General features: G+C 45.5%; 2 protein-coding genes and 2 long non-coding RNA genes across 24 annotated transcripts; 2 read left to right on the top strand and 2 right to left on the bottom strand.

The window, feature by feature from the left end:
• Window positions 1-3,871: 3,871 nt before the first annotated feature.
• On the bottom strand, window positions 3,872-41,417 carry TNK2 (tyrosine kinase non receptor 2). 16 transcript variants are annotated; one of them, XM_029213983.1, is made up of 16 exons: window positions 40,812-41,417; window positions 23,204-23,337; window positions 22,968-23,092; window positions 22,050-22,120; window positions 19,926-20,147; window positions 18,629-18,781; window positions 17,848-18,125; window positions 16,269-16,395; window positions 15,716-15,862; window positions 15,539-15,633; window positions 10,362-10,556; window positions 8,874-8,965; window positions 6,174-7,519; window positions 5,977-6,072; window positions 5,680-5,855; window positions 3,872-4,642 (listed from the first exon to the last, which is right to left on the bottom strand). In XM_029213983.1, exons 4-16 carry the CDS (start codon window positions 22,077-22,079, stop codon window positions 4,636-4,638), a joined length of 2,964 nt encoding a protein of 987 aa, XP_029069816.1. In that variant the 5' UTR covers window positions 22,080-22,120; window positions 22,968-23,092; window positions 23,204-23,337; window positions 40,812-41,417; the 3' UTR covers window positions 3,872-4,635. The 16 variants fall into 16 exon arrangements, 13 of the variants coding, with proteins under 13 accessions (XP_029069816.1, XP_029069818.1, XP_029069813.1 ...); XM_029213985.1 differs by lacking the exons at window positions 22,968-23,092; window positions 40,812-41,417 and adding an exon at window positions 26,518-26,922 and having other exon boundaries at window positions 6,174-6,572; window positions 7,104-7,519; window positions 23,157-23,337; XM_029213980.1 differs by lacking the exons at window positions 22,968-23,092; window positions 40,812-41,417 and adding an exon at window positions 26,518-26,922 and having other exon boundaries at window positions 6,174-6,989; window positions 7,104-7,519; window positions 23,157-23,337.
• Window positions 41,418-42,250: 833 nt separating this feature from the next.
• Window positions 42,251-65,863, top strand: LOC114890700. Its single transcript, XR_003792345.1, has 5 exons — window positions 42,251-42,348; window positions 45,736-45,844; window positions 46,786-47,741; window positions 62,416-62,481; window positions 65,780-65,863. It is a non-coding gene; the product is annotated as an uncharacterized LOC114890700 (long non-coding RNA).
• A 153-nt stretch (window positions 65,864-66,016) lies between these two features.
• TFRC (transferrin receptor) lies at window positions 66,017-92,836 on the bottom strand. Of its 6 annotated transcripts, none has more exons than XM_029214522.1 (19): window positions 92,200-92,836; window positions 86,364-86,422; window positions 85,597-85,807; window positions 84,878-85,088; window positions 83,585-83,734; window positions 83,301-83,409; window positions 81,615-81,728; window positions 79,888-79,986; window positions 79,367-79,506; window positions 77,684-77,841; window positions 76,843-76,962; window positions 75,631-75,716; window positions 75,341-75,404; window positions 74,092-74,159; window positions 73,322-73,380; window positions 73,044-73,125; window positions 70,817-71,038; window positions 69,692-69,832; window positions 66,017-69,064 (listed from the first exon to the last, which is right to left on the bottom strand). In XM_029214522.1, exons 2-19 carry the CDS (start codon window positions 86,397-86,399, stop codon window positions 68,822-68,824), a joined length of 2,313 nt encoding a protein of 770 aa, XP_029070355.1. In that variant the 5' UTR covers window positions 86,400-86,422; window positions 92,200-92,836; the 3' UTR covers window positions 66,017-68,821. The 6 variants fall into 6 exon arrangements, with proteins under 6 accessions (XP_029070355.1, XP_029070351.1, XP_029070354.1 ...); XM_029214518.1 differs by having other exon boundaries at window positions 83,301-83,412; XM_029214521.1 differs by lacking the exon at window positions 92,200-92,836 and adding an exon at window positions 91,621-91,666 and having other exon boundaries at window positions 83,301-83,412.
• Window positions 83,866-85,893, top strand: LOC114890701. Its single transcript, XR_003792346.1, has 4 exons — window positions 83,866-84,147; window positions 84,841-84,986; window positions 85,434-85,508; window positions 85,723-85,893. It is a non-coding gene; the product is annotated as an uncharacterized LOC114890701 (long non-coding RNA).
• Window positions 92,837-143,675: the final 50,839 nt, after the last annotated feature.

The following is a 143,675-nucleotide window of genomic DNA, read 5'->3' on the forward strand; positions in this document are numbered from 1 at the left end:
ATCCTACTTTCCTTAAGCAACCATGAACTGTCCTTTATATCATCACTCTGTAGATTGGTAAACATACATCCAAAGAATAATTTTTGAAGAATGTGCTTTCTTAAATATCTCAGTGTAGCACCAACACATTTTTTAATAGTTCCAAACCTTTTGTTTCTCTGTAAAAGGAAGCCAGTGTTCAGTAATTAATGTTTCAGTATCTTATTTTATTTGGAAATGGACTAGGTATTTAATAAACTTCCATCCTTTAACTTAATTTAGCACAACTCAATGTTTTAAGTTGTCAACTATCTGGAGAGATTATTCTTAAGTAGACATTCCTAAAACATAATTATTCCTAAAAAGTTCACCCAAAGCTCTTATCTCATTTTATTTTCTTTTCGTAAAAGTTTCTTCATCTTGAATTATTTTCATTGCTGAAAAATTTGCAGCAATGAAATAATAAGATCTTATTTAGTTTATATTGAACCTAGGCACAATAAAAGTATTATACTTAATGTTGATGGCCCAAAAGACATGTCTATATTAATTAGATCAACAAACATAAACATTAACACCAGGTATTAATTTAATATTGAATATTTCCCAGTTCACATGAACCTGAAATTTATTTAGCTTAATTTTTCTTGTTTTAGAATTGTTTGATTTGTAAGCACTTACCTTTCTTTTAAGCCAATTAAATAGAGCTCACTTACAAATTAACCTCAGCAGTATTATCCAAAGACAAAGACACATGCTGAGACATACACATATATCCAGACAGTCAGAGATCTCATTGTTTCCACTTGAGATTTAAAATGTCTCTTTGCCTCTTTTTTTTTTTCTTGGCTTGAAGTTCTACTCATTAACCCAAGGCTGAAGTCTCAGGCAAAGTGGGCTGTGTTTGTAGCTCAAGGACATGATAAGAGTTAGCTTCAAACTTTTTCCTAGGGATATTTTTGTTCTCTCAGGGTCAGGATTCTGAAAAAAATATTTCAACAGGCTAGCTTTTCTAACTGCACATGCAAAAAGAACCCCTTTTGCAATTTCAAGAAAAGTTTTATTTTAACCAGTTTTCTCCGGAGTCTAAAGAATATTGTAGCCATCCTGACTGAAGGAACCTAACTTGTTTTGAATTTGGGAAATGTCAGACATGGGAAAGGGAACATGGACTCTAATAGTGCTCATGTCTCCATTTGCTACTTCCCTTAAGGGAAGCATATTAGAATCTGTTTCCTGGCGTTGGGCAGTCCTCCACCTTTTGTGGGGAGGGGAGAGGGGGCTTTCGCCCTGATAAGGAGGTGCCTGTTGGGGAGCTGTGGGTTGAGGCAGGGGCGGGGGCTGAAGCAAAGGGGGTTGATGGGGTGGGGGACAGGAAAGGTCGAGTAGAGGGTCGTCTAGGAGATCTGATGGAGAGGGAGACGGGGTCGGGAGGATAAGGCGGCAACAGAAAGGCACATGCGGCATGAGTCCCTTAGCTCCAGATTCTGACTAAGGGCCATAAAGGTCTGGACATAAGCAACCTCTGAGTCCTTTCCTTGTTTCCGGCAAAAGAGATCAAGTTGGAGGATCGTGTTATAATTTAGTGTGCCATTAAGAGGCCATTGTTCTCGGTCCCCCAGTTTACACTGAGGCCAAGCCGTGTTACAAAAGAAAATGAGGCTCTTCTTTTTGAGATTTTTCAGGGTCAAATTTTTCCAGTTCCTGAGGATACAGCTGAGGGGTGAGTCGTACCAGAACCCATTCTTAGCCTGTATGCCGTAGAATGGGGATACTGAGAGTCACCAGCTGACAGAAAGCGTCCCCTTTGTGCCAGTGATCTCTTCGTGCGACTAAGGCACAAAATGGGCCGACCATCCCAACAATCGCGTCCGACTATGAGAGGTGACCCCTGAGCGTGCGACTAAGGCACCATGCGACTCGGGCAGGGAAAGAAAGAAAAGAGAGATTCCCAGGACCCACTGTTTGGCAATTCCCTGAAACGTGAAAAGGCACTCCTGGGATGGCTCAGAGGCAACACCTAGGCCCCTGTAAGTCAACCTGGACTGAGAAAAAGGAAGTTAACAGAGAAGACAGGCTGAGGAATCTGCCTTGTAGTCCTGCCAGGAAGGTGGCGGCCAAGGGGAGGGGGCTCAGTGTTTTGCTTGAACCGATATGTACCCCATGGTGCACAGAAGTTGTCTTGCTGGGGGGGGGGGGCAGAAGCTGTAACAGCCTTGGCTGTTCCGTGACCCCCCCATCCTTTCATGGGAGTCTTCAAGCGGCAGGCACCCTAATGGCTTTTAAATGCCTGACCCGAGCCAGCACAATACCAATCGGCCTAGTCCTTAGTCAGAAAGCAGAGGGAACCTCACGCATTCTGGGCGGCAGTCACTGGGGCAAAGTGAGCCGTGGAGCCTTCAGAACGCACCAGGGCGTGGCCCTGGCCAGAGTTCCTCTGCTGCTTCCCCCACAGCTTGCTTGTTCACAGAGGGTCCCAAGAAATGAGGAGAGGGGGTTGGGGAGGAGATCCCCCAAGAGATGTCCCCGTACGGGCCACCAAAATGTCGTGGTCCGAGCGCGGGTTGGAGGAAGAATTTCCAGACACGAAGTATTTTAGAAAACAGTGAGTTTATTGAGAACAAAGAGCAGAGCCGAGTTAGTGAGGGGCGCTGCCAATACAGCGGGCCAACTTCCTGATAGCCCAGGGAGAGCCGACCCCCTTTGTGGGCTAGTAGCCAACTTTTATAGCCTCAAGACAAAGAAATTCCTGCTGGCAGGATGGCATTAGGTGATTGGTCAGGATGCTACAAGGTTATGACATGGTGATCATTTTGCCTAATACGGAGCTGGGGGGCTGCCCAGTTTAGACTAGGAGAGCCCATCGCAACAGTTGCCATGGGGGTTTGGTTAATTCCAGAATTTTTGTCCTGTGCCCTTGATGTAGGGCTCCACAGAAGCTATTAATAGGTAGCTTATAGAAAAGGAAATATAAATGGCCCAACTTATTTTTTAAATGTTTATTCATTCATTAGAGGAATGCAATTAAAACTATCAAGACACCATTTTCCACGTGTCATACTGTCAAAAATCAGAAAGCTTTGGTACCACATGGAAAGCTCTCACACACTGGTGGCTGTAACATCGGGAAGAGCCTCCTCTGTGGGGAGAAAACTTTCCCAACTGGCAGGATCCCTCAGCCACACACACCCTAACTGAGGAGTGCTGCTTCTGGGAACTCATCCTTCAGATTGCCTTGCAAGTAAGGAATGACCCACATTCGCCATTTATTGATGCAATGGCTATAACTGCAAAGGACTGGAAACAACCAAATATCCTCCATCAAAAGGGGCCTGGTTAAATAGATTATTGTAAAACCATATCCATGCAACCCTAAACAAGAGTTCTTTCAGTAAGGCTATGGAGCTCTTCAAAATAGTGAAAAAAATTAGAAACACAAGGGAAACTGATGCTAAAGGCAGCCTCTGGAGAGGAGAGGTGGCAGCTGGGCTGGGGAATTTCACTGTATACTCTTTAGTACCTTCTGAATTTTGAACCATGTGAATTATTAGCTATTCAGAAAATGAAACTTAAAATACATATTGAGTCCTTCCATGTTATGAAAGTTTCTGGCTTAGCTCCCACTGAGTTACTGTACTCTGTCCTGCGGTACATCCTGCCTCATGGAACATCAGAGATAAAACTTAGGGGCTCTGAGTCAGGTGGGGCTCTGCCCACTGCCAGCCCCGGAAAGGGAGAGACCTGTTAGGGTCAACCAGGCCTGCACTTCACCCCCTCCTTCAACAGGTGGCGCTACAGGGCCTGTGGCCTGGGACAGATGGCAGTGGCTTGGGGAGCCCAGGAGCCTCGGGCTGCTGACCAAGAGGCAAAGAAGCAGGCAGACACAAATTAGTAACATAAAATAGAAACTAACTTTATTTCTCTGGAAGAAGCAGATATTCATAGCCGGGGCAGAAACTTTGGCAAGAGGCTGGTGGGAAAACAAAGAACAGCACAGGGGAAGAGCTGGGTCAGAGGAAGCACTGGTGTCCCTCCAGGGCAGCTGCCCCCTTGGTCTCCTTCCAACCCTGGGGCCTTGGGCCCTGGTCCCTGCCAGAGAACGATCTGGCACCCTAGCTCTGCTACCTGAGCCACCTCAGGCTATTTCCAGGCACAAGATCCTAACACCAGCCAAGTTCCATAACATGTCCATGGTGAGGCCACAAGTCACATTCCGTCCGACACCCCGGCCCACGCCCAGGGTGCTGGTCCACCTTTCTGCATGGCCAACACATCCTCCCTGCCCGGGGTCAAGCCTGGCTTCCCCGCCGGCAGGGCCTGGCAACACATTTCAGCTACAGGCCCCACCAGGGACTGAAGCCAGAGGCAGGCCAGCCACAGGGCCTTCTGAGGCCACCCCCAGGCCTGCATACAAGAGGCTCCCTCTTGCACCTCGGCTGGGTGCACTGAGAGCTCCGAAGTTGCAGGGACAGCGCTGGGTGAGGGAGGGACAGGCAAGGCGGGGCTCCCAGCCTCCTGCTGCCTTGGCCTCGCTCTGCCACTGGGGGCAGCAGGTGCAGCAGGTCCTCCTGGCCTGGCAGGGCATCTCCCCACCCTCGTCAGATGGACAGGCTCAAATGATTCCTTCGGGGCAGATCCTCTGGGTCTCCAGACATCTCAGCGCCTAAAGGATGGGAAACAACCAGAAAGCCCTTCCATCAACAGGGGTCGGTGCAACAGAGTATGGAATGTCCAGTGTGGGTGGGTGTGAGAGGGGCCTCTCAGGGTCAGCCAAGTCGGTTGAAAACTGGTGGTTCTAGGCACTAATTTTGGAATTTGGCATCCTGGGATAACTTCTTTAATCAACTAAGAATAAGACACCAGCAGTATCGTGTATTAGAGTAACTGATGCAAATCAGTAAGAATAACCACGAGGTAATGGCCAACGTTCAGCGATGGCGTCCCATGGGCCAGACACTTGCTGTGCGGTGCATCCCTCATTAATCCTAACCAGTTCTACGAGGTAGGCACTACCATTTACACACGTTTTACAGATGAGGACCCTGAGAGGTCAGGGAAGGAGCATAAGCTGACGCCACGTGTGATCAGAAGGCTGGGCTCCAGCTCCAGCTGTCTGCCGCCAGAGGAATCTGACACACCCACCTCGCCAGCGCCCCCCAGGGAAGGATTTCACTTTTTGACTTGATAAAACTTTCACCTGTATGTATTTATACTCTACATCAAGTATGTTATTTATATATCTATATATTGTGTTATATATACACGTACATACATTTTTTATAGGAAAGTAATGGATTTTTTTTTTGATTAGACATTCCTTTAAAAAGGCATTAAATCTTTGTTACTTTAAACTGAAATAGGAAATGAAGAGGTGAGAGAGATTTGTTTAAACCACTGGATCCTAAACTGCTGCTCACTGGAGCCCGGTCAGGAAGCAAGCCCCCTGCAACCAGAGAGGCTCCAATCCCTTTTACTCATTAGCTCATTTGAACAAAGCGCCTGTGAAGTCTAGATAAACGTGCTTAGGAGAAGCTGTTTTCTCCGAGAACTGTCTGTGTCCTGGGATTGGGACCCCTTTCCCTCCTCCCGCCTGGAGCCCTGTGTCTGGCCGTGTGTGGCTGTGAGCTGTTGGCTTTTCCCAGAGTGACTGCTCCAGGACACCCCGGGGACAGGAAGGTGGCAGGGGCAAGGTCTGCTCACTTGTGGTGGGCTGGGCCGCAGGAGCCCAGCAGGTGGCAGCCAGCCTGCTCCAAGTTCCAGTCAAACATCTCCAGCACTTTGTGGCACTCGCCTCGCGGCCGCAGACCCAAACCAAAGAGCTGCTCCACCTGAGGAGCAGAGGGTGGTGCCCTGGGACACACTGGGGCCAAGGGGTGCTGGACCAGGGCGGGACAGAGGAGAGTGAGGGTGGGGGCAGGGAGCGGGAGGGTTGGAGGAGAGCCGCAGAACCAGTCTTCAGGGTCCCTGAAAGCCAGAGTGGGCAGGAGGTGGTGGTACCTTCAGATAGTGGGCAGCCCTCTGCACGCTCCAGCTGTGGCTCTGCAGGGCCGCCTGGCACTCCTCTGTAGTCACCCCATGCACCATGGCCTGCAGCTGGGCACACCCACCCACCCGTCAGCACCACTCGGGCCCCTTGCTCTGGGTCCCTCGGGCCCCTGCCCCTCCTCACCCTGTTAGCCAGGCCCACTACTCACCATCTGGATCTTCTCTGCTGGCCGTCCAGCCTCTGGCCCGTCCCCGGGGCAGCCCCTCTGTGGCAGCCGAGCAGTGGCCCTCAGGGCTGGCAGCTGGGCCCCTGAGTTGCTGGTGTTGGTGGAGAAGTTAGCCTTGGGGTCTGGGGCAGCCTGAGGCATTGGTCGAACGGTGGCAGTGGGGGCAGCAGGACCTGGGATGCCGGGAGGGGGCAGCAGCAGGGGCACAGGCATGGGGGTCGGCTCTTCGGGGCTCCGCGTCTCACGCAGGAAGCGCTGGTAGCGCCCCAGGTAGGGTGGGCACTCAGGCAGCAGGTAGTAGTGGGTGCTGCTGACCTTCTTGCCATCACGGACGATGGGTAAGATGCAGGGGCCAGCCCGGGGGCCAGGTGCCTGGATCACCTGGGGTGTGGCATACTTGGGGTCTGAGGCGAAGCTCTGGGTGGTGGGCATGGTCTTCCCAGGTGAGCTGGAGAGCCGAGGTGGCAGCGGGGAGCTGCCGCGTGGCACCAAGGGGCTGGGGGTCCTGGAGCCTTGTGGGGACAGGGGCTCCCGGGGTGGTACCCGGGGAGGGGAGGCAGGTCCAGGCCACCGCCCCATCTCCTCCTCGCCCGAGGGGGCTGGAGACAGCTCCCCACGTGGGCGTGTGGGCCTCGGGGGAATGGGCACACGGGGGGGCACCTGGGGCTTGTCGTCGCCCACCGGGCTTGGCGAGGGGACCAGAGAGCCGGCCGGGACCTGTAGCTGCCGCATGCACTCCTGCTGCAGCGCCTGGAAGATCTCTGCGGTCTGGGCTGAGTTGGGCGGCTTGCCCCCACCCTGAGGCGGGAGGAACAGGTTGTCCTCCAGGGCAGGGAAGAGCCGCGCCGGCTCAGGCACAAAGGCGTAATTGGTCTCGCCCTGGCTGGGCCCAGCAGAGACCCCTACACTCACGAGGGTGCTGTTGATGGAGCAGACCTCAAAGTCATCCTCATCCTGGGCCACGTCATCATAGGCAGGAGGCGGGGGCAGCGGGCGCGCATCCCAGTCCACCACCGGCGTGGGATGCAGGGGCCGGGGCAGGGCCCGCGAGGGGCTCTGCGGCGGGGTCTTGTCCAGCAAGGAGCAGGCATCCATGGCCAGCTGTGCCAGTGAGGGCGCACAGGGCCGTGGGGCCGGGACCACGGGCTCCTCACCGAAGTCGATGAGCGTGACCTCACTGCTCCCGCGGCCCGCTTTGGTGCCCGGCACCCGGGCAGAGGGCTTCGCGAGCCACAGCCCACGGGGCAGTCCTGGCTTCCGCAGGCCCAGCCTCTTGAAGTCGCTGGACAGGGGGTCTTGGTCCTCACTCACAGGGTCGTAGGTTGGTTCTGCGATGGAAGGTAGATCCCAACAGGGAGGCGGCGTCAGGCAGGCCGATGGGAAAGGTGGGGTGTGGGGAAGACAGCCCACCAACTCCCCACTCCCAATTCCCCCAGAGGTCAGCCCTCAGCCGCCAGAATTCTCTGCGCACCCAGACCCCATTCAACAGGAGGGCAGAACCTGCGCCAGTGGTTGGCAGCCCTCTATGGGGCCTGGCGAGCCCCTCCCTCCATTTCAGCTAGAGCAAGAACACCCCACACCTGCCTACCTGACACCCCTCCATCAACACAAGATCCCATATACCCCGGCTCCTAAGCCCTGGTTAGTAATCCCTACCCCATTACGGCACACCATTAGTGCAGGCAGGGGGCTATGGGCCATCTCCCACCATCAAGGGCAATAGGAGCTATCCTTAGAGAGGACAGAGCTCCTGATCAACTGGCATAAAGCCCAGACACGGCCTCTGCAGGTCCCAAAGGAAGTGAGGCAGGGCCAGGCAATGGCGGACAGTGGCAGAGTGGGTGCCAGGACCACACTCTTGTTCCCAAAGCCCAGGCTTTTGGGGGTTGGGGGAGAGGCAGGCATGCCGGGCCAGGTCAGCGGCAAAAGCTCACAGCACACACCCACTTCCCCTCCCACCCCGGCCAGCTGGGGCTCTGTACCTTCCAGGAGGAGAGAAATGAGAGGAGAGAGGGGGCGGGGGCGGGGGCCAAGGCACCAAGAGCAGCCCCACTTACTCTGAGTGAAGATGGCAGGCTGAGGAGGGCGAGGTGGAGGCTCCCCTGCGAGAAAGGTCATGCGGAGAGTAGAGGGGGCAGAGCAAGGACAAGGGAGGGGAGACAGAGTCAGACAACAGGGCAGAGTGTGGAGGGGGGAAGGGGGGGGAGAGAGAGAGAGAGAGAGATGTGAAAAGGGGCAAATGAATGTACAAGCCCAGCAGCAATGGGAAGCAATGGGGCGGCAGGATGGGAAAACTATGTTCCGGAGCGACAGGCCCTGGATCCGGGAGATGGATGAGGCTCCTGGCCAAGATGGAGCCCGTGGGGTGGTTTTGGCAGGAGAGGAGAGCAGGATTAGGGGGAGTGAGGAGAGCCAGGATCTGAGCACGGCGGGAAGGAGGAGGGAGGAGGGAAGCTGAGCAGGCAGGCCAGTGCGGGCCAGACCGAGGATGCCCACCTCGGCGGATACAGCTGCTTCTTGCCGTCCGCCCCACGCCCAGCCGGAGCCAGGGACACAGCTGTCCCCATGCTGCCCTGACCCGACCATCCCAGAGCAGGAACAGCCAGCTCGGGGTGGCCTGAGGAGACAGCATCCCTTCCTGGGCAGCTGAGGAACTAGGGGACCAGGCTTGGGGGCCCTTACTTTTCACCCTGCCCAGATGCTGGGTGGGTCTGGAGGTGCTCAGTTCCACACTCAGCAGGTCGGGAGGGTCCATGGGGTTTCCCAGATACAGTCTGTGGGGAGAGACGCAGGTCAGAGGTGGGTAAGGGTGTGGGGCAGCAGCAGTGAGGGCACCCTGGAGGAGGTGCTGGGCCTGTCCCCTGGGGTCAGGCAGAGGACAGAACCATGTCATCCAAGCCCCTTGCAGACGCAGGCCTGGAGCCCAGGACTTCTGACCCTGGTAGCTCCCTTCTGTAGATCTAGCAGGAACCAGGGGAGGGTACAGTGGAGAGGGGGCAGAGAAAGAACTCCTGACTGTAGGCTGAAAAACCTAGGACTGTAGGAGCTCCAAGGACACCCCAAAAGGGCAGAGCTGGCCCTCTGTAACCCCAAGGCACCCCAATCCATGCCCAGCAGCCACCTGCTGGCACACTCTCTTCTCTCCTGCCAGGCCCTGAGGCTTCTGGGCCACACTGCCCCAGCCAGGGTGGACAGGAGGCATCCTTCTGCCCCACTGCCAGGAGATAGGGTATGGGCCGGGCTACCGCCACGCTCCCAATTCACCTGCAACCCCTGTGCCAACTCTCATCATCTGGGACGTAGTTACTGGGGCTGATTAAAGCCCGGAGGAATGGGGCTGGGCTGGCCATGGCACGCCAGGAGCAGGGCAGAGGGTGCCGGTCCGCCTTCTGGAAGGTGTCTGCCTTCTCCGGCCCCAGCTCTCTCAGGCCCTCGCCTGGCTCCTGTGAGGCAAGAGACGGGCACCCTCCCAGGGCTCAGCGTTCTGGTGTGCGGGGCAGGGGGTGAAGGGCCTGCTGCGCCACGCCCCCGGGGCAGAAGCCTGTCAGAAGTCAGAGGAGAGAGCGCTGCCCGGAAGCCCCGTGCTGCCAGCACAGAGGCTCGGAGGCCCAGCAGGAGGAGCTCCAAGTGGCACCCTCGGGCGGGGCCCCCAGGAAGTGACTAATTCTCCTGTGTATCCTCCCCAGATGCCCCCCACCCCATGACCTCATCTTTTCACTTAAAGGAGGCTGAACCCCCCTCCCAGGTACAGAGTGAGCAGGCAGGTGGGCACTCTGAAGTTTCCCCGTAGGGAGCTTTTTCTGCACCTTGCACCCCTGGGCCTGAGCCAGCAGCTCCCATCTCCAGGACTCAGGTCCTACCAGCAGGAGAAGGGAAACTGCCACCCAAGTGCTGGGGATCATGAGAAGCTTTCCTACTGAACTGCTTCCAAAGGCTCTTCCCAAGTCCATTCTCCTAAAGCCAGTTTGCCAGGGGGGCTTAAGGTGTGGACCCTGGAGGCCATTTATCCTTTGAAGCTCCAACCCCAGTTCTGCCGACAAGGAAAAGCTGCTGAACAAGAGACCCTTGGCCCACGGCTGTAACTGGGACCTTGGAGGCCTGGAGAGCCTGCATGCCCAGAGAGGGGCTGCTGGCCCTGGAGCCCCCGGGCGGGACCCTGCCAGTACTCACTCATCGATCCTGTCAGGGAAGCCCCAGCAGTGCCGGGGGTCGCTGTCACCATGCCCTGTGTGAATGAAGCTGTTCTGCAGGGGCTGGCTGATGTCCTGGGCTGACAGGCCGGCCACAGAGGTCACCACGTTGCGAGGGAAGGGCCCCACGCACAGCGTCCGTGTGTTCTGCCCACGCCACCAGTAATTCTCAGCCCTGTGCAACAGAGGTGACATGGTGAACACCAGGGAGTGGTGGGACAGTCCCAAGGACTGGGACCCTTTTTACACCAAGCTCTCTTTAGCCGTGGTATCTGACCACCTTGGCAGAAGGGAGCACAAGGGCTAAGGGCCCAGGATCAGAGTAGCCTGCCACCAGCCCACCTCCTCCCAGCAGCCCCCCAGGACCTGCCACTCACCCAGTACAGGGCCTGGTATTTGCACGCAGCCTTACCCTAAGTGCCCTAGGTGGGTCAGATAGCTTTTCCTACAGTTTACAAATACGGAAACAGGTTCAAACAAGTGACATGACTTGCCTACAGTTACCAGAAAGAGTACAGCAGATCCAAGATTCAAACCCAGTTGTTAATCCGTGAAGCCAGCGCCCTTCTCACAATACCACCTCGCCTCCCTCCTCCCCTGGCAAGGCCTAAGCCCTAGTCCTCTCCTAGCCACCCGATCTCACTCTTCAACCCAGTTCCAGGAGTTCTGAGCTACAACGGCCCAAGGGAGAACCATGGCCTCAGGACTGGGCTTGGGGCCAAGCCCTCCTACCACAGTCCCATATCCTGCAGTCAGCCCTCCAAGTTTTGGAAGCACCTGGGGCAACCCACGCTATCACATCACCAGTTTACGCATCTCCAGTGCCTTCCACCACCTCCTGCCAGGACCGTGGGACCCCCACTCTGGCCCCCATCCACCTCCTTGGGAGGAGAGCTCCACTCTTGTCTTCAACAAGGGGTCCAGAAGGGAACCCAGCCTCCCAGCGTGGCTGGACTATGGGACCACCAGCCCCTCGCTCTGACCTCAGACACAGAATCTGTTGGCACAGCCTAAGTCCAGGCCTGGGGTGGGGGTGGGAGCCGGGCCAGGTGCGCAAGAAAGAACAGAGCGCCCTCCTGGACGCTTCCAATGCCCAAAATCCAGCAGGCCACGAGGCTCCTGCATCTGCTGGGATCACGCACACCTGAGGACAGGCACAGAATCTGGGCTAAGGCAGAGGTGGTGACAGCCTCATGCTGCTGCTGCAGCGGACGTGTGTGGCACCAAGCTGCATCCGCTCACTGTCAGCCCCCCACCTGTACATCACCTGTCCACAGCAGGAGCATAAAGAAAGGTTTCCTCCAAGCTGCAGCCAGACCAGAGGGGTTGGGGGAGGTGGAGGCTGGAAGGAGGCAGTGAGGCCCGAACACCTGGACCCCCTTCCGCGAGGTGATGTGGCCACTGGGCCAGTGTGACCCCCAAAGAGCCTGTCCCAGAGACCTAATGTCAAACCCCACAAACACAGCAATCCTTGGGGAGCCAAGAGGCGTGGAGGGGGGGGGACGAGAGCCCAGCCTCCTTGTCAGCAAGGCTGCTGACCAGCCACCACAGACACAGCAACCCTGTGATTACCACCCAGCGCCCCTGGGTGGGAAGGGCAGGAAAGGAAGGAAGAAGAGAGGACAACACCCGGAAGGGACAAAGCCCATCCAAAAATAGCAGGGCCATTCCAAAGAGAGAAACGCCTCCCCTCCCCCCACCCCACACCCCCAGGCTGGCTGAGGCCAAGGAGGCAGGGTGGGGAGCCCCTGGCCCCCAGACCCCGATGCTGCTCTCACCCAACACCCATGGGCCCCCTGGGTCCCACGTGCCCCTCCACGGAACAGGCTCAGACACCAAGCCCATGGCTGGACGCTGGACTCTGCTCTCCACACCTCTTCAGAGATGCTCGTTAACTGAGGTGGAGAAGCAGTGCAGAGTGGAACAGACTTGCGTCCAAGGCCAGGTTTATGCCGTGACCACGCCCTCCCAGTGGACCCTGAGCAAGACCAGATGGGCAGGAGGTCACTCCCTCTGCTCCCTTCCTTTTGCTAACAGACCCTCACTCGGAAGCCTCCTCTGGACCCACTTCTGAGAGCAAGAGCAGAGCCAAGCCTACCTCTCTGTTACAGGTATGGCCAAGGCTAGAGCCAGGCCCAGAAGAAAGGGCTCCCTTTATCACTGCTGGGAGTCCTCACATCAAGTCTCAAAAAAGGAGGTGGGAGGTGAGGGGCAGGAGGCACGACAGCCCTTGCTACTGGGGAAGGGGAGTGGGGAGTGCAGAGTATGTATAAGAAAGACCCCCTTGGGAATGACATCCCAAGCACGGAAGCAGCTTCCTCCCAACGAGGGTCAATTATAACTCCCGAGATGGCCAACGTTACGTCACGCTGCCCACTGGTCCCCCTCCAAGGCTCGGCCCAGAGAGGACCAGACCAGCCCTTCCCACCCAGCCTGCTCTGGCCACACCTCCCTTCCCCTTCCAAGAACAGCCCAGAGTCTCCATGGCAAGTGGAGGGCACAGTCCCCGCAGCAAAGACAGGCACCTCCAGCAGGCTGCCTGACAGCATCCTGGGACAGACAAGATGTGAAGCAGCACCTGGGAAACACCAGGGCCTGGGTTAAGAACCACCAACGGCTGCCCCAGCTCTCTTGGGGACCAGCCTCTGGAAACCTCAGCCCATTATCCCAGTTCTGGCTTAGGCAGCCCAGAAATGGCTGACAAATGTGGCTTAAACATTCTGCTCAAAACACCACCCCACGCACTTCTCTCCAGGTGTCCCCGGCAGCCCCCGGCCTTGAGGGACAACACACCCCCTTTGCTTCCCCCTCTCCCACCCACCACAGGAAGCAAAGGCTCCAGGGACCAGGCCAGGCCAAGGACCTACACATGGATTTCAGAATCTCTGTCCCCCTTCTCTGGTTTGTGAAAACAGAACATCAAAGTTCTGTCAGCCACCCCAGCCTCCAAAGAAGACCCCCTGGAAAAAGAGTGGTCATCAACTGTCCCTCACAGTCTAGACAGAGCCTCGCAAGCTTGGCTCACAGGACATCTGGTGTCCTCTCTCTGCCCGCCGCCTGGTACCCCGAGAAGCCCTGAGTCTAAAGAATCAGTCAGAGCCAGGGGCAAGGGTGCTCCAGACTCTGGCTAGGAGACAGCTTCTGCAAGAAGAAACCCCAGTCTAACAGAAGAGCACAGATATGAGACAGCTGAGAGCCAGGCTGCTAAAGGAAGATGGAGAAACAGACGGAGACCCATACGTACAAACCCAGACCCAAAGGGACACCCATGAACAGAGCCCACCCACCCGGAGACACGGAGACAGAGCCAGACAAACAAACACACTTGGGGCACCAAGGAAACAAGGGGGCATTTAAAGCTCTGGTACCACCGACACACAGGCCCACTCCCAAAGCCTCAGCGGCTGTCATGCCTCCTGCCCCTCACCTCCCACCTCCTGAGTAGCTCCAGGGACCTGCGGCAGGCACTGTGGTCCAAGTCGGCTGGTGGCCCTGGAGGAAGAACCCAGCAAGCCCACACTGGCAGGCAGTGGCGGTGGAGCCAGCAGCTGGGCCAACCCAAGCCTGTGACGAAAGGGCGGGGCAGGGCCCGCCCACGGTGGCCTCCCAGGAGGAGCGGCTCCCCTCTCCCCTCCTGTTCCCCGCCTCACTCCAGTGGTGACCCAGGTTGCCAGCTCCAGAGACAAACGCCCCAGAAACACACAAAGCCCCTGAGTCACCCCTACTGAGAGCAAGGGATGAGGGAAGTAAAGACCTGGGGACTACAGGGCACAAGAGGGCTCAGGTCCAGGGCCCTCTGGCCCCTGGAGGCGGGAATGGCTGTAGGCTCAGATTCTAGCTGAAGGTCCTGCCATGCACCTCCAGAAGGGCCCCCACCCTAATCTTCCTATTTCCAGAATGCTCCCCAGACTGCCACGCCTGCATTCCCTTCCCTGGCCCCTTAGCTCCAAACCGCAGACTACGTATTCCTTCCTGTCCTCCAGGCTTCTCTCCTAGCAGCTTTCTAGCTTTCTGTCCACCACCACTAACTCCCCAACCATACCTCCCCCCGCCCAACTTGCTAGGATGTCATTCTTAATTCACAGATACTGGGCCCGAACGTGAGGGGAGCCCCAGCCTGAGGAGGAGATGGTGGGGCCACAGCGTGTGCAGGCCATGCTCCTCCACAGCCAGCCCGGGCTCCAGGGCCTACTCTGTCAGTCTGACTCAGACCCAGAAACACTCCCCCTCAACAACCCCCCATGAGGCACAAGGTTTATCCAAAGGTCCCAGACCCCCAAACCTGAAGTCCAGGTAGGAAGGGCTCCGTGGGAAGTCCCTGCCTGGCTCTGAGTCAGAGGGGCTGGGAGCGCAGGGGATTTCCTCTGCCTCGCTCCTCTTCCGGGTCCTCCGTGCTCACCCCCTACCCCAAAGGCACCTCTAGCCCACCCCACCGCAACCAGCTTCTCAGACACCCTGGGGATGAGATAACAGAGGGTGGCCTGAGCGGTAGGGGGGCCTCCACAGCAGGCAGGCTTGAACTTTGGGGGCTCCAGGTGGGAGACCTGACTCAGGAGAGGCTGCCTGCAGGCAGACACTTGTTGCCAGGTGTGAGGGGGATTGAGGGGGCAGGAATAGAGACCCTGTGAGGGCAGCCCGGGGACAAAATGGCCAGGTGGGAGGCCCAGCAGAGGACGGAGGAGAGCCCTGGGAAGGCAGAGGCTGCCAGAAAGAGGCAGGGCTGCTTGGGGCTACTGAAGGGCACCCAGGTGGGAGTCCAGAGTCCTTATCCTGGGAGGAGAGGGAAGAGGTGGGGCAGGGGAGGATAAGAGGAGGAATGTCCAGGAGTCCCAGCTGGGCCCCGAGGCCAGGCTGCTCCACTTCCTACATCCCACCATTACGGCAGTGAGGCCCCAACCCACAGAGCCAGCACTGGAGCCTGGTGGGAAAAGGGTGACAGAGGAGACGCTAGGCAGGGAAACCCCCCTGCGAGCCACCGCACCTGCATACTTAACCCCATGCACTCAGGAGGACCCAGGCCTGCCCTCCCCTCTTGCTGCAGGAGCCCTGAGAGGGGCTGTTGCCATGGGGACCTGAGAGGCAGAACGGCTCTGGGCCCCAAGCCCAACCAGTCTGCGCCCTTCACGGCGGTGCAGGCACAGCCCCCGCGCTCCCTACCTCCCCTCAATGACGGTGATGACATCGTTCATCTGGATGTGCAGCTTGTCTGGTTCCTCAAAGTCCTGAAGGGCCCGCATGTCAGTGGGCTGGGCCTGGGGGCAGAGACAGGTCACCAACCACCTCAGGGTGACACCTGCTCGATACCCCTGCCCCCGGAGGCAGATCTGCCCTCACCTCCAGCAGGAAGTCCCTCAGGGCCACAAAGGTGGGTCTGTCCTCTGGCTTGTGAGCCCAGCACTGAACCATGACATTGTAGATGTCCTGGGGGCAGTCCTCGGGCCGGGGCAGACGCTCCCCCTCCTTGTCAATCTTATGCAGGATCTGGTGGGGGGGAGATGCAGTTTGAGGACAAACAGAGCACCCGGCTCTTCACCGCTCATCCCCCCCCCCCAGCCCACGGAATGGCTGGAACTGCTGGCCGCCATGCCTGTACCCCAAAGAAGAGCTCTGCCTGCGCCCTGGGCCTCTGACCCTTACCCCTAGGTCTGGGGCCTCCGAACAGGGGGCCGTGGCAAAGGAGGACTGCGAAAAAGCCCAGGCCGGCCTGTTCCTGACCACTGGGGGCCGTGCTCTTTGCTCAGCTTACCTGAGGGGGTCAGGCAGACACAGCGCAAGGGAGACAGGGATTCCAACAGGTAGGAGCCAGTTCCAACAGGGCCAGGTTGGGAGACAAGGATCAAATCAACCCCCAGCCACGCTGTGGGGAGCATAGCCCCAGCCCCCTCACCTGACTGCCATTGAGGCCAATCCAGGGCTCCTGGCCATAGGTGAACATCTCCCACAGCGTGACCCCAAACATCCAGGTGTCGCTGGCATGGGAGAAGGTGCGAGTCTTCAGGCTCTCAGGGGCACACCTGGCAGAGGCAGGGGTCAAGCAGAAGGCCTCTCAGAGCACCCCCACCCCCTGCATCAGCGCCAGTGGACCCCAAATGCTCATGCACAAGTGTGCCGTTGCCCCGCGTGCCCAGGTTCACAGTAGGTACTGGGAGCGCAGTGTGAAGTTAAGGACTTCTTAACTACGGGGTGCACAGACTTGGACAAAATTGTCTCTGCTCAGGTCTTTTTTCCACGCGCGGCCTGGGGTGGGGAGAGGAGGATGTTCCCATGTCAGGGAAAGGAAGAAGGTCAGCAGCTCCAGAAGGGGCAAAAAGTGGGGTGGGATAAGATCTCAGGCTGTTTTCTAATTGTGGTGGGAGGATGACAATTTCCAGATTTGGGGCAGGATCCTAGGATTTAGGTCATTTCAGCAGGAAGGTGTGGGTGGGAAATCTGGATAGGGCCTGGGGAAGAACCAAAATGGGTGGGAACAGTCACAGTCGCTTTCCTCATCCCACACACTCTCTGGAGCTCCCTCTTGGGTAAGGAAGAAAAATGGCACTGCAGGGAAGCTAACAAAGGGTATTCATTCCACGGTGGACTGAGGCACGGGGAGTGAGGAGGAAGCCGCCCTCGATGGAGAATCAGAGATACCTCATGGGACTGTAGAGCTGGCCCTGCCACTCAAAGGGCGTGGGACCCAGGGAAAGTCACCCAAGAGCTCTAAGCCCCACGTTCTTCATCTGTGAAATGGGAATAACAATAATCTGCTCACTTCACAGGATTGTTTTAAGAGGGCTGCATAAAAAAAGGTGACCTTATAATTTACCATTCAAACCAGGACGCTTGAGTATGAAAGGAGGTGCTATTAATTACTCCAGGACATCAGGCATAATCCAGGATGTGTGATCATCCTAGATATAAAGTCAGTAATTAATTAGGGGTGACTGTACATCCTGGATTAGAGGGTTTTCTGGCAACCAGAACTGGACCGACTCCTCCCACCCCAAAGCAAGGAGATGACACTCCTTCAGGAGCCTCTGACAGCAGAGGATCATGACGATCTCAGCACACGATAAGATCACACAGGGGCGAGGGCAGGGCCAGGTACCACCCCAGTGTGCAGGTGAACATCCCTCGTCAGTCTACAAGGCCTTGCCTGCCCCCAGCTCTACCTGGGACATGCTTAGCAGCCAGGTTCTGCCTGGCTAACTTCTGGTATTTCAGGAGCTTAAAACTGCGTCTTCCAGGAAGCCTTAATGTGTCCCACAGCACTTATCCCTGTGCACCCTAGCACCTGGCACGTGGGCCCCCGAGAATTACTGGATGGATAAGTGAATGGATGGGTACACAACAAGGGCACCCCGGGCCCAGAAGAGACAAGGGCTGGTGGGTGTATGGAAGGCCCTGGAAGCTCTGAAGCCTGGGTGTGTAGGGATCGGGTGGGGGGGTGGTCCAGGCCCCGTGAGCCGGCAGCGCCTGCCCCTCACCAGGCAAAGGGCACCTTGCGGTGCTCCTGCATGACGTAGTGGTCGTCATTCTGGGGTAGTGCTCGCATCAGCCCGAAGTCCCCGATCTTGACCAGGTCACGGGTGGCCAACAGCAGATTGCGGGCGGCCAGGTCACGGTGAATAAAGCGCTTGGACTCCAGGTAGCCCATGCCCTCAGCCACCTGCACAGCGTAGCGGCTCAGGGTACCCAGGAGGAAGTGGCCCTGGTGCTTGCGCAGCCGGTCCAACAACGATCCCAGAGGTGCCAGCTCTGTCACCTGAGGCCACGGAGGAGGAAGGAGGAATAAGCATGGCTGAGCCCTGCCCCTCCCTCAGCTCCTCCCCTCAAGGCCTGCCAGAGCCGTGCTCCATGCTCCTCCCTGGCCTGTCCTCCAGGGACCTCTAAGAATCCTACAGCTTCCCAAGCCCCTCCCCTCTAGGGAACATGGGAAACCGAGGCCCAGAAGAGCAACCCAAAGAGGCTCAGGTTAGCAAATGCCAAACACTTAACTCTGGGACCGGCCCCTCCCGTGGGTGCAACCCTCTGCCGGTGAACACAAGCCAAACCCAGAGAGATGGAAGTGAGCTCCAGCGGACACCAGGGTCGGTCAGTACCGGGGTAGGCCTGTGAGCCCCCTTGCCACATCAGGTGGGGGACCAAAGCAGGATCTGGAGGACCTCTGACCTTCGTCAGGATGCAGGGAGTAACCACAGCACAGGCAGGAGGTGAGGGGCACAGGGTCCTCCCTGCTGCCATCCCCCTTCTGCCCACAGCACTCACCATCTTCATGGGCGGTGTGAGCACCACACCGTAGAGGCGAATGAGGTTTCGGTGGTCAAGCGAGTGCATGGCATTGACCTCCCGGATGAAGTCATCCATGGCCTCTGGCTGGCTCAGCACATCAGGCTTCAGGCACTTCACAGCCACACTCACCTGACCAGAGTGGGGACTGCAGAGAGTCAGGACAGGCCCCAGCCTCCACACTCCGGGCTAGCCTGCTCCCCACTCCAGCCTCAGACCTGCTCATCGGGTGAGTGAGCGTGTCCCAGGGGCCTGTGGCCTGGCAGGGGGAGGGCAGCTTACCCCAACAGCCATGAGCCGGGCCTCCCCTTCCTGCGGGGGTGCCCAGGTTAAGTGGCAACCGCAAGGTAAGAGATGACCGGTGCAATGACGGAATATTAAAATGTTATGATAAGAAATGTTTTTGGTGTAGAAGGATTTAAAGCATTTAAAATGCTTTAAATATAATGCTTTAAATATAATGCCATAAAACTAATCTGTGGTGACAGAAATCAGAAGAGTGGCTTCCCTTGAAGGGAGGTGATACTCAGTGGAAGAGGCATGAGGGAGCCTTCTCGGGTGACAGAGATGTTCTACACCAGTGGTCCCCAACCTTTTTGGCCCCAGGGACGGGTTCGTGGAAGACAGTTTTTCCACAGACTGGGATGGGGGGGTGCTGGATATGAGGGTTCAGGCACTAATGCGAGCGATGGGGAACGGCAGATGAAGCTCGCTCACTTGCCCGCCACTCACCTCTTGCTGTGCGGCCTGGTTCCTAACAGGCCGTGGACCGGGGGTTGGGGACCCCTGTTCTACATCACAATCTGGGCAGTGGTCACACGGGCCCATGCGTATGTGAAAAGTCACTGAGCCGTACACTCAAGAACTGTATGCTTTACTGCACACACGCTATCTTTCCCTCCGGGGAAAATTTTTTAAATACAATACTAAGATGAAAGGGCAAGGGTTAAAAAGTTGTGTCTAAAATGTGTATCTTAAAAGAAATTCAACAAAATGTCTGAAGGGAAAAAAGGTGTAAATGCTAACTCTGCTTCCTCTGAGTGGTGGGATTACAGGCTTTTTTTTGTTTTTCTTATTTTTAAGTCTCCAAACTTTTATGATCATTAGTTTTATAACTGAAAAAAGGAACATGTGTCTAGTTAACCCTGAGCACGGACTCCAGGGTGAGCCACTTTGGACCTGTCCCCAGCCCCCTTCACATCCCAGCAGAGGGGACAGATCCACCTCAGAGGGCAGAGCAGGGCCTGCCACGCCCCACAGGACCCAGAGAGCTCACCGTCTTCCCCGAGGGGGCGTCCCACTCGCCCCTGCGCACCACGCCAAAGGAGCCATCTCCCAGCTTCTCAAAGAGATGCAGGTCCTTCTCCCCAATGAGGCAGGTGAGGCTCTGCAGGGACCCCTCCGCTGCTGGGCCTCCGGGGGTGGGTGAGGTCTTCCGGAAGGTGCTCTGAGAGTGATGAGGGGGGAACTCAGCCTCCAGCCGCTTTCCACTGAACACCTGTTTGAAGGCAGCCAGGGGCCAGATGGAACCCTGAGGCCCCAGAGCCAGTCATTCAGTCCTGCCCCACTGGGTCCTTGGCGAGGCCGCCAGACAGGTCGTGGCTTTGCCAAACTTCTGGGGGGCGGCCTGGCTGGAGGCCCACGCCCCCTCCTGACCACACCTCCAAACGGGAACCCACGGCCTCGGTGTGGCCTCGGGCTACGTGCCAGAAACGGGCTGCCAGGCATGTAGCCTGCGGCGGCTGCAGTCCCACACCCAGCTGTGGGGTCAGGGATAGCCCAAAGCCCGGCACCACCTCTGCCCCCCTCCCTGCTCTGTACCCCTACCCAGCACAGACTCCAGCCCCTCACCCGAGCAGATGGGCAGGAGCCCTAGGGGCCCTCGCAAACACCTCCTGTCCATTTTTAGCCCTGGCCCCGTCTCTGGGTTGCCCATTTGGCGCTGTCTGTCTCCACCCTCCCCAGGGAGTCGGCTGCTCTTCATCCTGCCTGGGGAGAGGATAATTTGAGCCTGAGGTTGGACCGTGAGTGTGTATGGGGGTGCAGATGAAGGAAGGCCTTGCCGGGGAAGGGCCTGGGAAGACAGCTGGGCTTCTGGAGGGAGGCCTAGAGCTGAGGGCTCAGAAAGAAGGAAGGTTGGAGAGGACTCTGCAGCCTGGGCTGGAGAGGGAAGGGGCCAAAGGTCAGGGGACAGGAGGGAAGCCCTGAGGGTCAGAGCGGCCCTGTCAGCTTGACTTGGCCACCCTACCAGGGCATGCAAAGCCTCGGCTTCAGGCGGCACCCTCTGCCCAGTTGGTCCCTGCCCCCAAGGTCGGCAGAGCCTTGTCTGTATGGGGTGAAGGGGTCTCCAGTCTGAGGGCCTCTTCTGGCCGCTGCTCCGTCCTTCCTCCCAGCAACTGGCATCCCTTCCATTTGCAAGCAGTGTTCAGATGACAAGGTCCTTCACAGCCTTTTTCTCAAGGGACCCTCCCCAAGGCCCCGTGAGGTGAGCTGGGCAAGTGCGGCTGGCACTGTCTTACTGGCCACATGCCTCAAGTCTGGAGTGGTCAACCGACTGGCCCGGGGACCTCCTGTGAGTCGGTGGTAGATCCAAGACCCCCTGAATCCTGCACACCGCGTGGCTCTTCCCTCCTGCCTTCGCCCGCCCCAACACACCCATCCTCCCCTAAAACCTGGGCAAGGGACCAGGACAGTGTCCCCAGAAAAGGCCACAGGATCCCAAGAGACAGCCCCTTGCCAGATCACAGCCAGGAAATCTCTACGGCCCAATCCCAGATCCAGCTGTTCTGCACTGCCCGCCCCTCTCCCCAGCCCTGAGGCCAGAAGTGGGGGGAAGGCCCGGCTGGTTCACTTCCTCTCACATTGTCTTCCAGACAATGGGCAAAGTTCCCCTGAGTCAGACCTGGGACTCACCACTCCAGAGACCCAAATTAGGGCAACGGGGTGGGGGGCGGGCCTTGGGGAAGGAAGCTGTCAGTGGGGCCCGGTGACCAGAGAAACCCTCCACAGACTAGGGAGGTGTGGGATGAGGGAAGCAAAGACGTCCTGGGTCCAGACTGTCCCACCGCCCCACACTGGACACCGGCCCCAACACTTAGGCAAAGCGAGGGCTCAAGTTACAGCGCACTTGTCAACAAGTGCCTGTTCCATGCCCGGCACCACTGCCTGGCGGGAGGGGACGTGAAGCCAAGGCTACACACAGGACACTCAGTGCCGTCTCCAGCGGAGACAGACGCTTAGCCAGGCAGCTCTACAAGCACCCTGCCCGATAAGACCCCGGAGGTGGGAGGTCTGTACAAAGTGCGAGATTATACTGCGGGGAGTGGGGGAAGGCTCTCAGGACGACATCAGGGGAGGCCCCAGTGAGCTACCACTCCCACGTCCCTCCCTGTCCACCCACCTTGCTCATCCAGGACTTGCGTTTGCACATGGCCTTCCTCCTCTTCACAGCCTCCCACAGCCGCCGCTGGCCTGCGGGGAGGAAGGGGAACCCGTGCTGTTAAGGCGCTCACACCCCCAAGAGGCTGCTGCCCATCGCAGGCTTCCTCGGTCACCCTGGGGGGAGTCCACCACTAGACACTGCCCAGCACGATGACACCAAGGAAACAAGCCATCCCCACCAACCAGGGGCTGCCATTAACCAGATGGTCACTGCATTCCACTTCTAGGCAATTCTTCTCGAACCGGATGGAGGTATTTAACCACCAAAATTGAACAGTAGTGCTCTTATGCCAACTCTCAAGAAAAAATAAATAAATCAAGGTAACGGACAGAATTTCCCCAATTTTGAGTTTTTCTCCCATAAAATTTTATTATGTTACTGGCATCAGGTATCAACTCTCTAGGCTAAAAGCAGCCTAAGTCAGTGCCTAAATTAGCACATCATTACTTATTTAGCTATTTCAGGCTGAATGCACTCAAAAGTTTCTAATGTTCTACAAGGAACACTGTGACTTCTAGAAGCTATAGTCACTACTTTCAGGATAAACACATAGAAAAAAAAAAAGAGTTCAACTTATAGAACAGATCTTTGTAGGAGAGACAGAGAAAGGGAGAGATGGGCAGAAAAGCAGCAAACCATCATCTGAAGGATTTTATCTTCCCTTCTCCACAGACCTCTGGACACTAACCCCCCTGGTGTTCAGAACAGACTCAATTCTACATTTATAAAAGAGGAGAAGATGGAAGAAATACACCCTAGAAATGTCTGCACAAACAAAACAGAGTGTGTAGTTAATCCTGAGTAGCCAGAAATTTAAGTAAGATTCCTCAAACTCCAATTCACCTTCACAACTGCAAACTGTTCTCATGCACTCACTGTGTACAGCATCTACTGATGCCCCTCTGCCCCACCGCGGGGGCTCTTGGACAGGCAGTGAGAGTTCTCAGCTCTGCCACCCCACGGAATAAAGGGGGGAGGGCTCTTCCATGCGGTTGCCGATCCTGAGGACAGAGGAGGTAAATGGTCAGTGGGGCGACGACAGGCAAGGCCAATGCCCCCACCTACCAGGCCGGCCCATGCCAATCTTCTCCAGGTCCTCATTCTTGACATACTCAAAGTGGGACAGGCGGGTAACGTTGAGGTCGTCGCGGAGCCGCAGGAAATACTGCTGCAGCTGCACCTCGGACAGCAGCTCCAGCAGCCAGCCTGTGCCCTCCTCCGGCTGCATGCTGCTGCTCCCCAGCCTCTGCGGGGAGAGAAGAATGGCTCAGGGACCATGGGATGCAGGCAGGTAACAGGCGACCCCGCCTCTGCCTTGGGCTCACCCACATCCTACTATGTGCTGTGGGGAAGAACTCACACCACCTTCTTGCTCCCCAAAACAGCTGTACAGAAGAGCCTGTAGCCACCTGTCCTCCTCCTATGGCAACAAGGGTAGAATCAGGGCAGTTGGGACACAGCCCAGGCCCTGGAGTTAGGGTCTTACTCCCCAAATCTGCCATCCATGGCCGAGTGACCTGAGATCAAACTCTGTTCTCCGGTTCCCCACTGGCTCTTAAACGCTCCTGTTGTCACAAGGCCTTTGAGAATCTGATGAAAACTATCGAGTGTATCTCCAGGAAAATATATGCATCCTTATTCATAACGTTTTAATTACAAAACTTTTGGGGGTGCAGTGCCCCTTGAGACCCATCCATGAGCTCCCCAGACCTGATGGACCCCACAGGGACTAGATGAGCTCTAGCTACTGTCCTCTCAAAGCCTGACATCGTATGAGCCTCCCCCCAGGTCCAAAGACCCCTCCACAGGCCACCACACAAACACCTCCAGGACCACAGGAGGGTCAGAGGGAAGGAGGGGCAGAGGCTGGGGCGGGCTTTCAGACTGCTGTCAACGGCTGTCACAACAGACTCTGGCCCACTGTGGTCAAAGCTTTCAACGTTTTCAAGAAATACCAGAAATCTGAATCAACGTGTAAAATCTCGCTATTAAAATTTTTTTTTGAAAAGGTACTATACGCACATGTAAGATATTCAAAAGGCACACGAGAGCCATAAAGTCTCATCCCTCTCTTGCCGCACAGCCACCTCAGCCCCATCCCCAAAGTCGGCTGCCATTCATGACTTTTACGCGTTCTTCCAGACTTGTTTTTTCCCCACACAAATACTCACCCATTACCCACACCATTCTGTTCCTTGTTTACACTTGACATTAGATCTTTCTCCTGACTTTTGAACTATGTCAACTAATTCAAGTTTGAAATACACACACGCAAGCACATGTGCATGCTGTGCTGGTCAAACAAAATTACATGCAGGCCTCAATCAGCCAAGGGGCCACCAGACCTGTTACACCCTCTGGGGCCCAGAGAAAGAAGCCAGTGGCACCCTCAAAACTAAGCAGCCCGACACTAAACCCATCCTTGTCCGAGTAAGACCCGTCAGAGCTGAGGGCTTGGCCAGCCCCTGACCCGTGTTCAATCACCACTGGAGAAGACAGGGATGAGGGAAAAGGCCAGCTGCCCCAAGACCCCCTCCTCCCGACTTGGAGGTGGCCTTGTCCCCCAGCGCTCATCACAGGTCACACTAAGAGAGCAGGTGCTCACAGCCTGGGACCAGCATGAGCCTTCTGCTCTCACAGTTCCCAGCGGTGCTGCCAACCCAGTGCCAGGAGCTCAGACTCTCCCAGGCAGCTCAGGGCAGTACAAAGAGCCACCACTGGGAAAGAGAAGCCCTCAGTTCAAACCCTGGCTCCTCTACCAAAGTGGCTGGGCCAGAAGGGGGTTTCCAAACTTTAAGCCCTAACCCTTCACCCAGATGGTTCTCATGAGGGCCATACAGCCCCCTAGGGGGCATTTTTTGCTGTCACAGTGTTGGGGGACCATTAGTGGCACTGAGTGGGTGGCTGGGGGACTCACACACTGTCCCAAATCCCATACAACTTAATTCATGCAGGTGAGAAATTTGTTTATAATCATCCGATTATAAATGAAACCCCACTTTACATATGAACAAGAAAGCATTTTTACAGTGTTAATACAGACTGAATCTTCCTGGAATGGAGCTACTGTGTAAACTGAGGGAAAACTGGCCTTTTGCTTTGTTTGGAACTTAGCAGAAGTTGTCCACCATTCAGAAAAATATCACTGAAGGCAGCCTACCCTATTATTTCAAAACTCTCCTCTCAGTCAGCACTTGTGTAGATGTTGCCATGCTGGTTCTACCTGAGGTCTTAGCATCTGACTGCTTGGTGATGTCAGATTGTACTGACATATTAGAATACACGAAATGCTACAATCGATTTCCTTTTGGTTCTCCTTTATATTACAGGAGGCATTAAGTTGACTGACCACACACACACAGAGTAAACAGGTTGTATTTCTCTTAATTTTAGTTAAGAAAAATAAAAACTCTAACACTTCAACTACAGTTAACTACATGCTGGGCACAGTTCTGAGCACTTAGCTGTATTAACTCACTTATCCACAGCAAAGCCATCTGTTACAAACAAGGAGGTGTGGACTTAAGAGGGCAGGGCACCACTGCTTTCCAGAAGAAAGCCCCAAAGGTGCCCTGTGAAAATCACTAACCTAGGCCCCGTCTCTCTGTGGCGTGACCAGGAGAGGCCAGCCAGCACTTCCGCCATCACTATTCCATCCCTGGAGCAAAATGATCCCACCCCCTACACGGCTCAGCCCAAGAAGAGGCTGGCCACCAGGGCAAGTGGTCTGAAGATCCCCACTGCTTCCTCCCCAGTCCCCGAATCCCAGGGCTCCAGGCCACTCATTCCTACCCTCCTGGGGGTAGGAGGCAGCCACTCCTGAGAACAGGTCCAAGCCCTGCCCTGTGTGGTCCGGGCTGGGAGAGACCCAGAGGCCACTCCCCTGAAGAAGCTGCTTAGAAAGCACAGTCTGCCCTGTTCCTTTACCCATGAAACACCAGCTAACAAATCTCCCTGCTCGGCTGGGTCCTCCTCTCCCTGCTCCCCAACCCCAGGAACAGGGCTGCTCTGCATGGGGCGGGTGTGTGTGGGGGGAAGACTAGAGAGAACACTGGGATCTGGGTGAGAAGAAAGCAGCCAGGGTCCCTGTCCGGTCTCCACCACCCCACCCAGGGTGACCCTGGACATGTCCCCTCCCTCCCCTCCCTCCCTCTCTAGCCCATGTCTTTGTTGGTGAAGCACAGGGCACTGCTGCGGCTGCCCCCAGCACAGCCCCGTCCACACACCTGTGTCTGACACGTGTGGCTCTCATGGCCGGCACGCACACTTCCCACACACGCTCTCCTGACACACTCGCCACCAAGAATGCAGCCGCTGGAGCAGGGAGGCCCTGAACCCCTGTCAAGCAGCCCGGTCCTGCTCTCTGGCCCTCAGCTCAGGGCTGCCTCTCAGTCTGTCCAGCTCCTGCCCGCAACCCCCCACTCACTGTGTAGAGTCTCCGCCGGAGTCTGGCAAGAAGAGGGAAGGAGAGCTCTAAGCCAGGGAACCGACGAGCTGCTGGCATCTCCACGGAGCTGGACCCCCTGACCAGGTCACCGGGGCTCTGGCCCGAGGGAGGTGGGGTGGGCAGTGGTCTCAGCTCCTGAATTTCAGGTTCTGCCCAGAAGTGAAGTTGGCCAGAGGTCTGCCCCAGAGACCCCCCAAATCCCACACCAGGGGTGGGAAATGGAGCAGAAGAATAGGGTGGTCCCCTTTTCTCTGCTCTACAGCTGTTTCCACAGCTGGCTACCCTGGCAGGAGAGAGTTAGTTCTTCTCTCAGTTGACTGCAGCCTGGGTCCTCAGTCGTGTTTCTCTGTCTTCTCTCCAGCGCAGTGGTCACGGCTCCAGCCCTACTCCCTGGCTCCCCCGCCAGCCCGCCTCCCTCCCCCCTCCCTCCGCAGCTGAGCAGCTCTGACACTGGCTGAAAAAGGACCTTTCTGAATCACTGCCAAGAGGGCGGCGGGAATGGGGGTACTCTTCCTCCCAGCCACCCGCGCTGCCCCCACCTCCTCCCCGCACACAAGGCCCCTGTCTCTGGCTTCCACCCCAGCCCCCAGAGCTGCAGACAACCCCTGGGATTTTAGGGTGGGGGCTAGGTCAATCAGGCAGCAATATACAAAGAGGCCCCCGTAGCGCTTGTCTGGGGCTGTGAGGGCTTAGTGCACAGCCTGAGCTGGGGGCTTGGACACCAGAGAGTCGTTCCTGGACCTTGCAGGCAGACCCTTCGGAGACCCTCCCCCATCTCCCAGTCCCAGCCTTGGCTGGGCGTCTCCTGGCTCAGGCCCTAATGTGGCCCTGTTACCCTGGTGCCCGACGGAAATAGGAGTCCGGCAGCCTGCCAGAGCGGGGCAGTCCAGCCAAGAGCCGGGGTGGGGGGAAGAATCTCCCAGTCCAGCTGGCCAAGATCCAAAGCCCCCTCAAAACACACAAATATGCCCCTAAACCCTGCGATGCCCCCAGCCAAAGCTAGAGGATTCCGGGCCATAGGATGTCTCCTGAATAGCACCTACACACACAGACAACAGCCCCAGCCAGAGGGAACTGCAGTCACCCCATGAAGCCCCCGTGGAACCTACACATTCCTAGAGCTGACAAGTGATCCCTCTGGCCCTCCTCAAGGGCGCCAGCTGCTCTTATACCCCCCTCGCTACAGCCCCCAGACACACCTGACAGCTGCAGGAAGTCCTCTCAGGCTCCCTCAGCACCCCCCTCCCAGCCATGCCCAGGGAGCCCCTGTTTCTTGCACACTGCTCTCTTGTCCCTATCCAGCTGGCCACCAGCTCTGGAAGTCCCAGCTGGCTGGTGGAGTAGGCAGCTGGGGTTGAGTTTTGGGGAGTCAGCATCCCAGGCTCTTTCCAGGGCCTCTCTCTCAGTGCTTGACCTCCCTGGCAGGGAGGTGCCTGCAGGGACAGTCGTTTCCAGATCTGACTCAGGGAGGGGGGAAATGGGACACCCCCAGCAATCAGTCCTCTTTCCCATCCCCCTGTCATGTCATCCACCACCACCCAAAGCTTGTGAGGCCAGCCAGGTGCAGCCTCCCTTCGGTGCCAGTGAATCACCAGTCTGAGAATGGAATCAGAGCTAATGGACAAGATGAGGTCGGGTCAAGGTCACAATGGAGCTGACCTTCCCGCAAACGCTGGCTCACAATGCCCACAGCACAGAGAAGCCTATTGCTTATTTCCCACAAAGCACCATTCTGAAGGAGATCCAGGGACCTGACTTCAAGGGACAATTTAAGCAGGATTATTCCCTCTACCGCAAGTTGGGGGACTGCTGGATTGGAATGGCCAGACTGAAAATTATAGCCACCCCCTGAAAGATGTGCCCCAAATCCACCAGAACCCCATGCCTGCCTGTTCCCTTGCACATCAGGTAAGAACAAGCCTCAGTAGCTTGCTCAGCAATCCAGCTGCGGGAGGCTGTGGAGAAAAGCAAAGCATGGTCAGGGGTCAGAGGTCAGGCCAGCTCCTGGACCTCTTCTCCCAGCCCCAGAAAACAGCCACCTTTCTGCACCGCCACCCCCACGCCGCTTCGTCCTGTCAGTGACTGCCCTCTACTGGTCAAGAGAGAAAGTGCTTGATCTCCAAGGGGAAGGGAAGCCGACCCATAAATACCATGGTCATGTTTTCCAAAGCAAACAGGGACATTTGGCTTAATACGCAGATTCATAAAGCCAATAAGAGGGAATGTCCAGGGCACAGGGACTCAGTGTCCATAAAGGACTAAACCCACATCCTGGCAGTGCTTTCGGGGCTCCCCTGCAGCGATGAAGCAAGCCCAAAGGGCAGCTTAATTGGGTCCCAAGGACTCAGAGATACTGAAGCAGATGTCAGCAACAGGAATTCACCACCACTGACTCGCCCCGCCCCACCCCACACACAAACACATCACCCTTCTTTACCCAGCATCCCAGCCCCCAGGATCTGTCCTGGGGCCAGTATCACAGATACCCCTCACTCCTGAAAGGCTCCCCTCAGCTCACCAGCAGACGATGCGGTCCAGGGCCCGGCTACCTGGCTATCCCCCAGGTTTCCCCTATTACCTGCTGTCCCTCCTCGGCCCCAGTGAGGCGCAGATAATGCAAATCTCTCACCCTTGGAACCCAAACTCCGGGCTTTAGGGCCCGGGAGGGGAGCAGAGCCCTCCCGCAGTCCCCGCCCCTCCAGCGCACCGGCAGCGTCACTGCCCTGCGTCCTGAGGGGCCGGGCCTCGAGCATCCTCAACAAGGAGGGCAGGGGCCGCTAAAGCACCTCAGCCAAGGGAAGGCCCAGTCCTCGGGCCCGCACGCACCCCACAGCCCCGTATCTGCCACCTACAGCCAGAGCGAGGGAGCAGAGCCTGGTGGTAGCGGTCTCTCCCGCTGGGCCTGCGGCTGCCCCTCCCCCAATCCCGTGCACAGGCTCCATTCCAAGGAGCCGCCTCTCCGCACCGCAGGCTGCCCCCCAGAGAGCCAGGTGCGGGGCTGCACCTTCACTGACCACGGAGCCACAGCTCCCCTCGGCCCCTGGCCGCCTCCAGGACCCCAGAGATCCACAGCCACCGATCAGGTCCTGGGGACTCAAGGGCCCCCATACTCCATGACAAGGGGGGGGTCCGTCCAAGAAGCTCACAGAAGAGAAGCCCCCATCCTAACTCGACCTGAGACCCCTCCCTCTAGACCCCTCTCCTTCCACCAGCCCAGCTTCCACCTAGCTCCAAGCATGCGCCCACCTGCCAGGCTCCCTGGTGCGCTGCCATTCCGCACTCCACTCAGGCCCGGGGAACCTGCCCAGCCCACTCCTCTCCGCAGTGGAAGCCACGCCCCCCGCATCCGCACTGGGAGGGAGACCTCAGCCCTCCGCAGCCCACACCTCTTCTCACCAGCCTGGATTTCTCCCCGCCTGCACCTCCACCCGCCCCGCCCCCAAGACTGCTCGGCCGGGCAGAGCACTGTGGCTGACCTCTCTGGGCTCAGAAGAGTGCGAGTACCCACACTCCCTCCCGCAGGAGCTGCTCCAACACGTGTCCACGCAGGGCTGTCACCCAGTGCCAGGATGAGGACATTGCTAGTGGAGGAAGTCCCACGGCAGAGGCCCCAAGGTGCCACACGCACACCCTCTCATTCCAATGGCATCTGAAGCATCCACTGACTCCTCAGTACCAGGTATTTAGGGATAAGCTCAGGGCACCCTCACACCTTGAGGGTTTGGGGCAGAGGAGGAGGGAAATGCTGAGACACCTCTACTCCCCACTCCCCTCCCCCCCCCACACACATTCCACCTCAAGACTGAGGAAGGAGACCCCGGGTGGGCACTAGGTGAGTTCCCATAAGGCTCACTCTCTTCAAAAGCTCCTTCTCCAGCTGAAGCGCGTTGGCATAGGGGATGACCCTGCCAAGCAGGGTGTTTATTCTAGGCAGAAGCTCCTCTGCATCTTACTGCAGCTATGACAGAAACTGGTTTTGGGAGCAGCTGCAGGAACACTCAGGAGGCCGTCGAGAAAGAGAGGCTGAAAATGCCAGGCCCACAGATCCCTCCTTCTCCTGGTTGGATGAAGAGTCTGATCTAAACCATTCCCCCATCCTGCTTTCTCCCTACCTCCTCCCTCCACAAGGCCCCTGCCTCCGAAAGCCATCCTATTACAAGATACCCACAAGATCCAAACTGCCTCTAGAATTTGGGGAATCCACCCCACGTGTATACCCTCTGGTCTACAACTTGCCCCCTTATCTCTAAAGGGAGCCGGTAGTGGCCCAGGAACAAGCCTGCCTCTGCCGTCCACTCCCCTCCCCCAGGCTCTCCAACAGCATCAGTCAAGTTACAAATCCACACTGAGGAGCAGACGTGACATGTAATTTCCGGCCAAGAAGATTTTTCCAAAACAATCTACCGTATTCTCAGGAATATATGCCAGGCCAGCTCTCTCGTATCTCTGCCCTCCCTCTTCTCCAGGCCCTGGAGGGAAAACAACATATTGGGGAGGAGAAGGAGGGGGGCTTATGGCTCCTCTCCCAACCAGAGGATTATCTTGCCTACACATGCCAGCCCCACCAAGCCCAGTCAACCTCAACTCACCCCTCTGTGTGCAGCGCCCAAGCTTCTGGACCAAGGCCAGGCTGGTTCCCCTTGGGACTTCATCCCAGAGGGAACTGTACCAGGTAACCCCACACCTTCAGGTCATCCCAGGTCTGAAATCACACTGGTGTGGGGAGGAGGCTGGCCACAGGCCAAGGGAGAGAAGGGGGTGATTCAGACACATACCATGGCTGTCCACACCCTCTCCATCTCCAGGCCACAGTGGCCCACTCCCTTCCAGGGGAGCTTGGCAGCTGAGGCCCTGAGGACAGTCAAGCCTGAGGCATATTTGCCAGCAGTGCTGAGCCCACAGGCCCTGAGTCTAACCCTGAGGGCTCTTCACCCTTCTCCTTAACTGTGGATATTTCCTAAGACTTTGGAACTCACCCTTCCTTCTCTTCCCTCCCTGGGAGTCACCTCCTCTCCTCCCAGGGCTCCAATTAGCACCATGTGCTGTCTGTCTCCATTCCTGAGCTCTAGAAGCTCTACACCAATGCTTCTAGACATTTACAGCCAGCTCCACCAGGAGGATGCAAAGGTACCCTAAATTCTACATGTCCAAATTGAGCTCATCAACCCCCGCCTTAAACCTAGCTTATGTGTGCTCTTATACCCTGACTGAAAACATCACAAGCCAACACCAGCCACCTAGGCTAGACACCTCACCCCTGGGCAAATGCCTTAACCTCTAAGCCTCAATTTCCTTATCTGCAAATGGGAATAAACAGTACGTCCTTCAGAAAGTGCAAACTCAATGAGATCATGAACGGCACACTTAGCACAGCATCTGGCACGTAGTTGCCTATTCTTATACTGTCATCTGAACACGGATCCGAAGTTCCTCTCCTGCTTACATCCTCTGTAATTCCTCACTGAGCCAAATACAAGGCCCTTCAGGATCCATCCCTTGCCTATCTGTCCACCTCCAACTCTTATCATTTCCTTCAAACGTCTCCATATTCCAACCAAGTCAAATACTTGCCCTTCCCTAGACACAACATCTTCTTTAATTTTAATGTCTTTGAGCTATTCTTTGTGATACTCTTTTCCCTTCATGATGAACTCCTACACATTTGGGTCCCTCAAGACCCAAATAAAACGTCATCTCCTTTGTAAATTCCCATTTCCTATTCCCAAACGGTTCTTTTTGCCATCGCTTCCCATGTTATTTTGTTAAAGTATGTGTGAAAACAAGAGTGGTATAAACACATAATACTACACGTGGAAAATAGCCAAAAGGATGAAAAAAATTTTAATTATCTATCATGCTCTGATCCTTAAAGGGTGCTATTTCTGTAGCACTCTGTATTAATACATAATTCTATTGAGGGAGCCCTATGTACGTACCTCTTGTGGTTTGTACATTGTAACCATCTGTTTATATCTGTCACCTTGAAAGAAGAATCTGGCAAGGCACCTGGTCAAAAGAGTTTGCTGAAAGGGACTTCAAGCCTTTGTGACAGACACTGGGGAAAGGAGGCCTGTCTCTTTTCCAGTGAGCTGGTACCACCTTATGTCCAGTGAATACCAGGAATAAGCCTGGTTGCCCTTGTCGGCCCTGGCTTTGCTTCCCCCCATTATTTCGAATCCAGAAAAGCAAGCACCTTCATGCGAAGAAGGGCAGCCAATCTCATTACAGCTACTCCTGTCCCAGAACCACTAAGCTACTTTGCTCCCACAAAGCTATTTCAGCCCCGGGGACAACACAGCAGTCCCTCAAGGCAGAGGAAGAGCTTTGACTGAAGGCTGCCTTCTCATCAGACTGCGGAGGGAGAGCTGGGGATACCACAGGGTTGATCGATGGGCAGGAGGTCTCGTTTGTCAGGCATCCCAGCCTCGCAGAGAGAGAGGAGGGAGACAGGGGGGTCAGAGGGTGGGAAGGCAGGGCACAGAAGCAGGGGCAGACACACCAGATACAGGGACCCTCCTACGCCTCATCTCCTTTGACTCCAACAGAGAAGGAGGTGTAACTTTCAGAGAGGAAAGGAAAGAACCTGACTAAACACCACAACCACAGGCCCTCACTGAACCCAGTACCTCCCCACATCTACCAACTTGGTCTTGAAAGTTTTTTTTTTGGGGGGGGGGGTACACAGGCCTCTCACTGTTGCAGCCTCTCCCGTTGCGGAGCACAGGCTCCGGACGCGCAGGCTCAGCGGCCATGGCTCGTGGGCCCAGCCGCTCCGCGGCATGTGGGATCTTCCCGGACCGGGGCATGAACCCATGTCCCCTGCATCGGCAGGCGGACTCTCAACCACTGCCCCACCAGGGAAGCCCTTGAAAGTATTTTTTAGCTGTTTCACGCTCCACCAGCGAAAGACCAGTGTCAGGAAATGCCAACCCTGACACCCAGAGACAGGACACTGAGAGCCCTAATACATTCCTGGAGCATCCCTCCCCCGCACATAAACACCACTCGAGTGTGACAGTGGGTAAATTCCTGCAGTTGCCTGGGTCTCTTGCACACACGCACCCCACACGCCCGAGTGACAGGGCTGGGATGCAGGGTACTGCAGAGAGCTGCCTCTCACCATCCTCTGGCCCAAACATCCTCCCGGCACCAAGGCCCAGCAGCCGAGGCTCCCGGGAAGAGAGGAAGGATGTAGTCTGGCTCCCAGCAGCCAGCCACTCCCAGGGCTCTTCCAGGACTGGGCAGAGGCCGCCCAGCTGGTCACCCTGCCTACCAGCTCAGGCCTCACCCCACTCCCCCAACCCCCTCAGCAAGAGCCTAGAGCTGAAGGGGCCTATTGTTGGGCCCTGGAGGTGGGGTGGGCCCAGAGCCGTGAATTGGAGAGCATTTACTCTGTGAGAGGGACTGCTCATTCCCTTGGGACAGAGCCCACACCAGAACCCCAGGAGCACAGGGTGGGCTGCTGGGCCAGGGAGAGAAAGGGTCCGAACCTGGAAGTGAGAGAGATGTCAGGGACTGCAAGATATTTAAGATACCTTAAATCCCACCCATTTTAGAGATAAAGAAACTGAGACCCTGAAAAGGAAGGGACATGCCTGGTCTGAGGCACCTAAGAAGCTGTCATAGGGAATGGATCCCTAGGAGCTGCAGAGCAGTTCAGAGCAATGGTGATTCCTCTCTGGCCATAGAGGGGCAGCCCTGCCAAGGTCAGGGACTAATAAAGGTCAGGGGCCTGAGCGGAGAACCTGCCTCAGGAGGAGACACAACATCCAGGGGACAGGCAGAGACAGGAAGAACCTAGAGTTCTCACATCCAGCAGAAGCCCTTGGCTCCCAGGACCTAGAGCTGCTGAAGGAGGGCCCAGGCCAAACCTCTCACCCCACCCACCTCTTCAGTCACTCACCACATACTGACTGTGTGCTCACCCTGTGCTAGGTTTGGGGGACTATGAAGGAGGAGAAGTCACGATTCAGATCCTCAGAAAGACACTGTGTGCAAGTTCTTTACTAAAAGTTTTATCTTTCATTGCCTGATTAACCTGCCCCCCACTACCCTACATTATCCGCATTTTACAGATGAGGAAACTGAGGCTCTGAAGAGGTGACCAGGGTCACCTGTTACTGGAGAGTAACAGGTGAACCAGAATTCAGTCCATATACAACTGGACACGATGGACACGAAACTGCTTGGTTCGAGGATTTGAGCTCATGGAGGGCAGAGCTGGAGTCTTATTTGTTAAATATATACTAGATACTGAATGAATTCATGGATTTTGCGAGGAAGTTTAAGGAGGGAATAGAGGCTCCAGGAAAAGACAGATTGCACAAATGCACATAATTTCACTCCTTCCCCAAACCCCACCAAAGCCAAAATGATCAAAAGAGAAATTTTCTGAATGGCAAAAGTCCCTAAGGATGGGAAGAATAGTAGAAGAGAAAACCACAACATAGCTTTGGAAGCTGGAAAGCAGATGGCCAGTGACTATGGAGAGCAGACCTGAGAAAATCCTCAATCCCAAGGTGAAAAGGACCTGATTGACCCCACAGAATCCTCAAAAGGCCTGGGAACTAGAAGCCCCAGAAACCTCTAGAAGAAGAACAGGTGCTAAAAATACAGAGGATTAGTCAAAAGCTGTTTAAGAAGCAGTAAGACCCCCCTGGACTCCCTCTCCAGTACAAAGCCACTGGGTTGCTGCCCCGGTACCACCCGGCAAAATCGGGATTTCCCTTCAGGGGTAAAGTGCAGGCCTCTGCACTGGCACAGCAGTGGCTGAGAGCGGGGTGCCAGGGACCTAACAAGGAAAGCACACATAGATGTGGAGATCTCAGTTCCCTTCTCGACTCCCTCCAGGAACATGGAGCCAGGCCTCCACCTCCTGGCAGAAGACAGAAGTGTCCTTTCTGGGGACTCTGATTAGGCCAAGAAAGATATAAAGAAACCAACATTGGGAGTTCTCCACAAACCGAGCAGCCAGGTCACCATACAAAGAAGCTCGGTCAAACAAGGCCACCCAGTGCTTGTGGTCAAGAGTAGATGACAAAAAAATACTGGACACCCAAGGAAAGCCTCTAACATGGAAGAAAGAGCAAAACACACAGAAAAGAGCAACTGAGAAGAAATGCAGACTATGCAGGAGAAGAAAATTTCTGACAGAAAATGCTCATTAATATCCTCAGAAAGACAAGATGTTGTATCTACAAAACAAGAAGAGAATATTATTATTTTTTAATAGGGAGAATAAGAAATTACAAATATGACAGGAAACATAACAAATTCAACAGACCCATCCTCAGCCCAACCAACAAAGTCTAGCCCACAGCAGGTGCTCAGAAATATCTGCTGAATGGATAAATGAGGCAGATACGAGGGTAGGGCCTAAGTTTTCCATTTCTAACAAGCTCCCAGTGATAATGTGCTGGTCCTTAGACCACACTCTGAGAAGCAAGGGTCTCTACTAAACCCTGGAGCAGTGGTTCTTTGCACTGGCTGTGCATTAAAACCACCTGGGAGGTAGGAAAGTGTCCCACTGAGATTCTAATCAACTTGGTCTAGGTGAGACTCAGGCATCATATCTTGAAATCTCTGCAGATGAATCCATACTGGGGTCGAGAACCGCTGCTCTGGAGAAAGCCTGTAACTGCGCCAATCATTGGTCCTGGCCAGAGCAGTCCTGTTTTCAAATATTCTTTCCCATTGTTGACACTGACCACTCTTTGAGAAGGCCCTTCTCGTCACGGCCATAAGCATCAGTTTATGGGACTATTTACTATACAGAGGGTAATTCTTAATGCTAAGTCCCATTAATGTCAGTGGATGGAGAAATCATTCTACTAAATTTCCAAAAATTCATTCTGAGAATTTTTTCCTTATTAGATTCACACACTTAACTTAATTTTTCTAATTAAAAAAAAATCTGGACCGTAAAACTTTAGCAAGTCCTTTAAAAAAAATAAAGGATTTTTTTAAGTGAAATGTGGATATCTCCCTAGCCAAAAATCCTAATCCATTATTCCAATGTTTCTGTTAAAACTTAAGTTGAATTTAGTAGTTTTGTGTCTACCTCATCCATGCCATGGGATAAAATAACATCAACAGACATTTACTGTTGTTAAAATTGCTAAAATCACAATAGAAGGGTTGGAGGATAAAGTATCTTCCACAATGGAGAGCAAAAGCCCACACCAAGCTACATAATTAAAGAACACTGGAGATAAAGAAAAGATGCTATAAACTCCTGGGCAACGGTATAACACAAGTTCCACAAAAAGGATTGGGAATGATTTTAGACATTAATGTTAACTCTGGAACTTAAGAGCAATGTCCTTAAGATTCCAAAGGAAAGCAATTTCCAGCCTAGATCTCTATATTCAGCTAATTAAGTGACTGAGTGTCAGACTGGCAAGGTCTCAAAATAATCTACCACTCTTTCACCCTCCTCTCTTAGGAAGATACTAAAGGATGTACTCTACCAAACTAGAGAATAAACCAACAAAGGGGAAGATAGGAAACAGGAGAGAAAGGCACAGAAAGGCAGTGAAGGAAATGCCCAAGATGCTGAAAGGGAGATCCCAGGAAGACAGCTAAGCATCAGTGATAGAGAGCAATTAGTCCATGCCACTTTAGGGTACAAGGCTCTGAAAGAGACTTCTTCAGAGAGGTGAATTTGATAGAATACCTAATGGAATTGACACCCTGAGAAATTTATACAGCTACTGGAGAGTTTAATTAATTGAAAAGTACATAGAAAACTAAGCAAATAAAAAAAGCAACTCCAGGAAGAACAAAAAGGTGCCCAGGAAAGGAAAAGTCACAGTTTATTACACCATAACAATATAAACAATGAACAGTAGATTGAAGAAAACATGAGATACGCCCACAGTGGATGGGCTGGAAGATGGGATGAGTAGCAGGGTGGGAATGAGGGAATTAAAGTAAAATCCTCATCTTTGGCCAAGATGGAATAACACGGATCAGACTTACCCTCCTGACAGAAACAACAGAAAAATGGACAAAATATATAAAATGGTTTTGAAGACACCAGACATCAAGATGCAAAGGTCAGTGATACCTAGGAGATAGGAAACAAAGGAGGTCAGCCCTATGGTTGGGTTTCCAGGCTACAGAAAAGGGAAGGGGACCAGCTGGACCCCAAAGGACTCTCTGAGTTGAAGAGATGAAGCTGAGACTCTGGGGAAACTCAAGTGGCCAGAATTCACAGAACAGAGCATCACAGAAGAGAGAGCACCACAGAAGTCTGTAAAAGGCCCCCCTTGAGCAGTAAGCTGAGTACTGATCGTCACATGAATGTATGGGAACTACCCAAGGCTGGGGAAAAGAACCACCCAAAGGCTTCCCTGGTGGCGCAGTGGTTGAGCGTCCGTCTGCCGATGCAGGGGACACGGGTTCGTGCCCCAGTCCGGGAAGATCCCACATGCCGCGGAGCGGCTGGGCCCATGAGCCATGGCCGCTGAGCCTGCGCATCTGGAGCCTGTGCTCCGCAACGGGAGAGGCCGCAACAGTGAGAGGCCCTCGTACCGCAGGAGAATTAAAGTGCAAGCTAGAGCCTGGAAGAAAATACTTGCAAATCACATATCCCATAAAAGGCTTGAATCCAGAATATAAAAGAAGCTCCCAAAACTTAGTACGAAAAAAAACCCCACACAATTAATAAATGGGTAAACAATTTGAAGAGACACATCCCCAAAGATATACAGATGGCAAATAAGATGAAAAGATGCTCAACATTCGTCATTAGAGAAATGTAAATTAAAACCAAAATGAGATACCATTACAGACCTATTAGTATGTCTAAATTTAAAGAGACTGATCATACCAAGTGCTGACAAAGTAGTGAACAAACTAGAACTTTCATACACAGCTGGTGGGTACATAAAATGGTACAACCACTTTGGAAAACAGTCTGGCGGTTTGTTAAAAATTAAATGTATACCTACCATATGATCCAACTATTCCAGTCCTAAGGATTTACCCAAGATAAAAAAAGCATATGTCCGTACAAAGACTTACACATATGTTCATAGCAGTTTTACTTGTAATAACCAAAAACTGAAAACAACCCATCAGGAGGTAAATGGATAAACAGACTGTGGTATACTACTCGGCAATAAAAAGGAATAAGCCATTGATACCCACAAAAACATGGATGAATCTCAAAATAATTATGCTGAGTGAAAAAAGCCAGGCCAAAAAAAAAGAAAAGAGCACATACTGTATGATTCCATTTACATAAATTTTAGGTAATGCGAACTAATGTATAGTGACAGAAAGCAGACTATTGTTACCTGGGGAAGGGGGATGGCAAAGGAGGGGTGGGATGGAGGGATTACAAAGGGGCACAAAAAACTTTTGGGAGTTTGGGAATAACGGGTATGTTCATTATCTTGATTGTGGTGGTGGTTTCACAGGTATACACATATGTTAAAACTTATTAAATTATGTTTTAAATATGTGCCATTTACCATATGTCATTATACCTCAATAAAGCTATTATTAAAAACAAACACTTCATCTTCCAGGATAAAGCACAGGGCAGGGGGATAATTGTGGGCTCAGGGGCTAGAGGAAAAGGTCTGGTAGCGCTAACCCCTCCTGCCTAATGTCCACTGGCCACGGCTCCTGGGAAGGTGGATGCTAGGCTGGCAAAGAAGGGTCTGAGCCCTCTGCACTCAGGACACTGTAGGGAAAACCAGGGCCCGCCTCACAGACAAGGAACTGAAGCCCAGAAATGTTATCCTAGTTACACACTAGTTACACAGCTAGTAAACCCAGATCTGCCAAAGTCCTCTTTCTCTTCATCTACCACAAATTCAAGAATCAACCTGAAACAGGGTGAACATGTATGCTTACGTGCACACGTTTAGAACAGTTCTCTCCATTGAAGCCAGAGCGCAAGAACCAGTCTGGCCGTCCCAGAAGAGCCAGACAGCTTGGACACAGCAGCTGAACTTCCGGTGCATGAGTGTTTGGGGTGGCAGGATGACAGGCAGGCACGGGACGAAGCTGACAGTCAAGTCTGGGTCTGCATGGGGAGCAGGCTAACTGGCTCCTCCAGCAGAGTCCCAGCAGCTGCCTGCTTAGGACGTGACCGCCACTCCCCTTGCCCCAACAGAAGAGGACTATCTCCACCCAGTCCGGTTGGGATAGGGGTCTGGGGGCCATCTGACTCACAGCCACTCCTTGGGGTAGGGCAGAGATGGGTCTTGGCTAAGGCCCCGAGACAGGCAGCAACTCTGTACCCACCCCCACCCGAGGACGAGAGAAGCAAGAACCCAGACAGCGCCAGGTAAGAGGTGACCGTCCCTAGGCAGATGAGGCCCACAAGTGGCCAACCAAGCCCCTGTGGGGCAGGAATGAATAGGCCTGGCACCGAGGCCATGAGGAAGTCAACAGGAAGCCAAATCTAGCCCCCACCTCTGCAAGTCCCACCTCTAAGCTGGGCTGAGAGCTGGCCCTGGCTGGTACAGAACCCATGATGCCACAGCTGCCCATCTGTCCACCTCCATGGGGTGGGGCTGAGGTCTGGGCCACCGAGGATGCCCAGAGTCCAGCAGTGCAGATGACCTCTCCTATCCCACACTTTCAGGTTGGGGTGCTGAGAGCCCACATGGAGACAGAAGTCCTCACCAGCTCTCCACCCTTCTGCCCACTATTTATCCTTGGCTCTGGGCCCTCAGTATTAATCAAATGTGACAAGAAGGTGTGGCAGGAGCAGGCCAGGCTCGTGCCCAAGTTACCGGCTGCCACGCTGACATCTCAGCTCACGTGGCCAAGAGGGTTACAAGATAAGGTCCTGTTAATGCAATGCTGCCCCTTCCCTTTTTTGGAACGTGTTTAGAGGACGTGAAGCAGCGTGTGCTGATTGCACCAACCCAGCGATGGCATGGAGGCACCCCTATCTCCACCGGTAAACGAGTGAAGCGGGGGGTGGAGGGGTGGAGAGATGACTACTTCCTCTGCAACCTCAGCCTGGGACTACCCCTCTCTCCCTTCTGCCCAGGCCTGGCAGCCACCCAGACAGTCTCACCGCCAGTCTAGACTCTAAGGAAATATCCCAACACTCCAGTTGGCATATACAGTACTGGGGGGAGGGATCCTGTCTCGCTGTTGAACACTGCACTGCTTCATTCCTCTCCAGGTTTAAACACAGGGGAATGAAAAAAGGCAGTTTGGAGACCACGCTCTCCTGAGATAACTGCAGCCCCCTCCTTCCAAACACACCAATTCCAGCTGAGAACAGAGTTGGGCTTCCTTACCTGCTGCCTTCCACTGGCTCTCTGCAGACAAAGCTTCTATGATGTCCCGGCTGAGGTGGCAGAAAAGGACCCAGCAGGACACTGCCTGCTATTGGGCAGTGGTTTCCAACGCTCCCAGGTTCACGGCGCTCTTCTGCCCCCCACTCCCCAAACCCCTACATCCTGCTCTCACCACGGCCCTGGCTCGGCCCGATGCTGATGCTGAGCAGCCGGCCTGTGAGTTACCACCTCCTCCTCCGCCTGCGCCTCCGGATCCTGTGTCCCTCCAGGGGTCCGTCTCCCTCCTGGGACCCTTTCCCGTCCAGGTATGTTTCCTGGACAGCCCGCACAACCTGCCCTTCCTGCACCCCGGGTAGCCAATTTGCTTCCTGCACCCCCAGGCGCCCCTCTCCCTCAGGCCCCTGGGGCCCCACTGGCCGGGCCCTCCCCACCACTTCGAGTCTCTTGCGGCGTGCCGGGGCCACTCCCAGGACCTCTGCCTCCCCTCTGAGGTGCCCGCAGCTCTCCCAGTACTGCTCCCCCCGCTCCTCGGAACTTTCGAGCTCGTCTCTGCTCTCCCAGAGGCCGTCCCCGAGCTCGGACAGCTGCTCGGGCTGCTGTAGCAGCCTGTGTGGGCTCCCCTCCCCCTGCTCCTGCACCCCGGTGCGAGCCTCCCCCCGTTCCTGCACTGCGGGGCTGCCTCCCCCTTTCTCCTGGTACTGCTTGCGGGGGCCCAGCCCCTCCTCCTGCACCACAGGCCAGCCCGCGGAGCCCGTCCACGGCGGCGGGCGCCTCCAGTCCGCGCTGTCCGCAGGCCCCCACACCACCCCCAGGCTAGGCTCGCGGCCCCGGCCGCCCCGCTCCTGCACCCCCGGGCCCACCCCGCCCTCCTCCTGCACGGCCGGACCCACGCCCCCCTGCTCCTCCACGCCGAGCTTCAGCCCGCGGAGCTGCTGCGGGCCCCAGCTGAGAACCCCGATCCGCTGCGGATGCTGCTCCTGCAGCGCTGGGCAGAGCCCGCCGCGCTCCTCCTGCGCTCCCGGCCTAGGGCCCCCAGCCGGCACTGCCCAACGCACTCTCTTGCCCACCAGAGGCCGCGCGGTCCCGCCCCTCCAGATGGTGCTGCCCTCGCCGCCCGCTCACACCGCCCCCTACCCGGTTCCTTCCGCCCCGTCCCCCGGGAGAGGGGGCTGCGGGTCGCGTGCCCTCCCGCTCCGCCCCCACGTCCCGGTCCCGGCTCCCAGCCCTCGCTCCTGGGCGTCGACGTCCGCCCGCCGGGCGCCGGGCCCTGCGCAGGCCCCCGCAGGTGCTGCGGCCCCACGCCCCGGCCCGAGAACCAAGAGCGCCCGCCGGGGGTTCCTGGAGCCAGCCTGCGCCTGCGCTGCCCAAGGGGGGCGGAGCCTGGCCGGGTTGGGGGCCGGGCGGGGCCTTAAGGGGCCATGTCCCACTTACTTCTCCTTCTTCCTTTAGAGCCCCTACTGCTCCCCCTTCTTCATCCCACCAGAAGCCCTGCTTGCGCCTTCCTGTGGAGCCAGAGGGAGAAGAGGTGAAGCAGAAGGTAGGGAGTGCACACTGAGACGGTGTAGTCAACAGTGCCCAATGGAGGAGCGCTGAAATAGGAGTCTCGAATTCTAAGTAGCAGTTCAGCTGCTCCTGACTTATGAGTGTAAAAAAAACACTTACCTCTGGCCTCAGTTGCTTCGTTTCTAAAATGAAGAGGAGATTGGACCGGAAAGTTTCCAAGGTCCCGATCCAGTGAGTGTTTGACTGCAGAGAGGGACTCTAGTCTTAATCTTTCAGCAACAGCCCAGAGACCTATGAACCTGGGCTGCCTCCACCTTTTCCCTGGGGCCAAGGGAGAGCCGGGCTTAGGCCTGTGACACTTCCTGCTGGGAATACAGGCAGAAAGAGTCCCAGGCAAAGGGAGTCTTCCTCCCTCTTGCACTGCTCCCTCTTGGGTCTGTACCCCGAAGGGAGGAGAAAATTCAGAGCTCCTTCTCCCAGTGATAGTGCAACCTGCAGACCCAGATCCTAGCACAGCTGGAGGCAGCCTTGGGCTGCCAAGCTTAGAACCCAAAAGCTAGGGCAAGTTGGCCGTTTCTGACTGTACCTCATCTATAAGATGCGTTTAATAATAAAACAACTCCAGACAGAATTGTCCCAGGGATCAGACATCAGAGAACTGTGTAAGGGTGACTCCTGCACTCTTATTTTCCAGCATTGGGCCCAAGGGCTCTGGCCTGAGGACAGTAGGACAATGAGAAGGGGGCGGGTTCTAGACAGCTATGGGGGGGCTGGACTGGGTGGATTTGGGTCATGGCGTCTTTCCCTGTGAGGTGAGCAGGGCAACTTTCTACTAAATCATTCGATAACAGTGTGTGTAAGGGGGTTGCCCTTCACCATGCAGCCAGGGCCACTGAGCAGGAAGTTGAATGCACCCCACCTGGGCCGAGACAGGGTCTAGGGCAGGCAATACTCCACAGGTGATAGAACTGAGGCTCTACACGATTAAGTAACAGCTGGTAGTAGTGAAGCCAGAATTCAAATCCACTTTTCTGACTCCCAAGTCTGCTCTGAACCAATAAGGCACAACAAATCAACACCATACCCAGGAGCTTTGGGAAGCATCAGGTTTTAAAGTAGTAGATGGGCCCCTGGGCTGGACAGCTGGTGATTGTCAAGTGGAGCAAAACTGAAGTTTTGTCCTCAGCCAGACAAGAATGACGCCCGTTTCCCTTCCTCCATTAATATGGACGGAATGAACTAGCACTGGGGAATTTGTTGCAACAAAAATAGAAATGAAGTTTTTCCTCTCCTGAGAACAAGGAAAGTAAAGGGAACAGTGTACAGGCTAGGGAAGAAACAAATGGGATGGAAAGGGTTAATCACTCCTAGCTTTGTTGCTAATCTGTAGTGTCTGTAACTAGATTTGTCCTTCACAAAGCTAACCTATTACTCCCTGACACTATGTGAATTACATCCTGCATGGTAATACCCCCTAACTCTATGTAAATTACATCATGCCCTACTACCCTGCACTCCCTTATAACAAATCACCCCTTGTAGCCTTTTGCATTTCAGAAAAAAAGATAAGCCAGAGACAAACAGGCTCAAGTACTGGGCTGCTGGACCCAGTTACCCAGCTGCCTGACACCAGCTGTGACTGTTTTGAAATAATGCAAGAAGAATGCAAGACCTTCACAATTTTGATCCTTATCATATACCCTGGACTGTGAGCCCCACCTATAAGATCTTGTCTGATTCCCCGGGAAGGGGGGGTACAGTTCTTGAGGTGCTAGCCTGCTGTGTTTTCCCCTTTGCCAGACAAAGATTAAAGCCATTTTTCTTGTTCCTCCAAAACTCTGTATTTCTGTTTGGCATTGGTGCACAGAGAGCCAAGATTTTTGGCATCCATCTGACCAGATTTTGGGGATCAATAGATGCAAACAACTGATTTGGAGCAAGTTTCTCTGCTGGTAAATCAAGCTCTAAATCAAACAAGGCAAAGGGTCAAAGCACCTACATGCTGGATTGTTCTGCTGGGTGATTCTCTTAGGGAAGCCCAGCTCCCCATTCTCCCATCTCCCTTCCAGTTGCTCTCAAGAGCCAGACCCATGCCTCCAACATCCCTAGTGCAGGGTTATCTGGAGCTTTAGGCTCACAGAAAAGAGGTCTCCTGCTCCCTTCCCCCATCCTGCCATCTCAGCTCCTGGACTGTCCCCACCACCACATTGAGCACTAGGGCTGTGATGGAAGTTGTTTTGGAGCATGTCTCCTTCTCTTCATTGTGTTTGACTCTGGTACTGGTAGCTGAGGAGACTGCTCTCTCCCAAGGGGACTGACAGCACAATGGAGGAAATGAGACACAGGCTAGAAACACAAGGCTTAGGAGATTCAGGAGGCTGGGGGGATAACCCCAACCCTCCAATGTGCCTGTGCCAGTCTCTTCCCAGATCTGAAGCTTGAAAAGAGCTGCCCACAGGAGAGTGATTCTGCAGGGAGAAGGGCTTGTCAGGTCTAGTTCTAAGCAGAGGCAGCCCAAGCTGCTTGAGGGAGGCTTGTGGCAGTGCCTTGAAGAATCTCCACTGTGAGATGGTTGCATGTTTGGGGTAAGCAGGAGGGCAAGGAAGCCCGCAGCGGGTGGTGAAGGCAGCCTGGCTCATACCTGTAAGCAGGTGCTAGGCCAAGAGTGTTGATACTGCGGAGTGGTTGGGCTGAAGGTTTTTTGGGTTCTGTTTTGTTTTTTAAAATAGAGCAATGTTTTTTAAACTACTCTTGCAAACTATTAGCTGGAGGTGCACTGAATTTAGTGAATTTTAACTGGCTTTTTTTTTTTTTTTTGGCTGCGTTGGGTCTTCATTGCTGCATGCGGGCTTTCTCTAGTTGCAGTGAATGGGCTTTTCATTGCAGTGGCTTCTCTTGTTGCAGAGCATGGGCTCTAGGCACGTGGGCTTCAGTAGTTGTGGCACATGGGCTCAGTAGTTGTGGCTTGTGGGCTCTAGAGCACAGGCTCAGTAGTTGTGGCACATGGGCTTAGTTGCTCCACGGCATGTGGGATCTTCCCAGACTGGGCTTTAACCCATGTCCCCTGCATTAGCAGGTGGATTCTTTATCACTGCGCCACCAGGGAAGTCCCTTAACTGGCTTTTTCTTTTCTTTTTTTTTTTTTTTTTTTTTGCGGTACACGGGCCTGTCACTGCTGTGGCCCCTTCCACTGCGGAGCACAGTCTCCGGACGCACAGGCTCAGCGGCCATGGCTCACGGGCCTAGCCACTCCGCGGCATGTGGGATCTTCCCGGACCGGGGCACGAACCCGTGTCCCTTGCATTGGCAGGCGGACTCTCAGCTACTGCGCCACCAGGGAAGCCCTGGCTTTTTTTTTTTTAATGAAAGAGGACAGTAATAGAAAATATCAGAATATAATTTTCTGAACTTTTCATTGAAGTATAACATGCATCCAGAGAAGTGCAAAGACTTGGGCATTTTACAAAGTGAATATACCCAGCACCGAGATCAAGAAACACCATAATCAGGATCCGGAAGTCCCCCCAAATGTAAGTTGTAAAAGAAACTATAATCTTCAAGCATGTCCTTCATATTTATGATTTACTTTTAACTTTCTGACAGCCCTCCCTGGCCTCCGCCCACCAACATAAACTCCACAATGACAGGAAGTTTTGTCTGGAGATAAGACTGGCACGGGCACCTAGAACAATGCCAAGTATACAGTAGGTGCCACAGCAACATCTATTGAATGGATGAGATTGCATCACAGATAGTGTAACCAAGCAGGACCTTATGGGGCCTTCCCAGGACAGACCCTACCACCCACCAAGTCCTCTGCCTCCCTCTTGTCTGTAGAAAAACTTTAGCCTCCTAGGCCTTCCCCAACTTCCAAAGAATAAATTTAATCAGAGAAGTAAGAAAATGCGGAAAGAAAGGAAAACAGCCAAGCAAGACAGAATAATAATAGTTCAGTCATTAAACAAAGTCAAGGACTGTTAGTTCCTCATCAAGGGCTATAGATAATATACTGGATCATATCCTTTGAGCTGTTTGACAGCTACTAAAACCCCCACGAGTTGGAAGAAGTTGACTGCATGCTGCCCACAAGCACGTGGACCCCAGACCAGTTGGAATCAGGAGGTTGATGATGTTGACTCTCAATTATCTCACCACCGACCAATCAGAAGAATGTCCACGAGCTGATCATCCACCCTTTTCTCTCACCCTGTCTTTAAAAACCTTTCCCTGAAAGCCATCAGGGAGTTGGGTCTTTGGAGCACTAGCAGCCTGGACTCCTTGCTTGGTGCCCTGCAATAAACGCTTTGCCGCTTTGCTTTCCTTCACCACAATCTGGTGTCAGCAGATTGGCTTTACTGTGCCCGAGTAAATGGACTGAAGTTTGGTTTGGTAACAATAGTAAAGGTATGGTTTCATTATATATACACAGGTGTGCTCTACATCTTGATATAAAATGTGTTTCTTTCTGCAGATCAGAGGCAAAGACTTCTGAAGGCCAGTGCTCCAACTTGAGAAAGCTGTGGAGGCTGTGGTTCAGGTCTGGGGAATGAGCGTGGACGAAATAGAATAGTATGAGACCAGTGCTTCTCAAACTGCAGTGTGCCACTGAATGACCCAGGCATCTGGTTGAAAGGCAGGTTCTGATTCAGCAAGCTGGGAAGGGGATGCTGTGATTCTACATTTCTGTCAAGCTCCTACACTTGGTTAGCAAGGCCTTGAATCCAGAGATTCTCAATAATGCTGTATATAAGTATCACATGGGAGGCTTTTAAAAACACTGCTGCCCAGGTCCCACCCCAGAACAATTCAGTTGGAATCTCTGGGGTGGGGCTCAGCATCCATAGGTTTTAAAAGCTCCCCTGGTGATTCCAGTGTGCAACCAGAAACAGTGGGTGCTGGCTCCCTGGAGTACCCCCAGTGCCTGAGCTGAGGTGGGAGGGAAGTGAGGTGTGGGGTCAGGTCTGGTGTCTGAGCAAACGATCCAGTATGACAAAGGGCAAGAGATTTCTTAGGAATGGACCATTTGCCCCTTAGTGGAGGTGAAGGGAGGGATTTCTGAAGGAATTATTTGGCGTGGGGCTACCTGCTAACCCAGGTCACATCCTCCCAGGACCAAGAACAGACCTGTGCCTTCACCTTATCAAGCAAGTCAGAGCTCCCCAGAGCTGCTCCGGGGGCTGGGCTCACATGCCCCCAGGCAGTTCAAACATTTTCAAAACCTTACTAGGGCAGTGGGAGGAGGTGCTGCCAGCTGCTCCCACACCCTGCCCCCTCTGCCCTGCTAGAGAAAGAGCCAGATGAGTCCAGAGATTACAAGCCCTGGATCAACATGGGCTATTCAGGATGAAGTGCCATAGTCCTGGGTTCTGACGCCCTCTGGTGGACACCTAGAGTTGAAGTTGGTAACCAACAGACTACTGTGTCCAGGTACTCTTTTATTTATTTTTTAAACTTTTAATACAGTTTTTAAAGGTTACTTTCCATTTACAGTTATTACAAAATATTGGTTGTATTCCCCATGTTGTACAATACACCGTTGAACCTATCTTACACCCAGTAGTTTGTACTTCCCATTCCCCCACCCCTACACCCTCCCCCTCACTGGTATTAGTTTGTTCTCTGTATCTGCAAGTCTGCTTTTTTGTTTTATTCATTAGTTTTTTGTATTTTTTAGATTCCACATATAAGTGATAGCATACAGTATTTGTCTTTCTCTGTCTGATTTATGCCACTTAGCATAATGCCCTCCAAGTCCATCCGTGTTGCTGCACATGGCAAAATTTTGTTCTCTTTTATGGCTGAGTAGTATTCCATTGTGTGTGTATGTGTGTGTATTACAGCTTCTTTATCCATTCATCTGGGTTCTTTTGGTTGTTTTTGCCTCAGAAAATTTATTTCTTTAGATTGAAGTTTAGTTGATTTACAATGCTGTGTTAGTTTCTGGTGTACAGCAAAGTGATTCAGCTATACATATATATATTCTTTTTCATATTCTTTTCCATTATAGTTTATTACAAGATACTGAATATAGTTCCTTTGGCTATACAGTAGGTCCTTGTTGTTTATGTATTTTATATATAGTAGTTTGTATCTGCTAGTTCCAAACTCCTAATTTATCCCTCCCCTCCCCTTTCCCCTTTGGTAACCATAAGTTGGCTTTCTACATCTATGAGTCTGTTTCTGTTTGGTAAATAAGTTCATTTGTATCATTTTCTTTAGATTCCACATATAAGTGATATCATATGGTATTTGTCTTTCTCTGTCTGACTTACCCCACTTAGTATGATGATCTCCAGGTCCATCCATGTTGCTGCAAATGGCATTATTTCATTCTTTTTAATGGCTGAGTAATATTCCATTGTATATATACACCACATCTTCTTTATCCATTCATCTGTCAATAGACATTTAGGTTGCTTCCATGTCTTGGCTATTGTAAATAGTGCTGCTATGAACATTGGGGTGCAAGTATCTTATCGAATTAGAGATTCTCTCTTTTCTGGATATATGCCCAGGAGTGGGATTGCTGGATAATAAGGTAGTTCTTTTTTCAGTTTTTTAAGGAAAACTAAAACTGTTTAGTTTCCTTTTTTAAGGAAAACTAAACTCGACACTGTTCTCCGTAGTGGCTGCACCAATTTACGTTCCCACCAAAAGTGTAGGAGGGTTCCCTTTTCTCCACACCCTCTCCAGCATTTATTTATTGTTTGTAGACTTTTTAATGATGGCCATCCTGACTGCTGTAAAGGGATAGCTCATTGTAGTTTTGATTTGCATTTCTCTGATAATTAGCAATGTCAAGCCTCTTTTCATGTGCCTTTTGGCCATCTGTATGTATTCTTTGGATAAATGTCTGTTTAGGTCTTCTGCCCATTTTTTGATTGGGTTGTTTGGTTTTTTGTTATTGAGTTGTATGAGCTGTTTGTACATTTTGGAAATTAAGCCCTTGTTGGTTGCATCATTTGTAAGTATTTTCTCACGTTCTGTAGGTTGTCTTTTCATTTTGTTCATGGTTTCCTTTGCTGTGCAAAAGCTTATAAGTTTGGTTAGGTCCCATTTGTTTATTTTTCCTTTTATTTCTATTACTTTGGGAGATTGACCTAAGAAAACATTGCTACGATTTATGTCAGAGAATGTATTGCCTATGTTCTCTTCTAGGAGTTTTATGGTATCATGTCTTATACTTAAGTCTTTAAGCCATTTTGAGTTTATTTTTGTGTATGGTGTGAGGGAGTGTTCTAATTTCACTGAATTATATATGGCTGTCCAGCATTCCCAGCAACACTTGAAGACCATCTTTTCTCCATTGTATATTCTTTCCTCCTTTGTTGAAGATTAGTTGACCATAGGTGTGTTTATTTCTGGGCTCTCTATTCTGTTCCATTGGTCCATATGTCTGTTTTTGTGTCAAAACCATGCCATTTTGATTACTGTAGCTTTGTAGTATTGTCTGAAGTCTGGGAGGATCATGCCTCCTGCTTTATTGCTTTGACAATTCTAGGTCTTTCATGGTTTCATATAAATTTTAGGATTATTTGTTCTAGTTCTGTGAAAAATGTCATAGGTAATTTGATAGGGATCACATTAAATCTGTAGATTGCTTTGGGCAGTATGGCCATGTTAACAATATTAATTCTTTATCTCCCTTTCTGATGGCATGTAGTCTTGATCTATCACGTACCCAAGCCAATGTCAGGCACAATCAAAGAAGACATGATCCATATGCATAATCAAGAAACTGCTAGTTGGGGGAAGCAAGACTAAACAAATAAAGGACTGGCTCCTTTTATTCTTCACCTACTCCTTCTTTACATCCCCCAGATCTGGCTTTCCTTGGAACTCACTGTGCTAAGTTTAGAAATGAGGAACACTCAGGGCTACTGAGGTATTTTTTCACTTTTGGACCTCCCTGCTGTTCCTCTCTCCATCTTTGTTTAAATCTCCCCATTCGTAGTGTAGATACAGCACAATCCTTAGCTGACTGTCCTTCCTCTTTCTGCTCCAGTGATGACCATCCCAGGGAAGCTCATACCTGCTGCTTTTTTGGCCACCTCTGCAGCTTGGTCAGCTAATTTCCACTCATTGCCACCCCCACCTGCAAACACACACACATCTGAGCTAATTAGGCCCACAGGATAGAGCTCCCTGCATCTGTGGCTGCCCTCTTGAGCCATGACATTCATTGACTACCAGACACTTCCTTTTGGTCATGCCAGTCTGAGGAAGTGGCAACAGAACCCAAACTCTCAAATCCAGCCCTCTCTCCTCGACTCCCCTGGCTCTCTCATTTGCCCAGGAACCAGACTCAGGTCCTCGGCCGCCTCTTTCCACATCCCCTCCTTCGGCACTCTGTGCAGACCCCAGACACTGCAGGGCTCCAGCCTGCCTCCTCCTCCCCAGACTCACTTCCTCTCAGCTACCACCTTAGTGCCGTTAGGGAGAATGTGGGTCCAAGACACCTCAATATCAACAGCCCCAAAGGAGGTGATCAGGTGGTTAAATCAATGGGAAACACTAGTTGGGGAGATCCAGGGCACCTGCATAAGTGCCTGAAGAATGTCTACAAGATAAGGACAGATTAACAATCGCATCGGTAGCATATCTGAGCTATTGGGATGGGTAAGAAAGGATTGTAAAGGTACCCTAAGAGGATAGAATCAAATCTGGGTTTGAGGGAAGAAACATACATTCTCAGTGGGAGAGGGATTTTTTGTTTGAGCTAGAAAGGATCATAGAGAACAGCAGGCCTAACCCCCTCATTTAGAAGTGAGGAAACGGAGGTCTTGAGATGTACAGCAGATTACCCAAGGACGTCCAGCAATTTAAGGGTGGTGATTGAATTGGATTAGAATCTCCATGACCCAGATCCAAATTCAGGGCTCCTACTCTACTAATTCTTTTTCCCAACTTCCTAACCCCTCTATCAAATACATATATACCACGCCAAAGCTGAGCTGCAAAAACAGAAGGGAGTAAGAATATCTTAGTGAGTTCTGATGATTTACATATAGAAATTATATATGGGCCAGTCTCTATATGCTTGGTTGGGGGTGATGAGAAAGCACCTTATGGAATTAGTTGAGGGGAATAGCTGGATATCAAGGAAGGCTGGGGCTGAGTTCTAGCATGGGAACAGGTTAGGCCATCAGGCCTCCTTACCTTCCAGTTCATACATGCATGAATGCACTCGCACATAGTTTTTTCCTAAACACTGGTAGCCTGCGTGGATAATAGTCAAACACACTTTGAGCTGATGAGGTTCCTGGTCCTTGGTGTGAGCACTTACATAGGATAGACATTTTCAGCAGGGAGAGGAGCAGGAAACAGGGCAAAAAATACAGAAAAGAGAAGGGGCCACAGGAATGATGCTACATCAGAAAGGTGTTATAGGATCTCTTTAGGCATTAAGGAAGCCTTTTATGTATGGAGAAAACATTTTTTATTAGTTTGTCAATTATCTTATGATTTGGTTTATGCTATGTTTTTTTTTTTTGCAATGCTGCAATTTGTATGAAATCAGTGTATCAGTCTTTTCCCACATGGCACTTGGGTTTCTTTTAATTTAATTTTTATTTTATATTAGAGTATAGTTGATTTACAATGTGCTAATTTCAGGTGTACAGCAAAGTGATTCAGTTATACATATATATATATCCATTCTTTTTCAGATTCTTTTCCCATATAGGTTATTACAGACTATTGAATAGAGTTTCCTGTGCTATGTAGTAGGTCCTTGTTGATTATTTTATATATAGTAGTGTATATGTGTTAATCCCAAACTCCTGATTTATCTCTTCCCCTCACTTTTCCCCTTTGGTAACGGTAAGTTTGTTTTTGAAGGCTGTAAGTCTGTTTCTGTTTTGTAAATAAGTTCATTTGTATCATATTTTTTTAGATTCCACATATAAGTGATATCACATGATATTTGTCTTTCTCTGTCTGACTTACTTCACTTGGTATGATGATCTCCAGGCCCATCCATGTCACTGCAGATGACATTATTTCATTCTTTTTTAATGGCTGAGTAATAGTCCATTATATATATGTACCACGTCTTCCTTATCCATTCCTCTGTCAATGGACATTTAGGTTGTTTCCATGTCTTGGCAATTGTAAATAGTGCTGGTATGAACATTGGGGTGCATGTATCTTTTCGAATTATGGTTTTCTCTGGATTTATGCCCAGGAGAGGAATTGCTGGATCATATGGTACTTCTATTTTTAGTTTTTTCAGGAACCTCCATACCATTCTCTGTAATGGTTGTACCAGTTTACATTCCCATGAACAGTATAGGAGGGTTCCTTTTTCTTCACACCCTCTCCAGCATTTATTGTTTGTAGACATTTTGATGATGGTTATTCTGACCAGTGTGAGGTGATACCTCAATGTACTTTTTAAAAATTTTTATTTTATTTATTTATTTATTTATTTTTGGCTACGTTGGGTCTTTGTTGCTGCACACGGGCTTTCTCTAGTTGCAGAGGCTACTCTTTGTTGTGGTGCACAGGTTTCTCATTGCAGTGGCTTCTCTCGTTGCAGAGCACGGGCTCTAGGTGCATGGGCTTCAGTAGTTGTGGCGCATGGGCTTAGTTGTTCCGCGGCATGTGGGATCTTCCCAGACCAGGGGTCGAACCCGTGTCCCCTGCCTTGGCAGGCAGATTCTTCACCTCTGCACCACCAGGGAAGTCCCCTCATTGTACTTTTCATTTGCGTTTCTCTAATAATTTGTGATGTTGAGCATCTTTTCATGTGCCTCTTGGCCATCTATATGTCTTCTTTGGAGAAATGTCTATTTAGATCTTCCCATTTTTTGATTGGGTTGTTTGTATTTTTTGATATTGAACTGCATGAGCTGTTTGTATATTTTGGAGATTAATCCCTCGGTTGCTTCATTTGCAAATATTTTCTCCTATTCTATGGGTTGTCTTTTCATTTTGTTTATGGTTTCCTTTGCTGTGCAAAAGCTTTTAAGTTTAATTAGGTCCCATTTATTTTTGTTTTTATTTTCAATACTCTAGGAGGTGGATCCAAAAAGATATTGCTGCAATATGTCAGAGAGTGTTCTGCCTATGCTGTCCTCTAAGAGTTTTATCATATCCAGTCTTACATTTAGGTCTTTAGTCCATTTTGAGTTTACTTGTGTGTATGGTGTTAGAGAATGTTCTAGTTTTATTCTTTTACATGTAGCTGTCCAGTTTTCCCAGCACCACTTATTGAAGAGACTGTCTTTTCTCCATTGTATATTCTTGCCTCCTTTGTCATAGCTTAGGTGAACATAGGTGCGTGGGTTTATCTCTGGAATTCCCATCCTGTTCCTTTGATCTATATTTCTGTTTTTGTGCCAGTACCATACTGTTTTGATTACTGTAGCTTTGTAGTATAGTCTGAAGGCTGGGAACCTGATTCCTCCAGCTCCGTTTTTCTTTCTCAAGATTGCTTTGGTTATTTGGGGTCTTTTGTGTTGCCATACAAATTGTAAAATTTTTTGTTCTAATTCTGTGAAAAATGCTATTGGTAATTTGATAGGGATTGCATTGAGTCTGTAAATTACTTTGGTAGTATAGTCATCTGACAATACTGATTCTTCCAATCCAGAAACATGGTATATCTTTCCATCTGTTTGTGTCATCTTTGATTTCTTTCATCAGCATCTTATAGTTTTTCAGAGAACAGGTCTTTTGTCTCCTTAGGTAGGTTTATTCCTAGGTATTGTAGTCTTTCTGATGTGGTGGTAAATGGGATTGTTTCCTGTAATTTCCCTTTCTGATCCCTTGTTATAAGTGTATAGAAATGCAACCGATTTCTGTATATTAATTTTGTATCCTGCAACTTTACTGAATTCATTGAGCTCTGGTTGTTTTCTGGTAGCATCTTTAGGATTTTCTATGTAGAGCCTCATGTCATCTGCAAACGGTGACAGTTTTACTTCTTTTCCAATTTGGATCCCTTTTATTTCTTTTTCTTCTCAAATTGCCGTGGCTAGAACTTCCAAGACTATGTTGAATAATAGTGGCAAGAGTGGACATTCTTGTCTTGTTCCTGATCTTAGAAGAATTGTTCACTGTTGAGTATGATGTTAGCTGTGGGTTTGTCATATATGGCTTTTATTATGTTGAGGTATGTTTCCTCTATGCCCACTTTCTGAAGAGTTTTTATCATAAATGGAAGTTGAATTTTATCAAAAGTTTTTCTGCATCGATTAAAATGATCATTTGGATTTTATTCTTCAATTTGCTGTGTGGTGTATCACACTGATTGATTTGTGGGTATTGAAGAATCCTTACAGACCTGGGATAAATCCCACTTGATCATGGTGTATGATCCTTTTAATGTATTGTTTGATTCAGTTTGCTAGTATTTTGTCAAGGATTTTTGCTTCTATGTTCATCCGTGTTATTGGCCTTTAACTTTCTTTTTTTGTGGTATCCTTGTTGGGTTTTGGTATCAGGGTGATGGTGGCCTCAGAACGAGTTTGGGAGTGTTCCTTCTTCTGCAATTGTTTGGAATAATTTCAGAAGGATAGGTGTTAAGTCTTCTCTAAATGTTTGATAGATTTCACCTGTGAAGCTATCTGGTCCTGGACTTTTGTATATTGGGAAGTTTTAAAATCACAAATTCAATTCCAGGACTTGTGATTGGTCTGTTCATTTTTTGTATTTCTTCCTGGTTCAATCTTGGAAGATTGCACCTTTCTAAGAAATTGTCCATTTCTTTTAGGTTGTCCATTTTATTGGCATGTAGTTGCCTGTAGTAGGCTCTTACAGTGCTTTGTATTTCTGTGGCATCAGTTGTAACTTCTTTCTCATTTCTAATTTTATTGATTTGGGTCCTCTCCATATTTTTCTTGATGAGTCTGGCTAAAGGTTTATCAATTTTATCTTTTCTTTTTTTTGGCCAGCACTGCATGGCTTGTGGGATCTTAGCTCCCTGACCAGGGACTGAACCCAGGCCTCGGCAGTGAAAGCGCCCAGTCCTGACCACTGGACAAGCAGGAAATTCCCAATTTTGTTTATTTTTTCAAAGACCCAACTTTTAGTTTCATTGATCTTTTCTATTGTTTTCTTTGTCTCTATTTCACTTATTTCTGCTCTGATCTTTATGATTTCTTTCCTTCTACTAACTTTGTGTTTTGTTTGTTCTTCTTTTTTAGTTGCTTTAGGTGTAAGGTTAGGTTGTTTATTTGAGATTTTTCTTGTTTCCTGAGGTAAGCTTGTATCACTATAAACTTACCTCTTAGAACTGCTTTTGCTGTGTCCCAAAGGCTTTGGATTGTCATGTTTTCATTTTCATTTGTCTCTAGGTATATTTTGCTTTCCTATTTGATTTCTTCAGTGATCTATTGGTTGTTTAGTAACATATTGTTTAGCCTTTACAGTTCTTTTCTTGTAGTTGATTTCTAATCTCGTAGCATAGTCAGAAAAGGTGCTTGATATGATTTCAATTTTCTTAAATTTACTGAGGCTTGCTTTATGGCCCAGCATGTGACCTATCCTGGAGAATGTTCCATGTGCACTTGAAAAGAATGTGTATTCTGCTGCTTTCAGATGGAATGTTCTATAAATATCAATGAAATCCCCTTGGTCTCATGTTTTATTTAAGCCTATGTTTCTTTACTGATTTTTCTGTCTGGATGATCTATTCATTGATGTAAGTGGGCTGTTAAAGTCCCCTACTATTATTGAGTTAACATTTGCCTTATATATTGAGGTGCTCCTATGTTGGGGGCATATATATTTACAATTGTTATATTTTCTTGGATTGATCTCTTGATCATTATGTAGTGTCCTTCTTTGTCTCTTGTAACAGTCTTTATTTTAAAGTCTACTTTGTCTGGTATAAGTATTGCTACTCCAGCTTTCTTTTGAATTCCATTTGCATGGAATACCTTTTTTTCATCCCCTCACTTTCAGTCTGTATGTGTCTCTAGTTCTGAAGTGAGTCTCTTGTAGGCAACATATACATGGGTCTTGTTTTTGTATCCATTCAGCCAGTTTATGTCTTTTGGCTGGAGCATTTAGTCCATTTACATTTAAGGTAATTATTGATATGTGTGTTCCTATTGACATTTTGTTAATTGTTTTGGATTTGGTTTTGTAGGTCTTTTTTCCCTTTTCTTCTTTTGTTCTCTTCTCTTGTGATTTGATGGCTATCTTTAGCTTTGTGTTTAGATTCCTTTTTCTTTTTTTGTGTATATCTGTTATAGATTTTTGATTTGTGGTTACCATGAGATTTTTATATACCAATATATATATATATGTGTGTGTGTGTGTATATATATATATACACACACACATATACACATACTTGTTTTAAGTTGCCAATCCCTTAATTTCAAATACATTTTAGATACCTTCCATTTGTACTCTCTCCCCTCACAATTACTGTTTTTGATATCATGTTTTACATCTAATTGTTTTGTTTAACCCTTAACTACTTAGTGCAGATACAGATGATTTTGCTACTTTTATTTTTAACCTCCGTACTAGCTTTGTGTGTGGATTAATTCTTGTCTTTACTGTATGTTTTCTCTTACTGATGAGCTCTTTCATTTCATAATTTTCTTGTTTCTAGTTGTGGCCTTTTCTTTTTCACCTAGAGAAGTTCCTTTAGCAGTTATTGTAAAGCTGGTTTGGAATTCTTTTAGCTTTTGCTTGTCTGTAAAGCTTTTGATTTCTCCATCAAATCTGAATGAGAGCCTCCCTGGGTAGAGGATTCTTGGTTGTAGGTTCTTCCTTTTCATCACTTTAAACATATTGTGCCACTTCCTTCTGGTCTGCAGAATTTCTGCAGGAAAATCAGCTGATAGCCTTATGGGAGTTCCCTTGTATGTTATTTGTTGCTTTTCCCTTGCTGCTTTTAATATTCTCTATCTTCAATTTTTGTCATTTTTATTACAACATGTCTTTTGGTTAATCCTGTATGGGACTCTATGCACTTCCTGGACTTGGGTGACTGCTTCCTTTACCATGTTAAGGAAGTTTTCATCTATTATCTCTTCAAATATTATATTTTCTCAGCCCTCAGGCTCTCTTCTCCTGGGATTCCTATAATACGAATACTAGTGCATTTGATGTTGTTCCAGAAGTCTCAAGCTCTCCTCATTTTTTTAATTCTTTTTTCTTTTTTCTGTTCAGCAGCAGTGATTTCCACTACTCTATCTTCCAGCTCACTGATCTGTTCCTCTGGATCATTTCATTTACTATTGATTCCTCCTTGTGTATTTTTCATTTCAGTTTTTGTATTCTTCATCTTTGTTTGGTTTTTCTTTATATTTTCTAACTCTGTTAAAAACATAACTTCTCACTCTGTGCATCCATTCTTCTCCTGAATGCTTTGATCATCTTTACAATCATTGCTCTGAACTGTTTCTCAGGGAGATTGCCTATCTCTACTTCACTTAGTTCTTCTTGGGTTTTATTTTGTTCCTTCATCTGGAACATACTCCTCTGCCACCTCATTTTGTCTAAGTTGCTATTTGTATTTTTATGTATGTGGTATGTTAGTTAAATTTCTCGACCTTGGAAAAGTGACCTTCGTATGCAAGTGACGTCGTATGCATCCCAGCAGTGCACTCCCCTGTCATCACCTAAGCTATATGCTTTAGGGAATCCCCCCTAAGAGGGCTGCATGGGTTCTTCTGTTGTGGTGGGCTGACTCTGTGGGCAGTGTGGTAGGCTTTTTGGCCCCTAGTCTTGTTGGTTGCCTGACCCTTCGGTGTGTGGATGCTGCTTGCTGCTGTTTAGCAGGGCTTGGTCACAAGGTGGCTATTTGTAGAAGCCTAGGGGGCGCCGGGGCTAGTGCTAGCTCACTGGTGGGCTGGTCAGGGTCCTGAAGACGCTGGGTCTGTTGCCCACCCACTGGCAGGTGAAGGCAGATCCTGGGGTTAATGCTGTACTACTGGCAGGCAGAGCTGGTTCCTGGAGTCTGGCAGCAGGGCCCAGGGATCCCAGAGCTTGCTTCAGATCATTTGGGGAAGATGGGTTCTTGACACTGTTGGGTATGGGGGCCAGGGTGTCCCACAGGTTACATTGGCCTGCTAGTGGGCAGGGCCACGGCCCAGCTGGTCCCAGGGTAGGATCTGACTTGCTGGTGGTGGTCTGCAGGGCACAGGATCATAGTTTTCTTGCTTCTGGCGCCTGACCACTGGTAGATGGAGCTGGGTCTTGGCACTCTGGTGGGCAGGGCCATGTCTAGAGGCGTATCTAGAGGTGGCTGTGGGCTCAAGAAGTCTTTAGGAATTCTGTTTGCTGATGGGTGGGGCTGTCTCCCTGCCCAGTTAGTTGTTTGGCCTGAGGTGTCCTAGCACTGGCACCTACAGGCTGTTGGGCGGGGCCAGCAGCCACCAGTAGCAGTGCTCATGCAGCTGAATGACCTCCAAAATGTCTGCAGCCAGTGTCCATGTCCCCAGGGTGAGTTTCAGCCATCTCCCCCCAACTCCCGCCACCTCTCCAGGAGGCTCTCTAAGACCAGCAGGTAAGTCTGGCCCAGGCTCCTAGCAAATTCCTCTTTTTGCCATGTGTCCTGATGCACATGAGATTTTATGTGTGCCCTTTAAGAGTGAAATCTCTATTTTCCCCAGTCTGATGGGGTTCCTGTAATTAACCCTGCTGGCCTTAAAGCCAAGTGCTCTGGGGGCTTGTCTTCTCTGTGCTGGACCCCTGGGCTGGGGAGCCTGATGTGGAGGTCAGAACTCTCATTCCTGTGGGAGGACCTCTGCAGTATATTTATTTTCTAATTTGTGGGCCCCCACCTAGGGCATATGAAATTTGATTATATTGCAAGTCTGCTCTTTCTACCCATCTCATTGTGGTTCCTTCTTTATGTCTTTAGTTGTAGAAGGTCTTTTCTTGTAGGTTCCAGTCTTTTTCACTGATGGTTGTTCTGCAGACAGTTGTGATTTTGGTGTGCTTGTGAGAGGAGGTGAGCCTCAGATCTTTCTACTTTCCCATCTTGGCTGCTCTCCTCTTCATTCTTTTTTCTTTCTGCTCTTCAGACTGGATAATTTCAATTGCTTTATCTTTAAGTTCACTAATACTTTCTTCTGTCTGCTCAAATTTGCTGTTGAATAACTCTAGTGAGTTTCTCATTTCTGTTATTTCACTTTTAAGCTCCAGCATTTATTTGGTCCTTTTTATAATTTCTATGTTTTTACTGATATTTTCATTTGTTCTACATAGTTTTCCTGATTTCCTTTACTTCTTTGCCCATGGCTTCCTTTAGCTCATTGAGCATGTTAAGTCAAACTGTCTTAAATATCTTTAATAATTCCAGTGTCTGGGCTTCCTCAGGGATGGTTTCTGTCGAAATCTTTTTTCCCCCGTGATTGGGCTATACCTTCCTGTTTCTGTTTCCTGTAACTCTTTTATTGAGAACCAGATATTGAGCATTATGTTGTTTTAACTCTGAAATCTAATTCTCCCTCTCCTCAGGAATTGGTAAATCTTGCTAGTTGAGGGCTGGAGCCATTGTTGTGACTTCTCCAAACTATTTTTGCAAAGTGTGTATTCCTTGTTTTGTGTGGTCACTGAAGTTTCTGTCTGATATCTCTACAGTCAGCCAGTAAGCTGACAAATATTTCATCAAATGTCTGGCTCCCAAAGGGAAATACTGTCTCTAATCCCCTGTAAACCACTTTAGTTCATGGGGGTTGAAACAATGGCCAACCTTTGTGCTGGCCCCTCAGTGATCAAAAGCAGCAATTATCAATCAAAACACACAATCCTAATATTTGGAGGACATGTTTCTTATTGTCCAGGAAGCTGCACCAGGAATATGGGCCACCACCTCTCCTTTCTGCTCCCTGCTTCAGAGGATGGTAGTGGAGGAATGGTAGCCACTATGTGAAAGACCAACATTCCCAAGAATTTACTGATTTACCAGTCTCTTCATCAAGCTCTACCCTGAACATTGCAAGTATTTAACTAGACTCCAGAATTCCAAAATAGTTGCTTTAGACAGTTCTTGCCAGCTCAGTAGTTGTTTAGGTGGAGAAATGGCTTCCTTCCCTGACATCATTCCATTTCTTTTTATTGCCAAATAATATCACATGGTAGGCTTATACCACATTTTGTTTATTCATTCATCAGGTAATGGACACTTGAGTTGTTTTCAATTTTTAACTATTATGAATAATGCTTCTATGAACAATCACTTATAAATTTTTGTGTGGACTTGTGTTTTTATTTCTCTTGGTTGTATACATAGACATGAAATACCTGGGTGTAATGATTACTATTATTAACAATTATTACTATTATTAACCTTGCATTCCTAGAATAAACCCTACATGATCATAATATATTATCCTTTTATATATTGTTGGATTCAATTTGCTAGTCTTTTGTTAAGAGTTTTTGCATCTACATTCATGATAATATTGGTCTGTAAATTTTGTTTTTGTAATGTCTTTGTCAGGTTTTGGTATGTTATACTGACATCAATAGTTTCCTCTGCCTCTGTTTTCTGAAAAAGTTTGTGTAAGGTTAGTGATAGTCCTTCCTTGAATGTCTGATAGACTTCACCAGTGAAACTGAGTCTAGAGTTTTCTTTATGGAAAGTTATGATAAATTCTGTTTATTTGATAGAGGGCCATTCAGATTTCCTGATTTTTTCTTGTATTAATTTTGATAATTAAATTTGTCAGTACATTTGTCTACTTCATGTAAGTGGTCTAATTTGTGGGCATAAAATTGTTCGTGATATACCTTTACTATCCTTTAATGTCATAGGATATGTAGTGATAACCTTTTTCATTCTTGATATTGGTAATTGTTTTCCATCATCTTTTTTTCTTCATTGCTCTAGCTAGGGGTTTTTCTATTTCATTTTTCATTCCAAAGAATCAGATTTTGGCTTTGTTAATTTTATCTATTGTATGATTTTCATGTCATTGATTTTTGTTCTTTATTGTATTTCCTTTCTTCTATTTCATGTGAGCTTACTTTGCTTTTCTTTCTCTAACTTATTAAGATGGAAACTTAGGTCATTGATTTTAGATGTTTTTCTAATATAATTATTTAAAACTATAAGCTTCCCTCTAAGCCGTGACTATTCAATAGCACTTTCTGCAGTGATGGAAGTATTCTGTTTTCTGCTGTCCAGTACAGTAGCCACTAGCCATATGTAACTATTGAGCACTTGATATGTGGCCAGTGTGTCTGAAGAATTGAACTTTTGTATTAATTTAAATTTAGTCACATGTATCCAGTGGCTTCTGTAATGAACAGTGCATCTCCAAGCACTGCTTTACCTGCATCCACAATTTTATGTTGTAATTATCATTAAATTTTAAATATTTTCTAATTTCCCTTGTGACTTCATCTTTTTGATGAATAAATTATTTACAAATGTGCTATTTAATTTCCTGAGGTTTCGGGGGTTTCTGGATATGTTGTTACTGATTTTAAATTTTTAATTTAATTCCTTTGTGATCAGAGAACACACCATGTATAATTTCAATACTTTTTAATCTGAGCCTTGTAGAGCCCAGCATATGGTCTGTCTTGAATTTACCATGCATACCTCAAAAAAAAATAGTATTTTGCACTTGTTGGATGTAGTGTCCTATAAACATTAGTTAGATTGAGGTGGCTGAAAAAGTGGTTCAGATCTTTTGTCCTGATTTGTCTAATTGTTCTAATGACTTCTAAGAAGTGGGTGTTAAATCTACTATGGCAGAATTATGTTTCTCCCCACAATGCTATAAACTTTTAATTATGTATTTAAGGCTATCAGGCATCCTACATACATATTTATAATTGTACTATCTTCCCAATGAATTGTCCTGTTTATCATGAAACGTTCCTATTTTTATCTATGATAATCTTTGTCTTAAAGTCTATTTTTATCTGGTGTTTATATAGCCATTCTAGTCTTATTATGCTAATTTACATGTTCTTTGTTTTCCATCCTTTAACTTTCAACTTATCTGTGTTTTTAAAGTGTTTCTTGTAGGCAGCATTTAAATGAACTTTTTGATTAGAATGTTAACGTGTCACTGATGTAATTATTGATATAGTTGGACCTTGGCATATTTTATTAGTTTTTTGTTTGTCCTCTCTTTTTGTCCTTACCAACTTTCACGCTTTTTTTTTTTTTAAGGTCACTTCTCCAAGCTTTACTCCCATCCACAGTCTGTTTGCCTGTGTTTACTTTTTAAGTCCTCAGGTGGGTTTCTATTCCTTTCTTTTTTTTCTATTTTACTCAGAGTTTATCATCGTAAGCAGTGGAGGGATGGGTTATAGGGGCTTACATTGTGATACTGGAACCAGAACTCCTTTCATGAAGGTTTCACGGCTACTCTCACTTATGCATAGACTACTTTGAAAGCATATGCAAGAAATTGGTGATTGTGGATATTTAGAGGGAGAAATTGTGGGGGCCAAGAGGAAAAACTTTTCAATACAGACCCTTCTGCACTTTGACCATTAGTATGTAAACATTTTTCTAAAAAGGCATTAACAACTAGTCAAAATAATCAATTTGGGATGGATTAAACATTAGGTAGTTTAAAGGACAGATGTAACAAACTACAAAGGCTTTAACTCAAGCACCTAAGAAGGTAAGCCCATTGATAGCTACAAGGAAGATAACGGTATCTGATGTGTTCAATTCCAAGCGAAGGTATATGTTGCAGATAACCAACCATATGTCTCTTCAAATATTTGTTTAGGGCTGCCTCCTGGCCCATCACCTTTCACAAGGCACATTTTCCTTAGAATACAGTCATCTATTGTCTTGATTTTTTTCCAGGCTGTGCACGTGGCTACTAATTCTGACAGGGGAAAGCTTGGACATAGGTGAGGCAATTAAAGGGCCTCCCAGTTCTAGTGGCTGCAATTCCTGCAAGCGTACTGAAGAATTCTGGCTGGCACTTGTAGCTACGAGATTCAGTTGTATAATGGTTTTTTTGGTAATTGCTTAGTAGAAAACCTGTAAAATAAAACCCTTACCAATTACGCCTTTTACTATAGAGCAGCAGTGTCCACTAACCATTAGCTATTGAGCACTCGAAATAGGGATAACCCGAATTGTGATGTGATAAGCACAATGGATTAGGAAGACTTAGTATGGAAAAAGGAATATAAAATGTCTTGGCAATAATTTTTAATGTGTACCTGTTAAAATAATAGCATTTTGAATATACTGATTTCAAATATACTAAAATTTCATGTTTCTTTTTAGGTTTTTAATGTGGCTAAAAATTAAAATTAGATAGGTAACTCACCTATTTTGGAGGGAGAGGGGAAACAAAATAGGTCCTGCTAGAGTTTTCTTTTTTTTTAATTGAAGTATAGTTGATTTACAATGTTGTTAGCTTCAGGTGTACAGCAGTGATTCAGTTTTATATATATATTCTTTTTCAGATTCTTTTTCCTTGTAAGTTATTATAAAATATTGAGCATAGTTCCCTGTGCTATACAGTAGGTCCTTGTTGGTTATCTATTTTATACATAGTATTGTGTTTATGTTAATCCCAAACTCCTAATTTATCCTTTTCCCTCCCCCCTTTCCCCTTTGTTAACCATAAGTTTGTTTTCCACGTCTGTGGGTCTGTTTATGTTTTGTATATAGGCTCATTTGTATCTTTTGTTTTTTGGGTTTTTTTAGATTCCACATATAAGTGATATATGATATTTGTCTTTCTCTGTCTAGCTTACTTCACTTACCATGAAAATCTCTAGGTCCATCCATGTTGCTGCAAATGGCGTTATTTCATTCTTTTGTATGACTGAGTAGTATTCCACTGTATATGTATACCACATCTTCTTTATCCACTCATCTGTCCATGGGCATTTAGGTTGCTTCTGTCTCAGCTATTGTAGATAGTGCTGGCTATGAATATTGGGGTACACATATCTTTTCGAATTATGGTTTCCTCCAGATATATGCCCAGGAGTGGGATTGCTGGGTCATGTGGTAGCTCTATTTTTAGTTTTCTAATGAACCTCCATACTGTTTTCCATAGTAGCTGCACCAATTTACATTCCCACCAACAGTGTAGGAGGATTCCCTTTTCTCCACACCCTCTCCAGCATTTATTGTTTATAGATTTTTTTGATGGCCATTCTGACTGGTGTGAGGTGGTACCTCATTGTCATTTTGATTGGCATTTCTCTAATAATTAGTGATGTTGAGCATCTTTTCATGTGCCTTTTGGCCATCTAAATGTCTTCTTTGGAGAAACATCTATTTAGATCTTCTGCCCATTTCTTTATTGGGTTGTTTTTTGATACTGAGCTGTATGAGCTGTTTGTATATTTTGGAAATTAATCCAAAACAGAAAGACAACCTACAGAATGGGAGAAAATATTTGCAAATGATGTGACCTGCTAGAGTATTCTTACTGAAAACCAATGACCAATTGGACAACCACATGCAAAAAAAATGAACCATATACCCTTTAGAAAAATTACCTGAAAATAGCTCAGACCTAAATGTTAAATGGAAAACTAAAACTCCTAGAAGATGACACAGGGAAAAACCTAGATGGGTTTGGTGATCCATGAAAGAAATAAGTGATAAGCTGGACTTCTTTAAAATCAAAAAATTCTGCTCTGCAAAAGACACTTTCAAGAGAATGAGAAGACAAACCACAAACTGGGGAAAAATACTTGTAAAACACATATCTAAAAAAGGACTGTTATCTAAAATATACAGAAAAATTCTTAAAACTCAACAATAAGAAAACAAACAACCTGCCTAAAATAGGAGCAAAAGATCTGAACAGACACTTCACCAAAGATATACACTTGGTAAATAAGAATATAAAACATCTTGTCATTAGGGAAACGCAAATTAAAATGAGATACCACTACACACCTACTAGAATGGCCAAAATCCAAAACACCGACTCCACCAAATGCTGACAAGGACGTGGAGCAACAGGAACTCTCATTCACTGCTAGTGGGAATGCGAAATGGTATAGTTACCTTGGAAGACAGTTTGGAAGTTTCTTACAAAACTAAAGATACTCTTCCCATATAATCCAGCAATTGCACTCCTTGGTATTTACCCAAATGAACTAAAACGTATGTCCACAAAAAACCTGTACACGTTTATAGTAGCTTTACTCGTAATTGCCAAAATTTGGAAGCAACAAAGATGTTCTTTGGTAGGTGAATGGAGAAATAAACTGTTACATCCAGACAATGGAATATTATCCAGCACTAAAAAGAAATGACCTATCAAGCCATGAAAAGACACAGAGGAATCTTAAATGCATATTACTAAGTGAAAAAAGCCAATCTGAAAAAGCTAGATTGAATGAATTGTATGATTCTAACTATACGACATTCTGGAAAAGGCAAAACTATGGAGACAGTAAAAATATCAAGGGTTGCCAGGGGTTCCTGGGAAGGGAAGATGAAGAGGCAGAGCACAGAGGATTTTCAGGGCAGTAAAATTATTCTGTGTTGTACCATAATGGTAAAAATGTCATTATACATTTGTCCAAACCCATAGGATGTACACCACCAAGAGTGAATCGTAATGTCAACTATGGACGATAATGATGTGTCAAGTGAGATTCATTGATTGTGACAAAGGTACTTCTTGGGGGTGGGGCTCTCAGGATGTCAGTAGTGGGGGAAACTGGGGTGGGAGCAGTGTGCAGGCAGGGAGTATATGGGACCTCTCTGTACTTTCTGCTCAGTTTTCCTGGGAACCTAAAACTGATCTAAAAAGTCTATTAAAAATGACAACAGTGTTCAAGCATTTTATTAAATCAGATAAGGAATCTCCACATTGTTGTACATACCAGATTGTATACAATTATAAGGGCATATCACTTGTTTACGAAGACACAGCTGAGCAGTAAGTTGACAAGTCTAATAAACCATGTTTAGCCCACTAAAATTTCAAGAACATTCAAAAGGAAACACAATAAAGGTCATGCAAGTTCTAGAATAGTGAATCATGACAAAGCTCACTCATTTTATGCTTTACCTTCAAAATGCACATGACATCTAAAACAAAAAAAAATCTGAAGACCAGTTGGTTGTCACTAGTCAGATACACATTTCATTCAGGAATATTAAGCCCCTTACCACTACTGACTTGTTTGATTGTAAATAACTTAGTCCTAACTACAGAAAAGTTTTCTGAAGAGATTTACTGTTGTAAAATATATGCCCATTGTTCATAATATGCCTTGAAGTCACTGAACTTTCATTAAAATACGATAAAGAATGATACTCAAACCAGGAATCCCAGCTATGACCTTTTCACTTACCACTAAATATCAGTTCAAGATAAAACACCGTAAAGACTAAAATAGACTGTGAATGGTCACATCAGTGAGACCGTATTAATCTACATCTATTTTAACTTACATAAATGACACTAAGTTTAAGAATCTGAAGAGACCCTATGGAGTTTTTCTTAGGCGACAGTATTGAACTGCCTTAGAACAAACAGCTGATTATCAGGTTTATAATGATGGCTGAGTAGAAAATAAAGTCCTAACTGACGTAGCCTCAAACTTATTTGTTCAAATCTATGTTTAACTTATAACCACCAAATCCTAATGGTTGGGGAGGCATGATCAAATACCTTTCTGCAAGCTTCATCTCCCCACACCCTCCACTCCTCCCTCCCCCCCAAACTCCTATATAAGTTTCCCCTGCTTTAAGCTAAAAGGTCAATTCTGGATTCAAACTTGTATGAACTAAGTTTATAGGAGATAACATGCAAATAAGGGGATAAAGTTAAATTCATCTGACAACAGCAAACATTATAAATGTATGCCACTATCCCGCTAAACAGAAGACCTGGGGAAACCACAAATATAACAAAACACAACGTTAGGTTTAAAAACAAAGACTCTTGAAGGAAGTAATTTTATTTTACAGTGGTTGAAGTTATCCACCAAATGCTTAATGACCTCCATGTTTCTGCAACTAAAACTAAAAGAGAATTATAGGGAGCTGGGAATACATGTTAGATACTAACGATCTTCAAGCTTTGAAGACGTCATTGCATGAAGAAAATTATGGGAAACACTGTTCCCGATAATTACGTACACCCTTAGTGTAACATATGGAGATCACTGTCTCCGATATAGACACTGTGGTAGGCAAAAACTACCTTGTTCTTTATACATTATGGAAGACACTGCTCCCGATAATGTGAGTTAGGTTTGTGACAAAGGTACTGGAAATTTTGCAAAATTCGAATTAAAGTTACACCTTGGATAAATTGAGCTGTAAAATTTTGCATGTATGAGTACGATCACAGCTTTTAAGTGACATTAATTTATAACTTGGTCACAATTCACTGCATTTAGGGGAACTGCTGTTTTTATCTGATTAGCTAAATAGAAATTTAACTTGATTAGCAACCGCTAATTAAATTTAATTCTGCTCCAAGACTTAGCTTTATAATTTTATTTGGCTTGCAGTTGTTTTCTAACACCCGTAAGTGTCGACCACAAATGCAAAACTTCCAGTATCTGTTGGGTTTTACTAGCAGATGCTGCTATTATTTAAAAAAAAAACGACAGTATAACTGTCATAATTATGGAAGGCACTGCTTCCGATAATTATCTTCTATAAAAAAAACACCATTTATAGTGAACTCTGTCACTGATAAATAAACAATAAATATCTCAGTGCCAAAATGACAGGAAGCTTTTCCAAAAAATTAACACTTTGGCCAAAATTTGGCAGTGTGTTCTTTAAAGTCTGACGAACTGAGTTTGAAATTAAACACCTAAAACTTGGTTCTCTTTCAAAATACCTCGGAAAAAACGAAAACAAAAAACTAACAAAGGTTTATGGGACAAGGGACAGAGGAAGAGAAAATATACTAGGTCTTTGGCTTCTGGTCTCCTCTTTTCATACATAATCTTGAGGTTAACACATTAAGGCCTTACTCCTGTGATAAACAGTTGAGCCTCCTTTTATGCAGCTGAAGGACCTCTATTTCAGACCTCACTGGCAAGAAAACAAGTCCCATCTCTTCTGAAAGTGAACTGTTTCACTTTCAGATGCGGAAACGAGCTAAATCCTTAAAGAAGGCAGAGATCTCATGTGGAGAGTAAAGCCTTACAGCCTGGGATCTCCTATATAGCATCCAGTGAAGGTGGAGGATCACACTAAGCTACCACTTTCCACCTTCAGCAGATATCACCTCCCTCCTCCAATTCAAAAGATACCAGTTCACGCACTTAGGATTTAGAGCAATAGTTCACATAAATGGTTCTGACTTTTTCATAACTGTAACAGGAAAGAGGCAGTTACCATTACAAAGCACTTAAAACCCTAGAGATAATCAGAGAAAATATTCTATCGTGAACATTTTTTTAAGTGGTTAGTCACTTTAACTTGAAGTGCAGGCACCTACCCTGTATTAAAAGCTGCTGCCTAAAGACATCTATTAGTACCAAGATTGGGTAGAATTTTAACAATATTAGGTTTTGTAGCCCTACTGAAAATTTAGCACAACCAACACAAGTCTAGGAACCACACTACCCTGATGTTCTTATATAAGTTATAGGTATCACATTTAAAATTCATTGTCAATGTCCCAGATGTCACCAGAGAGGGCATTTGCAGCTCCCTGAATAGTCCAAGTTGCTAGAGCCAACTGGTTTTTCAACAGTGTTTCATTAAAAGCACCGTTATTTTTCCGCCGCAGCTTTAAGTGCTCTAGTAAAGCTGACAGAGTGTGAGAGCCAGAGCCCCAGAAGATATGTCGGAAAGGAGACTCCCTTGGAGATACGTAGGGTGACAGGAAGTGATATTCCACCTACGAAAACAAAACATACAAGGGAGCTTACACAGTGCTGTGACTTTTGTTGTGAGGAAAGGACCTGATAGAGTAAAACAACTGTCATTCTCTCACTTCAAATGTTAAAATTTCCCTGAATTTAAGAATGTTGAGAACAGGCTACTAATCTTCTAATGTTAAAATTGTAAAGCAAGTCGTCAATTCCTTTGTAAACTCTAACTGCATTGGGTATTTTTTATTTTTTATTTTATTTTTTTTGGTCGGAGCCTATATAGGGAAGGTTTACAAGTTGCCACTGTAATGCAGTCTTCTGCTTCTTCCAAGCAGACTAGGCTAAAAGCAGCTAAGGGCTAAATTAAACAGAAATACAGAGAAAATGACAGCTAAAAACCATTAATGATCCCTTCTTTAAAATGTTTTTAAAGCCTAAAAAAGTTAATACGATGTCAAATGTCTTTTGTATTTCCAGTTTAGATATGTTGGCTTTATACCTTGCTAATAAGTAGAAGTTAAAATTTGTGCTGAATTCTAAAGCAGCAAAGGATTTTAGGCTCCTGGAATTATTATTCTACTTTTTAGAAACACAAGATTTACCAGTTAAAAATGCACATACTTGAATTCCTCCTTTTCTAAGGGTTTACGTACTTTCATGATACGGTCATTGATCTCCCTCATGACAAATCTGTTTGTCCTCTCAGCATTCTTATAATCTGTTGTTAGTCTAGACGTAGCACGGAAGAAGTCTCCACGAGCAGAATACAACCACTGTAGATTCAGACCCATCTCCTGAAGCAGAAAGACATTAAACTCACTATTTATTAGACGTTATATTTCTAAGGATGTTATTCTATATACCTTTCTAAATTTAGGTGTACTAACTGAAATGATTCTGATAAAAGAGGGTGAGACTCACAGACAAGCTCAAGCCAGCAAACGCTAGACTTAACCATCTTGTACAGGAGGTTCCAAGCTTTATAAACTCATAACACACTCATATTTCAGCTCAGCAGATAGTACAGTTATCCATTCTTAGTCTCATAAGAAAACCATCCTCATCAAGAAATGTAACATAATGTACTTAGTAAAAGTATATAATCCTGTGTAGTATATTCTTTCCAGTTCAATTTCCCTTTGGTGGCAAACTTCAAACATTTTGGTTCAGTGAACTTCAAAATCTAGTTATTTCCATCTGGTAAGTCCCAGTTTCTGATCAGTTACAATTAGTTTCAAGTAAGCCAATCCTAATAATTAGGATTTGGTTATCAATGATTTACTTCATTTAAGGGATCTGTTAAATTGACTTCTAGTACCATAAAAGCCACTTATTAATTAATTTGGTTTTATCAAATGTTTGAATATTAGACACAAAGGATCAACACTAAATAACACTTTAACCACTGGCTATGTTCTCTCTCCATCCATGTCATCTCTGCAAGGCACATGTGGCCCAAACTCATAGGTTCAGTCATAGTTGAGATCTTTATATTCTCTAGGCCCAACTTCTTTATGGGTTGCTTGGAATACATGAATGAGAGAAAGCTTAACACCATTTTAGATTCTGAAAGACTTGCTGTGGTCTATCCTATATCTATAGCCTTCATCCTCCCAACTTCCCTTTCAAATGAGTTATGGATTCTAAGCAAAATTATACTTCAGTTCACTTTAAAACATACTTTGGCTACCAATCATGCTGCCCAGGAACAGCTAAACATTATTCTTCAAACTGCTTGATACTTCAGCAGTAAGAACCTGATTTTAGTTAGTGCTCACCTTTATGTCTGCTCTGAACTGGTTCATTTCTCTCACAAACCAAAGTATTTTGTCATTATACATCTCATAGTTCAGGTTCAATTCAACATCATGGGTAAGTTTAATCACAAGCAGACCGGCTACTTCTGCTGCTGCACGTGCCATTTTGTTCAACTGAGGAACATTCTGATTCAGTACCTCATAGGTATCCATGGGAGTACCCAAATAAGGGTAATCTGTGTCCTGGAAAACAAAGGTAGGTTAATGTACTCAGGTGGGTTGTAAGACTAGGAACCTCACGTTCTAGTTTCCCCATCAAAGTAATAGTAACTGTAATTCTTCCTTTGCTTCTAATACATTCCTACTCCAACTTTGTCTCATATCTACTACTTTAAGAAGATACGGCTTTTGCTAGTTCCTCTGAACCTAGCCTACTCCTGGAATGATTAGTTTCTTCTAGGTTCCATAGAATCCCTGGTTCTATCACATCACAGACCCTAAACAGATTTCTAGCCAAATTCCTTGAGGTTATATCCTTATTCCCTTCTCTCTGGGAAGTTTGGCCCATATTAATGAGGAAAGAGGAGAGCACACGTGAAATGTACTTTCAATATAAAGTGTTACTTTTAGACAAAAATTTACCTCCTTCTTCATGCAGCATTCATCCATTCATACACGTTACCTTTCTAACACGACCGTTTGATGCTCACAAGAACTCCTCTCCACTTTCACTGGACAACTTTAGTAGCTCTTTTTTTTTTTTTTTGGCGGTACGCGGGCCTCTCACTGTTGTGGCCTCTCCCGTTGCGGAGCACAGGCTCCGGACGTGCAGGCTCAGCGGCCATGGGTCACGGGCCCAGCCGCTCCGCGGCATGTGGGATCTTCCCGGACTGGGGCACGAACCCGTGTCCCCTGCACCGGCAGGCGGACTCTCAACCACTGCGCCACCAGGGAAGCCCCTAGTAGCTATTTCTTCAACTCTATTCCCTACCACTGTCCCCGGTGACAATCTCATTGCCAAACCTTTGGTTTGACCTCAATTCTTTACTTTCAGACTGTATATAGCTGTATTACCTATACCTCTGAACCAGCACTGCTAGGAATCATTAAGAAGTTTTTTAAAAATACATGACTTCTGAAGGTCAACAGAAATCATCCATAAGTTTCCTCAACCCTAGGACCTGACACTCAGTTCTTCCTAAAGTACTAAATAGACATAATGACCAGATATTTCAATACCATTCATACTGTTGCTCTAGCAGAAAGTCAGGGGAATTCCAGCTATGTTAATCTCCAAATCCAGATCTTTCATCACTCCCTGACTTCACACCTTTCCGTCCTAGTTCCAGGCTAAAACACCCAGTGGTAAGAAGTCTATTAAGGACCTGGCCTCTACTGCATCATCAATTTGATGCCGAAGTCAACAGCTTCCACCCTGACCCCTTAGACTAACTCTGGGATCTCTTCACACCTCCGAAGAGCCTGCTACGGAGCTGGTTTTCCAACTCTAGCCTTCAGCACAGAAGCCTTCATCATGCTTTTTACTCTGCCTGGTTTTTAGTGCCTTCTAACTGGCTCTTGTACCAAGTCAACCTTGTTTTCCAACTTGGTCAGTTCAAAGTTCTGTCTCTTAAAAATCTTACCTCTGTTTGGTTTTTCTGCTTTTATCTATAATCCCTGCTTAAGAGACTAACATTTCAGGATGAACATCTACAACCATATTTCAACAGGCATCAAGAACAGTATTATCCTGTAGAACTTTGTTTGAAGGAAATATTCTATACTGCACTGTTCAATAGACGGCCTTATTATTAAAACTCATCATGGGGCTTCCCTGGTGGCGCAGTGGTTGAGAGCCCACCTGCCGATGCAGGGGACACGGGTTCGTGCCCCGGTCCGGGAAGATCCCACGTGCCGTGAAGAGGCTAGGCCCGTGAGCCATGGCCCCTGAGCCTGCGCTTCCGGAGCCTCCGCAATGGGAAAGGCCACAACAGTGAGAGGCCCGAGTACTGCAAAACAAAAACAAAAACAAAAAAGCTCATCATGCATAACTGAAGAAGTTTAGCAAATAAACTCAAATGCTAACTAAGCTGAGATTAAAATTCTGTCTTAAGACGGATAATAAGGGACATTACAATAACTGCACGTATCTAACTTCTGAAAACATACTAAGCACTCTAGGAAACTTGGCCTCAAAACTGACGAAAGAAGATCTAAGATATAATGCCGTAGCGTTCTTCAGACTTACCTCACAAAAACAGAAAGAGACTGCTGGGATTCCAGAATATGCAAGGAAAGGGAAAGCAGCATTATCAAAAGAAAGTTTCTCGCTGCAAGAAAAGCAGGAATGTGTTTTTAGAAAGTTATCTAAAGAAAAAGACTGTGCTACATGCAACCCTACCCTACCCCCAAGTAAATTTTAACTCACTGCAAGGTTATGTTTAAACCTCTACCTAACACAGTAGGTGCTACTTACTGAGTGACTCTGCTTTTCTATTAGCTATTCATTCACTTATCTCAACTTACACTTTGTTGATCCAGTTGCTGTCCCGATATAGAGAGAGCCCAGTAACTGGATGTTTCACCTGTAAAATAAGGCATTATTTTATCATTACAGTGAACCTTTCTGGACTTATTCATTCAGGCTAGTCACTAACATTTTTCTCTATAAACATTTATTAAAAATATTAAATTTTTTATTACATCTTCTTGAAAAAAATTTAAGACAGTTAAAACAATCCCAAATTTCTGAAGTTACTTCTACTAGGCTCGTGCTGTTAGTTCCTCTAGTTATGGTGAGAAAAAAAAAGTTTTCCTTCTTAACATTTTAAAGGTGACTTCCCCACAGTTTTAAAAGCCATCTCTAGTCTTTATGATCTGCCTCTCTTCTTTCTGGTTTCTTCCTTCCAGCACATTTTATACTACTGCCAGCCTAACCTACAAACACATTACTGCCCTCTTGGAGACCCTATAGCAATCCCTAGTTTCCCATGGGATCAAGGTCAAGTTCCCTGACCCTTATTTCTCTCCAGCTTCAGTCACTCCAATATATTGTCTCTAATCCCATCAGGGAAACTTTGTTCCTCACTCATTCACATGTCTGTTTTTATTCAATGACTATCTCATCTGGCCTTCTTATTTAAGTCTCAGGTATGGTTCAAGTTCATTCAAACCTTCCTTAACATTCTGACTCTACAGATAAACTCTGTGGGCACCTACAGTTTAAATATCAATGTTTTTCAACTTAATTTTTTGTCTAATTTATATTACACTTTCATAAGTAGGTATACACTCACATCTTGCATCGTCTTCTCAATAAGCGAATACAACAGTGGGCTGGAAGAAACTTTGAACTTGCTGGTACCTGCAAAGAGATTATTTTAACATTGCTCTTTCTTTAGTCAAGCAATTTGCACAGTGCTACTTCTATAAAACTACTTGGCAAACAGGAAGACAATAACCTAGATCAGTGGCATATACAACAGCTATCCTCTTAATGAAGTAGATAAAAAAAATGGTTGGGTCAAGCTCTTTCGTGACTGATAACCCTAATTTCACTCAACTGAAGCTCTTACTCCTTGAGTTTGCATATTTAATGTTAATGACTTGTTTTTCTGGTATCTTTTTGGTTCACCCATGTTAGGGTGGGCATCTATTAGCTACAGTAAGCTTGCTATGTTCAGTACATTCTGCTGCAAAGGTAAAATGGCAATAATGACTAACCTAATAAATTTTAGTTTAATTGTAACGCCTTTTTATTCCCAAAGTAGACATTTCATCACTCTCCAGTTCATCCACTAGCTACATCTGTACGTTAAGTAACACCGAACTCTTTCAGAAGTTTGATTACCTTGTATTTCTATCCATGATGCCACAATCTAGCAAGCTGTGAATTAGTCTCTAGAAATAATACCATTCTATTGACATGGTTTAGTTCCTTCTGGTCCAAAGTAGAGAACTAGTGGTTCTCAAACTTTAGTGCAACTGAATCACCTAAAGCACTTGTTAGAACACAGTTTGCTGGACACTATGCTCCAGATTCTGATTCAAAAGGTCTGGGGTAGGGCCTGAAATTTTGCATTTCTAACAGTTCCCAGGTGATCCTGATGCTGCTGATCTGGGACCACATTAAGACCATTGCTCTAGACAAGGCAGTCTGTACCCATTCTATAACTTAATCCACTATTTAAAAGGAAGCTAGGGCTTCCCAGGTGGCACATTGGTTGAGTCCACCTGTCGATGCAGGGGACACAGGTTCGTGCCCCAGTCCAGGAAGATCCCACATGCCGCGGAGCGGCTGGGCCCGTGAGCCATGGCCGCTGAGCCTGCGCGTCCGGAGCCTGTGCTCCGAAACGGGAGAAGCCACAACTGTGAGAGGCCCGCGTACCGCAAAGAAAAAAAAAAAAAGGAAACTAAGTTAATCTTTTGATCTGGTTATATCCAATGTAAATCGTAAAACATAACAAGTGCTGCTTTAGAAAGCTTTCTTCTACTATTCTGTAAGTAGTTTATAAATTTATAAACGGCTAATGAAAGGATACTTACCAAGAACAGCTTTATCCAGGTTAATGTAAGTGAAAGCCTTTAAATGCAAGGAGGCAAGGTATCCCTAGAAGAGAAGGAAAAATACAAATGTACTAATATGTATTAACTTAATTATCACAGACAGTAGCTATTATTAGGGATTTCTGTTTAAGTTTGGATTCTACTGAAGCTAAATATACAAAGGTAAAAATGACATAATCACATTTAAAAGAGCATGGTTTCTGGAGGACAGCTTAAGCCAATACAAGTTCGAGTGCCCATTCTGGGTATGGATGATATATAGATAATACCTCTAGCCATTCAGTGGCACCAATAGCTCCAAAGTCTCCACCACTCCAGCTGGCAAAGACAATGCTCCTGCTGGGTTTAAACTGACCTAAAAGACAACAAAAAGTTAGTTTTGTCTTGGTAAAGGTTATAGGTAGGTAACTGACTTAAGATGAAATCAGAAACTTCTAATTCAAGACTGCAGATTCAGAAATATTTCTTTTCCTTTTGAGGCCCCAGGTGAAAAAAACCAAAAAAAGAAATAGAAATAAAATTTTAAAGTAACATAGCAAAGATATGATCTTAAGTACATAGTAGGGACCAGCTTCCTAGACCTCATTCTTTTACCCTCCATTCTTTGAGTCCCTTATAACTTCCAGACCAAGAGATATTTGAAATCACAGCCAAAGTATCTTCTTTGAAAACAATTTGCCTAGAGGTAAGTCACTTAAAACACTAGATTACTTTAAAAACAACTGTTTGAAATAAAATTAAAACTCACAAATTTAAGTTTAGGAAAAGAGTGAGTTTTCAGAAAAATTACATTAATGACAGCTCCTTTGGGGGTTTTATGTGCCACTACCCTCCATCCCTCCCCCTCCCCTGGGTATATACTTTTCTGCATTAATGTACTTTTGTATTAAAGTTAAGCACTGCAACTTACCCTATGACGCAAAGATTCATGAATGTGGTGGGGGTTTGCATGTGGGTGGCTATAAAGGAGTGGCAAGTACTATGGGAGAAAGGCTTGAAAGGAAGCCTTTCTTACGTAAACAAATTATATACTATATAATATTATATATTTATAAATCAAATATATAAATACATATTCTATGTTGTATTTATAAATATTTAAGTTATATATTATCATTTTATAACAAAACTATAGAACATTAGTGCAAAGGTATGACATGCTTGCTTTCAAATAGATTCCTTAGGGACCATGTTAGATTTGCTGTATCATTCTGGATATGTCAAACTGAGAATTTAGGGCCCAATATAATGCTTTCCAGCATCTCAAAGAAACTCATGATTCCCAGTACAATGAAGGCACTGCACAGAAAGCTATTTCAAAGTCAAAGGCAGATACAACAAAAGGCAACCTGCTTTGTACTTAAGAATTCAGGGTCTAACACAAGTGAACCATAAGAGTATAGGCAAAAGTGAGCAAAGCATATTATAACATTTAGAAATACAGTACATAGATGTTCAAGTTCTCAAAATTTGTACTCTACCTTTTAAGACCATATCGGAAAGTATCTGGGCAAGTTTCAATAGGAGACTTGTTCCTACACTGGACTTTGCAGCTCCAGGACCCCAGGCATCCCTCTGGGCCCCTACTATAACATAGCGATCTTAATTAAAAAAAAAAAAAAAAAGATAAATTATACAATCAGCTTTTAAATTGTTTTCTAATATTGAAGTCTAGAGTAAGCACATTAGTAGAAGGGTAAAAATGTAGTATACGTATTAAGGGTAAGAGAGCCTTCCTTCAGATCTGACTTAGGACTCTAGGGATTAAAAAATTCACATGACAATACTGATCTCTTTTCCCTTATTCATACTGCTACTCTTTTTTCTACATTACCAATAAGGTTACTCACTGACTACTTATTTGTGCTAGTTGTCTAATAAGCACTAAAGTCCAAGGGCTTTCCTTACCAAATATTATTATTTGATGGCATTCAGATACATTGGCAGACTACAGCCTGCATGCCCATATTGTCCATGGCTATTTTTATGCTACAATGGCAGAGTTGAAGAGTTGCAATGGAGACCGTATGGCCTGCAACATGTTTATTATTTGCCCCCTTAAGAAGAAATTTGCTTACCTCTGGTCTATTTAATAACTTACAAGAGATTTTCTAGTCATAATGGTCAGTTTTTGACAAGTTCATTTCCTACGGCCTTATTACCTCCCACTAAAACTGACACCTGAACAGTTCGCTTTAGGACAGATAAGATTTAGCATTTCAAGAAACCAAGCCAAGTCAGCCTTCCTGCACTCCCTCCCTCTGGCCCCATCCTTAAGAGTAAGGAAAACAAAACAAACGAAAAACCCCCAAGGATCTTTACCTGGTTCTTCAAAGCCCTTAATAACTCCAAAGATGTTAAAAATTCTTATCTCTTTCAGCACATTGTTCACAGTGAGCTTCACATTGTTGTTCTGTGAGGATACCAGCTTACATGAAGAGTCTAATCCCCAAATAGAAGGACAGTCTCCTTCCATATTTCTAGAAGTAGAAAACAGAGATCAGAGTTCTGAGTTATTGTTAACCTCCCCCAGTTTACAAAGTCAGTCCTTCCTACTGTCCAGTAAAGTTCTAGGTTAAGAGGACATATAAATAGAACATACAAAATTATTCACTAGTGGCCAAACATTTGTGTTTTACTCTGATCTGTAGGCGGTCATTTGAAAATCATGAGTTACTTCCTAATTTAACCAATGTTTTCTAAAAAATGTATTACCTATCCCATCTGATGTGTGCCTTTCTGCCAGAGACATAGCTACAATTTACATTTGAAATAGATTGAAATAGATTTGAAATAGATTTGAAATAGATTCCAAGATGGACTCGGAAGGAAGTTCTTATACATAAAAGTCCATTAATATATTCTCCTGTTTCCTAACTCTCCACTAACAAGGGTAGTATACATTCTTATTTCAGTTAAGAAAGAATACTCTCATGCTGCTGGTAGTTAGGTTAGATATCTTCCCCTATCTGATTCCTCCTGTGTTATTCAAACACTGACTACTCTAAAACGGCTTACTTACATAAATATGTCAAAACATCATTACTCCCCACTACACAAGAAGATAAGGGGCTGGCTTCATAGGTTAGGAAAGACTTGTAGATGGTAGGAAGAATTAACTGATTCTAAGTTTGATTTTAGTCAAAAAGAATCATCCATTACAAAAACCTCTTAAACAGCATTATTAATAGCCATATAGGATATTTGAAAGTCCTTACATGTAGATGGCTCTTCATTTGATACCAATAACCTTGCTAAGTAGAATATACTTTATAGCTATCCAATTAAGTCAAAGAAACATGATCAATGGGGTTAAGAGTGACTTGTTCTATGTCACATAGCAAATAAATGCTCACATGAGTTTTGAAACTAGACTGACATCCCATGCCAACACCAGGTGGGGAATACATCCAGATCAAGATAAAAATTAATGACATGTACTCTAATCAGACTGAGTTCTATTTCTAAAGAGGGTACTAATACACTAGGGAGATATCCAGAAGGACTAATCGTGACTATAAAGCATCTGGAAACTGTCATGAGAACTGAGGATATTCAATCTATAGACAAGGAAACTTGAATCATTCTGTTGCTTCAAAGGAAAATCCAGAACTAATGAGTGTTCCAGGGAATACAATTTCAGCTCAATACAAATTCTTATAGATCTCCAATAACTGAACGGGTTGCCATAGGTAACAAAATGTTTTACCACAGGAAGTACTTAAGCAGAAGCTATGCTGGGAATATTACACAAGAAATTCACTGGGTGGATTGAACAAGGACTCCTTGAGTTTATAAATCCAATGTCTATTATTAAGATCATTTTATGGAGGAAAAATTTCATTTTTATCTACACCAAGTTAACAGCTAACCATCCTCAAAATGTCCAAAATGTGGAAAATTATAGCCAATTGTTTTAAGATTTTATCAAATCAACAAATTATTATTATTTCTCTCTAATCATAAAACCTGACCCTGCATTACAGTTTTCAAATGAGAACTTACTGAAATAGCTTTTCTGCACCAGCTCTGGAAATTGTTTGGACAGGTATGTTAGGCAATCCTGATGACTGAGATGGTGGAAACTGAGTGTGATTGAAAGAAGGGAATCCAGGTGTGTAAGGGTCACCTGTTCCCAGATGAGCCTAGTAAAACAAAAGAATAATTAGCTCAGGCATTTATTCAAGAAATCCCTATAAGATTCAAATTCAGTATGGGGCTATAACCCGAGTTTGGTTTAGCACCTTAAAGTTTGAAAGTCTGAGTGGTTCTATAATATGTGACTCTTACTTTTATATGGCATATGTCAAATTCTCAATTCAAGATATGACTGATAAAGTACTTTTAGCAATAAGTAATAATTAGGTCTCAAAGTCATGTAATTCATCTTCTCACTTACTGCTAAAACTCTCCAAGGGAAAAAGAGTATTTAAGGATGGCACAGTTCTCTTTCTATTAATGTAGATGGAATCCAGCAACAATTTGGAGAACCCAGTAACTCATTTACTCAAGAAATAAAAACTCACATGTCCAAAAACTGGAAGATCTGCATTAACAATGGGAAATTTAGTCTGGTCCATGTATATCAAGACACCGATTGCATTTAAACTTTCAGCATTTGCAGCCTAAAGAAAAACAGGTAAAGCTCAGAAAATGAAGATCTAATCAACCAAAATTAGAAGAATATATGCTGAACTTATACTGAAAGACGAAGGGTTACAGCAGACTACACCAGTACTCCCAATGTTTCAAATAGCTTATATGTTTAGAAAAAAATACTTGCCTTAAAATTTAACTCTTTTTAAAAAAATTTAACTGAAATTTTTAATGAGATAATTGTAGATTCATTTGCAGTTTTAAGAAGTAATAGAGATCCATTGTAAACTTTGCCCAGTTTCTCCCATTAGTCAAACTTTGCAAAACTATAATGTTAAAGCCTGAATATTAACATTGATACAATACAATCCACTAATATTATTCAGATTTCCCCAGTTTTACTTGTACTCATTTCTGTGTTTGTGTGTATTAAGTTCTAAACAATCAAAATATTGAACAATTAGTTTTAATACCACAAAGATCCTTCCCATTGCCATTTGATATCCACACCCACTTCCTTTCCACCCTCAACTCCTGGCAACCACTAACCTAACCTCTCCTCCATTTCTAAAATGTTGTCATTTCAAAAATATTATATACTCAAAAAGCTAAACAGAGTTACCATATGACCCAGCAATCCCACTCCTAGGTAGATACACAAGAGAATTAGAAGTATCTATTCACATAAAAACACGTAAATGAATGTTTACTGTAACATTATTAATAAAGCCAGAAAGTGGACACAGCCCGAATGTCCATCAATTGACAAGTAGCCAAGCAAAATGTGGTATATCCACACAGTAGAATTCTATTCAGCCAAAAAAAGAAATGAAGTACTGATTAATGCTACAACATGGATGAACCTTGAAAACATTATGCTAAGTGAAAAGAAGCCAGTCAAAAGATGCAAAATATTGTATGAGTCCCTTCATATAAAATGTCCAGAAGAGGCAAATCCATAGAAACAGAGAGTAGATTAGTGATTGCCAGGGACTAGGAGCGGGTAATGGGGAGTGACTGCTGCTGGGTATGGGGTTTTTTTAGGGAACGATGAAAATATTCTGGAATTAGATCATGGTGATTGTTGTACAACCTGTGAATATACTAAAAACTGAACTATACACTTTAAAGGGTGAATTTTATGGTATGTGGATTAAACTCAATTTAAAAAGTAAAGAAGAATTCAATGTGGCTGCACAACAAAGTTTAACTAACTCTTAAGGAGAGTTCAAAAGATAAGAGAAATAATAAAAACCCATCCAAAACAACCACTGTCTTTCCATTCTAAGCCCTGTGTAGGTGACTTTTAATTTTCCTTTTTAGAAAACATAGTTATAACTGAATTTTATGTATATAATATATTCTATATATAACTCAGTTACATAGACACAACTTAAACTTCTTTCACTTAAGCATTTCTGATTATTGCATTTTTATTGAAAGACAACGACTGCAAAATACTCCAAGTGGGTATGCCAGTTTTGGAAGTACCCTATAACTTTAGATAACTGGAACTTATCTGATTTGTAGAGTACTTTAATAAATTATATTATCAGGTATGAGAGTGTAAGACAGATGGTTTTCAGAATGGAAGAAAATTAACAATACCATTTAGCTGAATGCTATGACACCAATGTATTTAATAACGCATACTCACCTTTTCAGCAAAAGTAATTTTCCCTGCTCTAACAATCACTAAAGATCCATTCACAGGCATATTTAAATCCTCAAAGTCTTTTTTAGTGCCAAAATTAGCATGGACCAGTTTACCCTAGAATAAAGACATTAGATTCAATGAGCATTATGGTATTAGAATAGCGACAGAGTCTGCCACCAAATATTTCACAGGTCAAACCCAAGACAGAAAACCAAGAGAGAAAAAAAAGAAGGCCGAGGCCAGGAAAGAATATATGAGAGTTCTAAAGTCAAAACTGGTCAGGGTTAACAGGAGTGAAGTCAAGATTTCTGGTCTCCTATATTCATGCCACTTATTATCTTATGATGCCTTTAATTAACACTGATTATTTACATCAGTTAATTTACATTGCTTCAGATATTTGGGGGGAAGAGAAAGGATAATAAGATATCCTTAAGCAAAGAGACATCTATCAATATAAATATGGTAGGCTAGCCAAGGCAGTACCAATTATATAATGTTCCCACACTTGAACTCCAGACAAATGAGGACATAAGAATTAACTAAAAGTTATGATAAATCTGTCCGAAAATTGTTTTATAATAAAATGACTTGCATATATCAACTTTTAGATGTTTTTATAAGCTGTTATCATAATGCTCCTAAACTCTATCAGAGTTCAGACATACAGCTATAAACTGACATTAACAACCAAATATCTAAATATAGAAAGCTCACAGGTGAACCAAAACTCTCCATGTTCTTTAACAGAACAGTCTACCCGCCTCCAAACCACTGGCTTGTGGGAAAGTGATACAGCACAGGTAAAGCAGGAAGGCAGAGAACAACCCTAAAACTTCATTTGGCTCAGAAGGCAGTTTTTAGATAGACCCCAGCATATAAATATGTGGTTTTTAACTTTAAAAACCTAGACAGATCTATGTAGCTGTTTTTTAATTTCTATAGTAGTTTGGCCATATTTGCCTAAATTTTAAAAGATCAAGCATTAAAGAACCAAACTAAGATTAGACTCCAGCTGAGACGGTTATTTATATCTGTCCCCACATAAGTGGGTACCTGATACATGAATTCATTTAGTAAATACTACCATGTGTCAGGCACTGTCCAAGACTCTGGGACATAGCAGAACATGAAACCAACCCCTAGCCCTTCGTGTAATTTACATTCTAGTGTGGAAACAAGTAAATAAAGTCAGGTGCTATAAGTACTAGGAAGAAAAATAAAGCAGGATAAAGAGAAGTGATTAGAGGAAGGACATTTTTGATCAGATAATCAAGGAAGACTTCCCTAGGGAGGTGATGCTGGGAAGAGACATGCACAGAGTGAGGGAAGAAGCCATGCTAGTATTTAAGGGAAGAGTGGGCCAGGCAAAGGGAAAGGCGATTTCTATAAAGGCCGTGAGGTGGGAGCATGCTTGAGTTTGAGGGTTTGAGGAACAGCAGGGAGGTTAGAGTGACCACAGCAGAGTGAGCAAAGAGGGGAGCAGGAGAATTACTGAGGGCCTTGCTAACCAAGATGAGGACTTGGGATTTTATTTTAACTGTGGCTTAGGAGGGTTGAGAACAAAAAATATCCCAAGGTCAGTTACATTTTGTAAGTAAATTTATACTAAGGACAGTAAAGACAATGAGTTTTTGAGCTATTCAACAGGGAAAAATGTCTCACGCACGGTTTTGCCTTACTCACAGTAACTGTCGTAGCCTTACTATACGCCACATAACCCTCGGGATTCTCCACCTGGTAGGCCGTACTGCTGCTGCCGCTCTCACTCACTATGGTCACCGAGTTGCGAGCACTGCTAAAAAAAGATTAAGTTAAAATGAAGCTAAGGCATTCCTGAGAAACAAATTAAATGGATTTAATACATTTAGCGTTTGACTTGCATTATTTATTTTGAAGGTCTTTGCTATAATTAGCACACCTGAGAATAGCTACTTCTTATAAAATAAGGTTACCATCTTTCAACATACCTGCCTTTGACCTGAATCTTAACAAAATGTTCATCATGCCAGGCTTTGCTGAGTTTAAGTTCACGGAACTGATTTTCAATGTAAAAAGCAAGGCTTTCATCTTTTTGAGATCCAGCCTCACGAGGGATGTAAGAATTTCCATTCAGCATCCTGGAGGAAAAAACCTCACTGTTAAATGAACTAAAGTTTAACCTAAAATATGCATTGAACTCAAGTATCAAGCAAATCGTTTTAAAAGCGTAAGTCAAAAAAATAAATTAACTGTGACCCAAAATCCGGGATTAACCAGATAGAGACAAGCTTAGAAGAAAACAACTGTGTGCCCATATTTTAGGGAATTTGTGACTTCAAACTTGTTAAAACCTCTTTATCTGATGTATCTGCTTAGGGTAATTTTAGGGGAAATGAGTAGCTTCCAGAAGATCTGCTGTAAGCAAAATGAAAGATAGTATTGCTACTGGTGAACGCAAGATTTACAGCTTCAACTTTCACTCTTTTGAAGCATTCTGAATACCCCGGAAGCAAAACTCCTCTTCGTTCCGCTTTCTTTCCCATGACTGTTTGTAAGTATCCACATCATATTAGTTATATGATCTTTTTTTTGATAGACCTTATCCTCACTTTATCCATAATGCCTAATATACAGTATCCACAGAAGTATTCACCAGATGAAGTAAAAAATGCCAAGATTTCTAATTTAAGACCAAAAGAATTACTGTACCATTGAAATTATAGGGGGCTAACAAAAGGTAAAAGTTGATTTGTTCTTTATACGGAGTTGGGTATGTGTCCAAAGAAGACCTTAAAAATCTAAGGACAGGAACCTTAAGGACACTTCTTAGGGTATAGATTGAGTGAGAACCAGGAGAAATCAATACTAGAGACATATCAAGCTGGGCAGTCAAGTTAGTCCTGAACTAGAGGATGAAAAAGGCTACCGATGCCCTTATGGATAGTAGCAGGGCTCAGCATGACTTATAAGGGGTTGAGACGGAAAATCGGAGCAGAAGAAAGTCTGACAGCAAGCAACAGGCTACAAAGAACCAGACGACAAAAAGATCAAGAGCCTGTGAATTTTCTTAAAAAAAAGAGTCCCCACAGAAATTCTAACATTTTTTCCTAACAACATAGTTTGAGTTCTTTACTGACTCTTTACGCTCTAACTGAACATGGGAAGTCTCGCCTATTGTATAAAGCTTTTCCTCCAGACTATCACCTTTTTGTTCCACTGCACCTAATAATCAATATTTGTTTAGGCACTGAGGTTGAACTTGTAAAGCAGCTCAAGCTTACTTGATGGCACTGGTGAAGTCTATGGCATCCAGTCTCTTGGACAACATTGATTTGAGGTCTGCCCAAAATATGCGACGTGTTTCGGGGAGCTGCTCTTCTGTTTCGAAAGGTTCTGTCTCCTCTGTGCACGAAGGCTCTCTTCCTGCCGGTCTCTCACAATCGGCTTTTGGTTCTACACGTTTACAATAGCCCAAGTAGCCAATCATAAATCCTAAGGATAAAAAGTTTCAGAGCTGAACTCACAGAATTTCATTTATAATCTATTCCTATAAGAATTGTTAATATTTTCAGCTAACCCTTGAAAATACTGGTTTTAATCAAATTGTAAGCCATTTGAAAGTAATGCATCTCCATTTTGTCTATTTTAAACCAATCTATTATATAATAATTTTATTTTAAACAGTTACCTTTTCAAAGCAAAGGTACCTTTTCTTCCCCAAAGCCTTCCTTGAATCCTCAGGTCCAGGGTCTATGCTACAAATATCCTGTGCATATTTCTAGTATAACATTTGCACATTACACTGAAATGATTCATGTGTCTCTCTTCTCCCACCAGGTTAACCTCAAAGGCAGGTACAGAGTCTTAGCCATCATTGTATTCCTAGTGCCTTGCACAATGGCACATAAAAAGGTACGAAATAAATGTTTGCTGAGCTGGATGGACAGAATTCCTAGAGTTGGTGACAAGGAACATTTAAGTTTTGAATGGCCATTCTTACCAATCAAGAAAAAGACGATTACAGCAATAGTCCCATAGCAGATATATCCATTTAACCTTTTTGGTTTTGTGACATTGGTGTGGTTACCCCTCATGTTATTGTCAACATTTTCTTCTTCATCTACAGCTAGTTTCATCTCCACATGACTGTTATCGCCATCTACTTGCCGAGCCAGACTAAACCGGGTATATGACAATGGTTCTCCACCAAACTGAGATTTAAAAAAGAAAAAAGGACAGAGAGAAAGCATTATGAAGAAGAAAGGGAATAGGGAGAGTTAAAGAAAGTTTGGTGAGGTGTTATACATATTATTGGGCCATTACTATGACTTGCTATACATTCTCAAGGAAAAAGAAGTTCCCCCTTCAAATCAGCATTCTCCCCTGTGCCCAGTTCTGTCAGTGGCAGATGAGGTCTGGATCACACACTGGCCTTCATCTCATTCAGACTTTTCATTCAGGGTTTCTGTTATGCATGTCTACTGGTATACAATTTGACCAGTGCTTTCTTTACTTCATCTTATCTACTTGATTGTCTCTCTGCCCTGAAACTTCTTACAAGATTTTCCATAATTAGCTCTACTCAAGACTGAATATACCCTTCCTTTGTGAGATCAGTTACGCCTGAAGACCACCACTTCGAATATAAATGAATACCTGATGACAGCTTTGTGTATTATTTCCCGCTTACTGGGTGAAAGCCATCCTTGTATACTTCGTATTCTTGCAAACTGGTGACAGAGAAATCTTTCTTACTGAAAATCTTACCAAGTTAGAGAATGCTGATCTTGCTTGATCCATCATTGCGAGCTGCCACACAGAAGAGCCTAGTAGTAAAATAGAGAATTAATATAATGAGATACATACCACTGTATCAGACTGGTAAGGACTTTTCATTACCACACTAGATTATTGTATATCAAATATCCTTTTAAATATATTATCACCTTTCTAGAAACAGTCTTTAACCAAGATATTTAGTTTACATGACAACTAAATTTAGTGTGATCCTTGATTAGATCCTGAATTGGGGTGGGGGGGGGCAGCTTGAAGGACATTATTGGAAGAAACAAGAAATTTGAATATAGACTGTATCCTAGATAACAGGATTGTATCAATATTAGATTTAGGAGTGTGATAATGGTATTGCGGTTTTTTGGAGGAGAACGCCCTTGTTCTTAGGAGATTAATGCCAAAGAATTTAAGGATGAAGTATTGTGATGTCTGTCACTTAATTCCAAAGAGTTCAGTTTAAAAAGTATGTAAGAAATAAAGGAAATGTGGTTAACGATCAGTGAATCTAGGTAATGGATATACATTGTAATATTATTTCAGCTTTTCCTGTAGGTTTGACATTTTTTTAATTAAAAATGTGAGGAGGGGGCTTCCCTGGTGGTGCAGTGGTTGAGAGTCTGCCTGCCGATGCAGGGGACACGGGTTCGTGCCCCGGTCCGGGAAGATCCCACATGCCACGGAGCGGCTGGGCCCGTGAGCCACGGCCGCTGAGCCTGCGCGGCAACGGGAGAGGCCACAACAGTGAGAGGCCCGCGTACCGCAAAAAAAAAAAAAAAAAAGTGAGGAAAACTGGGACTTCCCTTGTGGCGCAGTGGTTAAGAATCTGCCTGCCAGCACAGGGGACACGGGTTCGAGCCCTGGTCCATGATGATCCCACATGCCGTGGAGCAACTAAGCCCATGCGCCACAACTACTGAGCCCGCGTGCCACAACTACCGATGCCCGTGTGCCTAGAGCCCGTGCTCCTCAACAAGAGAAGCCACCGCAATGAGAAGCCCACGCACCGCAACGAAGAGCAGCCCCCATTTGCTGCAACTGGAGAAAGCCCGTGCGCAGCAACAAAGACCCAATGCAGCCAAAAAATAAATAAATAAATTTATTTAAAAAAGAAAAAAATGTGAGGAAAACTAGTTAGAATGTTATCCATGGTACGTAGATTTAAGTAATTGAATTTAGTAGTCAAAGAAAGGGACAAATACAAAAGAAAATAGACTAGCACCTGGAAAAAAAAAAACCTAACAAAAGTAAAATTAAGTCAAGACTGGTTATGCTACACAAATCCGTAACAAATCACCGCCAATAGAAAAGGAGAGAGAACCTGATCTTTCTGATTAAATGAACAGTTCCTAACAAATGATTTGATAGATCTTCGATGCAAAAAGAATAGGTAAAAGAAAAACAGAGTATGCTATTTTACAGATGAAAAGGCCAGTTATCTGAGACGTTAAGTGACTTGCTCGAGGCTGAAAACTGATAATCTAAAAATGAAGTCCAATGGGTTTCTATAAAACTGGTTTTATAGAAAGCGCATTCTCATCTCCAGAAATTTAAGAAATTAATTTCAACTTTTTTCAAAGCAAACTACACCTCTGTAACCAAGAGAGAGTCTTAAGTTAAAGCGTAGGTATTAACTGAAATCTAGATTTTCTAATTAATTTGGTTTGAGTCCATCTAGATGCTTGAAAGTGATAGTATGTTGAGATGTATAAAATGGACATTTATTTCATACTATTTTAAAGCTTTTCCTCCACTACAAGTACGCTCATAGCACATTTAACACCCACATTGCACAAAGCAAGCTGTGATATATATGCAGATTGTAAAACAAAGAAATTATAAAAACTGGCATTAGAAAAGTCTATCAAAACCTATTAACAAAAAAACAATTTTTAATCCCCAAGCTTTAAAGACTGGAGCCAATAAGCAATAGATCATATTCTTAGAAGCACAATCTCTTGCCCCATGTGGTACAAAAAGCTTATCACTATCACTGCACCAGAACCGTACAGACCCAATCACTAGAGCCAGAACTAGAAGGCCCCACCCTGAACCAACTTTAATCACCCTTTTCTAGGAAAAAACAGCTTACCAGTTTAATATTCATCTGACCCAGCCATTCCTCAAGGCTTCTAGTTTTAAAGACTAAAGTGACAACATATTTAAATAAATGATCTACATAAAAGATTTAAATAAACAATGAGATTGAGGATTGCAAGTCTGAAAAAACATATTAATAGCACATGCCATGATTTTGTATAATTAAAAGTATATTTTTTACTGAGAAAACAGATACACTATTTCTATTTTCAATCCCCAGACACAAAATTAAGACTATAACATAAAAGAAATCAAGTCAGAGGAAAAAAAATGTGACCTTGGTAATTTCCATTTTAACTCCATCATTAACCCCACATCTGTGAAGAACACAATTAATTCTATGATATCCACAAAAGTTATTCCTGAAGTTTTACACATAACAAAATTGAGTTATTCTTTCAAAATAATCTCACACATAGTAAAGCTATTTCAAAGAACGCTTAATGAATTTTCTTCTAACTGAAATAACTCTAATTTACGTGCTCTAAAAGCATGGGAGAGAAACTTTTCACACCAGTTATATACCAGTCTATAAACAAGTAGTTCTCTTACAAGACTATGTATGAAAGGCAAACAACCATTATTTGGCTTCTTTCAAGATGTCACCACCAGTGCTAACAATCTATTACAAGAGACAAACCAAACATCACCTTGATTTTTATTCATATTAGCATGTTGTATATCTTTGGTGTTCTCAGTGATAACTGGGAAAACTATTCAGTTTCTCACAATAATGAAAATTAAGGTAAGCAAAGCCAGAGTCCCACATGTTTTGAACATGAAATGGAAAGAAGATCTGAAATGTTTTTTAATTGAGCCATGGGATGGAAGACAGGAGGCAAGCAAAGGTACTCGCTAGACTACAGCCCCAAACTTCTTTCAAATTCAAATCATCTTATTCCTACTTTCTTGAAATGTGGCATTTCTATTTAATTTTTTTTAAATACAGTAATTATCTTATGGATTTAAGCTACTTTGGGATGTCTTAAAACAATAGTTCTGTACAAAATATGTACAGCTAAAGGGCTGTGGGGATCAGGTACCAAAATACACTTTCACCTATATATAAAACATACCCAAAGCTGCTACTCCACTTTACCTGAAATAAAAATAAGACACTTATTTGTTATTATTGACAAGCCCATTTCAATTTAGAAAACAAGCCACAGTTTCAAGTCCTTGGAGATCACATAAAATGAAGTTCCTCTGCCTGCTTTTGAGGCTCTGTTCTAGAGACCTACACTACCTAATTACTTCGCCGCCCTCTATCTTCTCCAAAATGAGACAGAATCCAGCCCCTGCCTGTACCCACTAACATTCTTCCTCTGTTCTTAAAGTCCTACTCATTTCTTCCAGGATCTGCTCAAGGGCCATCTCTATGAAGCCTTCTCTGACTGATATCCCTATCCTATAATACTTGATATGCAATTATATCATAATCAACAAAGACTAAAGATATTTTATTTGTTAACAGTACGGGGGCATGCTTAATGTATATGAAGTTCACTATTCATATCATTTGGAAATTATATGAAAGAGAATATGATGAAAACCTTGGATGTGGGATCTTCCCATCCTTGCTACTATTTTGGTTTATCCTGAAATCACTGGGTAAAGCTTGGGTAGTAGGGAAACTTTAAAAAGTAGAAAAACTGTAAAGAGACGGTTGGTCAAGGTCTTTACTAGCTTCAAGAGTTAGCCTTCCAGGCCTAAAATGAAAAGGCAGTGGAGGAAATAAAAAAAAAAAACAAGCAAAATCTTCATTCCTATTTAGCTTTCTGAAAAAAAGATTGCTCAACTTGAAGGTCAGGACCACCTGAAGTCCCTGCGGTCGATTTGTGTAGTGCTCATCTGCGAGAGCAGACAGAAGGCACACACACAGAAGAGTTCCAAAAGGCCTCAGAGAATCATTTTTAGGAGCTTTCAGTTGTTGTCTGATTCAAGTTTAGCTGGGAGTCTTCTCCATTACAGATAACTACATTATCATAGGCAAATAAATGCCACCCCTTAGGGCAGAGTTAGCTGAGTTGTTTGCTATCCAACAATCTTCAGCACAGGCTAGGTTCACAGCCACCACTACAATGTTCTTGTCAGAACATTCCATCAAAGAAAAGTTAAAGGATGCTATGCTATATATAGACTTTTGGAAAATATTTCATATCAATGACAAAATTTTTTAAATTCTGGATTTTCTTGTGAAGCATATTGAGTTTACTATAATCCAAAATTGAGGGGGGGGAAAAAAACAGCAGGGCAAACAAGTATACTTTAGATAGCCTAACCTTAATTTTCAAAGCAGAAAATCAGGGATCTCCCTGGCAGTCCAGTGGTAAAGACTCCGAGCTTCCACTGCAGGGGATGTGGGTTCGATCCCCGGTCGGGGAAATAAGATACCACCAAAAAAAAAAAAAAAAAACCACTTCTGGAAATCACCTTAAATGTCTTTGTCAGTAAGGTCAAACTCCCTAGCTCAGAGACCACAGAATCAGCATCTAGTATTCCAAAGTCCTATCGAAGCCTAGAATAAAGGTATCCAAATATTTGTAACAGGGCAACTATTTCCTACTTCAATCTTCTCCGAAAAAAGCAGCAGCTATCAATTTCCTTGGTATACCCAAAGTCGCCACAAGCAGTAGGCAGAGGGAGGACGTTAACCCGAGGCAAGTCACAACTTACCCACCCTCCCCACTACGAGCTTAGAAAGCTGTCCACCCGAAACAGTGACACAATGGGTCTCTAAGCCCATTTATACCATACGGCACAGCCTTTTTATACCATATCCCTAATTTCCTGAAGGCAAAAGCCGATTCTAGACCGTAGCTTTCACAAAGTATAAGTCTTATTCCTACGGTCTCCCATCTGTTAGTGAGGAGGGCCTAGCAATCCAAATATTCTTAATATCAACACCTGCGGCTTTCAGTCGGCTTCTGCCTTGGGAAAACTGAGAACCCACACACAAGGCCAACGGGCAGCGCTGAAAGATCAGGTTGTACTAGAGTTCAAATATACAGCTTATAGAAACCCCCACCTAAATGCCCAGGACACAGTAATCTAGTCGAGGACAGCGATGAGACCAGGGCCCGGGAGGGCCCCGAGGAATCCAAAGGCTACGAGCTCAAGGTCACCCACTCACCGCGACAGCCATTCCCTGGGAACTCTTCCTAGAGCGGCCACGTGCTCCCCGCACAGCGGCTCTGCGCTGCGGCAGCGTGGCTCACGCCTCGCTCCCGAGCCCTCAGGCTAGGGCTGTCCCACGAGGGCCTGCATCTTTTAAGGGCAAGCTACTGAGGACAAGGGATCCGGGTGGCCTGAGGAGCCGGAAGGAGAATGGCGGAGCGCAGAGCGACAGTGGGGCACCCCTCATCTCGCCCTCAGGGCCCTAACAGAATCCATTTGCCGGTCGGGGGCCGAGAGGAGGCGGGCACCAAGAGGAAGAGAAAGGTAGGGCAGCCCCTCTCTGCAGCGCGGCTCTATCCTGCTTGCACTTGCAGGCTACTCCGCTCTCCGCCGCAACCCCTTCCCCGCCGCCACGCGGCGCGCAACCCCTCCCGCCCCACCCGGAGGCGCTGCAGCCTTCCCGCGCCCCCGGCGGCTCCCCGAGGCTGCTGGACTGCACGCCGGAGGGCCGCACCCGAGACTGCTCGGAGCAGCCCCGCAGGCTGAAGGGAGAGCAGGAGGGTCAGCGGGATTCTAGCAGCAGCCTGTCACTCACACAGGCGCCTCCCGGGTCCGCCGCTCCACTACCCGTCACCGGCCGATGCTGACGCCCTCTGATGGGTTGGTTGCCTGCAGTCTGCCGTTTATAGTCTCCCGCCCTCTCCAGATCCTCGGAGACCCTTTGCGTCACTTCCTGCCTCACGTACACCTTAGGAGGCGCTCTGGAAACAGACAGCCCGGGGCTAGGGGTGGGCACGCAGCCGGATTGGGGGCCCTTCGCTGGAGCGCGGGACCCGAGGAAGCGAGGTCGGAGGGAAAAGGCGCCAGACTGCAGGTGCCGGAAGGGGTCGAGGGGGTGGCGCACCAGCTTCCTCCTCGCGTCCTCGGCTGGCCGGCTGGCGCGCGGGCCGCAGCCCTTCCTCCCGGAGACCTCCGTCTAACCTTGACCGGTCTTCTGGCCCTGCAGTGCAAGGTCAAAGGGTGTTAGCGTTTACTCGTAAATGCTAGATACTTACACTGAAATAACACTTTAAAGTGTATGTCGTTGATGGAATATTAGGTAGTCACTAAAGCCATGTTGTGAATATTTTTGCAGCATCAGAAATACTTAGGATAAGTAAAAAGGAGAAATAAAAGCAAAATGCAACTGTATAGCACAGGGAACTATAGTCAATATCTTGTAATAAACTATAATGGAAAAGAGTCAAAAAAAGAATATAGATATGTACATATATATGTATAACCAATCAGTTTGCTGTGCACCGGAAACTAACACAATATGGTTAATCAACTATAATTTTTTTAAAAAAGCAAAATGCAAATTTGCATTTAGGATGTGTAAAAGCTTCCCGTGAATCCCTAAGGGTGGCACAGAGCTTTGCAGAATGTTTTAATGCATGAGGAAATGGAAGATAAAATAGAAACAAGCGATTTATTAGGGTGATAGAATTGTAGAAGAACTTTCATGTACACTGTCATTGTTATTATAGGATTGTGCAATGCATAATAAATAAATAAAATGGGATTGTTATCACTTTCTAAACTCTTACAAACATTCTCACCCTCTCCCTCCCTTTGGTCGGCAACCTACAGTCCTGTGAGCGAGATTAGACAAGTTTACAAATAGCCAGGAAGCGAGAATACGTCTGGGGCCATAAAAGGGTTACAGATAAAGCGCTTTCCAGGTCAGAGCCCAGAGGGAGGCACAATAGCCCTTTGAAATCCAAATCCGTTTCCCGGCCTCGGGCTTCTGCTCTTCCACTTATTACGCGCCGAAATGAGGAAGTACAGAGGGGTGTGCCCGCCGCCCTAAAATCTCTCCCCAAGGAGAAATATTTTAAAATCTTATAAGTAGGAATATCGCTGCACTTTAGTGGCTCTACACAGGAAAAAGTTAAAGCAGGGAATGGGATGGATTCGCTGTGATGGGGCCAACTTGAAATTGACAGTAGGTCCTGAGTCCCTTCTCTTTCCCAGACTGGTGGGACCTTAAAAAAAAAGGAAAGAAAAGAAAAGAATGCTAATATCCAGGAGAAAATCTTATAACCACGTGGAGAAAATAGACTTAGGAGACTGGAGGTCAGGATGGAACCTATGAAAATCCAAATTTAAAAGTTTACATTCAGCAAAATGAAACAATAAAGAAGACACTAAAAAGCGCGTCAATTATATGTTTATTTTCATGCTTTTATTAGTAATAACGGATACTGTGCAATTACATTCCCTTCACTATCCCTTTCTCCCTGGAAGCTTTGCAGGATCTCCCTCCTCTGCAATTTCAAGTAGATGAAAATAAATTTGTCTTGCTTTGTTGTAGAATCTTTTTTTAAAAAAATTGGGGTATAGTTGTTTTACAATGTTGTGTTAGTTTCTACTGTACAGCAAAGTGAAGTTCCCTGTGCTATACAGCAGGTTCTCATTAGTTATCTATTTAATACATATTAGTGTATATATGTCAATCCCAATCTCCCAATTCATCCCACCCCTCTTTTCCCCCTTTGATGTCCATATGTTTGTTCTCTACCTCTATGTCTCTATTTCCGCCTTGCAAACCAGTTCATCTGTACCATTTTTCTAGATTCCACATATATGTGTTAATATATGATATTTGTTTTTCTCGTTCTGACTTACTTCACTCTGTATGACAGTCTCTAGGTCCATCCATGTCTCTACAAATGACCCAATTTCGTTCCTTTTTATGGCTGAGTAATATTCCATTGTATATATGTACCACATCTTCTTTATCCATTTGTCTGTCGATGGGTACTTAGGTTGCTTCCATGACCTGGCTATTGTAAATAGTGCTGCAATGAACATTGGGGTGCATGTGTCTTTTTGAATTATGGTTTTCTCTGGGTATATGCCCAGCAGTGGGATTGCTGGATCATATGGTAATTCTATTTTTAGTTTTTTAAGGACCCTCCATACTGTTCTCCATAGTAGCTGTATCAATTTACATTCCCACCAACAGTGCAAGAGGGTTCCCTTTTCTCCACACCCTCTCCAGCATTTATTGTTTGTAGTATCTATACATACTGAGAGGCAATTTTGCTTTGTCTCGTATTCCATACATATGTTCAAAGATTTTATTTTTTAAATCTGATTTTTATTGTTGTTGTTGCCATTATTACATAGCCTTGGCTCCCACTTCTGGAGACCCAGTAACTTGGTTGCTTGCAATGAAATAAATTTTTGGTAACTTTATTTAAACTATCCAGCATAACTGAAATGGACATTATTCAATTTCCAACTTTCCACAGGCTGTTACACAAGACTTACCTTACAGTGGACCTAAAATTCTTGCGGTTCTTCCAAAAGGTACACAAAAATTTTTTTAAATCATGTATGCTAGAATTTTGCATAAAGGAAACTGGAGGTTGGAGAGGAATGTACGATGTGCTTAAATAATAAACAAGCAAGTAAATAAATAAAAGCCCTGGAGATCTGGGAAAAGAGCACAAAACCTGGACTTGAGGAACTGGAGTTTTCAACTTTCTTGAGCCTGGGTTTTATCAGCTCTTAAATGGGAATAAAAATACTTGCCTCACAGATTTTCTGTGGGTTTAAGTGAGATAAGGCAGGTGCAGTCTCCTAAAAACACACAGTAATAGTGGTGAGAGTGGGCAACCTTGTCTTGTTCCTGATCTTAGTGGAACTGGTTTCAGTTTTTCACCATTGAGGACGATGTTGGCTGTGAGTTTGTCATATATGGCCTTTATGATGTTGAGGAAAGTTCCCTCTATGCCTACTTTCTGCAGGGTTTTGGCATATATATACAATGGAATATTAGCCATAAAAAGAAACGAAATTGAGTTATTTGTAGTGAGGCGGATGGACCTAGAGTCTGTCATACAGAGTGAAGTAAGTCAGAAAGAGAAAAACAAATACCATATGCTAACACATATATATGGAATCTAAGAAGAAAAAAAAAAGATCATGAAGAACCTAGGGGTAAGATGGGAATAAAGACACAGACCTACTAGAGAATGGACTTGAAGATATGGGGAGGGGGAAGGGTAAGCTGTGACAAAGTGAGAGAGTGGCATGGACATATATACACTACCAAACGTAAAATAGATAGCTAGTGGGAAGAAGCTGCATAGCACAGGGAGATCAGCTCGGTGCTCTGTGTCCACCTAGAGGGGTGGGATAGGGAGGGTGGGAGGGAGGGAGATGCAACAGGGAAGAGATATGGGAACATATGTATATGTATAACTGATTCACTTTGTTATGAAGCAGAAACTAACACACCATTGTAAAGCAATTATACTCCAGCAAAGATGTTTAAAAAAACAACAAAAAACACACAGTAAACTGGCACAGAGTAGCCTCTTCACTGAGTCAGTCTGGGTGGGATGGAGCAGGATCAGGCAGGAAAGTAACATGGAAGATGTCTTCAGGCCAGACTTGGATTGATGAGGAAGAAATAAGGTATTTAGCCAGAGGAGACCGGCTTGCCTGTGGTGTGCATTAAAACTCCTACTCTGTGTAAATACCTCAGGGAAATCACTGGTGGAAAAGAGGGACCGAAGTCATCAGTTGCACAATTCTCCCTCCCTCTGTTTTTTCTTCACCTTGAGATGAAAGCAGGAATCTTCCAATTTAGTGAGGGAGGAATAGGAGGGAAAAACAAAGCAGAGAAGCCACTGATGTAGTGAAAAGAGCCCCAGCCTCGAAGTCAGCAACTGGTCCAGAGCTGTCACCAACTGTGCTGCAGAACCATGGGCTTAATGGCTCTATGCCTCAGTTTCCCCATTGGCCACATGAAGATAACATCCCTTTATGTCCTTCACCAGTGAATTAAAAAGTAGGAAAGCTCCTTTAACTACACAGTTATACAAATACAAGGTGCAGCTAGTTCAGAGCCCAAGCCAAGTGAGTAAATGTGGCCTGAGGGGGAAGAGCCTGCAAACTGAGAAATTCTAAGCAACTAGCAATGAGGTTATTGCTCCAGAAAAGGAAAAGTTGTCTTCAGTGGCATTTGACTGCCCTGATTCCAGTAAAAATGACTCAGCTATTGATAACGGCTGAGAAGAAAAAGTAATCAATTATCATTTATTGCATTTATACAATTACATTTATTGAATAGTATTGTGTGTCTGGCAAAGACACGTAAATAGATAGGAAAGGAATCTGTACCCCTGAAAAGGCAAACAATGTAGCTGGGGAAACAATTTATACTTAAAGGACAAAAAACAAGGATTCAAGTATGAAACATAAGCAAAAATAAAAGTGAGTCAGGGTCTGTGACAGACAACTGCCCAGATCTGAAAAGGAAGGTAAGACTGATATGCTCACCAAGGCACACTGTAGTTCTCTAAATCTTGTTCCAAATTATATGCCTATTTAGATTCTAGTTAATTACCTCCTTTTTAACAATCTATTTTGTAATGTAAGAGTACAATTGAATGTAAACACACTCTCCTCTCTAACTTAGTCACAGGTACAAGAGGGGACTTTTGCTACTTGCCACATAAGATCAAAATCAAAACATACACCTGTTCCGGGAGATACAGACCAGGAACCTAGTCCTGGTCCTAGTCCTAGGAGGAAAAACAAGGGGGATGGGAGAAGGGGGACAGCATTGTAAACTAAAACCTTTAAGATGATACAAGTTGGGGGTGGGAGGTTTTTAGTTTTTAGACAAAGGCATTTAGTGCTTTTTCCCTTACATTTTAAAACGTTAGTCTGTTTATGTTATGTATATTTTATCACAATTTATAAAAATAGATTAATCTGTCAACTCAGTAACAGAGGATCCAAAATCATTTGCTTTTTCTGGGGTCCTCTCTGTGGCCCAAATGCTAAATAGGTTCTCTTAGGTCAGCATTTGTCAAACATTTTTGACTGTGCTCCATGGTAAAATGTTCACTTTACAGCACAATCCAGCATACACATGTGTGTATGTGCATGTGCGTGTGTGTGTGTGTGTATGGGTATGTGTGTGTATTCACATGAAATAAGCAAAAGTTTCATTAAATAATACCCTTGCTGTGTGCAAAGCAGTCTGGAATTTTCTATTTAATTTTTTAAATTAAATAGAAATTTTCTATTTCTATTTTTTTTTTTTTTTTTTTTTTTTTGTGTTCGCGGGCCTCTCCCCGTTGCGGCCTCTCCCGCCGCGGAGCACAGGCTCCGGACGCGCAGGCCCAGCGGCCATGGCTCACGGGCCCAGCCCCTCCGCGGCACGTGGGATCCTCCCGGACCGGGACATGAACCCGTGTCCCCTGCATCGGCAGGCGGACTCTCAACCACTGCGCCACCAGGGAAGCCCCTTTATTTAATTTTTTTTAATGCTGATTTCAACTTATTAAATTGATTTCTCAGTGGGCTACGACCTGCGTTTGAAAACCACAGTCTTAATCCATCTCCTTTCTCAGAGCATAAGTCTTTCTAGTGAACAGGACAAATGACTCGCTCAAAGTTAAATATCAACTTGCAAGTTTTCTCCCTGTTACTTTGCCCACTGTTTTGACTTTCTACCACCCTGCACTTGAGCAAATATTGATTGAGGTTTTATGAATTGGTAGGCAGTGTTAGAAAACAAAACATAGATAAAGCCTTTTCAAATGCTTTCAAACATGCTTTGGTCGGTCATGGCCGTACTCTGCTGGTCACATAGTAGGTCCTCCCAGCAACCACTACAGACGCCACTCCAACCTACATTCAGCTCTGACCACAGCTCCTATTTGACAAGCTGTATCCACTTTCTTTACTTTGGAACCCTAAGCTCAGGGCAATCACTTTAGGGCCAGAATCATAAAATAAAAATATGGAGCTCTGCACACTGGAACAGGATGTGTTCCAGAGAATGAAGGTGAATTGTCAGCTCATATATTTGAGGTTGATATTTGAGGTTGGTACTATGTTCCATTTTATTTTGCATTTTTTTCCCTTTAAAATGTACTTGGAAACCTTCAGTTTCCTGTCCTAATACTGCTGACTAAATTATTCTTTGTTTCCCCTGTGCTAAAAGGAAGCTTACATGGGAGAACATGGAACAGGAGCAATCCAGGTTAATATGGTGGAATTTGCCCCTACTTTATTGCAAGTGGCAAAAGTTACTCAGGTAAGGGAAAGAAGAATATATAATTAATTTTAAAATTAATTACAAGAATAGTTATGCCAATGAGTATAGTGGTCAAAGTCAGAGTTTTGAGCAGGATATAAGGTCCTATTTAGTTAGCCCTTCTAGTTTCATAATAGAATTTCAAGTTTGGCAGGAACTTTGACTCATGTACCATACATGGCCTGTAACAGATGTCCACTAAATATATGTTGAATTCATTTGACAAAATTCTTCTACTTTACCCCATCAAGTGGTTGTCTAGCTTCTCCTCAATCTTTCCAATGAGAGCAAATTTATCACTTCCCAAACCAGAGAGCCTTGGATGGTTCAGACAGTTAGAACGTTTTCACCTAGGGAATTCCCTCGGTGGCCCAGTGGCAGGACTCTGAGCTTTCACTGCCAACGGCCCGGGTTCAATCCCTGGTCAGGGAAGACCCTGCAAGCCACACGGTGTGGGCAAAAAAGAAAGAAGTTTTTCACCTATGTTATACTGAATTCTCTTTCCCTCTATTTTTGATAAATTGGTTATTGTTTGAAGACTGCTCTCATGTCCACAGCTGTCTTCTCTCCTTCAGGCAAAATATCTTAATCCCTCCTAAGGGCCACCACAGGACGCGATTCCATGTCTTCCCACCCACTAGTCACTTTTGGAAGCATGGTCTGACCGATTCAGATGGTCAAGCAGAGGACTGGAGCAGGGCTACCACCATTCCTCTGTTCCAGAGGCTTCTGCCTGTACACATCCCATTTGTCTACCACCACATTCACTGCATTAACAACCACTGCACATTGTCAGCTCATGCTGAGCTCTTGGCAACAGGGTTCAAAGAGAACAGATTGGCCTTTGGACCAGAGAGAACTGGGTTCAAAATCTAGTTTTGCCATGTACTAGCTGATTGTGCTACTATTCCGTATTTCTCTCTTTTCTGTGGATAATGTGATATCCACATATTGTTGCAGTCTGATACACTATGCATAGACTATCTTCCCCAGTTTATTGCCACTCTAGTTAGTGAATGATGGGGAAGAATCTAGTCTATTTGGCTGGGAACATCCTTGACTATAGAGCTGAATGACAGACAACAGCTAAGATTTACTGATCATCTACTGTGTGCTGGTAACAATTCTAATCCCTTTATAGTATTAGTTCATGTACTCCTCATAACAATCCTTAAAAATAAGAATAAATATTATCTCCATTTTCCAGGTGTGGAAACTGGCATTATACAGAGGGAACTTGCCCCAGGTCACATGGCTAATTAGTGGTGACAACGAGAATTCAAATCTAGGCAATCCAGCTTCTGAACCCAGCCCCACATGACACCACTGTACTGCCTCATTATAAATCTAACCGTGACACAGACTGACTGCAAGGCAGAATTTTTATTAAAGAGGTTCAGGGAACATCCAAGTGGGATTTGAAAATTTTGAATATTTGGGGGGATCCATTTATTTTTCATTTCAGATTTAATTTTATTTCAAAATTTGGATTCAGATTCATGTTGAGGGGGAAATCTCAAATAATTCTAAAAATAAGACTTTGGAGAGTGACTGATGCTCCAGAAATCTAAGTACAGGTTTAACAGAATTGCGATGCATTCATATTATCTCTACAAGACAAGCTGATTTATTAAATTCTCAGTATGTGTACTTATCTTTGATAAGGAGAGTTATTGAATTAAAATAATTATATTTGTTTCTAAAATATCAATGAATCAGTTTCATCTTCCTCTTTTTGACATCTGTAGCTTACAACTCTTTCACTTATGTCTTAGTTTCCCTTCCTCTATGGTGTAAATCTGGCATCTTAATAATACATCTGATAAACTCTGTGCAGTATGGCGAAACCTAGAATAAGTTGAGGTCTTAAAAAAAAGGGGGGGCTAAAAAAAGAGGCTTTTGAAAGAATATTGTGAAGTGCTGGCTGGCTGCTGATGTAAAAGGGGAACATGAACAAATGTGTAAAGAAAATACTTGCAAACCTAATTAAGTCCTAAATCAGCAAATCCAGGGTTTCGAAAATATCATATCATCTGAAACTTTTTGGTTTCTTCAGCTTAATATGTGTAAGTAGACAAATGTTCCCTTGGTTTGGAAAATTATCCTGCCAACAGTTTTATTTCTCATACATTGAAATGTGGTCAAGGAGGCGTCTGTTTGGTGGTTACATCCGTGAGGGCTGGCCTGCCTTCCCTGCTTTATCGCACACAGTCTCCTAAATGGTAGGGAAGCTGTGTCCTACGGCTAAGATTCCCAGGTGTCAGTCTATTAATATTCACTGAGCCCCTACCCGGTTTGGGTAATGGGCTGAGTGCTTATACTGGGTCAATTTTAGCCTGCCAACAATTCTGTCAAGTAGGTACCATATCCGTTTTATAGATGAATATGTGGGAGTGAAAAGAACACAAAGTAATTGATTCTAAGTGGAACAGCTTAGCTTCAGATCTTTGAGGTCTTCTATCTTAAAGCCACCTTTCGCACATCTCAGGTATTGAGACATTGAAATACTATCCAGCAGGCAGATGGCTGAAGCTCTGTGCCCAGAATAGAGTGACTTACTGCCAGGCTCCAGCCTGGACCTTGTAACCATAGCCATCTTAGGAAGGTTTGAGTCCAGTTTATATTTGAATTTGATGCCACAGGCATGAAATAAAAGACCCTAAAATATAAAGACAAGGTCACTAAGTGCAGTGTGCCTGGGATAACCATCCCCCAGAATGTTTCCTAGAAATAACCTTAGCTAGAGTGAGATTCGAAATTTGCTTAACTGATGACATGAAAGTCCACAGCCCCCAACCAGGTGATCAGAAAGCAGCTAACCTAAAATATTATCATTGTAAACCATCTCTAAACGTCATAAGATTACTGCTTCTGAGACTGGATTCAGACAGTGAAACATTTGAAGAGACCCACTGACTTCCACAACAAAGTCCACGCCAGGACTCAAAAGTAGGCAATGGCTGCAGAGAGTTGCAGAGAGAAAGAGAATCCAGGAACAGGAGGCAGCCCGGCTGAGCCCAGTGCCCTCCCCGTTGCCAGCGGGGGATCCCGGGTCCAGCCTTGAGGGACCCTGTGGACAGGAAGGGTTCCCTGCGGGTGTTGAGATGAATCAAGCTGATGTGGATTTTGAGATCCACATGGAGCCTAGACTCTAGCCCAGGGCTTCTTCTTTTTTTTTTTTTTTAACATCTTTATTGGAGTATAATTGCTTTACAATGGTGTGTTAGTTTCTGCTTTATAACAAAGGGAATCCGCTATACATATACATATATCCCCATATCCCCTCCCTCTGTGTCTCCCTCCCACCCTCCCTATCCCACCCCTCTAGGTGTCACAAAGCACCGAGCTGATCTCCCTGTGCTATGCGGCTGCTTCCCACTAGCTATCTATTTTACATTTGGTAGTGTATATATGTCCATGCCACTCTCTCACTTCGTCCCAGCTTACCCTTCCCCTTCCCCGTGTCCTCAAGTCCATTCTCTACATCTGCATCTTTATTCCTGTCCTGCCCCTAGGTTCTTCAGAACCATTTTTTTTTAGATTCCATATATATGTGTTAGCATATGGTATTTGTTTTTCTCTTTCTGACTTACTTCATTCTGTATGACAGACTCTAGGTCCATCCACCTCACTACAAATAACTCAATTTCATTTCTTTTTATTAGCCCAGGGCTTCTTAAACTATAAAAAGCATGGGTGTCCTGGGAGTCTGTTAAAATGCAGATTCTGACCCCAGGTGAGAGCCTGTGACTCTGAATTTCTAACAAGATCCCTGGTGATGCCCAGGCAGCTGGTCTTCAGAGCACACTTGAGTAGGTTTTAGAGCAAGAAGAAGTTGTTACTAGCAGTTTCTCCAGTACTCCCACAGAGAGGACACACTGTGTGGCCAGCTGGCATGAAAGTGCTTTCTGCATGGCAGCTATCTTTATGTGGCTAAAGGCAATTACTGAGGCTATCACAGCTTAAGTAAACAACCCTCAACCTTCAGCTTCTTTGCTGGGAATCCACAGTTTCCAAACAACCCACTCATCCTGATTTGACAGCATTTTCCCCCCCCACCCCCCGAGAAGCCCCTAGACCCTGATGTGAAGATTTGGCCTAGAGGACAGTTCTCTTGCTCCATACAAGCTAATAAACAGGCCTTATGAATCAGTGTTTGTGCCTCTGGGTAGCAGATTACCTGATGACCCTGGGTGAACTGATAAAATTGAGTCTCCGAAACAAAGGAACGACCTAGAACTGTTGTGAACTTCACCAAGGACTCTGGTCTGAGAAAACCAGTCCCTGCACACTCTGCTCTGGAACCTCTCCTGAGACAGGGCCTGGGATGGAACGAGGGTAGATATTTTCAAAAACAAGCACCACCCCCAAGTTTCCCCACCCCCACCCCGAACAAACAAACCAACAAAAATTCTTACTGGAAAACTAAAGGGAAACAAATACTAAATCACTATCCTGCCTCCTTCCCCAACCCACTCACACATTCATAGGATATGAAACAGATCACAGACTGCACATCTGGAAGCCTAGTTTTGGAGCCTAGGTAAAGGTCGGCTTGAGTAGGCACTCGCCTTGACCGTTTTCCTTCTCTTCGCCTGAGCTGGCAGAGGGAGTGGCTTCTGGGCAAGGACACTCATACCTGGAGCTGGGGAGGGTTGGTGCTGGCACAGTGTGGGTGGCACAGCTGGCTCTTGCCTGGGAATGCACTGTCAACGTTATCCTTTCCTCCCCCCACCCCACAGGGATTGCCCTGAAGCATCCCTGGCCACCCAGGCCCTCCACTAGAAGCTGAGCCTCAGGTGAGCCCCTGATCCCTCCCCCAAGGCCCTGCCCCTCTGCACAGTGCCCACAGACGCCACTCCACCCTGTCTGGAAAGCTCTGTGTGGTTAGCTCCTGGAAGGCCAGGCCTTGCCTCGACTCGTTTCTTTCGGTCACTAGGCTCAGTCATGAATGGCCCTAAACCAGCATCCTGCCTGAGTGGCAGGCGGCACCCACCCTGTGCTTGTCTGCATGGCATCAGCTCCCTCTGCCAGAGACACTGCATTACCTCATCCTGTTTCTAAGCCTGAGCTTGCTTTGGGACTATCTGTCAAGTCCCCTCTCCCTGTCTGAGGGATAACTCTGATTTTCCATGTGTTCAGAGAATAGAGAAACTCTGTTCCCATTCTTCTCACCTTATTAACAGTGTATTGGATGAACATTTGTGGAGGATCCACTGTGTGTCAGGCACTGTGTTGAGCCCTGGTGATAAAGAGCTGCCTCAGAATGCTTCCCTTGGGTTTTCTCTGATGACTTACCCGTCTTCCAGAAGCCCACCATTCCACTTCTATAGTATCAAAAGCCTTTGAAACATTAAGAGAAGCTTCCTTGTTTCATATTTAGATATCACCTAAAACAAAATGACCAGCACAGAGGGCCCATAGAAGTGCTTCACTGTTATCCACTTCCAAGAATTTTTGTAAAAACAAGCTAGGCAACAGATGTGCAAATGCCATGAGTTATCAGAAAGAAGGTAAGTGATGAGTTGAAGGTCAGGTACCCACATGCTCCCATCTTCACCTCTACAGTGGAATTCATTCTGCTCACTATACAAACACCAATTTGTGTCCTCTCTAAGTGCCAGATCTTTATTCTCAGGTGCCTGCTAGATGCCCCCACCTGGACGACCCACTCAAGTTCAACCTGTCCCGAAGAGAACCCAACACCTTCCTCCCCAAACCTGGTGCCCCTGCCTCCTGTCTTCCCTGCTCCATGACACTGTGCTTTACAGATTCTGGGGACAGTCCTGACAGTCCTGGGGACTCTCCCACAGTCACCTGTTGGTGCTCAAAAATGTTTATTGAATGGAGCTCCTAAAACAAACTGCGTTTACAAAAGTACATCGGTGGGTACCTGAGTGCACAGAACGTAGTCGAAAGGGAGACACCCCAGACTAACAGGTAATTATAAGGGAAACTGAGTGTGGGAGATACACGGGAACTCTGTACTATCTCTACAATGTTTCTGTAAACCTAAAAGGGTTCTAAAAATTAAAGTCTATTTAAAGGGAAACAAAAAAAGAGTAGGAAAATAATGAAAAGGTAAGTTGTTAAAAGTTCAGGAATTGCAATATAAATGCAAAAGTTGAAACTCAAGGTGAGATGTGCTTGTTGAGGAATCATTAGACAAGGGTATCTGGGAGTCCAGAGGAGGAAAGACTGTGACCAGGGATCTTGGGGAGGATCCTGGAAGAAACAGACCTGGGAGTCCTGAAGGTACCGTCTGCACAGGCTGTGAGCACTTTGATACCCCACCTTTAGATGTTCAGAGTTGCTCCCAGACACAAAGAAGGCAGCTCTGAACCAAACAAGCCTAGGTGTTTGAACTCTCAACTTAAGCTCTCTGAGTATCTTAGAGATATTCTTCTCTAAGTATCTTAAACTCTCTAAATCTCCATGACCTCTAATCTGTAACATGGGAATAATAATTCTCACCTCACAGGTTTAAGTGAGATAATGCATGCTAAGTGCTTAGTACAGTATGGGCACCTTAGAAGGACTCCAAACGTGTTAACTGTTGCTGATACTGTGTCAAAACTTCAGGTCAAATACTGTATGACATCACTTACATGTGGAATCCAAAAAATACAACAAACTAGTGAATATAATTAAAAAAAGAAAAAGCAGATTCACAGATACAGAGAACAAACTAGTGGTTACCAGAGGGGGGCAGGGAGGCAATCTCGGGGTAGGGGAGTAAGAAGTATAAACTACTAGGTATAAAATAAGCTACAAGGATATATTGTACAATACAGGGAATATAGCCAATATATTATAATAAGTATAAATGGAATATAACCTTTAAAAATTGTGAATCACTATATTATACACATGTAACATATAATATTGTACAGCAACTATACTTCAATTTTTTTAAAGTATATGAAAATTTGCCATTTTTGGAATCCACAGTAAAAAATACTTCAGTTTTGGAAAAACAAACAAAAACACTTCAGGTCAGAGTGACTCCTAAACTAACTGTCCTCCCAGTTTCTTCTCCCCACGTCTCTCACTTTCAGCTCCCATTCGGGTCAGACTGCATTTGCCCCCATATCCTGACTCTCTAGGCTGACTTCTTACATCTTTCTTTCTCTTCACCTCCTCCATTCAGGCCCATGGTGTTCTCTGTTATGGACCCCTTTCCTCTTCCACAAATAGGTTCTTATTCTTGTTGTCTCTCCCCATCACTGACTATGGCTTCCTGACTCCATTTCTCCACACTTGTCCTAATACTTGTCAGTTCCTCTGGGTCTTGTTGTAGCCAGCACCCCCAATGCCATATTTATTTGCCCCATCATAGCTATATCCTAAGATTCATCTTTAGTTGGAATTCAAAATTAATAACAAAGGGACCACCTTATCCTATAACACTTCAACCCAAATGTATACTTTTTCTACTAGAAAAGAAAGGGATAGTTAAAGCAGTTTCTGAGAAGTATAACATCTGTAGTACCCTATGGCATGGTACCATCTGGTTTATTGGGAAGGGGTGCAAAATAGACATGGCCTGAGGGAAATCTCAAGTGAGAGGTTGAGATTATCAGTTTAGTGAGGAAAGAACCCTTTCTCTCTGTAGCAATAGCCCTTTACTATCAGCAGAATGAGATGTCCTTGGACATCTGGTGTTCATAAGGTTAGCCATTGACCAGGAGACTGATAAAATTAATCAAATGGTCCATATCTCCCTGCTAGGCACACCCTTACTTTCCTGCAATTTCCCATGGCCTTAGATCCATCAGAGCAGTAAAGAGCAAGATTAGCATAGGGCCATAAATTTAGATCCTGGGTCATTTTAGCTGAAAAGCCCTCTAGCACAGTGTATAAGAACCCTCATTCATTGCTGGTAAGTATGCAAAATGGTACAGCCACTCTGGAAGAGAGGTTGGCAGTTTCTAATAAAGTTAAACACAGTTTTACAGAACAATCCAACAGTCGCACACCTAGGCATTTACTCAACTGATTTGAAAACTTAGGTGCACACAAAAATCTTCACATGAATGTTTAGAGCAGCTTATTCATAATCTCCAAAAACTGGAAGCAACCAAGATAGTTGCTTCACCAATAGGTGAATGGATAAATAAATTTTGGTGTATGCATACAATGAAATACTATTCAGCAACAAAAAGGAATGAGCTATCAATTCATGCAAGAACATGGAAAATATTGCTAAGTGAAATGCATACTGTTAAGTGAAAGTAGTCAGTCTTAAAAGACTACGTACTATATGCTTCCATTTATACATTCTGGAAAAGGCAAAATTATAGAGACTGAAAATACATCAGTGGTTGCCAGGGGTTTGGGGAGTGGGGAGGGCTTAATAAATGAACTATATTTTAGAGCAGTAAAACTATTCTTTGTGATACATGAGACTATGCATTTGTCAAAACCCATAGAACTTGGGCTTCCGTGGTGGTGCAGTGGTTGAGAGTCCACCTGACGACGCAGGGGACACGGGTTCGTGCCCCGGTCCGGGAAGATCCCACATGCCGCGGAGCAGCTGGGCCCGTGAGCCATGGCCGCTGAGCCTGCGCATCCGGAGCCTGTGCTTCGCAACAGGAGAGGCCACAACAGTGAGAGGCCTGCGTACCACAAAAAACAACAACAACAACAAAAAAACCCCATAGAACTTTATAGCACAAAGACTCAACCTTAATGTATGCAAATTAAAAAAATAAATTAGTGGGTCAGGGGAATCCTGGAGTGGAATACAGACTGTGATAAAAGAATATTATTAAAATGTACTATATAACCTTACTGAAGAGAATGGAGGGTAAGTGCTGACATAAGTGACTTTGGAAATGAGTGGAGGCTGTAAGACTAAAGACTAAAGGGACTGTACATAAGCACTGTACTCTAATTGATGAAGTTGTTTCCCATGGGGGCATGGGTTAGCAATTCTGAAACCACTATACATGTATACTGGGATTGAACAAATAAATAAATGAATGGCAGATAGTGGGAGGCAGATTTCTCACTCTTGGAGTGTGAAGTTACAGATAAGCAAGAGGGGAGTCTAGAATGAATCATGTGATACTAGATAGTTGCAGACATCACTATGGATCTGTGTTTAGCTTAATGTGGATACAGATAGATATAACAGTAACAATTATGGATGTGTGTATATACACAGATTAGTATATACGTATAAAGAAAGAGAGAAGGTCAACAAAACCAAAGTTGGTCCTTTGAAAAGATCAAGAAAATTGACAAACCTTTAGGTAAACTGACCAAATTTAGAAAGAGAAAAGAAATCCACTCAAAACATGAAAATCAGGAATGAAAAAGAGGACATCATTACCAAACCTACAGAAAATTTAAAAGACTATAAGGCAATACTATGAACAACTGTATGCCAACAAATTAGATAACTTATGATGAAATTGACAAATTCCTAGAAAGACACAAACTGCTAAAACTGACTCAAGAAGAAATAGAAAATCTAAATAAGCCTATAGTAAGTAAAGGGATTGGATTAGTAATTTAAAAATTTCCCACAATTTAAAGCCCAAGCTCAGATGACTTCACAGGTGACTTTTAACAAATGTTTAAAGAGGAATGAATAAAAATTCTTCAAAAACTCTTCCAAAACATTAAAATGGAAGGAACAATTTCCAGCTCAGCCTGTGAGGTTAGTATTACCCTGATGCCAAAACCAAAGACTTTACCAAAAAAAAAAGAAAGAGAGAAAAGAAAAAATAGAGCAATATCTCTTATGAATATAGATTGGAAAATCCTCAACAAAATACTTGCAAACTGAAATCAATAACATATAAAAAGGATTATACACAATGACCAAGCAGGATTTATCCCAGAAATGCAAGGTTGGTTTAACATCTAAATATCAATTAACATAATATACCACATCAATAGAATAAAGGACCAAAACCACATGATCATCTCAGCAGACAGCAGAAAAAGCATTTGACAAACTCCAATACCCTTTCATATAAAAACACTCAACAAATAGAAAGGAACTACCTCAACATGATAAAGAGCATTTACAAAAAAAAACCCACAGCTAATATCATCCTTAGTAGTAAAACACCAAATGCTTTGCCCTAAAATCAGGAAAATGACAAAGATGTCTACTCTCACCACTTCTATTCAACATTGTGCTGGAGGTTCCAGCCAAAGCAATAAAGCAAGAAAAAAAGTATCCAGATAGAAAGGAAGAAGTGAAACTATCTCTATTTTGTAGGTAATATGATTTTACCTATAGAAAATCTTAATAAATCTATTAAAAACCTATTAGTATATACATGTAAATATATTTCCTAGCTCCGCCAAAGAGAGGGCCTAGAAGCAACAACATTCAGGTACAATGAGCACATCTAGTGCCAGATCTTGTTTTTTAATACCATTCTCCAATAAAAATAAACCAGGCTACCTGGAGAAATGGCTGGGGCAGGGAATATCCAAGATGAATCTAGAGCATCTTCTGGTGCCAAAAATAAGGAACTGCTCAAGGGACAAAATGATGGAGATATGTCTATAGCACAGGAGCCAACTGAAGGAGCTCCCTGTGGCCAAAGCTGGAACAATTAGAGCAACAAAGTAAATAGCAAAATACTAGATTATTATCCAAAGCATAAAATAAATATTGATGAGCCCCCACTAATATAAATAAATGATTGACTAAATAAATAAATGGGAAAGATAGACAAATCTTCTGTACAGAAGAATTCCTATACAAATAATATATGTAGATACTGTTCCATGAAAAAGGTGGAACCTAACTCCCTACCCCTAGAGTGTGGACTGTGCATAGTGACTTCTTTCCAAAGAGTACAGTATGAAAAGGGGAGAAAAAAGAAAACTTACAAATAGTAGTACCTCAACTAGGTAATCAAAGTCAACATCAACAGAGATAAGCAATGTTGATAGGACCCTTGATATAATGTGAAGAAAATGGCACTTTTCTTCTGTGGTTTTCCTCCCCCAAACCTGTAACTCCAATGCAATCAGAGGGAAATATTAGACAAACCACAATTGAAGGACATCCTACAAAATATTTGACCAGTACACCTTAAAACTGTGAAGTTCACCAAAAGAAAAAAGAAAAGCCTGAGAAACTTGTGCTTTCTAGAGGAGACTAAGGAGACACAACTACATGTAGTATGGTATCCTGGATGAAATCCTAGAACAGAAATGGAACATTAGGTAAAAACAAAGAAATCCATGTTAACTATGGACCTTAGTTAAGAATATGCATCAATTTTGGTTCATAAGTTGTGGTAAATGTACCTCAGTAATGTAAGATAACAGTAGGAGAAAGTGGGTGTGGAGTGTATGGGAACTCTCTGTATTATCCTTGTAACTTTTCTGTAAATCAAAAATATTTTAAAGTAAAAAGTTTATTTAAAAAAATATACATGGGTGAAGGAGGTCAAAAGCTACAAACTTCCACTTATAAAGTCATAAATGTCACGGGGATGTAATGTACAGCATGGTGACTATAGTTAATACTGTATTACATATTTGAAAGTTGCTTAAAAAATACACACACATTATACAACACATATACCTAGTTATAGAAAAGAAATAGAAGAAAAAATAACAAAAAGTTAATAGCAAACAATTAAAAATTTTTTCTTTTTCATTAAATGTTCCTTAAAGAATGTATATTACTTTGAACATAAAAAAATTTTTTTAATAAAATAAACCACTTTATTGGGAACTCCCTGGCAGTCCATTGGTTAGGACTTGGCTCTTTCACTGCCAAGGGGCCGGGTTCAATCCCTGGTCAGAGAACTAAGATCCCACAAGCCCTGCAAAAAACAAAACAAAACAAAAACAACAAAAAAAACTTTGTTGTTGTTGTTCTTTCCAGCTTTATTGAAGTATGGTTGACAATTTAATCTTGCATATATTTTTTTTTTCTTTTTTTTTTTGTCTGCGTTGGGTCTTCGTTGCTGTGTGTGGGCTTTCTCTAGTTGTGGAGAGCAGGGGCTACTCTTTGTTGCGGTGTGTGGGCTTCTCATTGCGGTGGCTTCTCTTGTGGAGCACAGGCTCTAGGCTTGTGAGCTTCAGTAGTTGTGGCACACAGGCTTAGTAGTTGTGGCTCACGGGCTTAGTTGCTCCGTGGCATGTGGGATCTTCCCGGACAAGGGCTCGAACCCGTGTCCCCTGCATTGGCAGGCAGATCCTTAACCACTGCACCACCAGGCAAGCCCTAAACTTGTATATATTTAAAGTGTACAACTTGATATACACAGACATCATGAAACATTTACCACAATCAAGCTACTTAACATATCTATCAGCTCACATAGTTACCACATTCTTTTCTTTCTGTGGTGAGAACACTTAAGATCTATTCTCTTAGCAAATTTCAAATATGCAATACAATGTTATTAACTATAGTCATATTGTTAATAACATTAGACCTCCAGAACTTATTCATTGAGCATAATTGATATTTTGTACACCTTGACCAACAATTTTTCTTTCCCACAACTTTTTTTTAAAACCATGGAAAGAGAAAATGAGTTTTTATTTAAAAACGAACCCTGGCTTCTCACTTCTACTATTTTATATCTACTTCTATTATATAACAGGAGGCACATCTTTCTCTTCTGCTGAACATGGTGCAGATAATAGATTTGTGTAGGTAGCTAACTCCTTCTGAGCACATAAAATGTGCATTTATGCGTCGATCAATTTTCATAACAATCCAGTGAGGTGGGTACTAATGTAATCATCCTACCCATTCTCCAGCTGAGAAAACTTAGAGTGGTTAGGAACTTGCCCAACTAATAAGGGGTAGAGGCAGAATCTGAATCTACGTCAACTGACTCCAGAGCCCGTGCTGGCCTGTGCTCCCATGAATCCTGCAGCCTGCAGGCTGGCTGATGTTGGTTAATACCCAGGGTTCAGAGTGATGGCAGAAGAGTAGGTAGGCAGGTCCTGAGCATCTCTGCCTGGCAGACACCTAGGCCACAGTCCCCTTAGGGCTTCCTGGTTCCCCCCAGACCCCAACCACTGTAGAGCCATGGGGATGGGGTGGAGTCTATCCTTCCCTGCTCCACAGTAAGCCCCCTTCTTCCCAGGAGACAGTGAGGGGAAACAAGGCCATTGCTGACAGGGTCACTGCATTGCACAACATCCACGTTTGTGAGTGGTGCTCCCTGGAGCTGCAACTCAGAGGTATGATGGCTGGTGGCATAGTCTGTGAGATAAGAGAGGGGCCATCCCAAGTGAGGGAGCAGAGCAGGCCACAGTCTTGGGCAACCTGGGCTTGGGCAGAACAGGTGAACCCAGGTTTCCCAGCCACTGAATCACCCTGTGCCCCAGTACGTGTGCACCAACAGCTTCCCTGTGGCAACAGGTCTAAGCCAGAGACACAGGGCCACCTTGGAGACAGAGGTTCCTCTCCGGAACCCTCATTAGTACCGTGAATGCCAATTTAACAATAATGAGAAAGAGAACACAGAGCTCTGACTTGGGACTACACTGTTGACATCTGAAGCCTTCACTAAATTCTTCTTTAGCATAATGCTATCTGCCTTCATTGAGGGACTTTATAATGAAAAGTCACAGGAAACTCATGATTGAACTTATTGTAGGAGCCATTAAGGAGGGTGGCCATCAGTCTCTCTTGTGAGGTTCTAGGAATTTTTCTAGGGTTTCAGTACCAAAAAAGGCTGAGCTTCTCCTGATCAACTGCAGAAACATTGCTGTGAATCTTGCTCCCGATCGTGTTTCTTTCTCTGCTATAGCCCGAGGAAGTCAGAATCCATTCTAGGGCCCTATTCCAACAACTGTGCAAGACTTCAGGGTGTGTGTTTTTTAGACAGAGGCCCAACCCACCTTGCTTCATCGTATTTTCCTGTCATTCTCAGTAGGAGAATGGCTGAAACAACAGACTTGGAGTCAGTCCAACCTTCTGCATTGCCATTTACCAACTGTGTGACTTTAGACAAGATACTTCACCTCTTTGAGTCTGTGTCCTTATCTGTAAGATAATAGTACCTACCTCACAGGGTTGTTCTGAGAATTAATAAAATTATCTGTGTAAAATAATTAGCCCAGTACTCAGCCTATACTAATGCTCAATAAATGATAGCTAATGTAATAATTTTTAAGTTGTATTTATTCTCCACTGCCACCTCAAATCCTCTTTTGGAATGATATAGGGGTAAAAACAAGTACAAAGATGAAACTCTTAGGTAGTCCAGACTTTCCCCATGTGCCTATGTGGGACATTCTTTCCCTATTAGACGAACACAGAAGAAACCAAAATGTAATCAGAAGAGTGGTAGGTAGAATGGAATTAGGGTAAGGGAAGTCTTTCTCTGGAGATTACCCGAGGCTGAAGAGACCTGCCTCTCCAAGGTCATACCTTCCCCATGGAAAGGGTTATACCAGCTCCAGAGCTTCCTGTTGTAGGATCAGCTGAGGCCTTGGTCACACCTGCAACCCAAGGCAACCTCTCCCAATCCTGCTGCACGCCCCTCTCTGCAGATGTTAACCCTGAGTGCATCTTTAATAAACTTCCTGTGTGCAAAGCTCCCTCTTGGTCTGTTTCCCAGACACCCTACCTGTGACAGTTGTAAGGTTTGATTATCAAATGGCCCCATCTCCTACAGCCTAATGCGTTTGTCTCCATGATGGGCATGTACCCTCCTAGTTCCCCTGACAGGGCACTGTCCCCTCAGGGATGCCTCCAGATCTGGTAACCTATAGAAGCTGATCAAAATTAGAGACTGGGAGAAAATGCAGAAATCCTAATGTTTCCTACATAAAAGAAAAAAAAATTTTAATAATCCCATGAACCACTAAAGAGGAACAATCCAAACCATACTTCTCAGAAGTACTTTGTATTGAAGTTGCTTCACTCTAAAAGGCTCTTTAGTAACAACTGAGTTTTTGGCTCCCTCCCCCAACACCCCAGCTCAAGTTAAGCAAAAAGGGAAAACCCACTGTTTGCTCTGGGTAAGAAACTGTACAAAAATCTTAGACGCTAATCAAGAGTTTAAATTTTAATAGCAATAATGAGTTCCTTGAAGGAGCTCTCACTGCCTGGATTTGAGCAGAGAGGGAACATACACAGAGGTGTCAAATTGCAGCTTGCAAGATGAAGCTTAACCCCTGAAAACACTATATGAACTAAAGCCTGTTCTCCTAGGTACCTTGCAGGTCACTGATTCAATTAGATATATTAAAAATAGTGCATCTGGGGACTTGCTTGGTGGTCCAGTGGCTAAGACTCCACGCTCCCAGTGCAGGGGGCCCGGGTTTGATCCCTGGTCAGGGAACTAGATCCCACACGCTGCAACTAAAGATCCCACGTGCCACAACTAAGATCTGGCGCAGCCAAATAAATAAATATTTTTTAAAAATGCATCTGCAGTGATTTGGTCGAGGGGGGTGAGGTTGCAGTAAACCTTATAGAACTCAGGGGCAACTATTCTAAATTTCCAAAGAGAGTCCTTAGAGATCCTTGACACTGTTTATAATTGTACACACATGAAGTGTGGACATGTTTTTGAATGTGTATTTTACCAGTTTTTTGGGCCATAGTCATAATAATAATTATTTACCTGGGCAAAATTTTCTCCAGGATATCACTGGGGTGCAGAGTGGGTGCTGGCAAGTGGGTGAGCAGCTGAGAGAAGCTGTCTTCTCAGAGGAAACGGCTCATTGTCCTCTGGTCCACACTGCCAGGTTTAGCTTTATCTCTTTTTCGAGGAACCTGGTCTTGGCTCTGTTGACCAAGCTCACCATGATAATCTATTATCAGATGAGATACAATCTGGATTTCCAACGGACACAACGACACAACGTATGATAGACACTGAGCTTCACACATAAGATTTTAGTTATCAAGATCATATTGGCTTTATTTTGATATAACTTGATTTTATTATTTGCTTTGGCTCACACCAGCATCGCATATTCGTTCACTTTTTAAAAATAGGCTCTAGAATGTGCTTACGACTTAAATAGGATATCATGTTAGCCATTTCTCTGCATTATATACCTTATTAAATATCAAAGTAGCCTTTCTTTTTCAAGGATTTATTGGTCTGTAGTGCCTCTACCTCAGTTCCTTTTTGTTGGTTATTTTAAAAAACATTTAAAAATGTATGCCCATAATGACATTTATTTGCCCATTTAGGTCCCTTGAGCATCAGAGGCTTGGAAAAAAGATACTCAGTGGCCATCTCATCCCTCCCCATAGTGTACAGATGCAGAAACTGAAGTCCAGTGAGCCCCTATAAAGAGGAGTCGTTTCTGGTAAAAGATTTCAGAAATACTGTATTTGTTGGTAAGATTAACAGCATGATTCCATTTGTGTTATAAAAAAGGAGATATAAATATTTTTTGCTTATAAATATTTTTTAAAAATTTCTGAAAGGACACATAAGATATTATTGATAATTATTAACTTCAGGGAGTGGGCCAGGGAAAAATTCATTTTTCGTTTTATAGCCTTCTGTAGTATTTGAGATGTTTTCTTCCCCTTTGTTCATATATACATAATACATTATATCATATATAATCCCACGCGGCTTGTGGGATCTTAGTTCCCCAACCGGGGATCGAACCCGGGACCTGGCAGTGAAAGTGCAGAGTCTTAACCACTGGACCGCCAGGGAATTCCCAGGAATTTTTTATATTGAATGAGAAAGAACTCCCCTAACAACCTCTGTTCTACAAATGCAAACATGATAGACTATCAGCCTTGAGTGGTTTTTCTACAGTAGTAGTGGTAGGCTCATGGTAAGCCAATTGTTTTGACCTAATGACCCAAACGTGGCCCCATTGATTTTAACCATAATTATACCTAACTCTTGGAGCATTTAGCCATGTGAGTACCATACTTGTTTTGTAAACATCTATCCTACTTGTGAAAAAGTAGAAGGTGATTGTAAGATCTTAGGAAAAATTTCTGGACCACAGCATATCTCTGTGGAGAAAGATAAGTAACAAAATAGAATGTGAACAAAACCATAGGCTCACCATGACATACCAGTGTTTACCAGATACATTTCAAAGGACATGAGTTTGGGAATCCCCAATGGCCCATAGAACCCCTATATACCTCTATATGTGAAAACAATGAATCAAGAAGCTAGAAAATATGTTATGTTCTCCTTACCAGTAAATTCCTAATTAATGATTCAAAACTGTAGCAATCCATAATTTCCTTTTTTGTTTCTATACAAAACCTACTTCTAGGGCTTCCCTGGTGGCGCAGTGGTTAGGAATCCGCCTGCCAATGCAGGGGACACGGGTTCGAGCCCCGGTTCAGGAAGATCCCACATGCTGCCGAGCAGCTAGGCCTGTGCGCTACAACTACTGAGCCTGCGCTCTAGAGCCCGTGCGCCTAGAGCCGGCGCTCCGCGACGAGAGAGGCCACTGCAATGAGAGGCCCGCGCATGGCAATGAAGAGTAGCCCCTGCTCACTGCAACTAAAAAAAAAAAAAAAGAAAAAAAAAAGCCCAGGAGCAGCAACGAAGACCCAACACAGCCAAAAATAAATAAATAATTAATTTAAAAAAAAAAACTACTTCTAGAGAGGCCCACAGTAGATACTAGATAAAATCTTATAAAATCGAAATGTATAGTTCCTGTGTGAGTTTAGAAAGCACACACATTGTCTATAATTAATATAACATGAAGAATAAGAACGCTACCTTACATCCCACTCAAAAAAATTCTGGGTGGTTTAAAGACATAAATGTGAAAGACCAAACTAAAAAACAATATAGAAAATCATATTCTTTGGATCCATCTCCTAAAACAAAGGAAATAAAAACAAAAATAAACAAATGGGACATAATTAAGGATCACAGCAAAGGAGACCATCAACAAAATGAAAGGACAACTTACTGAATGGGAGAAAATATTTGCAAATGATATGACTGATAAGGGATTAATATCCAACAACCTGATTAAAAAATGGGCAGAAGAAATGAATAGACATTTTTCCAAAGAGGAAATGCAGATGGCCAACGGGCACATGAAAAGATGCTCAACATTGATAATCATCAGGGAAATGCAAATCAAAACCACAATGAGATATTACCTCACACCTGTCGGAATGGCTATCATCAAAAAGACCACAAATAACAAACACTGGCAAGGATGTGGAGAAAAGGGAAGCCTTGTGCACTGTTGGTGAGAAGGTAAATTGGTGCAGCCGCTGTGGAAAACACTATGGAGGTTTCTCAAAAAACTAAAAATAGGGACTTCCCTAGTGGTGCCGTGGTTAAGAATCTGCCTGCCAATGCAGGGGACACGGGTTCGAGCCCTGATTGGGGAAGATCCCACATGCCGTGGAGCAACTAAGCCCATGTGCCACAACTACTAAGCCTGCGCTCTAAAGCCCGTGAGCCACAACTAATGAGCCCACGTGCCGCAACTACTGAAGCCCGTGCCTAGAGCCCATACTCTGCAACAAGAGAAGCCACCGCAATGAGAAGCCCGCGCACCGCAACGAAGAATAGCCCCCGCTCTCCCCAACTAGAGAAAGCCCGCACGCAGCCACGAAGACGCAAGGCAGCCAAAATAAAGAAAGAAATAAATAAAAACTAAAAATAGAATATCATATGACCCAGGAATTCCATTCCAGGGTATATATATCTGAAAAAAACAAAGACACTAATTCGAAAAGATGCATGTACCTCAATGTTCATAGCAGTATTATTTACAATTACCAAGACATGGAAGCAACCTAAGTGCCCATCAACAGATAAATGGGTAAAGAAGATGTGATACGCGCGTACACACATGCACACACATAATGGAATGCTAGTCAGCCATAAAAAAGAATGAAATTTGCAGCAACATTGATGGACTTGGAGGGCATTATGCTAAGTAAAATAAGTCAAGCAGAGAAAGACAAATACTGTATGATATCATTCATACGTGGAATCTAAAAACTACAACAAACTAGTGAATAAAACAGAAAAGAAGCAGACTCAGATACAGACAACAAACTAGTGGTTGGTTACCAGTGATGGTGGGGGGGAGGGGCAGTATAGGGGTAGGGGAGTAAGAAGTACAAACTATTAGGTATAAAATAAGCTACAAGGATATATTGTACAACATGGGGAATATAGCCCATATTTTATAATAAGTGGAGTATAACTTTTAAAAATTGTGAATCACTACATTATACACCTGTAACTTATATAATATTGTACATCAACTATACTTTGAAAAAAAAAGAAAAAACATAGAAACCATCTTTATAACTCTGGAATAGGAAATGATTTTTAAAATAAGCTATAAAAAGTATAAACCATAAAATAAAATATTGATAAATTCTATTCCATTGAAATTAAGAATTTATTTTTATTAAAAGATTCTATAAAGAAAGCAAAAAGTAAGCTACAAACATTTCTAACATACATAACCAAAAATTATCTGTATATAAAATATATATTATAGTTTGTTAAGCCGTTTACATATGTTATACATTCTATTTTGAGAATATATTTTACAGTAAAAAAAAAAAATCAAGAATGACAAACTGTAGATTTGGAGCTGGACTGAACTGGCTCTGTGACTAAGTGACTTAATCTCTCCAACCTCAGTTTTGTCATGTTATGAGTGACTGTAATAATAGTTACTTCCCCGTAGGGCTCTCAGAGCCAAGTATGAGTAAGCAAACGCCTGATATATGGCAAGAGTGCAACAAACGGTTAATGATTATAACCGTAAATAAATAGTGTCAGAGCAGGGTCGGAATCAAATTCGGCTCCTTAAATCATCCTGATCTAAAACAGGACTGTTTCTAGAACACGTGGTTGGACTTAAATGGCCTTGGCTGTGGAGGGAAGGGAAAACAGATACTGATGGATAGAACCTGTCCACTAGGCTGCCTCTTACAAAGCCAATGGCATAAGCTCCCGGTTATTTCTCCTGTTCTTCCCATTCACTGGCTCTGAGGCAGGCACCATTTACAGCAAACATCACCTCCCACAATGAGTCCCTGCACAGAGCCACCCACCGGCCTGTCTGGGAGTCGGGGTGGGGCATGTGGACTGGATTCTGGGTCTGGACACCTGGGAGGAGAAAGCATCTCAATTAAGACCCATTCCAGGAACGAATTTCCATCCCGAGGCTCTCTGTTCACCAAAAATACTCCTTAGTAGTGAATAACCTCCTTACATTTTTAAATAGGAGAAACCAATTTCTAAAACTCACTATAACCCCGACTCAGCAGCACTGAAAGTAAGAACTCTTACTCTGAACAGGTTGAGCTTCTGAGAGAAATTCCTCCAAATTATTGGTCCATTCTTAAATTGTCTATTTTGTTCATCATCACACTTAGAAATGTCAAGTAAGGAAAAAAAAAAGAAGAAAGGCATGACTAAGCCTGGCTTCAATCCTGATGACTGAGACAATCTCAACAGGGCCAGGCCAGTTGAGAAAGCCCAGGACTCCAGGGGGCACTTCTCCATGGAAGGACCAGAATCCAAAGTGCCCCTTCCCTGCTGGGACTGTGGAGCCAGGAGTTCCCTCCTCTGGAGGCTTTAATAAAAAGCTCAGCACTCAGTGGCTGGGGGTGGATGGAGAGTGGTGCCCTGTAGAGGCTGGAACAAATGAACTCTGTGGAATGAGCAGAGACAGCCCCATTCACACCATAAATAAGCCCCTTCTTATCTGATCCTATGTCCAAATTTTTTATTCCAAAAGTATAGTCACCATGTCCCTTTTATTCTAGGACTTTTGAGGAGTTGTTTGTTAGTGTAATGAGAGCTTAGGTCAAGGAAATTTGGTTTCTCTCCAAAACATTGAGGGAAAAATAGGCTTATTGTAAATGGCCCAAGCAACTCTGGCCCAAAGGGCACAGGCCATGCAGTCCTAGTGCCCTATGGCCCCAAGTGGGGACAGCATCGTTCTCCACATTGTCCCATCCTCACAGTCAAGGGCCCAGAGAATTGGGTAGGATCAGCAGAACCTGGGAGTGGGGGCCACTCTGGATCTGCTGGGCTGTAGCTTGGCATGGGCTTCAGCTGGGGCCAGGGAGGCCCAAAGACGAAGCTCAAGCAAGTGTTTTCCCTCTCTTACCCTTGCAGCCCTCACTCTAACTTCTACCTTGGTTCCCAGCCCAGGCAGGCCCCGGACAGACCAAGGGTCGGACATGTGCCAGGCAGAAGGTCTCCCATGGTGGCAGCTGACAGGGAGCCAGCCAGGACGTCAAGAAGAGAAAGCTCCAATTTCTCAAAATCCACTCGCAAATGACAGCAAACGATGGCGGGGCTTCCGCAGGGAATTTCATCAGAGGAAGTTGATCCACAGAGGCGTGGGTTGGTAGCTTCCTTCCTATGAGCCTCTGCTCTCATTTTGCCACTCTTCCAGTTTTTATCTAAACCACAAAGCATTTCCTTCAATGCCATGGAAAGACTCTGCTGTATCAGGAAAATATATTGCAATACCATTCCCAGCATTAACACATCTGTTTTTTCTAGATCTGTATTTATCTCTCAGCCATGTCATTAAAATAGGACCTGAAGAATTATCCTCACACTCCAGAGACCTAGCCCTGGTTCTCAACCAGCTGGCTTTAACACAAGCACCAAGTGGTGCCCCAAAGACAGAACAATAATTTAGGTTCAAACTCTGACGTTTCGTGCAAGTACAGGCAAAATCTGGAACTTCCATCAGAATATCTGTAGAATTATTCCTCATATTGTTCCCACTGGATTCTTTCCTTGATGGTTAAATTTGGAAGTGATTCCCACAGGGCAATATTCAAAGATAAACTAATCTGTACTTTCATCCTTCCTCACTTTGAAAAGTGTTTGTTGTTCAGTAGAAGTATAATGCAATTCACATGTGTAATTTAAAATCTTCTAGTAGCCACATTTAAAATTAAAAAAGGAACAGGTGAAGTGAATTTTAATAAAGTATGTTATTTTACCCAACATATCCAAAATATTATAATTTCAACATGTAATCAACAGAATATCAATGAGCTATTTTACATTTTTTTCATATGAAGTCTCAAAATCTGGTATGTATTTTATACTTGCAGCATCTCAGTTCAGAGTAGCCACATTTCAAATGTTCAGAGCCACATGTGGCTAATGGTTGCCATGTTGGACAGTGCAGATTAGAGCATCAAGTCTGAATTTCACAGCTTGACCTTCCAAGTCCTTCTTAACTTGACCTCCATTTACGAATTCAGGCATATCTACCCTTACTCCTGAACAGAGAGAAGGGATCTTAGAGAACTTCCTTCATTTTACATCTAATCCCATATGAGCCCAGACATGGAAAGTGACCTCCTTGAGGTCGTTCAAATATTTAGTAGCAACACCAAAGCTTTTCTGACTTCTAAAGCAAGTGGAACCATTTGCGCCAGTTAAGTAAAATACAGTCTATGATAAAGACCTAAATGTAAGGCCGGATACTATAAAACTCTTAGAGGAAAATAGGCAGAACACTTTCTGACATAAATCGCAGCAATATTTTTTGATCCACCTCCTAGAGTAATGAAAATAAAAACAAAAATAAATAAATGGGACCTAATTAAACTTAAAAGCTTTTTCACAGCAAAGGAAACTATAAACAAAATGAAAAGACAACCCTCACAATGGGAGAAAATATTTGCAATCAAAGCAACCAACAAGGGATTAATCTCCAAAGTATACAAACAGCTCATTCAGCTCAATATAAAAAAAACCCCAAACAACCCAATCAAAAAATGGGCAGAAGATCTAAACAGACATTTCTCCAAAGAAGACACACAGATGGCCAAAAAGCACATGAAAAGATGCTCAACATCACTAATTATTAGAGAAATGCAAATCAAAACTGCAATGAGGTATCACATCACACAGGTCAGAATGGGCATCATCAAAAAATTTACAAACAATAAATGCTGGAGATGGTGTGGAGAAAAGGGAACCCTCCTGCACTGTTGGTGGGAATGTAAATTGATACAACCATTATGAAGAACAGTATGGAGGTTCATTAAAAAACTAAATATAGAATTACCATATGATCCAGCAATCCCACTCCTGGGCTTATATCCGGAAAAACTGTAATTCGAAAAGATACATGCACCCCAATGTTCATTGCAGCACTTTATACAACAGCCAAGACATGGAAGCAACCTAAATGTCCATCGACAGAAGAGTGGATAAAGAAGATGTGGTACATATATGCAATGGAACATTACTCAGCCATAAAAAAGGATGAAATAATGCCATTTGCAGCAACATGGAGGGGCCTAGAGATTGTCATACTGAGTGAAGTACGTCAGACAGAGACGAATATCATATGATATTGTTTATATGTGGAATCTGAAAAAATGACACAAATGAACTTATTTACAAAATAGAGTCACAGATGTAGAAAACAAACTTATGGTTACCAGGTGGGAAAGGTGGGGAGGGATAAATTGGGAGATTGGGATTGACATTTATATACTGCTATATATAAAATGGATAATTAATAACTCTATAGCACAGGGAACTCTACTCAATACTCCGTAATGACCTATATGGGAAAAGAATCTAAAAAAGAGTGGTTATATGTATATGTATATGTATAACCGATTCACTTTACTGTACACCTGAAACTAACACAACATTGTAAATCAGCTATAATCCAATAAAAATTTTTTTTAAAAAAGGAAAAAAAACACAGTCTATAAAAAATGTTACTGGAGAGGATTACTGGATGAATGGTTCCTTCTCTGCTTTGCTGAGGGTTTTTAGTTGACCCCAAGTTCTTGGCATTAGTCATCCCCACAGCCAGCCCCATGACTGTCTCAGTGGCAGGGTGCACTGACCTTTGGATGGTTATTGGGAAAGTTGCCTCAAGCTCTACATGCCTCAGGAGTTTGTATACGATCCCCCTAGGGCAAAGCTAGCGGCTCCACAGAAGATGCATCACCAATTCCCTGCTCCAGGTAAACTCAAGGCAAGGTCAGTGTCTCCCACATGCCCCCACCTGTTGGACCCAAACCAGAGACAGGGAAATGGAAGTGACCTCAATATTTGCAGAAAGCCAGAGTCAGGATGAACAGGCCCTGGGGCCAGGCATCTCCAGCAGCTCCAGAAGCCCTGGTCTCAGGACCAGGAGGGCCAGCGGGGCCCTGGCCACAAAGAGGCTGAGGCCCCTCCACTTGGAGATGCCTTTAGTGCTCATTTCAGTGACCAATCCCAGTGCTCACCTGAATCCCCTGGGGATCTTGTTAGAATGAGGATTCTGCCTCAGTAGGTTTGGGGTGGGGCCTCAGATTCAGCCTTCCTAACCGTCTCCCAGATAATGGTTACCACTGGTCCAGGGACCACCCTTAATAGCAGAAGCCTATCCCTGGCTACCCGCAGGTGAGTGGTCAGTGACTAAGGAGGCCCAGTCAGGCTGGCTGCAGCTGGGCTATTTCTCCTCACCCAGATTTTGGAACTCATAAAGACAGCTAACACCAACAAAGTACAACCACCACTCTTCGCCATTAACGCTAACTCAACAAATCTTCACAACAGGTCTATCAGCTGGTGACTGTGATTATCATCCCTAGTTACAGATGAGGAAACCAAAACAAGAAAGGTTAGGTGACTTGCCCACAGCTGGTAAATGAAACTGGGGTTTAAGCCCAGGCGCTCTGGGTAGCTCTGCTCTCTCGAAGACTCAGGCTGTTGTGTGTTGTCTCAGCTGGGCGGTGACAGACACATCTGCCGTCTACTAGCAAAATGCCTTTTGAACTGTCATGAACTCTCCAGTTTGTTTCAAAATACCTGTAAGCCTTCCCCTCGCCAGCCTTGGGCCATAACATACTTCTTTTATCTTCAAACAAGTTCAAAGCTTGTTTGTAGTTTTTTGAATAAAAGTTTAGTTCCTTAGGAATTCTGAAAGGGTATTAAAAGTAATCAGTATGAGCTGAAGGAATTTTATCTTTAACTTCCTCACGCTGGGGGACAGGCCCTATTCATATGCTTCAAACGTTGTTGATCCGTCTTCTCTGTTTGCTGTGTCACCCTGTTGGGCCCGGGTTTCTCGTTTGTTCTCTTTTGATCTGCGGCCATGTGTCGGTAGGAGAGGAGCTGAGGGGTGCTGAGGCTGAGTGCTAATCCAAGGACCAGGCCTGCTCTGCTTCCAGGTAGCTGTGTGGTCTGCTCAGCCCACATCCCTGCTCAAGGCTCAGTTTCCTCATTCGTGTCATGAAGCGTCTGGCCAGATGCTCTGAAGTGCTAGCACGCGGGCAGGTTCTTTTTGAGGGCTCCTGATCTTTGTCAGGCTTTCTCCAGCAGCTGCTGGCTTTCCGTGTGATTGACTGTTCCCAGCCTCAGGGTGACTGGTTCCTACAAAACAGAGTCCCTTCGAGAAGGTCCGAAACAAAGGTGAGAAATTCTTTGGCAAAAAACCTTAACACTGATTCTGGCTCCCTCTCAGTGGTCTGGGTCCCTTCGACCGTCCTCAACATTCACCCGGCCTCACGGATCCCAATCACCTGGATGTCTTGTAACCTGCTTGACTTCCTCCTGCTCCCACTCCTAGCCCCTTGCTTAAATCCCCTCACTGGCTCCCTACTGCCCACTCAGCCAAGTCCAGACTTCTTATTCTGACTCCTGGTCCCTTGTGCTCTGTTCATGTTCCACCAGATGCCTTCTCACCTCTCAGCAATCTGTGAGTGGCCCCTCTAACCTGCATCCTCCTTCTTGCCTCCATGCCTTTTCACATGTTATTCCACTGCCTGGCATGCCCTTCCTTCCCCTGCCTGCCTAGCAAACTCCTCTTCATCCTTCAAGACCCTCTTCAGGGTTGTTTTCTGAGAAGCTTTTTATGATCCATCTGGATAAAACATCAGCCATCCTTTGTGCTTCTACTGTATCCCATCCCACAATGAGCTTCCATTTTATCAGTTTGAATGCATTCAGGTGCAAGTAACAGAATACCTGATTAACAGTGACTTAAACAATAGAAACATTTCATTATCTCTCAGACAACTGATGGTGCACTCTTCAGGGTTGGTTCAGCAGTTCACCTCTGTCATCAAGGACCTAGGCCCTTTCTCTTCCATCACCCTCAGCATTTTCGGTGTGTTTTGCCTCACGGCCACAAGACAGTGGCCGTAGCTCCAGGTATCACATCATCACACCTCAGCATCGAGAAGGAAGAAAGAGGGTAGGAAAAAAATGAACCTTTCATTCCTACGCTCACTCTTGGCCTGCTGATACCTGTCCTTTCCTACCCCTGGTCCCTACACTCTATCAGATGCTCCAATTAACTACTCAAATTAACCAGACACCTTTAAATAGTCACACTCAGGACCTGACTCTCAAGTACCTGAGGTCAAATACCTCTTGTTCTTAAAAAACAAAATCAGTCTCACAGTCTGAAAATCTTGAAAGGTTTGACTGTCTGAACATTTATTCACTTTTGAATAGTTCTGTAGCATGTGTGGCTTCTATTGTGAGCCATCTCAAATACGTTTTAGAAGTAGGTGTGGTATAAATAATAAATAAATGAGTGAATATCTGGAAGTGTGACTGTTTTTATTTAATCTTGGGAAAATGTGGTAACCACTGCGATAAGCCCTTCCGGCTAAGAGTAAACAGGATGGCCTGATCTCTGTCTAGAATATAAAAGCTGCAAGTTAATATAAGGTGGTAAGGTCAGCAGTGGGTGGAGGTGGGGGGCATTTGAGACTTGACCTTGCTTTTTGGTACAGCTCATTGAATGCATAGTGTGTGAACTTTGGAGAGGGATAAGGTCTGAGGCCTCATCACTGACTTCATAGCAATGGCCTGTGTAATGGAAGGATCCCTCTCTCTGGGTCTCAGTTTCCTAAGCGTATGACAAGGAGTTTGGGCCATAAGGCCTCAAAGGGCCCTTCTAACTTGGCTGCTCTATGTGTATTGGGGAGGGGGGTTGATGAGGTGCCTCCCTGGGGATGGAATTGTCCATTGGGGGGTAGTGGGAACAGGCAGTGGAATCCCTGACTACTTTGTCTCTCAACCACTGTGGCCTTATCTTCCCACAGGATCTGGGAAGAGGGTTCATCATCCCCCACCTGCCTTGGAAGAATACAGTTCCCACATTTGAGGCTATTCTCTCCTCCTCAGGAGGCTCAGTGACAAAGTCGCCGACAATCCTCTCTGTGCTCGCAGCTTGGGGACTGCCCCCTCCAGGCTCCAAGCAGCTCAGGGGTCACGCCATGCCCCACCCACACCCCCAGCTTCAACCAGGACCAGGCAGGCCGAGAGGGAGGGAAAGGGTGCGAAGGGGGGATGCCAGGGGTGGTGGACACCTCTCAGATGCCTGGGGGATGTGAGCGGGCCCCTGACTGCAGAGAGAGCAGGACTGGAGCCAGAAGCACGGTGCCCTGGGCGGCAGGAGGGGCTCCCGTTTCCCTGGAATCTCTGTGGCTGCCTCCTCGGGCACAGTAGGGCCTGACTTGCTGAACTGAAGCAGGAAGAGAAGGGAAGGGCTGGGAGAAGTACCCTTCGTGACGTTCCGTCTCCTCACCATACCTGCCTCGCCTCACCTCACCTCGGGTGTGCCTATGAGCAGCGTGGCTTTGCCAGACGGATTGAAGCGCAGCCAGGAATGGCTCCTCATTGCCTCTGGCCTGGGCCCTTCCCTTCCACAGTCACAGAGGAGGGGGCCCACCTTGGCCTAGCCTCCAGGAATCAAAGCCCTTCACCACTATTCTTGGACGTACCTGGAATTCGGGTCGATACCAAGTGGCGGGCTGAGTTTTCCTCTCTTTGCCTCTCCGGGCTGAGGCATTAGCTTGTGGCTCCTAAAGGGCGGAATACTCAGTGATAGAATAACTTCCAGCCTTCTGTTGTAGAGTACTCTGCAGTTTATACAGCGCCTACGTACTTCTGATTTCATTCAGTTGCTACAGCAAGTCGGCAAGATGCCTACCATAAGCATTGTCTCCATTTTACAGCTGAAAAAATCAAGGCTCAAAGAGAATATCCATCTTCTGTTCTTGCTGTGACAAATCAACACAAACTGAGCAGCTTAATAACACGCATCATCTCACCATTCTGTAGCTCAGCAGTGCAGGCACAGCCAGGCACAGCACGGCTCAGCTGGTCCTCTGCTTTGGGTTTCGCGACATCGAAATCAAGGTGTCGGCAGGGCTGTGCTCCTTTCTGGAGGTCTGAAGATGAATCTGCGACATCGAAATCAAGGTGTCGGCAGGGCTGTGCTCCTTTCTGGAGGTGTGAAGACGAATCTGCGTCCAGGCTCATGCAGGTTGTTGGCAGAATTGAATTCCATGCAGTGTAGGATGAGGTACCAGTTGGCTGTCAGCGGGGAGCCCGTCTCAGCTTCTAGAGACTGCCTGTACTCCTCATGTAGCTCCCTTCCGCCATCTTCAAAGCCAGTGGTGGTTGAGTTCCTTTCATGTTTTGAGTCTCTCAGAGCTCCTCTTGTGACTAATCTCTCTTCTGCCTTGAGCCAGAGAAAGCTCTCTGCTGTTGAGGGCCCATGTGACTAGACTGGGCCCACAGGGATAATCCAGGACAATCTCCCCATCTCTACATCTGGAAACCTCATCACACAATCTCCCCATCTCTAGGTCTGGAAACTTCATCACATCTGCAAAGTCACCTTTGCCATGGCCATGTAATGTACGACCTTCACAGTCCTGGAGATCATGGCACGGGCATCCTTGGGGACCATTATTCTGCCTCCCACAGAGAGGTTTTGAAACCTATCACTCAGCTAGGAAGTGGCAGAGGTAGAACCTGAATCCACATCTCCCAGCTGCACAATGTGTACTCTTTCCACCACATCTCAGCTGCCTCAGGAACTTCCGGGTCATCATTTAATTCATCCCATTTCTTTCTGGTAAACCAGAGGCTGGAGGAGAGATTTCATCCTTGCATAACAGAGCCTGGGGAGAAATGTGGGAAGCTGAGGAAGGTGGACCCTGGCCTCGGGCCAGCTCAGTGGGATAAGGGGGTGGGTTCCTGGGCCTGTGTAGACTAGGCTGGTGGGGCCCATCTGGGGACCCTGGCAGCAATGGGTTATCGCAAGAAGACCGGATGGGGAGGAAAGAGATGGGGACTCTCCAGGGTCCCACAGGCTGACTGAGCCACACAAATGGCCAACATCCAAGTCAGGAGGTGGGAACAGCCTGCTCCCAAGTCAGAGACTCAGCAACGGTCAAGCTCTGGAAACCAGTCAGAACCTCTAGCTTTCTCTGTGTGAATTACCCAGCAGCAAAACCAAGCAAAACTGGAGTGGTCTCGTTGGGCCTGTGAGGGAGACCCTGGGAAGTTTGGGTAGAGCCAGAACCAGACAATGGAAATGGCGTGGTGCCTGTCATGTGAAACAAAGGATATGGCAATGTTATTGGTGTTCCTTTGTGCAGGGTGCTGTCTTGATTTTGTTAATAAACAAAAACATACTGTAATAGGGGCTTTCATAGTCTTAATTCCAACTTGATGTCCTTCGCCTCCAAGTGCCCTTCCCCATAAGCTTAGTCCACAGCCAAGGAAATCTGCTTCCTTGTGGGGTTTCAGGACAGCACCCACCGAGGGGAAGAGGCACCTGAGTCTCTACAGGTGCTCCAGTCAGAGGTCCACCAGCACCAGCCAAGCCCTGCCTGGGGAGCTGAGCCCCAGGGTGAGGCTGCGAGGTGCTTTCCCAGGGACCTGGGGAGACTGCATGCTTGATGGTAAATGAAGAGATCAGGACCCCACAGGGTGATGCCATTTACGCCTATGTCTATGCACTGAAGTGGGGAAGGAAGTCTACTAAAAAAATTAGTGGCTATATTCCAGGGCACGGGTTTATCGGTGATAACTTTCTTCCTTATAATTCAGATATATTCCAAGCATATGTATTGTTATATCTTTCAAGGATTCTACAATGAGCAGAAAACAATGAAAATATTATATTTGTAATAATAGTGGCAGAAAGCTTAATTAGGTGTATGGAAGAACACCCTGAGTGGGATTGACAGGAAAGGGGTCCCCAGGGAGGAGGCTCTGCCACCCCTCTGTGTGTGTGAGGATCAGACACCCCAGTGCCTAGAAGGGAGCTGGCACTTGCTTGGGGTCCTGGGATGGAGCCGTTGACCTCTACCTCACACTGGACCGGGACCCTGTGGCCCTGAAATCAATTTTGCATCCTAGCCCCATGATCCCTGCACCTGGCAGGCTAAGCCTTCAGTGTACTGAATGAACACTAAGCCTATTAGAGTTAGTTGATTGGGTTTCAATACCATCCACGTTCAGGGAGGATTTGGTTTCCTCTGAGGATGGATGAGAACTGAAGTTCCTCCCCTGAGGATATTGCTCCCTGAGATCGCATATGCTTTTCCCTTTATTCAGCTCACACCTGTCAGGTCATATCGCCTAAACCCTACCTCCAGAGTACAGCCTAGAGTGTATTTAGCTTTCTTTTCATTTTCATTGTCCAAGTATTTATATTTATTGCAGAAATTCTAAGAAAAAAATAAGCAAAAAAGTACAGAAATCACTTGTAGGCCCACCAACCAGAGATAACCAATATATTTTTGTCTCATACATAAATACAAAATTGTCAAAATAAAATAATATCAAACATACTGTTTGGGAACACTGTTCTTCATGACATATACTTCTCGAGTACACTTTTGGCGCTATACATATGCAGGGCCACACATATGTTTTAATGCATACGTACTATTCCATTGCATGACTCTATCATTATTTAACCATTACCCTATGGTTGGACAATGCTTTTCCAGCTTTTTGTCATTATCAACAACGCGGGGATGACCATTCGTGTACTCATCTTTGCCTTCATCTTGTCATTATTTGATTAGGCCAAATTATAGGAAATATACTGCTAGTTTGAAGGGAATGCAATCTTTTAAAGCATGTCTCTTTAAAACAGCTGATATCTAAAGCCATGAGTCTTTTTCTTTTTCTCCACAAAGCACAGAAGCTGGAGGTGTTAAGTATTTGCTCAGATGAGCTCTGGGGCCCCTCTAGCTCAGACCCTCTGATTGTCATTCCATAGCCCCAGACACCTCTTTTCTGGGTTTAAAAGGTCTTGAGTGTGTTGGTGACCTCTTGCCAAAGAAGTGCATTCCTGCCCTTTTCCAAACTGTCCCACAACACAATTTCTCCACCACCTGATCCTCCTCCTGAAATCATTCCCCCCTCCCCCGGCTCTGCTCGGTTCTACAAATGTCGACCACAGTGCTGGCCACACTTTCATTCATTAAGATAATTCAGTAAACAGTGAACATGCATGAGGATTTACTCTGGGCTAAGTCCTGGGAAATAACAGAAGTAAACACGGGAGGTTCCTGACCTCATGGAAGTTATAAACACTAAGAGAATTTCACTAATATGAAGAAACACCAGAATGACGGGAGAGTGAATGGTCATGAAGAGATGCTATTAATCTCATGGTGCGGCGCATCTTCTCTGAGGAGGGGATACTTGAATGGAGAGAGTATTTCATTATACTTCTCTGTTAATATGTCCTCCCCCCTTTGTTAGATGGGGATCGAGCCTTACTATGCTGTCCCAGAGGTAGCACAGTGCCTAGCTCAGGGAGAGTGCTTGGTAGACATGCATGGAATGAATGAATGAATGAATGAATGCACAGGCGAGTCAGTGGAGCTGATGGTCCCACCATCCTCTGCTCTGTTCACATGCATGTGGAGCTCTGAGCCCAGAACCAGGGAGGTGGGCTCCTCCCCAGGGTGCCTCTCATTGTTACCTACAAATGACTAGGAGATCAGAGAGGTTAAGGAGCTCACTCCACTGCACAGCAAGCCACGGGGCAGAGCTGCCCAGAGAAGCCAGCACAGTGGAGTGCACAGAAGCTAGCAGCAGCAGCTTGACTTTGGCTCTGCTCCATACCCTGTGACCTTGGGCAAGTTATCAAACTCTCTATGAGACCGTTTTTAAATCTAGAAAATGGAGATAGCAGCACCTACCTCACCAAGCAGTTGTGAGGATTAAATTGAGATAAAGCTTGTAAAGAGCTTGGCAGGGAGGCGGACTCAGCAAAGGGGAGCGCCCGGGCACCAGGGCCTGCTCGTGGCTGAGATGAAGTTTACCTAGCTGGCTCCCTTCAGGACTCTCCCAGGGTGTGGACAGCAAGGGCTGGCAGGACGGGGGACCTGGGCAAGACTTCCAGAGAGGAGGAGATAGCATGGGAGCATATTTCCCACATCATTCCACATTTTAACCCATATCCTGACCTCTCTTTAAAAAGAATTATTGTAAAAACAATACAAAGATGTTAAAGGAAAAATAAATCACCTTATAGGATCTCAGCGTTCTAACCCAATGATGTTCTTTCTGTCTAGTCTTTCCTGTTCGTCTAAATACATACATATTTGATATCACTGCACTTGTAATCTGTTTTATATTTTTCACATCACTTAACATTTCATCATAAATGCTCTTTCATAATGCTACAGTCTTCACACATAGAATTTTTAATGGCAGGCTGATCGTCCATCAGGTTGATGAACCATTATTTATTTATTCATTTTCTTATTGCTGAATATTTAGTTTGCTTATTTTTGCAGCTAAAGATAAATACATATTTGTTTATAGCCTTCCTGTTTTGTTTTGTTTTAAATTTTTATTGGAGTATAGCTGATTTACAATGTTGTGTTGTAAAGCGACTCTGTACAGGTGTACAGCAAAGTGACTCTGTTATACATATACATATATCCACTGTTTTTTAGATTCTTTTCCTATATAGGCCATTACAGAGTACTGAGTAGAATTCCCTGTGCTATATATACAGTAGGTTCTTGTTAGTTATCTATTTTATTTACAGTAGTGTGTATATGGCAAACCCAATCTCCCAATTTATCCCTCCCTTGTTTATACCTTTTTAATCCTTTATGGCTCTGTTGTTCCCCAGTGTAACAATCTTCACTTTTCTAGCAGTGTGTGAGCGGGTCTCCACCAACTCTGCAGAGAGCTTTAGTGTTGGTGTTAATATGACTGAATATGGTTAACTAAATCTGGTACAGCATGGTGTTTATTTACTGTTTAATTTCCTCTTGAAAGAAATTTAGTTCATATTCCTTGCTTATTATCAGTATTGATTAGTTATTTATGAACCTAATTTTTTGTCTTATTTGCTGCAAGATTCTTCTCCAGTTTGTCATCTATTCATTTTCCTTTCAAAATTACACTTAAGGGACTTCCCTGGTGGCGCAGTGGTTGAGAGCCCACCTGCCGATGCAGGGGACACGGGTTCGTGCCCCGGTCTGGGAAGATCCCACATGCCGCGGAGCGGCTGGGCCCGTGAGAAAAGCCTGTGCTCCACAACGGCAGAGACCACAACAGTGAGAGGCCCGCGTACCGCAAAAAAAAAAAAAAAAAAAAAAAATTACACTTAAAAAAGAATTATAAAAGCAATACATGTTCATGGTAAAAAATTTGAAAAACAAAGTATTAAAATCTATGTTATCATTTAGAATTAATCTTTATTATCCTGTTTCAAAACCAAGTGTAAAAAGATATTTTTGAATCTATTGGGAAATGAGAATATGGACTGGTTATTAGATGACATTAAGGGATTATTGTTCATTTTATGGGGTGTGAAAAAGCAGGGTAAATATGTAATTTTTAGAATAAGCTTATCAGTTAAGATGCTTGCTGGAGCATCAACAGGAAAACTAATGTGAAATCTCAGAGTTGCTTTTTAAAACCCCAAGGCAAAAAAATAAACAAAAAATTGGGGAAAACTAGATAAAACCAAATTAGCAAAACTAAATATTTGCTGAAAGTGAGTGATGGATATATAGGTATTTGTTTTATTATTCTAACTTTGCATATGTTTGAAATTTTCTGCGATGAAAAGTTTAAAAAGTTCAGGAGATCTTCCAGGCCCACTACCTAAAACTCTAACACATCTTCCTTCTCATTTTGTATTTCTCATGCCTGATTTTTGTTTTTTCTCCTTAGCATTTTGTTAGTATCTACCATGCTAACCTTGCTCTTATTTCATCTAGTTAATTTGGCTTATTATCCTTCCCCAACTGGAATGCAACTCTCCCAGAATCTTCATCTGTTTTGTTCACTACTCCTACCATCAACAATGCCTGGCTACTCAGATAATTATCGCATGAAAAACAAAGTCACTGTTAACATTTAAAAATTACAGATATTCATTTTAACTTTAAATTTAACAGAAGAAAAAAAGATACTGAGCTTCCCTGGTGGCGCAGTGGTTGAGAGTCCGCCTGCCGATGCATGGGACACGGGTTCGTGCCCCGGTCCGGGAAGACGCCACATGCCGTGGAGCGGCTGGGCCCATGAGCCATGGCCTCTGAGCCTGCGCGTCCGGAGCCTGTGCTCTGCAACGGGAGAGGCCACAGCAGTGAGAGGCCCGCATACCAGAAATAAAAAAAAAAAAAAAAGATACTGTAGTAGAATGAATTACTGAACATCAGATTATGTTCCTTCCTAAAGGACCCTTTTAAAGTTAAAAAAAAAATGTATATGAAATCATCATGGTTGGAGGCATTAGATTTTTTTTTTAACTGTTCCTTCATTTCTTAATGGGCATAAGTTTAAATTTCTAGGCAACAAAACTTAGTAATTGCTTCATAAACATCAGAATAAATATCACGAATATTTAAGAAACAAACCTTATTTTTTATTTATAAGTATACCAAGAAAAAGTAGAAAACGTAGGGCTACTTTTAGAATGGTCCTCTAGACGAAACAAATAGGGGAAGGCAGATCTGTGAGAAAATATCCTATAAAATATCCTAGCTGAGGGGAGAAAGCCACCCATCATGAAGAAATGATTAGAACTACTACATTTCCTTTGTGATTCTTTTCATTACTTTTTTAAAAAAATTATTTATTTATTTATGGCTGCATTGGGTCTTCATCGCTGCTCATGGGTTTTCTCTAGTTGCGGCGAGAGGGAGCTACCCTTCGTTGCAGTGCGCGGGCTTCTCATTGAGGTGGCTTCTCTTGTTGCAGAGCACAGGCTCTAGGGTGCGTGGGCTTCAGTAGTTGTGGCACACAGTCTCAGTAGTTGTGGCATGCAGGCTCAGTAGTTGTGGCTCATGGGCTAAGTTGCTCCGCGGCATGTGGGATCTTCCTGGACCAGGGCTCGAACCCATGTCCCCTGCATTGGCAGGTGGATTCTTAACCACTGAACCACCAGGGAAGTCCTTCATTACTTTTTAAAGGACTCCATCACAGGCCTTTAATCGCTGGCCAGTCTGGCAACAGATATACCTGGACAGACCTAGTCAAGAGGCAAGAGAAAAATGCCCTCTTGGTTCTCTGTCACCAGCTTCTTCCACCATCTTCCTCTGCCATCCTCACCTTTGCCTGTCTATGTCTTCCCAGTGTGGGTTTTGGCTTTGTCCTCCCTCCTCCCAGCCCACCCTCAGCTCCTTCCCTCATCAGCACGCTGGTTTCCAAGCCTGAGGGTTTGGGCCTACCTGAGAAGCTGTAAAAACACAGGCTCTACCCCTGCCTCCTTAGGCCCCATCTTTGCAGACCCTGACATGTAGGTCTGGGTGGAGGTTGGGAGTTTGTCTTTTCTGAAGCCCTGCCTGTGATTCTAATGAGCAGGTTCAGGGCCTACTCCATCAGTATCTTTCCTTATATATTCCAGAACCTACCATAATGTCTGGCAAATCATAGGTGCTTAACAAATATGTAACAAATTAATGAACTGAAGGAAAAAAAATTTTAAGCCCTTGTATATGTGTACAGAAGTCAGTGTTGCCTCTTGTGATTTTCACAAACATTTTGTGAGGCAGCAAATAAAGTGGATATTATTGTCCCCGTTTCACAGGGGCCAAGAGAGGAGAAGGGACTTCCCAAGATCACAGCTGGAGGGACCAGAGTCTGCCTCCCTCTGCCAGGACAAGTCCCAGGGGCTTAGGAAGGCGGGCAGAGTTTAAGGAGGGGGAAAAAGGAATTCCCATCCCCATTATTTAGTGGGTTGAGGGGAGTGGAAGAAAGGAGGGGGAAAAAGGAAAAGAAAGAAGAGAAGGGACCAGAAAAGAAGAAGTAGAGGAAGGTCAGAGGTGCCTAGAAGTATGGAAAGGGAACAAGACATCAAAGAACAAAAAGCAAGACCCCAAAACAGACACAGGTAGAGACTGGATGGGATTATGGAGGAGGCGGGGCCAGAGCAGCTTTCTCACAGGGAGACACAGTAGGTTCTAAAGAAAACAGCTCAGGGACTTCGCTGGCGGTCCAGTGGTGAAGGCTCCCCACTTCCACTGCAGGGGGGATGGGTTCGATCCCTGGTTGGGGAACTAAGATCCCGTAGGATGCACAGCGCAGCCAGAAAAAAAAAGAAAGAAAGCTCAGAGGGTGTTAAGCCACAAAACCTATCTCTGGGGAGCAGGCATGTACCACTCGTCCCTGAGTTTGATGTTTCCCTTGGTGTCAGAGCACTGGACCCAAAGTCCCCGTGGAAGACACTTCCTTTTGCTGACTGTGGCTTCTGCCTGCCAGCCTCCTCCTCCAGGGCTGTGTGTTTAGGCAGCTGCATTGCATTTTTAGAACAATTTTTAACTTTGCAGGCTGTACCTGCCGAACCAGAATGTCTGGCCAAGATCAGTTACATAATATCCTCAGACCCTCTGGGTGCCAAAGGCAACTGCAGCTCTGGGCCAAGGCAGGTGTGTGCTGGGCCTAGTCAGAGAGCGCAGGAAGGCAAAGAAGGGTCCCCTTCCCACCCGGAGGCCTGCTGGGAAGGCCTCCCTCTGGAGAGGGAAAGCTGAGTGGGGCCGGCCCCAGTCTGAGTCTTCTATCCAGGAGCCCTTAGAGGGCAGCTTTGTTCTCTTTTATGGCTCCCTGAAGGATTTAGGCTACATCCACCAGAGAACCTCACCACTGAGGATCTGTAAACTATGAACATGTTACCATGAAGGTGTGAATTTTTCTTCTGTACCTTTAAAGATTATCTCTGATAAATAAAGTAGCTCTGTCTGGAGCAAGGGGGTGGACTGCAAGACTCTGCCTGCCTGATGGTTCATAGTATGCTGGGCAGATCCCAGGCCAGGACATCCTGGTCCCAGTACCGAAGTGCTCCACTGAAAACAAGACCAAACCTCAAAAACTGTGTGCAGAAGGAAAAGGAGCTGAGCTCACTGCAGCCCCTCCGGGCTCCGCAGGGCAGGCCTGAGCAGAAGGAAGGAGGAAAGCAGGTAGCCATCAGGGTGGCTGGAACGCATGCTACAGAAAGAGCCTGGAGTCCATGGAGCCCAGAGAGATGGGTGAGAGATGGGATCCCAGCAAGTCAGCATGGGCAGGAATGATGGGGAGCAGCTGGTCCCAGGCCCTCATTTTATAGACAGAAGACTGAAAAGTGACTCACTTGCCCACAGTCAGATAGAGGAAGAGGAGGCGATAAGGATGTTAGTTCAAAGGCTCAAGGTCTTCCATGAACTTCAGAAGGGCAAAGGTAGGCCTAGCTCTGAAGGCTGCTGGGGTGGGCTGGAGTTCTAAGCCACAGGTGGGCAGCCATCTAAAAGGTACGGAGGGAGAGCCATCGACAGGACTTAGAGATGGGCCTCCTGGGACCAAACCGGGGCCCCAAAATGGCACTGACGTCTCCACCCTGACCTTTCTTCCCAGCCTCCCAAGGTCACCACCCAACCCTGTGAACCTTCCCATAACGCAGGAGCAAGACCCTGCCTGCTCACTGTTTGCCTGCCAGTCAACCGGCTCAGGGCTGGGCAACACCTCCCTCCATTCTCACCCTTTCCTCCTTTCTCCACCTCCTCCATTCACCTGGCTCACAGACAGGCTGAATCCCTTGTCACTGACACTGTAGAGGCCCCATTGGTGACGTTTACCTCGCCCCAGTTCAGCGTCCCCACTTTCACCTGGACAACTGCCGCAGCTTCCTCGCTGTGCCCGGCCTCCCGCCTCTGCTCCTCCAGCCCTCCCACTTACTCAGCACCTAGAGAGTGTCCTGAAACACAAACCTGGTCATCTCACGCCCCTGAAAGCTAGTCATGGTTCCCTGGCGCCTCCAAGATAAGGCATCAACTCCTTGGGAGGGCCTTGCATCTCAGCCCTCTGCTCCATGCTCCGCCGTGTTGCTCCAAGAACCCACTGAGCCTTTCCACAGCTCTGGCTTTTGCACATTTTTTCTTTGCCTGCGATGCTCTTCTACCCCCTGGTCTACCTGGGATATCTCCTACTCATCTTTCACATTTCAACCCAAAGCTTCTTCCTCTGGAAAGCCCTCCTTGATCTCCTCAGGCAGAACCTGCACTCACTTCTCTAGGCACTTACCACCTGTGCTCTAATCACCCATTTGCCTGTTGTGGTAGGTGGCCGCTAGCAGGATGGCTCTCAATGGCCCCTGCCTCTTGGTATTTTTCCATATGCAACACTCCCTTGAGTGTGGACTAGGCTCATTGACTCCCTTCTAATGACAAGAATGTGGCAAAAGTTAAGGGATGTAACTTCTGAGATTGGTTACAAAAGGAATGTCTGTGGCTTCTGACTTGGGCTCTCCGTGTCCGAGCCCTCACTTTGGAGGAAGCACACTGCCATTTTGGAATGGTCCTATGGAGAGGCCCATGCAACAAGGAACAGATGTCTCTGGCTAACTGTCAGTAAGGACTTGAGGTGGGTCTACTGCCACAAGAGTGGGCTGGAAGCAGATTCCCCTCAGTCAGGCCTTTGAGATGATGGCTGCCCTAGTTGTCACTTGATTGGTTTTGGAATGGAGACGCTGAGTTAGAGGAACCTGGCTAAGCTATGTCAGATTCCTGATCCATAGAAACCATGAGATAACAAATGTTTATAGTTTTAAGCCTCTCACTTGGGGGGTAAGTTGTTACACAGTAACCACCTGTGTTCTCCATTGGCCTTGGAGCTCCTTGGGGACTGACTTATTTATCTTTAGATCTGCTGGGGCAGCTCACTGGGGATAATGAGAAGATCCTACAAGCTTTGAAGAAGCAAAACCAAACCAAAACAAAATGACAGGTTTCATACAAAGGATCCAGAATCAGAATGGCATCACATTCTCAATAGCTACTCTGGAAAGCCAGAACACAAGGGAACAAGATCTTCAAAATTCTGAGGGACAATGATATCCAACCTACAGCAATTAAATGTGAGTGTGGGGCTTCCCTGGTGGCGCAGTGGTTGAGAGTCTGCCTGCCGATGCAGGGGACACGGGTTCGTGCCCCGGTCCAGGAAGATCCCACATGCCGCGGAGTGGCTGGGCCCATGAGCCATGGCCACTGAGCCTGCGCATCCAGAGCCTGTGCTCCGCAACGGGAGAGGCCACAACAGTGAGAGGCCCGCGTACCGAAAAAAAAAAAAAAAAAATGTGAGTGTGAAAACACTTTCAGAGAAGATCTCAAACCTTTAACTCCATGAACCCCATTTCTCAGGAAAGTACTCGAGGATGTGCTCTGAACAAGAGATAGTAAACCCAGAAAGAAGAAGAATAAAACAAGGAGCAAAGGGACTCTCTAGCTGGTGATGAGGGGAGGTCCCAGGATAACAGCTGTGGCCAAAGCCTAGAGGGCGACTGGTCCACACGGGGGCCCATCAGAAGGTCTGCTAAGGAAGATGCCACCGACAGACCACCTAATGTTTTGAACATATTGACTAGAGATTTGCACACATGGGAGAGAGTTTGGGGTTGAATTAGTAACAAGTATACAGACGACTAAGCAAACGAAAAATGTAAGACAATTGTTAACTCTAGCAAAAACAAAATGTTGTGCAAGAAAAAGTAATCACAGTATACTAATAAGCTGTGAATAGAGTTTACAAAGTCAAAAGTATAAACAGTGAATACTGACCTACAAATTACAACAGAACTAAATGGAGAGGAATGGGGCATGGGAAGTGTGCTGTGAGGTGGGGACAGGGAGAATGAAAATAAGCTAAATCCTCATCTTCCACAGTGAAAAGTCAACAGATAAAGAATTAGCTGAAAAGTTGAAAGCGATTGCCTCTGAAGAGTTGGAAATGGGGTCTGAGTCGCAAGAGACAGTTGTTTTCACAAGTCTTAACAGAACTATTTAACTTGTAGAACTATGTGCACGTATAACTCTATTAAAAGTTAAACTTTAAATAAAAATCTACCACAATTTCTACATATAGAAGGTGCTCATTAAATGTCGACCATTATAATTCCTTCTGTACGATGTCACCAGACAGCTTGCTATTCTTGCAGCTGTCTTGTGATATGTTAGGACACTTGATTGCAAATGAGCAAGCCTCAACTCAAACTGATGAAAGCATAAAGGGGATTGTACTGTGTCATGTCACAAGCAAGCTTCAGTCATGGCTGGATCCAGGCGGTCACATGGTGCCAGCAGAAATCTTTCTGTCTCCATTTCTTGTCTTTTTTTCCTGTGTTGACTTTATTCTCAAGCAGGCTCCTTTCCCATCTTGGCAAGCTGGCCTCCAGCACCTCCAGGTGTCTATCCGACCAGCTTCATTATCCTAATGGAAGGAGACAGTCTTTGCCCGGTATTTGCAACAATATGCCTGGGATAGACACTCAGTGATGTGCCTTGGATCACATGCCCATCCCTGAGCAGACTGCTATGGCCAAAGGGATTGAGCCCTCTGACTGGCTAAGCCTGAGTCATATGCCCACCAGGGAACCATGGAGAAAGTGGGGGTGGAGTGGTTTCACAAAGGAAATCTGGGTGCTGTTATTGGAAAAAGAGAGGATAAATGCTGCAAAATCAACAGTTGTGCCCCAAAACTGAGATGGCTGCTCATCGTCAGTGTATAAGCCACTGGTTAGGAGCCTTCTCCTAGAACACTACCCAGTTGGCCCATTTCTTCTGCTTCACGAGAACTGTTAGTGTTTAAAGACATGTCCCCTGTTCCCACATCTTCTTATCTCCAGGGAAAACAAGCCTAGATCCCCTGGTTATCCTTGCATGACAGTTTCTGGACCCCTCAGTTTCCTGGCTCTCTTTCCCTGGGTGCTGAGTAGTGTCAAAATACTGAAACATGGTACCCAGAGCTGAATGAAGTGCTAGATGTGGCCTGACCTGTCCAGAGGCCCATAGGATGCTCATCTTATTTCTCCTTGGCAGTAGAGCACCCTAAAGATGTACTAGCTTTTTTAGTAACTGCTATGCTATGCTATGCATTGTTGTCATATTCAGTTGCGGCCAACATCTTGTATTATATGAGCTGTCATTAAGCCAGGGGTTCCTCATTTTGCATTCTCACAGTTGGTTCTTTGAACCTAAATAAAGGACTTTGTCCTTGTTAAATTTCAACTTATAAAATTTGGTCCATTACTGCAGCTCATTGAGGTGTTTATGAATTGAAATCCTGTCTTCAGTACTAACCATCTCTCCAGGTTTTGCATAAACCACCTATTTGATTGGCAGATATTTTCTTTATTTTCATCCAAGAGGACAATAAAATAAATTAGGGTCAAGGAAAAAGCCCTTTGTCCCACTTCCCAAGTCCGCATGATAGGGGCAACATAGCTGATATGTTACCCAATCAGCTATGGAGCAATCACGTTGTTTGAGTTTGCTAGGGCTGCCAGAACACATTACCACAGACTGGGCGGCTTAGACAACAGAAATTCATTCTCTCACAGTTCTAGAGGCTAGAAGTCTTATATCAAGGTGTCAGCAGGGCCATGTCCCCTCCAAAGACTCTAGGGAAAAATACTTCCTTGCCTCTTTCTAACTTTTGTTGGTTGCTGGCGATCCTTGATGTTCCTTCACTGTAGCTGCATCACTCCATGTCTGCCTGCATCTTCACATGGCATTGTTCCTTCTATGTGTGTCTTCTTTGTGTCTCTATGTCCAAATTTCCCTCTTATAAGGACATCAGTCATTGGATTTATGGCTCACCCTGATCCAGTATGAGTTCATCTAACTAGATTACATCTGCAAAGACCCGAGTTCCAAATAAGGTCATGTTCACAGGTACCAGGGGTGAGGACTCCGACATATCTTTTTAGGAGACACAATTCAACCCACCATACAAGCAGTATCGGTTTTCGTCTCCCATGTTTCCTTCATGTCCTTTCATGTCTGAAGGTCTCCTCTATCAGAAGTCTTGCTGTAGGACTTCCCTGGTGGTGCAGTGGTTAAGAATCCGCCTGCCAATTCAGGGGACACGGGTTCAATCCCTGGCCCAGGAAGATCCCACGTGCTGAGGAGCAACTAAGCCCATGTGCCACAACTACTAAGCCTGCGCTCCAGAGCCTGTGAGCCACAACTACTGAGCCCGCACGCCTAGAGCCCATGCTCTGCAACAAGAGAAGCCACCGCAATGAGAAGCCCGCACACTGCAACAAAGAGTAGCCCCTGCTCCCCGCAACTAGAGAAAGCCCATGTGCAGCAATGAAGACCCAACACAGCCAAAAATAAATAAATTTTTAAAAAAAATCTTGCTGCAATCCAGGTGGCCATGGGATTCCATGCACCCACCCCCCTAAACCAGTCAACCTGATCCACTAACCCAGTCTAGAGCGGTGGCTGCCACCAGGAGCTGTATGTGGCTGCCCTCTCCCTTTCCATGTTTGTTTTTTTTTAAACATCTTTATTGGAGTATAATTGCTTTACAATGGTGTGTTAGTTTCTGCTGTATAACAAAGTGAATCAGCTATACGTATACATATATCCCCATATCCCCTCCCTCTTGCGTCTCCCTCCCACCCTCCCTATCCCACTCCTGTAGGTGGTCACAAAGCACCGAGCTGATCTCCCAGCTAGGCATAGCCGCAGCTATGCAGCTGCTTCCCACTAGCTATCTATTTTACATTTGGTAGTATTTATAAGTGCATGCCACTGTCTCACTTTGTCCCAGCTTACCCTTCCCCCTCCCCGTGGCCTCAAGTCCACTCTCTACGTCTGCATCTTTATTCCTGTCCTGCCCCTAGGTTCTTCAGAACCCTTTTTTTTTCTTAGATTCCATATATATGTGTTAGCATACGGTATTTGTTTTTCTCTTTCTGACTTACTTCACTCTGTATGACAGACTCTAGGTCCATCCACCTCACTACAAATAACTCAATCCCTTTCCACTTTTTAGAGATTCTGATAGAATCTCCCTGGCAGGGAGGCCAGAATCTCCTGGGCCTGGGAAGATGGTAGGAAGAGGAGGGAGGCCATAGAGTAGCCTGGTTAAGAGCTTGGACTTTGGTGTGAGACAGACCTGTGACTTTGTGCTGGCTTACTCCACGTCTCCTGCATCTCATTTTTTTTCACTTATACAATGTGAGTAATAAAACTTTTCTTTATGACGATTAAATGACATCCCAGGGTAGCAGTGGATGTTGCTGCTGCTGCTTCTGCTGTGAGCTGCTCAGGATTTGGGTGAATCTAGATCTGCATCCAGATCTTCGATGTCCCCCTGAGGTGAGCTTCTCAACATCGCTGAACCTGTTTCAGGGTTCACATCTGGAAAATGAGCTCTGAGTACACCCACTACAGAGCCTGGGGCACCGTAAAGCCATCATAAATGTTTGCTGCTTTCCCTTCCCTTCTCCTGGGAGTAAAGGAGAGGAGAAGGGAAGGGAAGGAAGTAATGTTAGTCTCACAGGACCTACTCTTAGGAGACTCAAGTGACTCCTTCCTGATCACTCTCTTTTCTCTGTCCTTGGGGAGAGAACTTGGATGTATTTTGAGCCTGTCTTTACAGAGACTCTAGACTGCTTTTTTAAAACAAACGCTAATTATAACTAGCATATATATATTCACCCAGGCGGTAACTGAGGCAGGTGGTTCAACAACAGCCCTAGAGGCACGGAGTAACAAGGGGTGGAGCGGGGCTTCAGTCCACACCCTCCAACACCAAACCCCATGCTTTGCCTTTACACAGAGAAGTTTAGACTTTAAAAAAAAAAAAAAAAAAGTTCAATTACATATATAAATGAGTTTTTTCTTTTAAAACATTAGAACCTTACTGATAAATCTAAAGTTTCTTTGTCCATCCCTTTCAATCTTTATCCCCGTATCCACCTCCCCAGGGGTGACTACTGTTTATGGATTTGATATGTATGCTCCAGAACTTTAAAAAACATAGACATTTCCATTCCTATATTGAGACACAAACCTATACAAAATACACTGTGTTTGTGAGGGTGTTTTCACATAGATGGCATCACGTACCACCCGTGGTTTGGCAACTTGCATTTTTTACTCCACAGCACGTCTCGAGAGCTGTCCCTGTTGACACACATGAATCTGGTTTGTTCCTTTGGTCTGCTCTACTCCACCATCAAACGTGCCATGCCTGATGGACCCTGTTGATAGCCCCGGGCTCCTGCCCCATTTCCCACTGCTTCTGAGGGCTGTGGGCTCTGTGGGGCAGGTCCTGAGCCGCTTTGAGGAAGCCTCCTGGGCTCACAGACTTCCTCGGCCCGGAGAGGCCAGAATCACGGGGAGTTCACTTTGAAAGTGGGGCCACCTGCAGACCCTAACCGTCTGGGTTCAAGATCAAGGACTTCCCTCTGGCCACCTGCTGCAGGAGCAGGAAGGCCCAGCAGAGCCTCAGGAGCTCCCTGCAGCCCTCAGTTCCTCTCTGCTGGGCCAGCTCTCCTCACCTCTACTCACTGTTAACAGCGAAAGATAAAAAGAGAAGTAAAATAAACACAATAAATAGGCTGAAGGGTAGTGAATAAAATGGCAGCAGCAAACAATAAAAACAAACCAACTACTTACAGTGCAAATATAAAAACACAGCGATTAAACCCTTTTTGACGAGACTTTGATCTAAATTAGGACTCACCAAGAACAAGGCCTGAGGCTGGAGGTGGGGAACACTTCCCTAAGGGAGCACTCCCTCCTTCCTGCAGGGATTCATCCTTGCTGGATGAAACTGAAGTGAGTCTGCGTCCCCCTTGAGCCAGAGTCCCTGTTACTGCCCATCTCGGTGGACTCCCAGACTTGAACTTCCAGATAGGGGGCTACCCATTTGAATCACCCAGGAAGATTTAAAACAAACAGTCTCCCAGTGGTCGGAGACAAATCAGTTGAGGGGTGGGAGTATGAATTAACACTACACTGATTTGTA

This window comes from Monodon monoceros, unplaced genomic scaffold (genome assembly GCF_005190385.1).
Source record: "Monodon monoceros isolate NGI ecotype Baffin Bay Population unplaced genomic scaffold, NGI_Narwhal_1 Super_Scaffold_11, whole genome shotgun sequence".
Taxonomy (NCBI): domain Eukaryota; kingdom Metazoa; phylum Chordata; class Mammalia; order Artiodactyla; family Monodontidae; genus Monodon; species Monodon monoceros.

Bases quoted from the DNA above. Each gene is read 5' to 3' on its own strand.
- TNK2 (XM_029213974.1), bottom strand. From the start codon at position 26,595: ATGCCAGCAGCTCGTCGGTTCCCTGGCTTAGAGCTCTCCTTCCCTCTT. The intron at 18,782-19,925 runs GTGAGCTCTCTG...CACTCTGGTCAG, and splicing joins ACGCCCCCTCGGGGAAGACG to GTGAGTGTGGCTGTGAAGTG. The intron at 7,520-8,873 runs GTAAGGGCCCCC...CTTCCATCGCAG, and splicing joins GCATCTGGGCAGGGTGAAAA to AACCAACCTACGACCCTGTG.
- TFRC (XM_029214516.1), bottom strand. From the start codon at position 85,846: ATGCTTTCTCTCTGTCCTTTTTTCTTTTTTAAATCTCAGTTTGGTGGA. The intron at 73,381-74,091 runs GTGAGTGTATAC...CTTATTTTACAG, and splicing joins TTGAGAAGACGATGCAAGAT to GTGAAACATCCAGTTACTGG. The intron at 73,126-73,321 runs GTAAGTTGAGAT...CTTTTCTTGCAG, and splicing joins AGCAACTGGATCAACAAAGT to CGAGAAACTTTCTTTTGATA.